The sequence below is a fragment of the Ursus arctos genome, chromosome Y, assembly GCF_023065955.2.
Source record: "Ursus arctos isolate Adak ecotype North America chromosome Y, UrsArc2.0, whole genome shotgun sequence".
NCBI lineage: Eukaryota > Metazoa > Chordata > Mammalia > Carnivora > Ursidae > Ursus > Ursus arctos.
The window spans coordinates 19668055-19812233 of record NC_079874.1 but is presented as its reverse complement, the minus strand read 5'-3'; positions in this window follow the sequence as shown (position 1 = coordinate 19812233).

Below are 144179 nucleotides of genomic sequence, written 5' to 3'. Positions count from 1 at the left end.
ATCACCATTTGGAAATCCCTAACATATTCAAAAACGAGATCCCAACACACACGTACACAAGAAACACACCAAAACATCCATCGACTTTATTTACACTCATACATAATGGTTTACCACCAACCCATAAACACACACATAAACTATCACACTCACAACGCAACTCTCAGAATGACTTGGCACTACCCTTACATACACACAAATGTGGTCCCGACACACACATACACAAGAAACACACACAAACATCCATCGACTTTACTTACAGGCAGACACAGTGGAGTTCCCCAAAACACACACACACACACTGTCACACTCACAATACGGCACTCACACTGGGTCTGCAGCAGAGCCATCAACACTTGGAACTGCCCTGACACACTCACATACGTGGTCCCGCAACACACATTCACAAGAAACACACGTAAACACCCATCGACATTTTCATACAGGCGTACTCAATGGTTTCCCGCAAACACACACACACACACACACACAGACACTATGACACTCAGAACACAGCACTCACACGGGCATTGAATCGGCCCTAACATTAACAAACGTGGTTCCGACACACACATACACAAGAAACACACACAAACACCCATCGACATTTTCTTACAGGCAGACACAGTGGGGTTCCCCCAAACACACACACACACACTGTCACACTCACAACACAGCACTCACACTGTTCCTTGCAGAGCCATCACCACTTGGAACTGCCCTGACATACCCAAAAACATTGTCGCGAGACACACATACACAAGAAACACACAGAAACACCCATCGACTTTTTCTTACAGGAATACAAAATGGTTTCCTTCAAAGACACACACACACACTATCACACTCACAACACAGCACTCACACTGGGTCCACGGCATAGACATCAGGATTTGGAATTCCCTAACATACTCAAAAACGAGGTCCCAACACACACATACACAAGAAACACACAAAAATACCCATCAACTTTATTTACAGTCATACACAATGGTTAACCACAAACACATAAACACACACATAAACTATCACACTCACAACACAATGCTCAGAATGACTTGGAACTACCCTTATATACACACAAATGTGGGCCCGACACACACATACACAAGAAACATTCACAAACATCCATCGACTTTTCAAACAGGCACACACAGTGGTGTTCCCCAAAACACACACACACACTGTCACACTCACAACACAGCACTCACACTGTGTCTACAGCAGAGCCATCAACACTTGGAACTGCCCTGACACACTCACATACGTGGTCCCGAAACACACATACACAAGAAACACACACAAACACCCATCGACTTTTCTTACAGGCAGACACAGTGGTGTTCCCCAAAACACACACACACACACACTGTCACACTCACACCACAGCACTCACACTGGGTCCCCGGCATAGACATCAACATTTGGAATTAACTAACATACTCAAAAACGAGGTCCCAACACACACATACACAAGGAACACACAAAAACACCCATCGACTTTATTTACAGTCATACATAATGGTTTACCACCAACACATAAACACACACATAAACTATCACACTCACAACACAACTCTCAGAATGACTTGGAACTACCCTTACATACACACAAATGTGGTCCCGACACACACATACACAAGAAACATACACAAACATCCATCGACTTTTCTTAGAGGCAGACACAGTATTGTTCCCCAAAACGCACACACACACTCTCACACTCACAACACAGCACTCATACTGGGTGTGCAGCAGAGCCACAAATACTTGGAACTTCCCTGACACACTCACATATGTGGTCCCGAAACACACATACAGAAGACACTCACATGAACACCCATCGACTTTTTCATACAGGCGTACTCAACGGTTTCCCGCAAACACACACAGACACACAAACACTATCACACTCAGAACACAGCACTCACATGGGCACTTGAATCGGCCCTAAGATACAAACAAACGTGGTCCCGACACACACAACACAAGAAACACACTCAAAACCCATCGACATTTTCTTATAGGCAGACACAGTGGGGTTCCCCAAAACACACAGACACACACTGTCACACTCACAACACAGCACTCACACTGTTCCTTGCAGAGCCATCAACACTTGGAACTGCCCTGACATACCAATAAATGTTGTCCTGACACACACATACACAAGAAACACACAGAAACACCCATCGACTTTTTCATACAGGCATACAAAATTGTTTTCCGCAAACACGCACACCCACACACACACACACACACACACTATCACACTGTGAACAGAGCACTCACACTGGGTCCCCGGCATAGACATCAACATTTGGAAATCCCTAACATATTCAAAAACGAGATCCCAACACACACGTACACAAGAAACACACCAAAACATCCATCGACTTTATTTACACTCATACATAATGGTTTACCACCAACCCATAAACACACACATAAACTATCACACTCACAACGCAACTCTCAGAATGACTTGGAACTACCCTTACATACACACAAATGTGGTCCCGACACACACATACACAAGAAACACACACAAACATCCATCGACTTTACTTACAGGCAGACACAGTGGAGTTCCCCAAAACACACACACACACACTGTCACACTCACAATACGGCACTCACACTGGGTCTGCAGCAGAGCCATCAACACTTGGAACTGCCCTGACACACTCACATACGTGGTCCCGCAACACACATTCACAAGAAACACACGTAAACACCCATCGACATTTTCATACAGGCGTACTCAATGGTTTCCCGCAAACACACACACACACACACACACAGACACTATGACACTCAGAACACAGCACTCACACGGGCATTGAATCGGCCCTAACATTAACAAACGTGGTTCCGACACACAGATACACAAGAAACACACACAAACACCCATCGACATTTTCTTACAGGCAGACACAGTGGGGTTCCCCCAAACACACACACACACACTGTCACACTCACAACACAGCACTCACACTGTTCCTTGCAGAGCCATCACCACTTGGAACTGCCCTGACATACCCAAAAACATTGTCGCGAGACACACATACACAAGAAACACACAGAAACACCCATCGACTTTTTCTTACAGGAATACAAAATGGTTTCCTTCAAAGACACACACACACACTATCACACTCACAACACAGCACTCACACTGGGTCCACGGCATAGACATCAGGATTTGGAATTCCCTAACATACTCAAAAACGAGGTCCCAACACACACATACACAAGAAACACACAAAAATACCCATCAACTTTATTTACAGTCATACACAATGGTTAACCACAAACACATAAACACACACATAAACTATCACACTCACAACACAATGCTCAGAATGACTTGGAACTACCCTTATATACACACAAATGTGGGCCCGACACACACATACACAAGAAACATTCACAAACATCCATCGACTTTTCAAACAGGCAGACACAGTGGTGTTCCCCAAAACACACACACACACTGTCACACTCACAACACAGCACTCACACTGTGTCTACAGCAGAGCCATCAACACTTGGAACTGCCCTGACACACTCACATACGTGGTCCCGAAACACACATACACAAGAAACACACACAAACACCCATCGACTTTTCTTACAGGCAGACACAGTGGTGTTCCCCAAAACACACACACACACACACTGTCACACTCACACCACAGCACTCACACTGGGTCCCCGGCATAGACATCAACATTTGGAATTAACTAACATACTCAAAAACGAGGTCCCAACACACACATACACAAGGAACACACAAAAACACCCATCGACTTTATTTACAGTCATACATAATGGTTTACCACCAACACATAAACACACACATAAACTATCACACTCACAACACAACTCTCAGAATGACTTGGAACTACCCTTACATACACACAAATGTGGTCCCGACACACACATACACAAGAAACATACACAAACATCCATCGACTTTTCTTAGAGGCAGACACAGTATTGTTCCCCAAAACGCACACACACACTCTCACACTCACAACACAGCACTCATACTGGGTGTGCAGCAGAGCCACAAATACTTGGAACTTCCCTGACACACTCACATATGTGGTCCCGAAACACACATACAGAAGACACTCACATGAACACCCATCGACTTTTTCATACAGGCGTACTCAACGGTTTCCCGCAAACACACACAGACACACAAACACTATCACACTCAGAACACAGCACTCACATGGGCACTTGAATCGGCCCTAAGATACAAACAAACGTGGTCCCGACACACACAACACAAGAAACACACTCAAAACCCATCGACATTTTCTTATAGGCAGACACAGTGGGGTTCCCCAAAACACACAGACACACACTGTCACACTCACAACACAGCACTCACACTGTTCCTTGCAGAGCCATCAACACTTGGAACTGCCCTGACATACCAATAAATGTTGTCCTGACACACACATACACAAGAAACACACAGAAACACCCATCGACTTTTTCATACAGGCATACAAAATTGTTTTCCGCAAACACGCACACCCACACACACACACACACACACACTATCACACTGTGAACAGAGCACTCACACTGGGTCCCCGGCATAGACATCAACATTTGGAAATCCCTAACATATTCAAAAACGAGATCCCAACACACACGTACACAAGAAACACACCAAAACATCCATCGGCTTTATTTACACTCATACATAATGGTTTACCACCAACCCATAAACACACACATAAACTATCACACTCACAACGCAACTCTCAGAATGACTTGGAACTACCCTTACATACACACAAATGTGGTCCCGACACACACATACACAAGAAACACACACAAACATCCATCGACTTTACTTACAGGCAGACACAGTGGAGTTCCCCAAAACACACACACACACACTGTCACACTCACAATACGGCACTCACACTGGGTCTGCAGCAGAGCCATCAACACTTGGAACTGCCCTGACACACTCACATACGTGGTCCCGCAACACACATTCACAAGAAACACACGTAAACACCCATCGACATTTTCATACAGGCGTACTCAATGGTCTCCCGCAAACACACACACACACACACACACAGACACTATGACACTCAGAACACAGCACTCACACGGGCATTGAATCGGCCCTAACATTAACAAACGTGGTTCCGACACACACATACACAAGAAACACACACAAACACCCATCGACATTTTCTTACAGGCAGACACAGTGGGGTTCCCCCAAACACACACACACACACTGTCACACTCACAACACAGCACTCACACTGTTCCTTGCAGAGCCATCACCACTTGGAACTGCCCTGACATACCCAAAAACATTGTCGCGAGACACACATACACAAGAAACACACAGAAACACCCATCGACTTTTTCTTACAGGAATACAAAATGGTTTCCTTCAAAGACACACACACACACTATCACACTCACAACACAGCACTCACACTGGGTCCACGGCATAGACATCAGGATTTGGAATTCCCTAACATACTCAAAAACGAGGTCCCAACACACACATACACAAGAAACACACAAAAATACCCATCAACTTTATTTACAGTCATACACAATGGTTAACCACAAACACATAAACACACACATAAACTATCACACTCACAACACAATGCTCAGAATGACTTGGAACTACCCTTATATACACACAAATGTGGGCCCGACACACACATACACAAGAAACATTCACAAACATCCATCGACTTTTCAAACAGGCAGACACAGTGGTGTTCCCCAAAACACACACACACACTGTCACACTCACAACACAGCACTCACACTGTGTCTACAGCAGAGCCATCAACACTTGGAACTGCCCTGACACACTCACATACGTGGTCCCGAAACACACATACACAAGAAACACACACAAACACCCATCGACTTTTCTTACAGGCAGACACAGTGGTGTTCCCCAAAACACACACACACACACACTGTCACACTCACACCACAGCACTCACACTGGGTCCCCGGCATAGACATCAACATTTGGAATTAACTAACATACTCAAAAACGAGGTCCCAACACACACATACACAAGGAACACACAAAAACACCCATCGACTTTATTTACAGTCATACATAATGGTTTACCACCAACACATAAACACACACATAAACTATCACACTCACAACACAACTCTCAGAATGACTTGGAACTACCCTTACATACACACAAATGTGGTCCCGACACACACATACACAAGAAACATACACAAACATCCATCGACTTTTCTTAGAGGCAGACACAGTATTGTTCCCCAAAACGCACACACACACTCTCACACTCACAACACAGCACTCATACTGGGTGTGCAGCAGAGCCACAAATACTTGGAACTTCCCTGACACACTCACATATGTGGTCCCGAAACACACATACAGAAGACACTCACATGAACACCCATCGACTTTTTCATACAGGCGTACTCAACGGTTTCCCGCAAACACACACAGACACACAAACACTATCACACTCAGAACACAGCACTCACATGGGCACTTGAATCGGCCCTAAGATACAAACAAACGTGGTCCCGACACACACAACACAAGAAACACACTCAAAACCCATCGACATTTTCTTATAGGCAGACACAGTGGGGTTCCCCAAAACACACAGACACACACTGTCACACTCACAACACAGCACTCACACTGTTCCTTGCAGAGCCATCAACACTTGGAACTGCCCTGACATACCAATAAATGTTGTCCTGACACACACATACACAAGAAACACACAGAAACACCCATCGACTTTTTCATACAGGCATACAAAATTGTTTTCCGCAAACACGCACACCCACACCCACACACACACACACACACTATCACACTGTGAACAGAGCACTCACACTGGGTCCCCGGCATAGACATCAACATTTGGAAATCCCTAACATATTCAAAAACGAGATCCCAACACACACGTACACAAGAAACACACCAAAACATCCATCGGCTTTATTTACACTCATACATAATGGTTTACCACCAACCCATAAACACACACATAAACTATCACACTCACAACGCAACTCTCAGAATGACTTGGAACTACCCTTACATACACACAAATGTGGTCCCGACACACACATACACAAGAAACACACACAAACATCCATCGACTTTACTTACAGGCAGACACAGTGGAGTTCCCCAAAACACACACACACACACTGTCACACTCACAATACAGCACTCACACTGGGTCTGCAGCAGAGCCATCAACACTTGGAACTGCCCTGACACACTCACATACGTGGTCCCGCAACACACATTCACAAGAAACACACGTAAACACCCATCGACTTTTTCATACAGGCGTACTCAACGGTTTCCCCAAACACACACACACACACACACACACACACACACACTATGACACTCAGAACACAGCACTCGCACGGGCATTGAATCGGCCCTAACATACACACAAACGTGGTTCCGACACACACATACACAGGAAACATACACAAACACCCATCGACATTTTCTTACAGGCAGACACAGTGGGGTTCCCCCAAACACACACACACACACTGTCACACTCACAACACAGCACTCACACTGTTCCTTGCAGAGCCATCACCACTTGGAACTGCCCTGACATACCCAAAAACGTTGTCCCGAGACACACATACACAAGAAACACACAGAAACACCCATCGACTTTTTCTTACAGGCATACAAAATGGTTTCGCGCAAACACACAGACACACTATCACACTCACAACACAGCACTCACACTGGGTCCACCGCATAGACATCAGGATTTGGAATTCCCTAACATACTCAAAAACGAGGTCCCAACACACACATACACAAGAAACACACAAAAATACCCATCAACTTTATTTACAGTCATACACAATGGTTAACCACAAACACATAAACACACACATAAACTATCACACTCACAACACAACGCTCAGAATGACTTGGAACTACCCTTATATACACACAAATGTGGGCCCGACACACACATACACAAGAAACATTCACAAACATCCATCGACTTTTCAAACAGGCAGACACAGTGGTGTTCCCCAAAACACACACACACACTGTCACACTCACAACACAGCACTCACACTGTGTCTGCAGCAGAGCCATCAACACCTGGAACTGCCCTGACACACTCACATACGTGGTCCCGAAACACACATACACAAGAAACACACACAAACACCCATCGACTTTTCTTACAGGCAGACACAGTGGTGTTCCCCAAAACACACACACACACACTGTCACACTCACACCACAGCACTCACACTGGGTCCCCGGCATAGACATCAACATTTGGAATTAATTAACATACTCAAAAACGAGGTCCCAACACACACATACACAAGGAACACACAAAAACACCCATCGACTTTATTTACAGTCATACATAATGGTTTACCACCAACACATAAACACACACATAAACTATCACACTCACAACACAACTCTCAGAATGACTTGGAACTACCCTTATATACACACAAATGTGGTCCCGACACACACATACACAAGAAACATACACAAACATCCATCGACTTTTCTTAGAGGCAGACACAGTATTGTTCCCCAAAACGCACACACACACTGTCACACTCACAACACAACACTCATACTGGGTGTGCAGCAGAGCCACAAATACTTGGAACTTCCCTGACACACTCACATATGTGGTCCCGAAACACACATACAGAAGACACTCACATGAACACCCATCGACTTTTTCATACAGGCGTACTCAACGGTTTCCCGCAAACACACACAGACACACAAACACTATCACACTCAGAACACAGCACTCACATGGGCACTTGAATCGGCCCTAAGATACAAACAAACGTGGTCCCGACACACACAACACAAGAAACACACTCAAAACCCATCGACATTTTCTTATAGGCAGACACAGTGGGGTTCCCCAAAACACACAGACACACACTGTCACACTCACAACACAGCACTCACACTGTTCCTTGCAGAGCCATCAACACTTGGAACTGCCCTGACATACCAATAAATGTTGTCCTGACACACACATACACAAGAAACACACAGAAACACCCATCGACTTTTTCATACAGGCATACAAAATTGTTTTCCGCAAACACGCACACCCACACACACACACACACACACACTATCACACTGTGAACAGAGCACTCACACTGGGTCCCCGGCATAGACATCAACATTTGGAAATCCCTAACATATTCAAAAACGAGATCCCAACACACACGTACACAAGAAACACACCAAAACATCCATCGACTTTATTTACACTCATACATAATGGTTTACCACCAACCCATAAACACACACATAAACTATCACACTCACAACGCAACTCTCAGAATGACTTGGAACTACCCTTACATACACACAAATGTGGTCCCGACACACACATACACAAGAAACACACACAAACATCCATCGACTTTACTTACAGGCAGACACAGTGGAGTTCCCCAAAACACACACACACACACTGTCACACTCACAATACAGCACTCACACTGGGTCTGCAGCAGAGCCATCAACACTTGGAACTGCCCTGACAGACTCACATACGTGGTCCCGCAACACACATTCACAAGAAACACACGTAAACACCCATCGACTTTTTCATACAGGCGTACTCAACGGTTTCCCCAAACACACACACACACACACACACACACACTATGACACTCAGAACACAGCACTCGCACGGGCATTGAATCGGCCCTAACATACACACAAACGTGGTTCCGACACACACATACACAGGAAACATACACAAACACCCATCGACATTTTCTTACAGGCAGACACAGTGGGGTTCCCCCAAACACACACACACACACTGTCACACTCACAACACAGCACTCACACTGTTCCTTGCAGAGCCATCACCACTTGGAACTGCCCTGACATACCCAAAAACGTTGTCCCGAGACACACATACACAAGAAACACACAGAAACACCCATCGACTTTTTCTTACAGGCATACAAAATGGTTTCGCGCAAACACACAGACACACTATCACACTCACAACACAGCACTCACACTGGGTCCACCGCATAGACATCAGGATTTGGAATTCCCTAACATACTCAAAAACGAGGTCCCAACACACACATACACAAGAAACACACAAAAATACCCATCAACTTTATTTACAGTCATACACAATGGTTAACCACAAACACATAAACACACACATAAACTATCACACTCACAACACAACGCTCAGAATGACTTGGAACTACCCTTATATACACACAAATGTGGGCCCGACACACACATACACAAGAAACATTCACAAACATCCATCGACTTTTCAAACAGGCAGACACAGTGGTGTTCCCCAAAACACACACACACACTGTCACACTCACAACACAGCACTCACACTGTGTCTGCAGCAGAGCCATCAACACTTGGAACTGCCCTGACACACTCACATACGTGGTCCCGAAACACACATACACAAGAAACACACACAAACACCCATCGACTTTTCTTACAGGCAGACACAGTGGTGTTCCCCAAAACACACACACACACTGTCACACTCACACCACAGCACTCACACTGGGTCCCCGGCATAGACATCAACATTTGGAATCAATTAACATACTCAAAAACGAGGTCCCAACACACACATACACAAGGAACACAGAAAAACACCCATCGACTTTATTTACAGTCATACATAATGGTTTACCACCAACACATAAACACACACATAAACTATCACACTCACAACACAACTCTCAGAATGACTTGGAACTACCCTTATATACACACAAATGTGGTCCCGACACACACATACACAAGAAACATACACAAACATCCATCGACTTTTCTTAGAGGCAGACACAGTATTGTTCCCCAAAACGCACACACACACTGTCACACTCACAACAGAGCACTCATACTGGGTGTGCAGCAGAGCCACAAATACTTGGAACTTCCCTGACACACTCACATATGTGGTCCCGAAACACACATACAGAAGACACCCACATGAACACCCATCGACTTTTTCATACAGGCGTACTCAACGGTTTCCCGCAAACACACACAGACACACAAACACTATCACACTCAGAACACAGCACTCACATGGGCACTTGAATCGGCCCTAAGATACAAACAAACGTGGTCCCGACACACACAACACAAGAAACACACTCAAAACCCATCGACATTTTCTTATAGGCAGACACAGTGGGGTTCCCCAAAACACACAGACACACACTGTCACACTCACAACACAGCACTCACACTGTTCCTTGCAGAGCCATCAACACTTGGAACTGCCCTGACATACCAATAAATGTTGTCCTGACACACACATACACAAGAAACACACAGAAACACCCATCGACTTTTTCATACAGGCATACAAAATTGTTTTCCGCAAACACGCACACCCACACACACACACACACACACACACTATCACACTGTGAACAGAGCACTCACACTGGGTCCCCGGCATAGACATCAACATTTGGAAATCCCTAACATATTCAAAAACGAGATCCCAACACACACGTACACAAGAAACACACCAAAACATCCATCGGCTTTATTTACACTCATACATAATGGTTTACCACCAACCCATAAACACACACATAAACTATCACACTCACAACGCAACTCTCAGAATGACTTGGAACTACCCTTACATACACACAAATGTGGTCCCGACACACACATACACAAGAAACACACACAAACATCCATCGACTTTACTTACAGGCAGACACAGTGGAGTTCCCCAAAACACACACACACACACTGTCACACTCACAATACAGCACTCACACTGGGTCTGCAGCAGAGCCATCAACACTTGGAACTGCCCTGACACACTCACATACGTGGTCCCGCAACACACATTCACAAGAAACACACGTAAACACCCATCGACATTTTCATACAGGCGTACTCAATGGTTTCCCGCAAACACACACACACACACACAGACACTATGACACTCAGAACACAGCACTCACACGGGCATTGAATCGGCCCTAACATTAACAAACGTGGTTCCGACACACACATACACAAGAAACACACACAAACACCCATCGACATTTTCTTACAGGCAGACACAGTGGGGTTCCCCCAAACACACACACACACACTGTCACACTCACAACACAGCACTCACACTGTTCCTTGCAGAGCCATCACCACTTGGAACTGCCCTGACATACCCAAAAACATTGTCGCGAGACACACATACACAAGAAACACACAGAAACACCCATCGACTTCTTCTTACAGGAATACAAAATGGTTTCCTTCAAAGACACACACACACACTATCACACTCACAACACAGCACTCACACTGGGTCCACGGCATAGACATCAGGATTTGGAATTCCCTAACATACTCAAAAACGAGGTCCCAACACACACATACACAAGAAACACACAAAAATACCCATCAACTTTATTTACAGTCATACACAATGGTTAACCACAAACACATAAACACACATAAACTATCACACTCACAACACAATGCTCAGAATGACTTGGAACTACCCTTATATACACACAAATGTGGGCCCGACACACACATACACAAGAAACATTCACAAACATCCATCGACTTTTCAAACAGGCAGACACAGTGGTGTTCCCCAAAACACACACACACACTGTCACACTCACAACACAGCACTCACACTGTGTCTGCAGCAGAGCCATCAACACTTGGAACTGCCCTGACACACTCACATACGTGGTCCCGAAACACACATACACAAGAAACACACACAAACACCCATCGACTTTTCTTACAGGCAGACACAGTGGTGTTCCCCAAAACACACACACACACACACTGTCACACTCACACCACAGCACTCACACTGGGTCCCCGGCATAGACATCAACATTTGGAATTAACTAACATACTCAAAAACGAGGTCCCAACACACACATACACAAGGAACACACAAAAACACCCATCGACTTTATTTACAGTCATACATAATGGTTTACCACCAACACATAAACACACACATAAACTATCACACTCACAACACAACTCTCAGAATGACTTGGAACTACCCTTATATACACACAAATGTGGTCCCGACACACACATACACAAGAAACATACACAAACATCCATCGACTTTTCTTAGAGGCAGACACAGTATTGTTCCCCAAAACGCACACACACACTGTCACACTCACAACAGAGCACTCATACTGGGTGTGCAGCAGAGCCACAAATACTTGGAACTTCCCTGACACACTCACATATGTGGTCCCGAAACACACATACAGAAGACACCCACATGAACACCCATCGACTTTTTCATACAGGCGTACTCAACGGTTTCCCGCAAACACACACAGACACACAAACACTATCACACTCAGAACACAGCACTCACATGGGCACTTGAATCGGCCCTAAGATACAAACAAACGTGGTCCCGACACACACAACACAAGAAACACACTCAAAACCCATCGACATTTTCTTATAGGCAGACACAGTGGGGTTCCCCAAAACACACAGACACACACTGTCACACTCACAACACAGCACTCACACTGTTCCTTGCAGAGCCATCAACACTTGGAACTGCCCTGACATACCAATAAATGTTGTCCTGACACACACATACACAAGAAACACACAGAAACACCCATCGACTTTTTCATACAGGCATACAAAATTGTTTTCCGCAAACACGCACACCCACACACACACACACACACACACTATCACACTGTGAACAGAGCACTCACACTGGGTCCCCGGCATAGACATCAACATTTGGAAATCCCTAACATATTCAAAAACGAGATCCCAACACACACGTACACAAGAAACACACCAAAACATCCATCGACTTTATTTACACTCATACATAATGGTTTACCACCAACCCATAAACACACACATAAACTATCACACTCACAACGCAACTCTCAGAATGACTTGGAACTACCCTTACATACACACAAATGTGGTCCCGACACACACATACACAAGAAACACACACAAACATCCATCGACTTTACTTACAGGCAGACACAGTGGAGTTCCCCAAAACACACACACACACACTGTCACACTCACAATACAGCACTCACACTGGGTCTGCAGCAGAGCCATCAACACTTGGAACTGCCCTGACACACTCACATACGTGGTCCCGCAACACACATTCACAAGAAACACACGTAAACACCCATCGACTTTTTCATACAGGCGTACTCAACGGTTTCCCCAAACACACACACACACACACACACACACACACACTATGACACTCAGAACACAGCACTCGCACGGGCATTGAATCGGCCCTAACATACACACAAACGTGGTTCCGACACACACATACACAGGAAACATACACAAACACCCATCGACATTTTCTTACAGGCAGACACAGTGGGGTTCCCCCAAACACACACACACACACTGTCACACTCACAACACAGCACTCACACTGTTCCTTGCAGAGCCATCACCACTTGGAACTGCCCTGACATACCCAAAAACGTTGTCCCGAGACACACATACACAAGAAACACACAGAAACACCCATCGACTTTTTCTTACAGGCATACAAAATGGTTTCGCGCAAACACACAGACACACTATCACACTCACAACACAGCACTCACACTGGGTCCACCGCATAGACATCAGGATTTGGAATTCCCTAACATACTCAAAAACGAGGTCCCAACACACACATACACAAGAAACACACAAAAATACCCATCAACTTTATTTACAGTCATACACAATGGTTAACCACAAACACATAAACACACACATAAACTATCACACTCACAACACAACGCTCAGAATGACTTGGAACTACCCTTATATACACACAAATGTGGGCCCGACACACACATACACAAGAAACATTCACAAACATCCATCGACTTTTCAAACAGGCAGACACAGTGGTGTTCCCCAAAACACACACACACACTGTCACACTCACAACACAGCACTCACACTGTGTCTGCAGCAGAGCCATCAACACCTGGAACTGCCCTGACACACTCACATACGTGGTCCCGAAACACACATACACAAGAAACACACACAAACACCCATCGACTTTTCTTACAGGCAGACACAGTGGTGTTCCCCAAAACACACACACACACACTGTCACACTCACACCACAGCACTCACACTGGGTCCCCGGCATAGACATCAACATTTGGAATTAATTAACATACTCAAAAACGAGGTCCCAACACACACATACACAAGGAACACACAAAAACACCCATCGACTTTATTTACAGTCATACATAATGGTTTACCACCAACACATAAACACACACATAAACTATCACACTCACAACACAACTCTCAGAATGACTTGGAACTACCCTTACATACACACAAATGTGGTCCCGACACACACATACACAAGAAACATACACAAACATCCATCGACTTTTCTTAGAGGCAGACACAGTATTGTTCCCCAAAACGCACACACACACTGTCACACTCACAACACAACACTCATACTGGGTGTGCAGCAGAGCCACAAATACTTGGAACTTCCCTGACACACTCACATATGTGGTCCCGAAACACACATACAGAAGACACTCACATGAACACCCATCGACTTTTTCATACAGGCGTACTCAACGGTTTCCCGCAAACACACACAGACACACAAACACTATCACACTCAGAACACAGCACTCACATGGGCACTTGAATCGGCCCTAAGATACAAACAAACGTGGTCCCGACACACACAACACAAGAAACACACTCAAAACCCATCGACATTTTCTTATAGGCAGACACAGTGGGGTTCCCCAAAACACACAGACACACACTGTCACACTCACAACACAGCACTCACACTGTTCCTTGCAGAGCCATCAACACTTGGAACTGCCCTGACATACCAATAAATGTTGTCCTGACACACACATACACAAGAAACACACAGAAACACCCATCGACTTTTTCATACAGGCATACAAAATTGTTTTCCGCAAACACGCACACCCACACACACACACACACACACACTATCACACTGTGAACAGAGCACTCACACTGGGTCCCCGGCATAGACATCAACATTTGGAAATCCCTAACATATTCAAAAACGAGATCCCAACACACACGTACACAAGAAACACACCAAAACATCCATCGACTTTATTTACACTCATACATAATGGTTTACCACCAACCCATAAACACACACATAAACTATCACACTCACAACGCAACTCTCAGAATGACTTGGAACTACCCTTACATACACACAAATGTGGTCCCGACACACACATACACAAGAAACACACACAAACATCCATCGACTTTACTTACAGGCAGACACAGTGGAGTTCCCCAAAACACACACACACACACTGTCACACTCACAATACGGCACTCACACTGGGTCTGCAGCAGAGCCATCAACACTTGGAACTGCCCTGACACACTCACATACGTGGTCCCGCAACACACATTCACAAGAAACACACGTAAACACCCATCGACATTTTCATACAGGCGTACTCAATGGTTTCCCGCAAACACACACACACACACACACACACAGACACTATGACACTCAGAACACAGCACTCACACGGGCATTGAATCGGCCCTAACATTAACAAACGTGGTTCCGACACACACATACACAAGAAACACACACAAACACCCATCGACATTTTCTTACAGGCAGACACAGTGGGGTTCCCCCAAACACACACACACACACTGTCACACTCACAACACAGCACTCACACTGTTCCTTGCAGAGCCATCACCACTTGGAACTGCCCTGACATACCCAAAAACATTGTCGCGAGACACACATACACAAGAAACACACAGAAACACCCATCGACTTTTTCTTACAGGAATACAAAATGGTTTCCTTCAAAGACACACACACACACTATCACACTCACAACACAGCACTCACACTGGGTCCACGGCATAGACATCAGGATTTGGAATTCCCTAACATACTCAAAAACGAGGTCCCAACACACACATACACAAGAAACACACAAAAATACCCATCAACTTTATTTACAGTCATACACAATGGTTAACCACAAACACATAAACACACACATAAACTATCACACTCACAACACAATGCTCAGAATGACTTGGAACTACCCTTATATACACACAAATGTGGGCCCGACACACACATACACAAGAAACATTCACAAACATCCATCGACTTTTCAAACAGGCAGACACAGTGGTGTTCCCCAAAACACACACACACACTGTCACACTCACAACACAGCACTCACACTGTGTCTACAGCAGAGCCATCAACACTTGGAACTGCCCTGACACACTCACATACGTGGTCCCGAAACACACATACACAAGAAACACACACAAACACCCATCGACTTTTCTTACAGGCAGACACAGTGGTGTTCCCCAAAACACACACACACACACACTGTCACACTCACACCACAGCACTCACACTGGGTCCCCGGCATAGACATCAACATTTTGAATTAACTAACATACTCAAAAACGAGGTCCCAACACACACATACACAAGGAACACACAAAAACACCCATCGACTTTATTTACAGTCATACATAATGGTTTACCACCAACACATAAACACACACATAAACTATCACACTCACAACACAACTCTCAGAATGACTTGGAACTACCCTTATATACACACAAATGTAGTCCCGACACACACATACACAAGAAACATACACAAACATCCATCGACTTTTCTTAGAGGCAGACACAGTATTGTTCCCCAAAACGCACACACACACTCTCACACTCACAACACAGCACTCATACTGGGTGTGCAGCAGAGCCACAAATACTTGGAACTTCCCTGACACACTCACATATGTGGTCCCGAAACACACATACAGAAGACACTCACATGAACACCCATCGACTTTTTCATACAGGCGTACTCAACGGTTTCCCGCAAACACACACAGACACACAAACACTATCACACTCAGAACACAGCACTCACATGGGCACTTGAATCGGCCCTAAGATACAAACAAACGTGGTCCCGACACACACAACACAAGAAACACACTCAAAACCCATCGACATTTTCTTATAGGCAGACACAGTGGGGTTCCCCAAAACACACAGACACACACTGTCACACTCACAACACAGCACTCACACTGTTCCTTGCAGAGCCATCAACACTTGGAACTGCCCTGACATACCAATAAATGTTGTCCTGACACACACATACACAAGAAACACACAGAAACACCCATCGACTTTTTCATACAGGCATACAAAATTGTTTTCCGCAAACACGCACACCCACACACACACACACACACACACTATCACACTGTGAACAGAGCACTCACACTGGGTCCCCGGCATAGACATCAACATTTGGAAATCCCTAACATATTCAAAAACGAGATCCCAACACACACGTACACAAGAAACACACCAAAACATCCATCGACTTTATTTACACTCATACATAATGGTTTACCACCAACCCATAAACACACACATAAACTATCACACTCACAACGCAACTCTCAGAATGACTTGGAACTACCCTTACATACACACAAATGTGGTCCCGACACACACATACACAAGAAACACACACAAACATCCATCGACTTTACTTACAGGCAGACACAGTGGAGTTCCCCAAAACACACACACACACACTGTCACACTCACAATACGGCACTCACACTGGGTCTGCAGCAGAGCCATCAACACTTGGAACTGCCCTGACACACTCACATACGTGGTCCCGCAACACACATTCACAAGAAACACACGTAAACACCCATCGACATTTTCATACAGGCGTACTCAATGGTTTCCCGCAAACACACACACACACACACACACACAGACACTATGACACTCAGAACACAGCACTCACACGGGCATTGAATCGGCCCTAACATTAACAAACGTGGTTCCGACACACACATACACAAGAAACACACACAAACACCCATCGACATTTTCTTACAGGCAGACACAGTGGGGTTCCCCCAAACACACACACACACACTGTCACACTCACAACACAGCACTCACACTGTTCCTTGCAGAGCCATCACCACTTGGAACTGCCCTGACATACCCAAAAACATTGTCGCGAGACACACATACACAAGAAACACACAGAAACACCCATCGACTTTTTCTTACAGGAATACAAAATGGTTTCCTTCAAAGACACACACACACACTATCACACTCACAACACAGCACTCACACTGGGTCCACGGCATAGACATCAGGATTTGGAATTCCCTAACATACTCAAAAACGAGGTCCCAACACACACATACACAAGAAACACACAAAAATACCCATCAACTTTATTTACAGTCATACACAATGGTTAACCACAAACACATAAACACACACATAAACTATCACACTCACAACACAATGCTCAGAATGACTTGGAACTACCCTTATATACACACAAATGTGGGCCCGACACACACATACACAAGAAACATTCACAAACATCCATCGACTTTTCAAACAGGCAGACACAGTGGTGTTCCCCAAAACACACACACACACTGTCACACTCACAACACAGCACTCACACTGTGTCTACAGCAGAGCCATCAACACTTGGAACTGCCCTGACACACTCACATACGTGGTCCCGAAACACACATACACAAGAAACACACACAAACACCCATCGACTTTTCTTACAGGCAGACACAGTGGTGTTCCCCAAAACACACACACACACACACTGTCACACTCACACCACAGCACTCACACTGGGTCCCCGGCATAGACATCAACATTTTGAATTAACTAACATACTCAAAAACGAGGTCCCAACACACACATACACAAGGAACACACAAAAACACCCATCGACTTTATTTACAGTCATACATAATGGTTTACCACCAACACATAAACACACACATAAACTATCACACTCACAACACAACTCTCAGAATGACTTGGAACTACCCTTATATACACACAAATGTAGTCCCGACACACACATACACAAGAAACATACACAAACATCCATCGACTTTTCTTAGAGGCAGACACAGTATTGTTCCCCAAAACGCACACACACACTCTCACACTCACAACACAGCACTCATACTGGGTGTGCAGCAGAGCCACAAATACTTGGAACTTCCCTGACACACTCACATATGTGGTCCCGAAACACACATACAGAAGACACTCACATGAACACCCATCGACTTTTTCATACAGGCGTACTCAACGGTTTCCCGCAAACACACACAGACACACAAACACTATCACACTCAGAACACAGCACTCACATGGGCACTTGAATCGGCCCTAAGATACAAACAAACGTGGTCCCGACACACACAACACAAGAAACACACTCAAAACCCATCGACATTTTCTTATAGGCAGACACAGTGGGGTTCCCCAAAACACACAGACACACACTGTCACACTCACAACACAGCACTCACACTGTTCCTTGCAGAGCCATCAACACTTGGAACTGCCCTGACATACCAATAAATGTTGTCCTGACACACACATACACAAGAAACACACAGAAACACCCATCGACTTTTTCATACAGGCATACAAAATTGTTTTCCGCAAACACGCACACCCACACACACACACACACACACACTATCACACTGTGAACAGAGCACTCACACTGGGTCCCCGGCATAGACATCAACATTTGGAAATCCCTAACATATTCAAAAACGAGATCCCAACACACACGTACACAAGAAACACACCAAAACATCCATCGACTTTATTTACACTCATACATAATGGTTTACCACCAACCCATAAACACACACATAAACTATCACACTCACAACGCAACTCTCAGAATGACTTGGAACTACCCTTACATACACACAAATGTGGTCCCGACACACACATACACAAGAAACACACACAAACATCCATCGACTTTACTTACAGGCAGACACAGTGGAGTTCCCCAAAACACACACACACACACTGTCACACTCACAATACGGCACTCACACTGGGTCTGCAGCAGAGCCATCAACACTTGGAACTGCCCTGACACACTCACATACGTGGTCCCGCAACACACATTCACAAGAAACACACGTAAACACCCATCGACATTTTCATACAGGCGTACTCAATGGTTTCCCGCAAACACACACACACACACACACACACAGACACTATGACACTCAGAACACAGCACTCACACGGGCATTGAATCGGCCCTAACATTAACAAACGTGGTTCCGACACACACATACACAAGAAACACACACAAACACCCATCGACATTTTCTTACAGGCAGACACAGTGGGGTTCCCCCAAACACACACACACACACTGTCACACTCACAACACAGCACTCACACTGTTCCTTGCAGAGCCATCACCACTTGGAACTGCCCTGACATACCCAAAAACATTGTCGCGAGACACACATACACAAGAAACACACAGAAACACCCATCGACTTTTTCTTACAGGAATACAAAATGGTTTCCTTCAAAGACACACACACACACTATCACACTCACAACACAGCACTCACACTGGGTCCACGGCATAGACATCAGGATTTGGAATTCCCTAACATACTCAAAAACGAGGTCCCAACACACACATACACAAGAAACACACAAAAATACCCATCAACTTTATTTACAGTCATACACAATGGTTAACCACAAACACATAAACACACACATAAACTATCACACTCACAACACAATGCTCAGAATGACTTGGAACTACCCTTATATACACACAAATGTGGGCCCGACACACACATACACAAGAAACATTCACAAACATCCATCGACTTTTCAAACAGGCAGACACAGTGGTGTTCCCCAAAACACACACACACACTGTCACACTCACAACACAGCACTCACACTGTGTCTACAGCAGAGCCATCAACACTTGGAACTGCCCTGACACACTCACATACGTGGTCCCGAAACACACATACACAAGAAACACACACAAACACCCATCGACTTTTCTTACAGGCAGACACAGTGGTGTTCCCCAAAACACACACACACACACACTGTCACACTCACACCACAGCACTCACACTGGGTCCCCGGCATAGACATCAACATTTTGAATTAACTAACATACTCAAAAACGAGGTCCCAACACACACATACACAAGGAACACACAAAAACACCCATCGACTTTATTTACAGTCATACATAATGGTTTACCACCAACACATAAACACACACATAAACTATCACACTCACAACACAACTCTCAGAATGACTTGGAACTACCCTTATATACACACAAATGTAGTCCCGACACACACATACACAAGAAACATACACAAACATCCATCGACTTTTCTTAGAGGCAGACACAGTATTGTTCCCCAAAACGCACACACACACTCTCACACTCACAACACAGCACTCATACTGGGTGTGCAGCAGAGCCACAAATACTTGGAACTTCCCTGACACACTCACATATGTGGTCCCGAAACACACATACAGAAGACACTCACATGAACACCCATCGACTTTTTCATACAGGCGTACTCAACGGTTTCCCGCAAACACACACAGACACACAAACACTATCACACTCAGAACACAGCACTCACATGGGCACTTGAATCGGCCCTAAGATACAAACAAACGTGGTCCCGACACACACAACACAAGAAACACACTCAAAACCCATCGACATTTTCTTATAGGCAGACACAGTGGGGTTCCCCAAAACACACAGACACACACTGTCACACTCACAACACAGCACTCACACTGTTCCTTGCAGAGCCATCAACACTTGGAACTGCCCTGACATACCAATAAATGTTGTCCTGACACACACATACACAAGAAACACACAGAAACACCCATCGACTTTTTCATACAGGCATACAAAATTGTTTTCCGCAAACACGCACACCCACACACACACACACACACACACTATCACACTGTGAACAGAGCACTCACACTGGGTCCCCGGCATAGACATCAACATTTGGAAATCCCTAACATATTCAAAAACGAGATCCCAACACACACGTACACAAGAAACACACCAAAACATCCATCGACTTTATTTACACTCATACATAATGGTTTACCACCAACCCATAAACACACACATAAACTATCACACTCACAACGCAACTCTCAGAATGACTTGGAACTACCCTTACATACACACAAATGTGGTCCCGACACACACATACACAAGAAACACACACAAACATCCATCGACTTTACTTACAGGCAGACACAGTGGAGTTCCCCAAAACACACACACACACACTGTCACACTCACAATACGGCACTCACACTGGGTCTGCAGCAGAGCCATCAACACTTGGAACTGCCCTGACACACTCACATACGTGGTCCCGCAACACACATTCACAAGAAACACACGTAAACACCCATCGACATTTTCATACAGGCGTACTCAATGGTTTCCCGCAAACACACACACACACACACACACACAGACACTATGACACTCAGAACACAGCACTCACACGGGCATTGAATCGGCCCTAACATTAACAAACGTGGTTCCGACACACACATACACAAGAAACACACACAAACACCCATCGACATTTTCTTACAGGCAGACACAGTGGGGTTCCCCCAAACACACACACACACACTGTCACACTCACAACACAGCACTCACACTGTTCCTTGCAGAGCCATCACCACTTGGAACTGCCCTGACATACCCAAAAACATTGTCGCGAGACACACATACACAAGAAACACACAGAAACACCCATCGACTTTTTCTTACAGGAATACAAAATGGTTTCCTTCAAAGACACACACACACACTATCACACTCACAACACAGCACTCACACTGGGTCCACGGCATAGACATCAGGATTTGGAATTCCCTAACATACTCAAAAACGAGGTCCCAACACACACATACACAAGAAACACACAAAAATACCCATCAACTTTATTTACAGTCATACACAATGGTTAACCACAAACACATAAACACACACATAAACTATCACACTCACAACACAATGCTCAGAATGACTTGGAACTACCCTTATATACACACAAATGTGGGCCCGACACACACATACACAAGAAACATTCACAAACATCCATCGACTTTTCAAACAGGCAGACACAGTGGTGTTCCCCAAAACACACACACACACTGTCACACTCACAACACAGCACTCACACTGTGTCTACAGCAGAGCCATCAACACTTGGAACTGCCCTGACACACTCACATACGTGGTCCCGAAACACACATACACAAGAAACACACACAAACACCCATCGACTTTTCTTACAGGCAGACACAGTGGTGTTCCCCAAAACACACACACACACACACTGTCACACTCACACCACAGCACTCACACTGGGTCCCCGGCATAGACATCAACATTTTGAATTAACTAACATACTCAAAAACGAGGTCCCAACACACACATACACAAGGAACACACAAAAACACCCATCGACTTTATTTACAGTCATACATAATGGTTTACCACCAACACATAAACACACACATAAACTATCACACTCACAACACAACTCTCAGAATGACTTGGAACTACCCTTATATACACACAAATGTAGTCCCGACACACACATACACAAGAAACATACACAAACATCCATCGACTTTTCTTAGAGGCAGACACAGTATTGTTCCCCAAAACGCACACACACACTCTCACACTCACAACACAGCACTCATACTGGGTGTGCAGCAGAGCCACAAATACTTGGAACTTCCCTGACACACTCACATATGTGGTCCCGAAACACACATACAGAAGACACTCACATGAACACCCATCGACTTTTTCATACAGGCGTACTCAACGGTTTCCCGCAAACACACACAGACACACAAACACTATCACACTCAGAACACAGCACTCACATGGGCACTTGAATCGGCCCTAAGATACAAACAAACGTGGTCCCGACACACACAACACAAGAAACACACTCAAAACCCATCGACATTTTCTTATAGGCAGACACAGTGGGGTTCCCCAAAACACACAGACACACACTGTCACACTCACAACACAGCACTCACACTGTTCCTTGCAGAGCCATCAACACTTGGAACTGCCCTGACATACCAATAAATGTTGTCCTGACACACACATACACAAGAAACACACAGAAACACCCATCGACTTTTTCATACAGGCATACAAAATTGTTTTCCGCAAACACGCACACCCACACACACACACACACACACACTATCACACTGTGAACAGAGCACTCACACTGGGTCCCCGGCATAGACATCAACATTTGGAAATCCCTAACATATTCAAAAACGAGATCCCAACACACACGTACACAAGAAACACACCAAAACATCCATCGACTTTATTTACACTCATACATAATGGTTTACCACCAACCCATAAACACACACATAAACTATCACACTCACAACGCAACTCTCAGAATGACTTGGAACTACCCTTACATACACACAAATGTGGTCCCGACACACACATACACAAGAAACACACACAAACATCCATCGACTTTACTTACAGGCAGACACAGTGGAGTTCCCCAAAACACACACACACACACTGTCACACTCACAATACGGCACTCACACTGGGTCTGCAGCAGAGCCATCAACACTTGGAACTGCCCTGACACACTCACATACGTGGTCCCGCAACACACATTCACAAGAAACACACGTAAACACCCATCGACATTTTCATACAGGCGTACTCAATGGTTTCCCGCAAACACACACACACACACACACACACAGACACTATGACACTCAGAACACAGCACTCACACGGGCATTGAATCGGCCCTAACATTAACAAACGTGGTTCCGACACACACATACACAAGAAACACACACAAACACCCATCGACATTTTCTTACAGGCAGACACAGTGGGGTTCCCCCAAACACACACACACACACTGTCACACTCACAACACAGCACTCACACTGTTCCTTGCAGAGCCATCACCACTTGGAACTGCCCTGACATACCCAAAAACATTGTCGCGAGACACACATACACAAGAAACACACAGAAACACCCATCGACTTTTTCTTACAGGAATACAAAATGGTTTCCTTCAAAGACACACACACACACTATCACACTCACAACACAGCACTCACACTGGGTCCACGGCATAGACATCAGGATTTGGAATTCCCTAACATACTCAAAAACGAGGTCCCAACACACACATACACAAGAAACACACAAAAATACCCATCAACTTTATTTACAGTCATACACAATGGTTAACCACAAACACATAAACACACACATAAACTATCACACTCACAACACAATGCTCAGAATGACTTGGAACTACCCTTATATACACACAAATGTGGGCCCGACACACACATACACAAGAAACATTCACAAACATCCATCGACTTTTCAAACAGGCAGACACAGTGGTGTTCCCCAAAACACACACACACACTGTCACACTCACAACACAGCACTCACACTGTGTCTACAGCAGAGCCATCAACACTTGGAACTGCCCTGACACACTCACATACGTGGTCCCGAAACACACATACACAAGAAACACACACAAACACCCATCGACTTTTCTTACAGGCAGACACAGTGGTGTTCCCCAAAACACACACACACACACACTGTCACACTCACACCACAGCACTCACACTGGGTCCCCGGCATAGACATCAACATTTTGAATTAACTAACATACTCAAAAACGAGGTCCCAACACACACATACACAAGGAACACACAAAAACACCCATCGACTTTATTTACAGTCATACATAATGGTTTACCACCAACACATAAACACACACATAAACTATCACACTCACAACACAACTCTCAGAATGACTTGGAACTACCCTTATATACACACAAATGTAGTCCCGACACACACATACACAAGAAACATACACAAACATCCATCGACTTTTCTTAGAGGCAGACACAGTATTGTTCCCCAAAACGCACACACACACTCTCACACTCACAACACAGCACTCATACTGGGTGTGCAGCAGAGCCACAAATACTTGGAACTTCCCTGACACACTCACATATGTGGTCCCGAAACACACATACAGAAGACACTCACATGAACACCCATCGACTTTTTCATACAGGCGTACTCAACGGTTTCCCGCAAACACACACAGACACACAAACACTATCACACTCAGAACACAGCACTCACATGGGCACTTGAATCGGCCCTAAGATACAAACAAACGTGGTCCCGACACACACAACACAAGAAACACACTCAAAACCCATCGACATTTTCTTATAGGCAGACACAGTGGGGTTCCCCAAAACACACAGACACACACTGTCACACTCACAACACAGCACTCACACTGTTCCTTGCAGAGCCATCAACACTTGGAACTGCCCTGACATACCAATAAATGTTGTCCTGACACACACATACACAAGAAACACACAGAAACACCCATCGACTTTTTCATACAGGCATACAAAATTGTTTTCCGCAAACACGCACACCCACACACACACACACACACACACTATCACACTGTGAACAGAGCACTCACACTGGGTCCCCGGCATAGACATCAACATTTGGAAATCCCTAACATATTCAAAAACGAGATCCCAACACACACGTACACAAGAAACACACCAAAACATCCATCGACTTTATTTACACTCATACATAATGGTTTACCACCAACCCATAAACACACACATAAACTATCACACTCACAACGCAACTCTCAGAATGACTTGGAACTACCCTTACATACACACAAATGTGGTCCCGACACACACATACACAAGAAACACACACAAACATCCATCGACTTTACTTACAGGCAGACACAGTGGAGTTCCCCAAAACACACACACACACACTGTCACACTCACAATACGGCACTCACACTGGGTCTGCAGCAGAGCCATCAACACTTGGAACTGCCCTGACACACTCACATACGTGGTCCCGCAACACACATTCACAAGAAACACACGTAAACACCCATCGACATTTTCATACAGGCGTACTCAATGGTTTCCCGCAAACACACACACACACACACACACACAGACACTATGACACTCAGAACACAGCACTCACACGGGCATTGAATCGGCCCTAACATTAACAAACGTGGTTCCGACACACACATACACAAGAAACACACACAAACACCCATCGACATTTTCTTACAGGCAGACACAGTGGGGTTCCCCCAAACACACACACACACACTGTCACACTCACAACACAGCACTCACACTGTTCCTTGCAGAGCCATCACCACTTGGAACTGCCCTGACATACCCAAAAACATTGTCGCGAGACACACATACACAAGAAACACACAGAAACACCCATCGACTTTTTCTTACAGGAATACAAAATGGTTTCCTTCAAAGACACACACACACACTATCACACTCACAACACAGCACTCACACTGGGTCCACGGCATAGACATCAGGATTTGGAATTCCCTAACATACTCAAAAACGAGGTCCCAACACACACATACACAAGAAACACACAAAAATACCCATCAACTTTATTTACAGTCATACACAATGGTTAACCACAAACACATAAACACACACATAAACTATCACACTCACAACACAATGCTCAGAATGACTTGGAACTACCCTTATATACACACAAATGTGGGCCCGACACACACATACACAAGAAACATTCACAAACATCCATCGACTTTTCAAACAGGCAGACACAGTGGTGTTCCCCAAAACACACACACACACTGTCACACTCACAACACAGCACTCACACTGTGTCTACAGCAGAGCCATCAACACTTGGAACTGCCCTGACACACTCACATACGTGGTCCCGAAACACACATACACAAGAAACACACACAAACACCCATCGACTTTTCTTACAGGCAGACACAGTGGTGTTCCCCAAAACACACACACACACACACTGTCACACTCACACCACAGCACTCACACTGGGTCCCCGGCATAGACATCAACATTTTGAATTAACTAACATACTCAAAAACGAGGTCCCAACACACACATACACAAGGAACACACAAAAACACCCATCGACTTTATTTACAGTCATACATAATGGTTTACCACCAACACATAAACACACACATAAACTATCACACTCACAACACAACTCTCAGAATGACTTGGAACTACCCTTATATACACACAAATGTAGTCCCGACACACACATACACAAGAAACATACACAAACATCCATCGACTTTTCTTAGAGGCAGACACAGTATTGTTCCCCAAAACGCACACACACACTCTCACACTCACAACACAGCACTCATACTGGGTGTGCAGCAGAGCCACAAATACTTGGAACTTCCCTGACACACTCACATATGTGGTCCCGAAACACACATACAGAAGACACTCACATGAACACCCATCGACTTTTTCATACAGGCGTACTCAACGGTTTCCCGCAAACACACACAGACACACAAACACTATCACACTCAGAACACAGCACTCACATGGGCACTTGAATCGGCCCTAAGATACAAACAAACGTGGTCCCGACACACACAACACAAGAAACACACTCAAAACCCATCGACATTTTCTTATAGGCAGACACAGTGGGGTTCCCCAAAACACACAGACACACACTGTCACACTCACAACACAGCACTCACACTGTTCCTTGCAGAGCCATCAACACTTGGAACTGCCCTGACATACCAATAAATGTTGTCCTGACACACACATACACAAGAAACACACAGAAACACCCATCGACTTTTTCATACAGGCATACAAAATTGTTTTCCGCAAACACGCACACCCACACACACACACACACACACACTATCACACTGTGAACAGAGCACTCACACTGGGTCCCCGGCATAGACATCAACATTTGGAAATCCCTAACATATTCAAAAACGAGATCCCAACACACACGTACACAAGAAACACACCAAAACATCCATCGACTTTATTTACACTCATACATAATGGTTTACCACCAACCCATAAACACACACATAAACTATCACACTCACAACGCAACTCTCAGAATGACTTGGAACTACCCTTACATACACACAAATGTGGTCCCGACACACACATACACAAGAAACACACACAAACATCCATCGACTTTACTTACAGGCAGACACAGTGGAGTTCCCCAAAACACACACACACACACTGTCACACTCACAATACGGCACTCACACTGGGTCTGCAGCAGAGCCATCAACACTTGGAACTGCCCTGACACACTCACATACGTGGTCCCGCAACACACATTCACAAGAAACACACGTAAACACCCATCGACATTTTCATACAGGCGTACTCAATGGTTTCCCGCAAACACACACACACACACACACACACAGACACTATGACACTCAGAACACAGCACTCACACGGGCATTGAATCGGCCCTAACATTAACAAACGTGGTTCCGACACACACATACACAAGAAACACACACAAACACCCATCGACATTTTCTTACAGGCAGACACAGTGGGGTTCCCCCAAACACACACACACACACTGTCACACTCACAACACAGCACTCACACTGTTCCTTGCAGAGCCATCACCACTTGGAACTGCCCTGACATACCCAAAAACATTGTCGCGAGACACACATACACAAGAAACACACAGAAACACCCATCGACTTTTTCTTACAGGAATACAAAATGGTTTCCTTCAAAGACACACACACACACTATCACACTCACAACACAGCACTCACACTGGGTCCACGGCATAGACATCAGGATTTGGAATTCCCTAACATACTCAAAAACGAGGTCCCAACACACACATACACAAGAAACACACAAAAATACCCATCAACTTTATTTACAGTCATACACAATGGTTAACCACAAACACATAAACACACACATAAACTATCACACTCACAACACAATGCTCAGAATGACTTGGAACTACCCTTATATACACACAAATGTGGGCCCGACACACACATACACAAGAAACATTCACAAACATCCATCGACTTTTCAAACAGGCAGACACAGTGGTGTTCCCCAAAACACACACACACACACTGTCACACTCACAACACAGCACTCACACTGTGTCTACAGCAGAGCCATCAACACTTGGAACTGCCCTGACACACTCACATACGTGGTCCCGAAACACACATACACAAGAAACACACACAAACACCCATCGACTTTTCTTACAGGCAGACACAGTGGTGTTCCCCAAAACACACACACACACACACTGTCACACTCACACCACAGCACTCACACTGGGTCCCCGGCATAGACATCAACATTTTGAATTAACTAACATACTCAAAAACGAGGTCCCAACACACACATACACAAGGAACACACAAAAACACCCATCGACTTTATTTACAGTCATACATAATGGTTTACCACCAACACATAAACACACACATAAACTATCACACTCACAACACAACTCTCAGAATGACTTGGAACTACCCTTATATACACACAAATGTAGTCCCGACACACACATACACAAGAAACATACACAAACATCCATCGACTTTTCTTAGAGGCAGACACAGTATTGTTCCCCAAAACGCACACACACACTCTCACACTCACAACACAGCACTCATACTGGGTGTGCAGCAGAGCCACAAATACTTGGAACTTCCCTGACACACTCACATATGTGGTCCCGAAACACACATACAGAAGACACTCACATGAACACCCATCGACTTTTTCATACAGGCGTACTCAACGGTTTCCCGCAAACACACACAGACACACAAACACTATCACACTCAGAACACAGCACTCACATGGGCACTTGAATCGGCCCTAAGATACAAACAAACGTGGTCCCGACACACACAACACAAGAAACACACTCAAAACCCATCGACATTTTCTTATAGGCAGACACAGTGGGGTTCCCCAAAACACACAGACACACACTGTCACACTCACAACACAGCACTCACACTGTTCCTTGCAGAGCCATCAACACTTGGAACTGCCCTGACATACCAATAAATGTTGTCCTGACACACACATACACAAGAAACACACAGAAACACCCATCGACTTTTTCATACAGGCATACAAAATTGTTTTCCGCAAACACGCACACCCACACACACACACACACACACACTATCACACTGTGAACAGAGCACTCACACTGGGTCCCCGGCATAGACATCAACATTTGGAAATCCCTAACATATTCAAAAACGAGATCCCAACACACACGTACACAAGAAACACACCAAAACATCCATCGACTTTATTTACACTCATACATAATGGTTTACCACCAACCCATAAACACACACATAAACTATCACACTCACAACGCAACTCTCAGAATGACTTGGAACTACCCTTACATACACACAAATGTGGTCCCGACACACACATACACAAGAAACACACACAAACATCCATCGACTTTACTTACAGGCAGACACAGTGGAGTTCCCCAAAACACACACACACACACTGTCACACTCACAATACGGCACTCACACTGGGTCTGCAGCAGAGCCATCAACACTTGGAACTGCCCTGACACACTCACATACGTGGTCCCGCAACACACATTCACAAGAAACACACGTAAACACCCATCGACATTTTCATACAGGCGTACTCAATGGTTTCCCGCAAACACACACACACACACACACACACAGACACTATGACACTCAGAACACAGCACTCACACGGGCATTGAATCGGCCCTAACATTAACAAACGTGGTTCCGACACACACATACACAAGAAACACACACAAACACCCATCGACATTTTCTTACAGGCAGACACAGTGGGGTTCCCCCAAACACACACACACACACTGTCACACTCACAACACAGCACTCACACTGTTCCTTGCAGAGCCATCACCACTTGGAACTGCCCTGACATACCCAAAAACATTGTCGCGAGACACACATACACAAGAAACACACAGAAACACCCATCGACTTTTTCTTACAGGAATACAAAATGGTTTCCTTCAAAGACACACACACACACTATCACACTCACAACACAGCACTCACACTGGGTCCACGGCATAGACATCAGGATTTGGAATTCCCTAACATACTCAAAAACGAGGTCCCAACACACACATACACAAGAAACACACAAAAATACCCATCAACTTTATTTACAGTCATACACAATGGTTAACCACAAACACATAAACACACACATAAACTATCACACTCACAACACAATGCTCAGAATGACTTGGAACTACCCTTATATACACACAAATGTGGGCCCGACACACACATACACAAGAAACATTCACAAACATCCATCGACTTTTCAAACAGGCAGACACAGTGGTGTTCCCCAAAACACACACACACACTGTCACACTCACAACACAGCACTCACACTGTGTCTACAGCAGAGCCATCAACACTTGGAACTGCCCTGACACACTCACATACGTGGTCCCGAAACACACATACACAAGAAACACACACAAACACCCATCGACTTTTCTTACAGGCAGACACAGTGGTGTTCCCCAAAACACACACACACACACACTGTCACACTCACACCACAGCACTCACACTGGGTCCCCGGCATAGACATCAACATTTTGAATTAACTAACATACTCAAAAACGAGGTCCCAACACACACATACACAAGGAACACACAAAAACACCCATCGACTTTATTTACAGTCATACATAATGGTTTACCACCAACACATAAACACACACATAAACTATCACACTCACAACACAACTCTCAGAATGACTTGGAACTACCCTTATATACACACAAATGTAGTCCCGACACACACATACACAAGAAACATACACAAACATCCATCGACTTTTCTTAGAGGCAGACACAGTATTGTTCCCCAAAACGCACACACACACTCTCACACTCACAACACAGCACTCATACTGGGTGTGCAGCAGAGCCACAAATACTTGGAACTTCCCTGACACACTCACATATGTGGTCCCGAAACACACATACAGAAGACACTCACATGAACACCCATCGACTTTTTCATACAGGCGTACTCAACGGTTTCCCGCAAACACACACAGACACACAAACACTATCACACTCAGAACACAGCACTCACATGGGCACTTGAATCGGCCCTAAGATACAAACAAACGTGGTCCCGACACACACAACACAAGAAACACACTCAAAACCCATCGACATTTTCTTATAGGCAGACACAGTGGGGTTCCCCAAAACACACAGACACACACTGTCACACTCACAACACAGCACTCACACTGTTCCTTGCAGAGCCATCAACACTTGGAACTGCCCTGACATACCAATAAATGTTGTCCTGACACACACATACACAAGAAACACACAGAAACACCCATCGACTTTTTCATACAGGCATACAAAATTGTTTTCCGCAAACACGCACACCCACACACACACACACACACACACTATCACACTGTGAACAGAGCACTCACACTGGGTCCCCGGCATAGACATCAACATTTGGAAATCCCTAACATATTCAAAAACGAGATCCCAACACACACGTACACAAGAAACACACCAAAACATCCATCGACTTTATTTACACTCATACATAATGGTTTACCACCAACCCATAAACACACACATAAACTATCACACTCACAACGCAACTCTCAGAATGACTTGGAACTACCCTTACATACACACAAATGTGGTCCCGACACACACATACACAAGAAACACACACAAACATCCATCGACTTTACTTACAGGCAGACACAGTGGAGTTCCCCAAAACACACACACACACACTGTCACACTCACAATACGGCACTCACACTGGGTCTGCAGCAGAGCCATCAACACTTGGAACTGCCCTGACACACTCACATACGTGGTCCCGCAACACACATTCACAAGAAACACACGTAAACACCCATCGACATTTTCATACAGGCGTACTCAATGGTTTCCCGCAAACACACACACACACACACACACACAGACACTATGACACTCAGAACACAGCACTCACACGGGCATTGAATCGGCCCTAACATTAACAAACGTGGTTCCGACACACACATACACAAGAAACACACACAAACACCCATCGACATTTTCTTACAGGCAGACACAGTGGGGTTCCCCCAAACACACACACACACACTGTCACACTCACAACACAGCACTCACACTGTTCCTTGCAGAGCCATCACCACTTGGAACTGCCCTGACATACCCAAAAACATTGTCGCGAGACACACATACACAAGAAACACACAGAAACACCCATCGACTTTTTCTTACAGGAATACAAAATGGTTTCCTTCAAAGACACACACACACACTATCACACTCACAACACAGCACTCACACTGGGTCCACGGCATAGACATCAGGATTTGGAATTCCCTAACATACTCAAAAACGAGGTCCCAACACACACATACACAAGAAACACACAAAAATACCCATCAACTTTATTTACAGTCATACACAATGGTTAACCACAAACACATAAACACACACATAAACTATCACACTCACAACACAATGCTCAGAATGACTTGGAACTACCCTTATATACACACAAATGTGGGCCCGACACACACATACACAAGAAACATTCACAAACATCCATCGACTTTTCAAACAGGCAGACACAGTGGTGTTCCCCAAAACACACACACACACTGTCACACTCACAACACAGCACTCACACTGTGTCTACAGCAGAGCCATCAACACTTGGAACTGCCCTGACACACTCACATACGTGGTCCCGAAACACACATACACAAGAAACACACACAAACACCCATCGACTTTTCTTACAGGCAGACACAGTGGTGTTCCCCAAAACACACACACACACACACTGTCACACTCACACCACAGCACTCACACTGGGTCCCCGGCATAGACATCAACATTTGGAATTAACTAACATACTCAAAAACGAGGTCCCAACACACACATACACAAGGAACACACAAAAACACCCATCGACTTTATTTACAGTCATACATAATGGTTTACCACCAACACATAAACACACACATAAACTATCACACTCACAACACAACTCTCAGAATGACTTGGAACTACCCTTATATACACACAAATGTAGTCCCGACACACACATACACAAGAAACATACACAAACATCCATCGACTTTTCTTAGAGGCAGACACAGTATTGTTCCCCAAAACGCACACACACACTCTCACACTCACAACACAGCACTCATACTGGGTGTGCAGCAGAGCCACAAATACTTGGAACTTCCCTGACACACTCACATATGTGGTCCCGAAACACACATACAGAAGACACTCACATGAACACCCATCGACTTTTTCATACAGGCGTACTCAACGGTTTCCCGCAAACACACACAGACACACAAACACTATCACACTCAGAACACAGCACTCACATGGGCACTTGAATCGGCCCTAAGATACAAACAAACGTGGTCCCGACACACACAACACAAGAAACACACTCAAAACCCATCGACATTTTCTTATAGGCAGACACAGTGGGGTTCCCCAAAACACACAGACACACACTGTCACACTCACAACACAGCACTCACACTGTTCCTTGCAGAGCCATCAACACTTGGAACTGCCCTGACATACCAATAAATGTTGTCCTGACACACACATACACAAGAAACACACAGAAACACCCATCGACTTTTTCATACAGGCATACAAAATTGTTTTCCGCAAACACGCACACCCACACACACACACACACACACACTATCACACTGTGAACAGAGCACTCACACTGGGTCCCCGGCATAGACATCAACATTTGGAAATCCCTAACATATTCAAAAACGAGATCCCAACACACACGTACACAAGAAACACACCAAAACATCCATCGACTTTATTTACACTCATACATAATGGTTTACCACCAACCCATAAACACACACATAAACTATCACACTCACAACGCAACTCTCAGAATGACTTGGAACTACCCTTACATACACACAAATGTGGTCCCGACACACACATACACAAGAAACACACACAAACATCCATCGACTTTACTTACAGGCAGACACAGTGGAGTTCCCCAAAACACACACACACACACTGTCACACTCACAATACAGCACTCACACTGGGTCTGCAGCAGAGCCATCAACACTTGGAACTGCCCTGACACACTCACATACGTGGTCCCGCAACACACATTCACAAGAAACACACGTAAACACCCATCGACTTTTTCATACAGGCGTACTCAACGGTTTCCCCAAACACACACACACACACACACACACACACACTATGACACTCAGAACACAGCACTCGCACGGGCATTGAATCGGCCCTAACATACACACAAACGTGGTTCCGACACACACATACACAGGAAACATACACAAACACCCATCGACATTTTCTTACAGGCAGACACAGTGGGGTTCCCCCAAACACACACACACACACTGTCACACTCACAACACAGCACTCACACTGTTCCTTGCAGAGCCATCACCACTTGGAACTGCCCTGACATACCCAAAAACGTTGTCCCGAGACACACATACACAAGAAACACACAGAAACACCCATCGACTTTTTCTTACAGGCATACAAAATGGTTTCGCGCAAACACACAGACACACTATCACACTCACAACACAGCACTCACACTGGGTCCACCGCATAGACATCAGGATTTGGAATTCCCTAACATACTCAAAAACGAGGTCCCAACACACACATACACAAGAAACACACAAAAATACCCATCAACTTTATTTACAGTCATACACAATGGTTAACCACAAACACATAAACACACACATAAACTATCACACTCACAACACAACGCTCAGAATGACTTGGAACTACCCTTATATACACACAAATGTGGGCCCGACACACACATACACAAGAAACATTCACAAACATCCATCGACTTTTCAAACAGGCAGACACAGTGGTGTTCCCCAAAACACACACACACACTGTCACACTCACAACACAGCACTCACACTGTGTCTGCAGCAGAGCCATCAACACCTGGAACTGCCCTGACACACTCACATACGTGGTCCCGAAACACACATACACAAGAAACACACACAAACACCCATCGACTTTTCTTACAGGCAGACACAGTGGTGTTCCCCAAAACACACACACACACACTGTCACACTCACACCACAGCACTCACACTGGGTCCCCGGCATAGACATCAACATTTGGAATTAATTAACATACTCAAAAACGAGGTCCCAACACACACATACACAAGGAACACACAAAAACACCCATCGACTTTATTTACAGTCATACATAATGGTTTACCACCAACACATAAACACACACATAAACTATCACACTCACAACACAACTCTCAGAATGACTTGGAACTACCCTTACATACACACAAATGTGGTCCCGACACACACATACACAAGAAACATACACAAACATCCATCGACTTTTCTTAGAGGCAGACACAGTATTGTTCCCCAAAACGCACACACACACTGTCACACTCACAACACAACACTCATACTGGGTGTGCAGCAGAGCCACAAATACTTGGAACTTCCCTGACACACTCACATATGTGGTCCCGAAACACACATACAGAAGACACTCACATGAACACCCATCGACTTTTTCATACAGGCGTACTCAACGGTTTCCCGCAAACACACACAGACACACAAACACTATCACACTCAGAACACAGCACTCACATGGGCACTTGAATCGGCCCTAAGATACAAACAAACGTGGTCCCGACACACACAACACAAGAAACACACTCAAAACCCATCGACATTTTCTTATAGGCAGACACAGTGGGGTTCCCCAAAACACACAGACACACACTGTCACACTCACAACACAGCACTCACACTGTTCCTTGCAGAGCCATCAACACTTGGAACTGCCCTGACATACCAATAAATGTTGTCCTGACACACACATACACAAGAAACACACAGAAACACCCATCGACTTTTTCATACAGGCATACAAAATTGTTTTCCGCAAACACGCACACCCACACACACACACACACACACACTATCACACTGTGAACAGAGCACTCACACTGGGTCCCCGGCATAGACATCAACATTTGGAAATCCCTAACATATTCAAAAACGAGATCCCAACACACACGTACACAAGAAACACACCAAAACATCCATCGACTTTATTTACACTCATACATAATGGTTTACCACCAACCCATAAACACACACATAAACTATCACACTCACAACGCAACTCTCAGAATGACTTGGAACTACCCTTACATACACACAAATGTGGTCCCGACACACACATACACAAGAAACACACACAAACATCCATCGACTTTACTTACAGGCAGACACAGTGGAGTTCCCCAAAACACACACACACACACTGTCACACTCACAATACGGCACTCACACTGGGTCTGCAGCAGAGCCATCAACACTTGGAACTGCCCTGACACACTCACATACGTGGTCCCGCAACACACATTCACAAGAAACACACGTAAACACCCATCGACTTTTTCATACAGGCGTACTCAACGGTTTCCCCAAACACACACACACACACACACACACACTATGACACTCAGAACACAGCACTCGCACGGGCATTGAATCGGCCCTAACATACACACAAACGTGGTTCCGACACACACATACACAGGAAACATACACAAACACCCATCGACATTTTCTTACAGGCAGACACAGTGGGGTTCCCCCAAACACACACACACACACTGTCACACTCACAACACAGCACTCACACTGTTCCTTGCAGAGCCATCACCACTTGGAACTGCCCTGACATACCCAAAAACATTGTCGCGAGACACACATACACAAGAAACACACAGAAACACCCATCGACTTCTTCTTACAGGAATACAAAATGGTTTCCTTCAAAGACACACACACACACTATCACACTCACAACACAGCACTCACACTGGGTCCACGGCATAGACATCAGGATTTGGAATTCCCTAACATACTCAAAAACGAGGTCCCAACACACACATACACAAGAAACACACAAAAATACCCATGAACTTTATTTACAGTCATACACAATGGTTAACCACAAACACATAAACACACACATAAACTATCACACTCACAACACAATGCTCAGAATGAGTTGGAACTACCCTTATATACACACAAATGTGGGCCCGACACACACATACACAAGAAACATTCACAAACATCCATCGACTTTTCAAACAGGCAGACACAGTGGTGTTCCCCAAAACACACACACACACTGTCACACTCACAACACAGCACTCACACTGTGTCTGCAGCAGAGCCATCAACACTTGGAACTGCCCTGACACACTCACATACGTGGTCCCGAAACACACATACACAAGAAACACACACAAACACCCATCGACTTTTCTTACAGGCAGACACAGTGGTGTTCCCCAAAACACACACACACACACACTGTCACACTCACACCACAGCACTCACACTGGGTCCCCGGCATAGACATCAACATTTGGAATTAACTAACATACTCAAAAACGAGGTCCCAACACACACATACACAAGGAACACACAAAAACACCCATCGACTTTATTTACAGTCATACATAATGGTTTACCACCAACACATAAACACACACATAAACTATCACACTCACAACACAACTCTCAGAATGACTTGGAACTACCCTTATATACACACAAATGTAGTCCCGACACACACATACACAAGAAACATACACAAACATCCATCGACTTTTCTTAGAGGCAGACACAGTATTGTTCCCCAAAACGCACACACACACTCTCACACTCACAACACAGCACTCATACTGGGTGTGCAGCAGAGCCACAAATACTTGGAACTTCCCTGACACACTCACATATGTGGTCCCGAAACACACATACAGAAGACACTCACATGAACACCCATCGACTTTTTCATACAGGCGTACTCAACGGTTTCCCGCAAACACACACAGACACACAAACACTATCACACTCAGAACACAGCACTCACATGGGCACTTGAATCGGCCCTAAGATACAAACAAACGTGGTCCCGACACACACAACACAAGAAACACACTCAAAACCCATCGACATTTTCTTATAGGCAGACACAGTGGGGTTCCCCAAAACACACAGACACACACTGTCACACTCACAACACAGCACTCACACTGTTCCTTGCAGAGCCATCAACACTTGGAACTGCCCTGACATACCAATAAATGTTGTCCTGACACACACATACACAAGAAACTCACAGAAACACCCATCGACTTTTTCATACAGGCATACAAAATTGTTTTCCGCAAACACGCACACCCACACACACACACACACACACTATCACACTGTGAACAGAGCACTCACACTGGGTCCCCGGCATAGACATCAACATTTGGAAATCCCTAACATATTCAAAAACGAGATCCCAACACACACGTACACAAGAAACACACCAAAACATCCATCGACTTTATTTACACTCATACATAATGGTTTACCACCAACCCATAAACACACACATAAACTATCACACTCACAACGCAACTCTCAGAATGACTTGGAACTACCCTTACATACACACAAATGTGGTCCCGACACACACATACACAAGAAACACACACAAACATCCATCGACTTTACTTACAGGCAGACACAGTGGAGTTCCCCAAAACACACACACACACACTGTCACACTCACAATACGGCACTCACACTGGGTCTGCAGCAGAGCCATCAACACTTGGAACTGCCCTGACACACTCACATACGTGGTCCCGCAACACACATTCACAAGAAACACACGTAAACACCCATCGACTTTTTCATACAGGCGTACTCAACGGTTTCCCCAAACACACACACACACACACACACACACTATGACACTCAGAACACAGCACTCGCACGGGCATTGAATCGGCCCTAACATACACACAAACGTGGTTCCGACACACACATACACAGGAAACATACACAAACACCCATCGACATTTTCTTACAGGCAGACACAGTGGGGTTCCCCCAAACACACACACACACACTGTCACACTCACAACACAGCACTCACACTGTTCCTTGCAGAGCCATCACCACTTGGAACTGCCCTGACATACCCAAAAACGTTGTCCCGAGACACACATACACAAGAAACACACAGAAACACCCATCGACTTTTTCTTACAGGCATACAAAATGGTTTCGCGCAAACACACAGACACACTATCACACTCACAACACAGCACTCACACTGGGTCCACCGCATAGACATCAGGATTTGGAATTCCCTAACATACTCGAAAACGAGGTCCCAACACACACTTACACAAGAAACACACAAAAATACCCATCAACTTTATTTACAGTCATACACAATGGTTAACCACAAACACATAAACACACACATAAACTATCACACTCACAACACAACGCTCAGAATGACTTGGAACTACCCTTATATACACACAAATGTGGGCCCGACACACACATACACAAGAAACATTCACAAACATCCATCGACTTTTCAAACAGGCAGACACAGTGGTGTTCCCCAAAACACACACACACACTGTCACACTCACAACACAGCACTCACACTGTGTCTGCAGCAGAGCCATCAACACTTGGAACTGCCCTGACACACTCACATAGGTGGTCCCGAAACACACATACACAAGAAACACACACAAACACCCATCGACTTTTCTTACAGGCAGACACAGTGGTGTTCCCCAAAACACACACACACACACACTGTCACACTCACACCACAGCACTCACACTGGGTCCCCGGCATAGACATCAACATTTGGAATTAATTAACATACTCAAAAACGAGGTCCCAACACACACATACACAAGGAACACACAAAAACACCCATCGACTTTATTTACAGTCATACATAATGGTTTACCACCAACACATAAACACACACATAAACTATCACACTCACAACACAACTCTCAGAATGACTTGGAACTACCCTTATATACACACATATGTGGTCCCGACACACACATACACAAGAAACATACACAAACATCCATCGACTTTTCTTAGAGGCAGACACAGTATTGTTCCCCAAAACGCACACACACACTCTCACACTCACAACACAACACTCATACTGGGTGTGCAGCAGAGCCACAAATACTTGGAACTTCCCTGACACACTCACATATGTGGTCCCGAAACACACATACAGAAGACACGCACATGAACACCCATCGACTTTTTCATACAGGCGTACTCAACGGTTTCCCGCAAACACACACAGACACACAAACACTATCACACTCAGAACACAGCACTCACATGGGCACTTGAATCGGCCCTAAGATACAAACAAACGTGGTCCCGACACACACAACACAAGAAACACACTCAAAACCCATCGACATTTTCTTATAGGCAGACACAGTGGGGTTCCCCAAAACACACAGACACACACTGTCACACTCACAACACAGCACTCACACTGTTCCTTGCAGAGCCATCAACACTTGGAACTGCCCTGACATACCAATAAATGTTGTCCTGACACACACATACACAAGAAACACACAGAAACACCCATCGACTTTTTCATACAGGCATACAAAATTGTTTTCCGCAAACACGCACACCCACACACACACACACACACACACTATCACACTGTGAACAGAGCACTCACACTGGGTCCCCGGCATAGACATCAACATTTGGAAATCCCTAACATATTCAAAAACGAGATCCCAACACACACGTACACAAGAAACACACCAAAACATCCATCGACTTTATTTACACTCATACATAATGGTTTACCACCAACCCATAAACACACACATAAACTATCACACTCACAACGCAACTCTCAGAATGACTTGGAACTACCCTTACATACACACAAATGTGGTCCCGACACACACATACACAAGAAACACACACAAACATCCATCGACTTTACTTACAGGCAGACACAGTGGAGTTCCCCAAAACACACACACACACACTGTCACACTCACAATACAGCACTCACACTGGGTCTGCAGCAGAGCCATCAACACTTGGAACTGCCCTGACACACTCACATACGTGGTCCCGCAACACACATTCACAAGAAACACACGTAAACACCCATCGACATTTTCATACAGGCGTACTCAATGGTTTCCCGCAAACACACACACACACACACACACAGACACTATGACACTCAGAACACAGCACTCACACGGGCATTGAATCGGCCCTAACATTAACAAACGTGGTTCCGACACACACATACACAAGAAACACACACAAACACCCATCGACATTTTCTTACAGGCAGACACAGTGGGGTTCCCCCAAACACACACACACACACTGTCACACTCACAACACAGCACTCACACTGTTCCTTGCAGAGCCATCACCACTTGGAACTGCCCTGACATACCCAAAAACATTGTCGCGAGACACACATACACAAGAAACACACAGAAACACCCATCGACTTCTTCTTACAGGAATACAAAATGGTTTCCTTCAAAGACACACACACACACTATCACACTCACAACACAGCACTCACACTGGGTCCACGGCATAGACATCAGGATTTGGAATTCCCTAACATACTCAAAAACGAGGTCCCAACACACACATACACAAGAAACACACAAAAATACCCATGAACTTTATTTACAGTCATACACAATGGTTAACCACAAACACATAAACACACACATAAACTATCACACTCACAACACAATGCTCAGAATGAGTTGGAACTACCCTTATATACACACAAATGTGGGCCCGACACACACATACACAAGAAACATTCACAAACATCCATCGACTTTTCAAACAGGCAGACACAGTGGTGTTCCCCAAAACACACACACACACTGTCACACTCACAACACAGCACTCACACTGTGTCTGCAGCAGAGCCATCAACACTTGGAACTGCCCTGACACACTCACATACGTGGTCCCGAAACACACATACACAAGAAACACACACAAACACCCATCGACTTTTCTTACAGGCAGACACAGTGGTGTTCCCCAAAACACACACACACACACACTGTCACACTCACACCACAGCACTCACACTGGGTCCCCGGCATAGACATCAACATTTGGAATTAACTAACATACTCAAAAACGAGGTCCCAACACACACATACACAAGGAACACACAAAAACACCCATCGACTTTATTTACAGTCATACATAATGGTTTACCACCAACACATAAACACACACATAAACTATCACACTCACAACACAACTCTCAGAATGACTTGGAACTACCCTTATATACACACAAATGTAGTCCCGACACACACATACACAAGAAACATACACAAACATCCATCGACTTTTCTTAGAGGCAGACACAGTATTGTTCCCCAAAACGCACACACACACTCTCACACTCACAACACAGCACTCATACTGGGTGTGCAGCAGAGCCACAAATACTTGGAACTTCCCTGACACACTCACATATGTGGTCCCGAAACACACATACAGAAGACACTCACATGAACACCCATCGACTTTTTCATACAGGCGTACTCAACGGTTTCCCGCAAACACACACAGACACACAAACACTATCACACTCAGAACACAGCACTCACATGGGCACTTGAATCGGCCCTAAGATACAAACAAACGTGGTCCCGACACACACAACACAAGAAACACACTCAAAACCCATCGACATTTTCTTATAGGCAGACACAGTGGGGTTCCCCAAAACACACAGACACACACTGTCACACTCACAACACAGCACTCACACTGTTCCTTGCAGAGCCATCAACACTTGGAACTGCCCTGACATACCAATAAATGTTGTCCTGACACACACATACACAAGAAACTCACAGAAACACCCATCGACTTTTTCATACAGGCATACAAAATTGTTTTCCGCAAACACGCACACCCACCCACACACACACACACACTATCACACTGTGAACAGAGCACTCACACTGGGTCCCCGGCATAGACATCAACATTTGGAAATCCCTAACATATTCAAAAACGAGATCCCAACACACACGTACACAAGAAACACACCAAAACATCCATCGACTTTATTTACACTCATACATAATGGTTTACCACCAACCCATAAACACACACATAAACTATCACACTCACAACGCAACTCTCAGAATGACTTGGAACTACCCTTACATACACACAAATGTGGTCCCGACACACACATACACAAGAAACACACACAAACATCCATCGACTTTACTTACAGGCAGACACAGTGGAGTTCCCCAAAACACACACACACACACTGTCACACTCACAATACGGCACTCACACTGGGTCTGCAGCAGAGCCATCAACACTTGGAACTGCCCTGACACACTCACATACGTGGTCCCGCAACACACATTCACAAGAAACACACGTAAACACCCATCGACTTTTTCATACAGGCGTACTCAACGGTTTCCCCAAACACACACACACACACACACACACACTATGACACTCAGAACACAGCACTCGCACGGGCATTGAATCGGCCCTAACATACACACAAACGTGGTTCCGACACACACATACACAGGAAACATACACAAACACCCATCGACATTTTCTTACAGGCAGACACAGTGGGGTTCCCCCAAACACACACACACACACTGTCACACTCACAACACAGCACTCACACTGTTCCTTGCAGAGCCATCACCACTTGGAACTGCCCTGACATACCCAAAAACGTTGTCCCGAGACACACATACACAAGAAACACACAGAAACACCCATCGACTTTTTCTTACAGGCATACAAAATGGTTTCGCGCAAACACACAGACACACTATCACACTCACAACACAGCACTCACACTGGGTCCACCGCATAGACATCAGGATTTGGAATTCCCTAACATACTCAAAAACGAGGTCCCAACACACACATACACAAGAAACACACAAAAATACCCATCAACTTTATTTACAGTCATACACAATGGTTAACCACAAACACATAAACACACACATAAACTATCACACTCACAACACAACGCTCAGAATGACTTGGAACTACCCTTATATACACACAAATGTGGGCCCGACACACACATACACAAGAAACATTCACAAACATCCATCGACTTTTCAAACAGGCAGACACAGTGGTGTTCCCCAAAACACACACACACACTGTCACACTCACAACACAGCACTCACACTGTGTCTGCAGCAGAGCCATCAACACTTGGAACTGCCCTGACACACTCACATAGGTGGTCCCGAAACACACATACACAAGAAACACACACAAACACCCATCGACTTTTCTTACAGGCAGACACAGTGGTGTTCCCCAAAACACACACACACACACTGTCACACTCACACCACAGCACTCACACTGGGTCCCCGGCATAGACATCAACATTTGGAATTAATTAACATACTCAAAAACGAGGTCCCAACACACACATACACAAGGAACACACAAAAACACCCATCGACTTTATTTACAGTCATACATAATGGTTTACCACAAACACATAAACACACACATAAACTATCACACTCACAACACAACTCTCAGAATGACTTGGAACTACCCTTACATACACACAAATGTGGTCCCGACACACACATACACAAGAAACATACACAAACATCCATCGACTTTTCTTAGAGGCAGACACAGTATTGTTCCCCAAAACGCACACACACACTGTCACACTCACAACACAACACTCATACTGGGTGTGCAGCAGAGCCACAAATACTTGGAACTTCCCTGACACACTCACATATGTGGTCCCGAAACACACATACAGAAGACACTCACATGAACACCCATCGACTTTTTCATACAGGCGTACTCAACGGTTTCCCGCAAACACACACAGACACACAAACACTATCACACTCAGAACACAGCACTCACATGGGCACTTGAATCGGCCCTAAGATACAAACAAACGTGGTCCCGACACACACAACACAAGAAACACACTCAAAACCCATCGACATTTTCTTATAGGCAGACACAGTGGGGTTCCCCAAAACACACACACACACACACACACACTTTCACACTCACAACACAGCAATCACACTGTTCCTTGCAGAGCCATCAACACTTGGAACTGCCCTGACATACCAATAAATGTTGTCCTGACACACACATACACAAGAAACACACAGAAACACCCATCGACTTTTTCATACAGGCATACAAAATTGATTTCCGCAAACACGCACACCCACACACACACACACACACACTATCACACTGTGAACAGAGCACTCACACTGGGTCCCCGGCATAGACATCAACATTTGGAAATCCCTAACATATTCAAAAACGAGATCCCAACACACACGTACACAAGAAACACACCAAAACATCCATCGACTTTATTTACACTCATACATAATGGTTTACCACCAACCCATAAACACACACATAAATTATCACACTCACAACGCAACTCTCAGAATGACTTGGAACTACCCTTACATACACACAAATGTGGTCCCGACACACACATACACAAGAAACATACACAAACATCCATCGACTTTTCTTAGAGGCAGACACAGTATTGTTCCCCAAAACGCACACACACACTCTCACACTCACAACACAGCACTCATACTGGGTGTGCAGCAGAGCCACAAATACTTGGAACTTCCCTGACACACTCACATATGTGGTCCCGAAACACACATACAGAAGACACTCACATGAACACCCATCGACTTTTTCATACAGGCGTACTCAACGGTTTCCCGCAAACACACACAGACACACAAACACTATCACACTCAGAACACAGCACTCACATGGGCACTTGAATCGGCCCTAAGATACAAACAAACGTGGTCCCGACACACACAACACAAGAAACACACTCAAAACCCATCGACATTTTCTTATAGGCAGACACAGTGGGGTTCCCCAAAACACACAGACACACACTGTCACACTCACAACACAGCACTCACACTGTTCCTTGCAGAGCCATCAACACTTGGAACTGCCCTGACATACCAATAAATGTTGTCCTGACACACACATACACAAGAAACACACAGAAACACCCATCGACTTTTTCATACAGGCATACAAAATTGATTTCCGCAAACACGCACACCCACACACACACACACACACACACTATCACACTGTGAACAGAGCACTCACACTGGGTCCCCGGCATAGACATCAACATTTGGAAATCCCTAACATATTCAAAAACGAGATCCCAACACACACGTACACAAGAAACACACCAAAACATCCATCGACTTTATTTACACTCATACATAATGGTTTACCACCAACCCATAAACACACACATAAACTATCACACTCACAACGCAACTCTCAGAATGACTTGGAACTACCCTTACATACACACAAATGTGGTCCCGACACACACATACACAAGAAACACACACAAACATCCATCGACTTTACTTACAGGCAGACACAGTGGAGTTCCCCAAAACACACACACACACACTGTCACACTCACAATACAGCACTCACACTGGGTCTGCAGCAGAGCCATCAACACTTGGAACTGCCCTGACACACTCACATACGTGGTCCCGCAACACACATTCACAAGAAACACACGTAAACACCCATCGACATTTTCATACAGGCGTACTCAATGGTTTCCCGCAAACACACACACACACACACACACACAGACACTATGACACTCAGAACACAGCACTCACACGGGCATTGAATCGGCCCTAACATTAACAAACGTGGTTCCGACACACACATACACAAGAAACACACACAAACACCCATCGACATTTTCTTACAGGCAGACACAGTGGGGTTCCCCCAAACACACACACACACACTGTCACACTCACAACACAGCACTCACACTGTTCCTTGCAGAGCCATCACCACTTGGAACTGCCCTGACATACCCAAAAACATTGTCCCGAGACACACATACACAAGAAACACACAGAAACACCCATCGACTTTTTCTTACAGGAATACAAAATGGTTTCCTTCAAAGACACACACACACACTATCACACTCACAACACAGCACTCACACTGGGTCCACGGCATAGACATCAGGATTTGGAATTCCCTAACATACTCAAAAACGAGGTCCCAACACACACATACACAAGAAACACACAAAAATACCCATCAACTTTATTTACAGTCATACACAATGGTTAACCACAAACACATAAACACACACATAAACTATCACACTCACAACACAACGCTCAGAATGACTTGGAACTACCCTTATATACACACAAATGTGGGCCCGACACACACATACACAAGAAACATTCACAAACATCCATCGACTTTTCAAACAGGCAGACACAGTGGTGTTCCCCAAAACACACACACACACTGTCACACTCACAACACAGCACTCACACTGTGTCTGCAGCAGAGCCATCAACACTTGGAACTGCCCTGACACACTCACATAGGTGGTCCCGAAACACACATACACAAGAAACACACACAAACACCCATCGACTTTTCTTACAGGCAGACACAGTGGTGTTCCCCAAAACACACACACACACACTGTCACACTCACACCACAGCACTCACACTGGGTCCCCGGCATAGACATCAACATTTGGAATTAACTAACATACTCAAAAACGAGGTCCCAACACACACATACACAAGGAACACACAAAAACACCCATCGACTTTATTTACAGTCATACATAATGGTTTACCACAAACACATAAACACACACATAAACTATCACACTCACAACACAACTCTCAGAATGACTTGGAACTACCCTTATATACACACAAATGTAGTCCCGACACACACATACACAAGAAACATACACAAACATCCATCGACTTTTCTTAGAGGCAGACACAGTATTGTTCCCCAAAACGCACACACACACTCTCACACTCACAACACAGCACTCATACTGGGTGTGCAGCAGAGCCACAAATACTTGGAACTTCCCTGACACACTCACATATGTGGTCCCGAAACACACATACAGAAGACACTCACATGAACACCCATCGACTTTTTCATACAGGCGTACTCAACGGTTTCCCGCAAACACACACAGACACACAAACACTATCACACTCAGAACACAGCACTCACATGGGCACTTGAATCGGCCCTAAGATACAAACAAACGTGGTCCCGACACACACAACACAAGAAACACACTCAAAACCCATCGACATTTTCTTATAGGCAGACACAGTGGGGTTCCCCAAAACACACAGACACACACTGTCACACTCACAACACAGCACTCACACTGTTCCTTGCAGAGCCATCAACACTTGGAACTGCCCTGACATACCAATAAATGTTGTCCTGACACACACATACACAAGAAACACACAGAAACACCCATCGACTTTTTCATACAGGCATACAAAATTGTTTTCCGCAAACACGCACACCCACACACACACACACACACACACACTATCACACTGTGAACAGAGCACTCACACTGGGTCCCCGGCATAGACATCAACATTTGGAAATCCCTAACATATTCAAAAACGAGATCCCAACACACACGTACACAAGAAACACACCAAAACATCCATCGACTTTATTTACACTCATACATAATGGTTTACCACCAACCCATAAACACACACATAAACTATCACACTCACAACGCAACTCTCAGAATGACTTGGAACTACCCTTACATACACACAAATGTGGTCCCGACACACACATACACAAGAAACACACACAAACATCCATCGACTTTACTTACAGGCAGACACAGTGGAGTTCCCCAAAACACACACACACACACTGTCACACTCACAATACAGCACTCACACTGGGTCTGCAGCAGAGCCATCAACACTTGGAACTGCCCTGACACACTCACATACGTGGTCCCGCAACACACATTCACAAGAAACACACGTAAACACCCATCGACTTTTTCATACAGGCGTACTCAACGGTTTCCCCAAACACACACACACACACACACACACACACACTATGACACTCAGAACACAGCACTCGCACGGGCATTGAATCGGCCCTAACATACACACAAACGTGGTTCCGACACACACATACACAGGAAACATACACAAACACCCATCGACATTTTCTTACAGGCAGACACAGTGGGGTTCCCCCAAACACACACACACACACTGTCACACTCACAACACAGCACTCACACTGTTCCTTGCAGAGCCATCACCACTTGGAACTGCCCTGACATACCCAAAAACGTTGTCCCGAGACACACATACACAAGAAACACACAGAAACACCCATCGACTTTTTCTTACAGGCATACAAAATGGTTTCACGCAAACACACAGACACACTATCACACTCACAACACAGCACTCACACTGGGTCCACCGCATAGACATCAGGATTTGGAATTCCCTAACATACTCAAAAACGAGGTCCCAACACACACATACACAAGAAACACACAAAAATACCCATCAACTTTATTTACAGTCATACACAATGGTTAACCACAAACACATAAACACACAAACTATCACACTCACAACACAAAGCTCAGAATGACTTGGAACTACCCTTATATACACACAAATGTGGGCCCGACACACACATACACAAGAAACATTCACAAACATCCATCGACTTTTCAAACAGGCAGACACAGTGGTGTTCCCCAAAACACACACACACACTGTCACACTCACAACACAGCACTCACACTGTGTCTGCAGCAGAGCCATCAACACTTGGAACTGCCCTGACACACTCACATACGTGGTCCCGAAACACACATACACAAGAAACACACACAAACACCCATCGACTTTTCTTACAGGCAGACACAGTGGTGTTCCCCAAAACACACACACACACACTGTCACACTCACACCACAGCACTCACATTGGGTCCCCGGCATAGACATCAACATTTGGAATTAACTAACATACTCAAAAACGAGGTCCCAACACACACATACACAAGGAACACACAAAAACACCCATCGACTTTATTTACAGTCATACATAATGGTTTACCACCAACACATAAACACACACATAAACTATCACACTCACAACACAACTCTCAGAATGACTTGGAACTACCCTTATATACACACAAATGTGGTCCCGACACACACATACACAAGAAACATACACAAACATCCATCGACTTTTCTTAGAGGCAGACACAGTATTGTTCCCCAAAACGCACACACACACTCTCACACTCACAACACAGCACTCATACTGGGTGTGCAGCAGAGCCACAAATACTTGGAACTTCCCTGACACACTCACATATGTGGTCCCGAAACACACATACAGAAGACACTCACATGAACACCCATCGACTTTTTCATACAGGCGTACTCAACGGTTTCCCGCAAACACACACAGACACACAAACACTATCACACTCAGAACACAGCACTCACATGGGCACTTGAATCGGCCCTAAGATACAAACAAACGTGGTCCCGACACACACAACACAAGAAACACACTCAAAACCCATCGACATTTTCTTATAGGCAGACACAGTGGGGTTCCCCAAAACACACAGACACACACTGTCACACTCACAACACAGCACTCACACTGTTCCTTGCAGAGCCATCAACACTTGGAACTGCCCTGACATACCAATAAATGTTGTCCTGACACACACATACACAAGAAACACACAGAAACACACATCGACTTTTTCATACAGGCATACAAAATTGTTTTCCGCAAACACGCACACCCACACACACACACACACACACACTATCACACTGTGAACAGAGCACTCACACTGGGTCCCCGGCATAGACATCAACATTTGGAAATCCCTAACATATTCAAAAACGAGATCCCAACACACACGTACACAAGAAACACACCAAAACATCCATCGACTTTATTTACACTCATACATAATGGTTTACCACCAACCCATAAACACACACATAAACTATCACACTCACAACGCAACTCTCAGAATGACTTGGAACTACCCTTACATACACACAAATGTGGTCCCGACACACACATACACAAGAAACACACACAAACATCCATCGACTTTACTTACAGGCAGACACAGTGGAGTTCCCCAAAACACACACACACACACTGTCACACTCACAATACAGCACTCACACTGGGTCTGCAGCAGAGCCATCAACACTTGGAACTGCCCTGACACACTCACATACGTGGTCCCGCAACACACATTCACAAGAAACACACGTAAACACCCATCGACTTTTTCATACAGGCGTACTCAACGGTTTCCCCAAACACACACACACACACACACACACACACACACACTATGACACTCAGAACACAGCACTCGCACGGGCATTGAATCGGCCCTAACATACACACAAACGTGGTTCCGACACACACATACACAGGAAACATACACAAACACCCATCGACATTTTCTTACAGGCAGACACAGTGGGGTTCCCCCAAACACACACACACACACTGTCACACTCACAACACAGCACTCACACTGTTCCTTGCAGAGCCATCACCACTTGGAACTGCCCTGACATACCCAAAAACGTTGTCCCGAGACACACATACACAAGAAACACACAGAAACACCCATCGACTTTTTCTTACAGGCATACAAAATGGTTTCGCGCAAACACACAGACACACTATCACACTCACAACACAGCACTCACACTGGGTCCACCGCATAGACATCAGGATTTGGAATTCCCTAACATACTCAAAAACGAGGTCCCAACACACACATACACAAGAAACACACAAAAATACCCATCAACTTTATTTACAGTCATACACAATGGTTAACCACAAACACATAAACACACACATAAATTATCACACTCACAACACAACGCTCAGAATGACTTGGAACTACCCTTATATACACACAAATGTGGGCCCGACACACACATACACAAGAAACATTCACAAACATCCATCGACTTTTCAAACAGGCAGACACAGTGGTGTTCCCCAAAACACACACACACACTGTCACACTCACAACACAGCACTCACACTGTGTCTGCAGCAGAGCCATCAACACTTGGAACTGCCCTGACACACTCACATACGTGGTCCCGAAACACACATACACAAGAAACACACACAAACACCCATCGACTTTTCTTACAGGCAGACACAGTGGTGTTCCCCAAAACACACACACACACACTGTCACACTCACACCACAGCACTCACACTGGGTCCCCGGCATAGACATCAACATTTGGAATTAATTAACATACTCAAAAACGAGGTCCCAACACACACATACACAAGGAACACACAAAAACACCCATCGACTTTATTTACAGTCATACATAATGGTTTACCACCAACACATAAACACACACATAAACTATCACACTCACAACACAACTCTCAGAATGACTTGGAACTACCCTTATATACACACAAATGTGGTCCCGACACACACATACACAAGAAACATACACAAACATCCATCGACTTTTCTTAGAGGCAGACACAGTATTGTTCCCCAAAACGCACACACACACTGTCACACTCACAACACAACACTCATACTGGGTGTGCAGCAGAGCCACAAATACTTGGAACTTCCCTGACACACTCACATATGTGGTCCCGAAACACACATACAGAAGACACTCACATGAACACCCATCGACTTTTTCATACAGGCGTACTCAACGGTTTCCCGCAAACACACACAGACACACAAACACTATCACACTCAGAACACAGCACTCACATGGGCACTTGAATCGGCCCTAAGATACAAACAAACGTGGTCCCGACACACACAACACAAGAAACACACTCAAAACCCATCGACATTTTCTTATAGGCAGACACAGTGGGGTTCCCCAAAACACACACACACACACACACACACTGTCACACTCACAACACAGCAATCACACTGTTCCTTGCAGAGACATCAACACTTGGAACTGCCCTGACATACCAATAAATGTTGTCCTGACACACACATACACAAGAAACACACAGAAACACCCATCGACTTTTTCATACAGGCATACAAAATTGATTTCCGCAAACACGCACACCCACACACACACACACACACACTATCACACTGTGAACAGAGCACTCACACTGGGTCCCCGGCATAGACATCAACATTTGGAAATCCCTAACATATTCAAAAACGAGATCCCAACACACACGTACACAAGAAACACACCAAAACATCCATCGACTTTATTTACACTCATACATAATGGTTTACCACCAACCCATAAACACACACATAAATTATCACACTCACAACACAACTCTCAGAATGACTTGGAACTACCCTTACATACACACAAATGTGGTCCCGACACACACATACACAAGAAACATACACAAACATCCATCGACTTTTCTTGGAGGCAGACACAGTATTGTTCCCCAAAACGCACACACACACTCTCACACTCACAACACAGCACTCATACTGGGTGTGCAGCAGAGCCACAAATACTTGGAACTGACACACTCACATATGTGGTCCCGAAACACACATACAGAAGACACTCACATGAACACCCATCGACTTTTTCATACAGGCGTACTCAACGGTTTCCCGCAAACACACACAGACACACAAACACTATCACACTCAGAACACAGCACTCACATGGGCACTTGAATCGGCCCTAAGATACAAACAAACGTGGTCCCGACACACACAACACAAGAAACACACTCAAAACCCATCGACATTTTCTTATAGGCAGACACAGTGGGGTTCCCCAAAACACACAGACACACACTGTCACACTCACAACACAGCACTCACACTGTTCCTTGCAGAGCCATCAACACTTGGAACTGCCCTGACATACCAATAAATGTTGTCCTGACACACACATACACAAGAAACACACAGAAACACCCATCGACTTTTTCATACAGGCATACAAAATTGTTTTCCGCAAACACGCACACCCACACACACACACACACACACACTATCACACTGTGAACAGAGCACTCACACTGGGTCCCCGGCATAGACATCAACATTTGGAAATCCCTAACATATTCAAAAACGAGATCCCAACACACACGTACACAAGAAACACACCAAAACATCCATCGACTTTATTTACACTCATACATAATGGTTTACCACCAACCCATAAACACACACATAAACTATCACACTCACAACGCAACTCTCAGAATGACTTGGAACTACCCTTACATACACACAAATGTGGTCCCGACACACACATACACAAGAAACACACACAAACATCCATCGACTTTACTTACAGGCAGACACAGTGGAGTTCCCCAAAACACACACACACACACTGTCACACTCACAATACAGCACTCACACTGGGTCTGCAGCAGAGCCATCAACACTTGGAACTGCCCTGACACACTCACATACGTGGTCCCGCAACACACATTCACAAGAAACACACGTAAACACCCATCGACATTTTCATACAGGCGTACTCAATGGTTTCCCGCAAACACACACACACACACACACACACAGACACTATGACACTCAGAACACAGCACTCACACGGGCATTGAATCGGCCCTAACATTAACAAACGTGGTTCCGACACACACATACACAAGAAACACACACAAACACCCATCGACATTTTCTTACAGGCAGACACAGTGGGGTTCCCCCAAACACACACACACACACTGTCACACTCACAACACAGCACTCACACTGTTCCTTGCAGAGCCATCACCACTTGGAACTGCCCTGACATACCCAAAAACGTTGTCCCGAGACACACATACACAAGAAACACACAGAAACACCCATCGACTTTTTCTTACAGGAATACAAAATGGTTTCCTTCAAAGACACACACACACACTATCACACTCACAACACAGCACTCACACTGGGTCCACGGCATAGACATCAGGATTTGGAATTCCCTAACATACTCAAAAACGAGGTCCCAACACACACATACACAAGAAACACACAAAAATACCCATCAACTTTATTTACAGTCATACACAATGGTTAACCACAAACACATAAACACACACATAAACTATCACACTCACAACACAACGCTCAGAATGACTTGGAACTACCCTTATATACACACAAATGTGGGCCCGACACACACATACACAAGAAACATTCACAAACATCCATCGACTTTTCAAACAGGCAGACACAGTGGTGTTCCCCAAAACACACACACACACTGTCACACTCACAACACAGCACTCACACTGTGTCTGCAGCAGAGCCATCAACACTTGGAACTGCCCTGACACACTCACATACGTGGTCCCGAAACACACATACACAAGAAACACACACAAACACCCATCGACTTTTCTTACAGGCAGACACAGTGGTGTTCCCCAAAACACACACACACACACTGTCACACTCACACCACAGCACTCACACTGGGTCCCCGGCATAGACATCAACATTTGGAATTAACTAACATACTCAAAAACGAGGTCCCAACACACACATACACAAGGAACACACAAAAACACCCATCGACTTTATTTACAGTCATACATAATGGTTTACCACCAACACATAAACACACACATAAACTATCACACTCACAACACAACTCTCAGAATGACTTGGAACTACCCTTATATACACACAAATGTAGTCCCGACACACACATACACAAGAAACATACACAAACATCCATCGACTTTTCTTAGAGGCAGACACAGTATTGTTCCCCAAAACGCACACACACACTCTCACACTCACAACACAGCACTCATACTGGGTGTGCAGCAGAGCCACAAATACTTGGAACTTCCCTGACACACTCACATATGTGGTCCCGAAACACACATACAGAAGACACTCACATGAACACCCATCGACTTTTTCATACAGGCGTACTCAACGGTTTCCCGCAAACACACACAGACACACAAACACTATCACACTCAGAACACAGCACTCACATGGGCACTTGAATCGGCCCTAAGATACAAACAAACGTGGTCCCGACACACACAACACAAGAAACACACTCAAAACCCATCGACATTTTCTTATAGGCAGACACAGTGGGGTTCCCCAAAACACACAGACACACACTGTCACACTCACAACACAGCACTCACACTGTTCCTTGCAGAGCCATCAACACTTGGAACTGCCCTGACATACCAATAAATGTTGTCCTGACACACACATACACAAGAAACACACAGAAACACCCATCGACTTTTTCATACAGGCATACAAAATTGTTTTCCGCAAACACGCACACCCACACCCACACACACACACACACTATCACACTGTGAACAGAGCACTCACACTGGGTCCCCGGCATAGACATCAACATTTGGAAATCCCTAACATATTCAAAAACGAGATCCCAACACACACGTACACAAGAAACACACCAAAACATCCATCGACTTTATTTACACTCATACATAATGGTTTACCACCAACCCATAAACACACACATAAACTATCACACTCACAACGCAACTCTCAGAATGACTTGGAACTACCCTTACATACACACAAATGTGGTCCCGACACACACATACACAAGAAACACACACAAACATCCATCGACTTTACTTACAGGCAGACACAGTGGAGTTCCCCAAAACACACACACACACACTGTCACACTCACAATACAGCACTCACACTGGGTCTGCAGCAGAGCCATCAACACTTGGAACTGCCCTGACACACTCACATACGTGGTCCCGCAACACACATTCACAAGAAACACACGTAAACACCCATCGACTTTTTCATACAGGCGTACTCAACGGTTTCCCCAAACACACACACACACACACACACACACACACTATGACACTCAGAACACAGCACTCGCACGGGCATTGAATCGGCCCTAACATACACACAAACGTGGTTCCGACACACACATACACAGGAAACATACACAAACACCCATCGACATTTTCTTACAGGCAGACACAGTGGGGTTCCCCCAAACACACACACACACACTGTCACACTCACAACACAGCACTCACACTGTTCCTTGCAGAGCCATCACCACTTGGAACTGCCCTGACATACCCAAAAACGTTGTCCCGAGACACACATACACAAGAAACACACAGAAACACCCATCGACTTTTTCTTACAGGCATACAAAATGGTTTCGCGCAAACACACAGACACACTATCACACTCACAACACAGCACTCACACTGGGTCCACCGCATAGACATCAGGATTTGGAATTCCCTAACATACTCAAAAACGAGGTCCCAACACACACATACACAAGAAACACACATAAATACCCATCAACTTTATTTACAGTCATACACAATGGTTAACCACAAACACATAAACACACAAACTATCACACTCACAACACAACGCTCAGAATGACTTGGAACTACCCTTATATACACACAAATGTGGGCCCGACACACACATACACAAGAAACATTCACAAACATCCATCGACTTTTCAAACAGGCAGACACAGTGGTGTTCCCCAAAACACACACACACACTGTCACACTCACAACACAGCACTCACACTGTGTCTGCAGCAGAGCCATCAACACTTGGAACTGCCCTGACACACTCACATACGTGGTCCCGAAACACACATACACAAGAAACACACACAAACACCCATCGACTTTTCTTACAGGCAGACACAGTGGTGTTCCCCAAAACACACACACACACACTGTCACACTCACACCACAGCACTCACATTGGGTCCCCGGCATAGACATCAACATTTGGAATTAACTAACATACTCAAAAACGAGGTCCCAACACACACATACACAAGGAACACACAAAAACACCCATCGACTTTATTTACAGTCATACATAATGGTTTACCACCAACACATAAACACACACATAAACTATCACACTCACAACACAACTCTCAGAATGACTTGGAACTACCCTTATATACACACAAATGTAGTCCCGACACACACATACACAAGAAACATACACAAACATCCATCGACTTTTCTTAGAGGCAGACACAGTATTGTTCCCCAAAACGCACACACACACTCTCACACTCACAACACAGCACTCATACTGGGTGTGCAGCAGAGCCACAAATACTTGGAACTTCCCTGACACACTCACATATGTGGTCCCGAAACACACATACAGAAGACACTCACATGAACACCCATCGACTTTTTCATACAGGCGTACTCAACGGTTTCCCGCAAACACACACAGACACACAAACACTATCACACTCAGAACACAGCACTCACATGGGCACTTGAATCGGCCCTAAGATACAAACAAACGTGGTCCCGACACACACAACACAAGAAACACACTCAAAACCCATCGACATTTTCTTATAGGCAGACACAGTGGGGTTCCCCAAAACACACAGACACACACTGTCACACTCACAACACAGCACTCACACTGTTCCTTGCAGAGCCATCAACACTTGGAACTGCCCTGACATACCAATAAATGTTGTCCTGACACACACATACACAAGAAACACACAGAAACACCCATCGACTTTTTCATACAGGCATACAAAATTGTTTTCCGCAAACACGCACACCCACACCCACACACACACACACACTATCACACTGTGAACAGAGCACTCACACTGGGTCCCCGGCATAGACATCAACATTTGGAAATCCCTAACATATTCAAAAACGAGATCCCAACACACACGTACACAAGAAACACACCAAAACATCCATCGACTTTATTTACACTCATACATAATGGTTTACCACCAACCCATAAACACACACATAAACTATCACACTCACAACGCAACTCTCAGAATGACTTGGAACTACCCTTACATACACACAAATGTGGTCCCGACACACACATACACAAGAAACACACACAAACATCCATCGACTTTACTTACAGGCAGACACAGTGGAGTTCCCCAAAACACACACACACACACACTGTCACACTCACAATACAGCACTCACACTGGGTCTGCAGCAGAGCCATCAACACTTGGAACTGCCCTGACACACTCACATACGTGGTCCCGCAACACACATTCACAAGAAACACACGTAAACACCCATCGACATTTTCATACAGGCGTACTCAATGGTTTCCCGCAAACACACACATACACACACACACACAGACACTATGACACTCAGAACACAGCACTCACACGGGCATTGAATCGGCCCTAACATTAACAAACGTGGTTCCGACACACACATACACAAGAAACACACACAAACACCCATCGACATTTTCTTACAGGCAGACACAGTGGGGTTCCCCCAAACACACACACACACACTGTCACACTCACAACACAGCACTCACACTGTTCCTTGCAGAGCCATCACCACTTGGAACTGCCCTGACATACCCAAAAACGTTGTCCCGAGACACACATACACAAGAAACACACAGAAACACCCATCGACTTTTTCTTACAGGAATACAAAATGGTTTCCTTCAAAGACACACACACACACTATCACACTCACAACACAGCACTCACACTGGGTCCACGGCATAGACATCAGGATTTGGAATTCCCTAACATACTCAAAAACGAGGTCCCAACACACACATACACAAGAAACACACATAAATACCCATCAACTTTATTTACAGTCATACACAATGGTTAACCACAAACACATAAACACACACATAAACTATCACACTCACAACACAACGCTCAGAATGACTTGGAACTACCCTTATATACACACAAATGTGGGCCCGACACACACATACACAAGAAACATTCACAAACATCCATCGACTTTTCAAACAGGCAGACACAGTGGTGTTCCCCAAAACACACACACACACTGTCACACTCACAACACAGCACTCACACTGTGTCTGCAGCAGAGCCATCAACACTTGGAACTGCCCTGACACACTCACATACGTGGTCCCGAAACACACATACACAAGAAACACACACAAACACCCATCGACTTTTCTTACAGGCAGACACAGTGGTGTTCCCCAAAACACACACACACACACTGTCACACTCACACCACAGCACTCACATTGGGTCCCCGGCATAGACATCAACATTTGGAATTAACTAACATACTCAAAAACGAGGTCCCAACACACACATACACAAGGAACACACAAAAACACCCATCGACTTTATTTACAGTCATACATAATGGTTTACCACCAACACATAAACACACACATAAACTATCACACTCACAACACAACTCTCAGAATGACTTGGAACTACCCTTATATACACACAAATGTAGTCCCGACACACACATACACAAGAAACATACACAAACATCCATCGACTTTTCTTAGAGGCAGACACAGTATTGTTCCCCAAAACGCACACACACACTCTCACACTCACAACACAGCACTCATACTGGGTGTGCAGCAGAGCCACAAATACTTGGAACTTCCCTGACACACTCACATATGTGGTCCCGAAACACACATACAGAAGACACTCACATGAACACCCATCGACTTTTTCATACAGGCGTACTCAACGGTTTCCCGCAAACACACACAGACACACAAACACTATCACACTCAGAACACAGCACTCACATGGGCACTTGAATCGGCCCTAAGATACAAACAAACGTGGTCCCGACACACACAACACAAGAAACACACTCAAAACCCATCGACATTTTCTTATAGGCAGACACAGTGGGGTTCCCCAAAACACACAGACACACACTGTCACACTCACAACACAGCACTCACACTGTTCCTTGCAGAGCCATCAACACTTGGAACTGCCCTGACATACCAATAAATGTTGTCCTGACACACACATACACAAGAAACACACAGAAACACCCATCGACTTTTTCATACAGGCATACAAAATTGTTTTCCGCAAACACGCACACCCACACCCACACACACACACACACTATCACACTGTGAACAGAGCACTCACACTGGGTCCCCGGCATAGACATCAACATTTGGAAATCCCTAACATATTCAAAAACGAGATCCCAACACACACGTACACAAGAAACACACCAAAACATCCATCGACTTTATTTACACTCATACATAATGGTTTACCACCAACCCATAAACACACACATAAACTATCACACTCACAACGCAACTCTCAGAATGACTTGGAACTACCCTTACATACACACAAATGTGGTCCCGACACACACATACACAAGAAACACACACAAACATCCATCGACTTTACTTACAGGCAGACACAGTGGAGTTCCCCAAAACACACACACACACACTGTCACACTCACAATACAGCACTCACACTGGGTCTGCAGCAGAGCCATCAACACTTGGAACTGCCCTGACACACTCACATACGTGGTCCCGCAACACACATTCACAAGAAACACACGTAAACACCCATCGACTTTTTCATACAGGCGTACTCAACGGTTTCCCCAAACACACACACACACACACACACACTATGACACTCAGAACACAGCACTCGCACGGGCATTGAATCGGCCCTAACATACACACAAACGTGGTTCCGACACACACATACACAGGAAACATACACAAACACCCATCGACATTTTCTTACAGGCAGACACAGTGGGGTTCCCCCAAACACACACACACACACTGTCACACTCACAACACAGCACTCACACTGTTCCTTGCAGAGCCATCACCACTTGGAACTGCCCTGACATACCCAAAAACGTTGTCCCGAGACACACATACACAAGAAACACACAGAAACACCCATCGACTTTTTCTTACAGGCATACAAAATGGTTTCGCGCAAACACACAGACACACTATCACACTCACAACACAGCACTCACACTGGGTCCACCGCATAGACATCAGGATTTGGAATTCCCTAACATACTCAAAAACGAGGTCCCAACACACACATACACAAGAAACACACAAAAATACCCATCAACTTTATTTACAGTCATACACAATGGTTAACCACAAACACATAAACACACAAACTATCACACTCACAACACAACGCTCAGAATGACTTGGAACTACCCTTATATACACACAAATGTGGGCCCGACACACACATACACAAGAAACATTCACAAACATCCATCGACTTTTCAAACAGGCAGACACAGTGGTGTTCCCCAAAAAACACACACACACTGTCACACTCACAACACAGCACTCACACTGTGTCTGCAGCAGAGCCATCAACACTTGGAACTGCCCTGACACACTCACATACGTGGTCCCGAAACACACATACACAAGAAACACACACAAACACCCATCGACTTTTCTTACAGGCAGACACAGTGGTGTTCCCTAAAACACACACACACACACACACTGTCACACTCACACCACAGCACTCACACTGGGTCCCCGGCATAGACATCAACATTTGGAATTAACTAACATACTCAAAAACGAGGTCCCAACACACACATACACAAGCAACACACAAAAACACCCATCGACTTTATTTACAGTCATACATAATGGTTTACCACCAACACATAAACACACACATAAACTATCACACTCACAACACAACTCTCAGAATGACTTGGAACTACCCTTACATACACACAAATGTGGTCCCGACACACACATACACAAGAAACATACACAAACATCCATCGACTTTTCTTAGAGGCAGACACAGTATTGTTCCCCAAAACGCACACACACACTCTCACACTCACAACACAGCACTCATACTGGGTGTGCAGCAGAGCCACAAATACTTGGAACTTCCCTGACACACTCACATATGTGGTCCCGAAACACACATACAGAAGACACTCACATGAACACCCATCGACTTTTTCATACAGGCGTACTCAACGGTTTCCCGCAAACACACACAGACACACAAACACTATCACACTCAGAACACAGCACTCACATGGGCACTTGAATCGGCCCTAAGATACAAACAAACGTGGTCCCGACACACACAACACAAGAAACACACTCAAAACCCATCGACATTTTCTTATAGGCAGACACAGTGGGGTTCCCCAAAACACACAGACACACACTGTCACACTCACAACACAGCACTCACACTGTTCCTTGCAGAGCCATCAACACTTGGAACTGCCCTGACATACCAATAAATGTTGTCCTGACACACACATACACAAGAAACACACAGAAACACCCATCGACTTTTTCATACAGGCATACAAAATTGTTTTCCGCAAACACGCACACCCACACCCACACACACACACACACTATCACACTGTGAACAGAGCACTCACACTGGGTCCCCGGCATAGACATCAACATTTGGAAATCCCTAACATATTCAAAAACGAGATCCCAACACACACGTACACAAGAAACACACCAAAACATCCATCGACTTTATTTACACTCATACATAATGGTTTACCACCAACCCATAAACACACACATAAACTATCACACTCACAACGCAACTCTCAGAATGACTTGGAACTACCCTTACATACACACAAATGTGGTCCCGACACACACATACACAAGAAACACACACAAACATCCATCGACTTTACTTACAGGCAGACACAGTGGAGTTCCCCAAAACACACACACACACACTGTCACACTCACAATACAGCACTCACACTGGGTCTGCAGCAGAGCCATCAACACTTGGAACTGCCCTGACACACTCACATACGTGGTCCCGCAACACACATTCACAAGAAACACACGTAAACACCCATCGACTTTTTCATACAGGCGTACTCAACGGTTTCCCCAAACACACACACACACACACACACACACACACACTATGACACTCAGAACACAGCACTCGCACGGGCATTGAATCGGCCCTAACATACACACAAACGTGGTTCCGACACACACATACACAGGAAACATACACAAACACCCATCGACATTTTCTTACAGGCAGACACAGTGGGGTTCCCCCAAACACACACACACACACTGTCACACTCACAACACAGCACTCACACTGTTCCTTGCAGAGCCATCACCACTTGGAACTGCCCTGACATACCCAAAAACGTTGTCCCGAGACACACATACACAAGAAACACACAGAAACACCCATCGACTTTTTCTTACAGGCATACAAAATGGTTTCGCGCAAACACACAGACACACTATCACACTCACAACACAGCACTCACACTGGGTCCACCGCATAGACATCAGGATTTGGAATTCCCTAACATACTCAAAAACGAGGTCCCAACACACACATACACAAGAAACACACAAAAATACCCATCAACTTTATTTACAGTCATACACAATGGTTAACCACAAACACATAAACACACACATAAACTATCACACTCACAACACAACGCTCAGAATGACTTGGAACTACCCTTATATACACACAAATGTGGGCCCGACACACACATACACAAGAAACATTCACAAACATCCATCGACTTTTCAAACAGGCAGACACAGTGGTGTTCCCCAAAACACACACACACACTGTCACACTCACAACACAGCACTCACACTGTGTCTGCAGCAGAGCCATCAACACTTGGAACTGCCCTGACACACTCACATACGTGGTCCCGAAACACACATACACAAGAAACACACACAAACACCCATCGACTTTTCTTACAGGCAGACACAGTGGTGTTCCCCAAAACACACACACACACACACTGTCACACTCACACCACAGCACTCACACTGGGTCCCCGGCATAGACATCAACATTTTGAATTAACTAACATACTCAAAAACGAGGTCCCAACACACACATACACAAGGAACACACAAAAACACCCATCGACTTTATTTACAGTCATACATAATGGTTTACCACCAACACATAAACACACACATAAACTATCACACTCACAACACAACTCTCAGAATGACTTGGAACTACCCTTATATACACACAAATGTGGTCCCGACACACACATACACAAGAAACATACACAAACATCCATCGACTTTTCTTAGAGGCAGACACAGTATTGTTCCCCAAAACGCACACACACACTGTCACACTCACAACAGAGCACTCATACTGGGTGTGCAGCAGAGCCACAAATACTTGGAACTTCCCTGACACACTCACATATGTGGTCCCGAAACACACATACAGAAGACACTCACATGAACACCCATCGACTTTTTCATACAGGCGTACTCAACGGTTTCCCGCAAACACACACAGACACACAAACACTATCACACTCAGAACACAGCACTCACATGGGCACTTGAATCGGCCCTAAGATACAAACAAACGTGGTCCCGACACACACAACACAAGAAACACACTCAAAACCCATCGACATTTTCTTATAGGCAGACACAGTGGGGTTCCCCAAAACACACACACACACACACACACACTGTCACACTCACAACACAGCAATCACACTGTTCCTTGCAGAGCCATCAACACTTGGAACTGCCCTGACATACCAATAAATGTTGTCCTGACACACACATACACAAGAAACACACAGAAACACCCATCGACTTTTTCATACAGGCATACAAAATTGATTTCCGCAAACACGCACACCCACACACACACACACACACACTATCACACTGTGAACAGAGCACTCACACTGGGTCCCCGGCATAGACATCAACATTTGGAAATCCCTAACATATTCAAAAACGAGATCCCAACACACACGTACACAAGAAACACACCAAAACATCCATCGACTTTATTTACACTCATACATAATGGTTTACCACCAACCCATAAACACACACATAAATTATCACACTCACAACGCAACTCTCAGAATGACTTGGAACTACCCTTACATACACACAAATGTGGTCCCGACACACACATACACAAGAAACACACACAAACATCCATCGACTTTACTTACAGGCAGACACAGTGGAGTTCCCCAAAACACACACACACACACTGTCACACTCACAATACAGCACTCACACTGGGTCTGCAGCAGAGCCATCAACACTTGGAACTGCCCTGACACACTCACATACGTGGTCCCGCAACACACATTCACAAGAAACACACGTAAACACCCATCGACATTTTCATACAGGCGTACTCAATGGTTTCCCGCAAACACACACACACACACACACACAGACACTATGACACTCAGAACACAGCACTCACACGGGCATTGAATCGGCCCTAACATTAACAAACGTGGTTCCGACACACACATACACAAGAAACACACACAAACACCCATCGACATTTTCTTACAGGCAGACACAGTGGGGTTCCCCCAAACACACACACACACACTGTCACACTCACAACACAGCACTCACACTGTTCCTTGCAGAGCCATCACCAGTTGGAACTGCCCTGACATACCCAAAAACATTGTCGCGAGACACACATACACAAGAAACACACAGAAACACCCATCGACTTTTTCTTACAGGAATACAAAATGGTTTCCTTCAAAGACACACACACACACTATCACACTCACAACACAGCACTCACACTGGGTCCACGGCATAGACATCAGGATTTGGAATTCCCTAACATACTCAAAAACGAGGTCCCAACACACACATACACAAGAAACACACAAAAATACCCATCAACTTTATTTACAGTCATACACAATGGTTAACCACAAACACATAAACACACACATAAACTATCACACTCACAACACAACGCTCAGAATGACTTGGAACTACCCTTATATACACACAAATGTGGGCCCGACACACACATACACAAGAAACATTCACAAACATCCATCGACTTTTCAAACAGGCAGACACAGTGGTGTTCCCCAAAACACACACACACACTGTCACACTCACAACACAGCACTCACACTGTGTCTGCAGCAGAGCCATCAACACTTGGAACTGCCCTGACACACTCACATACGTGGTCCCGAAACACACATACACAAGAAACACACACAAACACCCATCGACTTTTCTTACAGGCAGACACAGTGGTGTTCCCTAAAACACACACACACACACACACTGTCACACTCACACCACAGCACTCACACTGGGTCCCCGGCATAGACATCAACATTTTGAATTAACTAACATACTCAAAAACGAGGTCCCAACACACACATACACAAGGAACACACAAAAACACCCATCGACTTTATTTACAGTCATACATAATGGTTTACCACCAACACATAAACACACACATAAACTATCACACTCACAACACAACTCTCAGAATGACTTGGAACTACCCTTATATACACACAAATGTAGTCCCGACACACACATACACAAGAAACATACACAAACATCCATCGACTTTTCTTAGAGGCAGACACAGTATTGTTCCCCAAAACGCACACACACACTCTCACACTCACAACACAGCACTCATACTGGGTGTGCAGCAGAGCCACAAATACTTGGAACTTCCCTGACACACTCACATATGTGGTCCCGAAACACACATACAGAAGACACTCACATGAACACCCATCGACTTTTTCATACAGGCGTACTCAACGGTTTCCCGCAAACACACACAGACACACAAACACTATCACACTCAGAACACAGCACTCACATGGGCACTTGAATCGGCCCTAAGATACAAACAAACGTGGTCCCGACACACACAACACAAGAAACACACTCAAAACCCATCGACATTTTCTTATAGGCAGACACAGTGGGGTTCCCCAAAACACACAGACACACACTGTCACACTCACAACACAGCACTCACACTGTTCCTTGCAGAGCCATCAACACTTGGAACTGCCCTGACATACCAATAAATGTTGTCCTGACACACACATACACAAGAAACACACAGAAACACCCATCGACTTTTTCATACAGGCATACAAAATTGTTTTCCGCAAACACGCACACCCACACCCACACACACACACACACTATCACACTGTGAACAGAGCACTCACACTGGGTCCCCGGCATAGACATCAACATTTGGAAATCCCTAACATATTCAAAAACGAGATCCCAACACACACGTACACAAGAAACACACCAAAACATCCATCGACTTTATTTACACTCATACATAATGGTTTACCACCAACCCATAAACACACACATAAACTATCACACTCACAACGCAACTCTCAGAATGACTTGGAACTACCCTTACATACACACAAATGTGGTCCCGACACACACATACACAAGAAACACACACAAACATCCATCGACTTTACTTACAGGCAGACACAGTGGAGTTCCCCAAAACACACACACACACACTGTCACACTCACAATACAGCACTCACACTGGGTCTGCAGCAGAGCCATCAACACTTGGAACTGCCCTGACACACTCACATACGTGGTCCCGCAACACACATTCACAAGAAACACACGTAAACACCCATCGACATTTTCATACAGGCGTACTCAATGGTTTCCCGCAAACACACACACACACACACACACAGACACTATGACACTCAGAACACAGCACTCACACGGGCATTGAATCGGCCCTAACATTAACAAACGTGGTTCCGACACACACATACACAAGAAACACACACAAACACCCATCGACATTTTCTTACAGGCAGACACAGTGGGGTTCCCCCAAACACACACACACACACTGTCACACTCACAACACAGCACTCACACTGTTCCTTGCAGAGCCATCACCAGTTGGAACTGCCCTGACATACCCAAAAACATTGTCGCGAGACACACATACACAAGAAACACACAGAAACACCCATCGACTTTTTCTTACAGGAATACAAAATGGTTTCCTTCAAAGACACACACACACACTATCACACTCACAACACAGCACTCACACTGGGTCCACGGCATAGACATCAGGATTTGGAATTCCCTAACATACTCAAAAACGAGGTCCCAACACACACATACACAAGAAACACACAAAAATACCCATCAACTTTATTTACAGTCATACACAATGGTTAACCACAAACACATAAACACACACATAAACTATCACACTCACAACACAACGCTCAGAATGACTTGGAACTACCCTTATATACACACAAATGTGGGCCCGACACACACATACACAAGAAACATTCACAAACATCCATCGACTTTTCAAACAGGCAGACACAGTGGTGTTCCCCAAAACACACACACACACTGTCACACTCACAACACAGCACTCACACTGTGTCTGCAGCAGAGCCATCAACACTTGGAACTGCCCTGACACACTCACATACGTGGTCCCGAAACACACATACACAAGAAACACACACAAACACCCATCGACTTTTCTTACAGGCAGACACAGTGGTGTTCCCTAAAACACACACACACACACACACTGTCACACTCACACCACAGCACTCACACTGGGTCCCCGGCATAGACATCAACATTTGGAATTAACTAACATACTCAAAAACGAGGTCCCAACACACACATACACAAGGAACACACAAAAACACCCATCGACTTTATTTACAGTCATACATAATGGTTTACCACCAACACATAAACACACACATAAACTATCACACTCACAACACAACTCTCAGAATGACTTGGAACTACCCTTATATACACACAAATGTAGTCCCGACACACACATACACAAGAAACATACACAAACATCCATCGACTTTTCTTAGAGGCAGACACAGTATTGTTCCCCAAAACGCACACACACACTCTCACACTCACAACACAGCACTCATACTGGGTGTGCAGCAGAGCCACAAATACTTGGAACTTCCCTGACACACTCACATATGTGGTCCCGAAACACACATACAGAAGACACTCACATGAACACCCATCGACTTTTTCATACAGGCGTACTCAACGGTTTCCCGCAAACACACACAGACACACAAACACTATCACACTCAGAACACAGCACTCACATGGGCACTTGAATCGGCCCTAAGATACAAACAAACGTGGTCCCGACACACACAACACAAGAAACACACTCAAAACCCATCGACATTTTCTTATAGGCAGACACAGTGGGGTTCCCCAAAACACACAGACACACACTGTCACACTCACAACACAGCACTCACACTGTTCCTTGCAGAGCCATCAACACTTGGAACTGCCCTGACATACCAATAAATGTTGTCCTGACACACACATACACAAGAAACACACAGAAACACCCATCGACTTTTTCATACAGGCATACAAAATTGTTTTCCGCAAACACGCACACCCACACCCACACACACACACACACTATCACACTGTGAACAGAGCACTCACACTGGGTCCCCGGCATAGACATCAACATTTGGAAATCCCTAACATATTCAAAAACGAGATCCCAACACACACGTACACAAGAAACACACCAAAACATCCATCGACTTTATTTACACTCATACATAATGGTTTACCACCAACCCATAAACACACACATAAACTATCACACTCACAACGCAACTCTCAGAATGACTTGGAACTACCCTTACATACACACAAATGTGGTCCCGACACACACATACACAAGAAACACACACAAACATCCATCGACTTTACTTACAGGCAGACACAGTGGAGTTCCCCAAAACACACACACACACACTGTCACACTCACAATACAGCACTCACACTGGGTCTGCAGCAGAGCCATCAACACTTGGAACTGCCCTGACACACTCACATACGTGGTCCCGCAACACACATTCACAAGAAACACACGTAAACACCCATCGACATTTTCATACAGGCGTACTCAATGGTTTCCCGCAAACACACACACACACACACACACAGACACTATGACACTCAGAACACAGCACTCACACGGGCATTGAATCGGCCCTAACATTAACAAACGTGGTTCCGACACACACATACACAAGAAACACACACAAACACCCATCGACATTTTCTTACAGGCAGACACAGTGGGGTTCCCCCAAACACACACACACACACTGTCACACTCACAACACAGCACTCACACTGTTCCTTGCAGAGCCATCACCAGTTGGAACTGCCCTGACATACCCAAAAACATTGTCGCGAGACACACATACACAAGAAACACACAGAAACACCCATCGACTTTTTCTTACAGGAATACAAAATGGTTTCCTTCAAAGACACACACACACACTATCACACTCACAACACAGCACTCACACTGGGTCCACGGCATAGACATCAGGATTTGGAATTCCCTAACATACTCAAAAACGAGGTCCCAACACACACATACACAAGAAACACACAAAAATACCCATCAACTTTATTTACAGTCATACACAATGGTTAACCACAAACACATAAACACACACATAAACTATCACACTCACAACACAACGCTCAGAATGACTTGGAACTACCCTTATATACACACAAATGTGGGCCCGACACACACATACACAAGAAACATTCACAAACATCCATCGACTTTTCAAACAGGCAGACACAGTGGTGTTCCCCAAAACACACACACACACTGTCACACTCACAACACAGCACTCACACTGTGTCTGCAGCAGAGCCATCAACACTTGGAACTGCCCTGACACACTCACATACGTGGTCCCGAAACACACATACACAAGAAACACACACAAACACCCATCGACTTTTCTTACAGGCAGACACAGTGGTGTTCCCTAAAACACACACACACACACACACTGTCACACTCACACCACAGCACTCACACTGGGTCCCCGGCATAGACATCAACATTTGGAATTAACTAACATACTCAAAAACGAGGTCCCAACACACACATACACAAGGAACACACAAAAACACCCATCGACTTTATTTACAGTCATACATAATGGTTTACCACCAACACATAAACACACACATAAACTATCACACTCACAACACAACTCTCAGAATGACTTGGAACTACCCTTATATACACACAAATGTAGTCCCGGCACACACATACACAAGAAACATACACAAACATCCATCGACTTTTCTTAGAGGCAGACACAGTATTGTTCCCCAAAACGCACACACACACTCTCACACTCACAACACAGCACTCATACTGGGTGTGCAGCAGAGCCACAAATACTTGGAACTTCCCTGACACACTCACATATGTGGTCCCGAAACACACATACAGAAGACACTCACATGAACACCCATCGACTTTTTCATACAGGCGTACTCAACGGTTTCCCGCAAACACACACAGACACACAAACACTATCACACTCAGAACACAGCACTCACATGGGCACTTGAATCGGCCCTAAGATACAAACAAACGTGGTCCCGACACACACAACACAAGAAACACACTCAAAACCCATCGACATTTTCTTATAGGCAGACACAGTGGGGTTCCCCAAAACACACACACACACACACACACACTGTCACACTCACAACACAGCAATCACACTGTTCCTTGCAGAGCCATCAACACTTGGAACTGCCCTGACATACCAATAAATGTTGTCCTGACACACACATACACAAGAAACACACAGAAACACCCATCGACTTTTTCATACAGGCATACAAAATTGATTTCCGCAAACACGCACACCCACACACACACACACACACACTATCACACTGTGAACAGAGCACTCACACTGGGTCCCCGGCATAGACATCAACATTTGGAAATCCCTAACATATTCAAAAACGAGATCCCAACACACACGTACACAAGAAACACACCAAAACATCCATCGACTTTATTTACACTCATACATAATGGTTTACCACCAACCCATAAACACACACATAAATTATCACACTCACAACGCAACTCTCAGAATGACTTGGAACTACCCTTACATACACACAAATGTGGTCCCGACACACACATACACAAGAAACACACACAAACATCCATCGACTTTACTTACAGGCAGACACAGTGGAGTTCCCCAAAACACACACACACACACTGTCACACTCACAATACAGCACTCACACTGGGTCTGCAGCAGAGCCATCAACACTTGGAACTGCCCTGACACACTCACATACGTGGTCCCGCAACACACATTCACAAGAAACACACGTAAACACCCATCGACATTTTCATACAGGCGTACTCAATGGTTTCCCGCAAACACACACACACACACACACAGACACTATGACACTCAGAACACAGCACTCACACGGGCATTGAATCGGCCCTAACATTAACAAACGTGGTTCCGACACACACATACACAAGAAACACACACAAACACCCATCGACATTTTCTTACAGGCAGACACAGTGGGGTTCCCCCAAACACACACACACACACTGTCACACTCACAACACAGCACTCACACTGTTCCTTGCAGAGCCATCACCAGTTGGAACTGCCCTGACATACCCAAAAACATTGTCGCGAGACACACATACACAAGAAACACACAGAAACACCCATCGACTTTTTCTTACAGGAATACAAAATGGTTTCCTTCAAAGACACACACACACACTATCACACTCACAACACAGCACTCACACTGGGTCCACGGCATAGACATCAGGATTTGGAATTCCCTAACATACTCAAAAACGAGGTCCCAACACACACATACACAAGAAACACACAAAAATACCCATCAACTTTATTTACAGTCATACACAATGGTTAACCACAAACACATAAACACACACATAAACTATCACACTCACAACACAACGCTCAGAATGACTTGGAACTACCCTTATATACACACAAATGTGGGCCCGACACACACATACACAAGAAACATTCACAAACATCCATCGACTTTTCAAACAGGCAGACACAGTGGTGTTCCCCAAAACACACACACACACTGTCACACTCACAACACAGCACTCACACTGTGTCTGCAGCAGAGCCATCAACACTTGGAACTGCCCTGACACACTCACATACGTGGTCCCGAAACACACATACACAAGAAACACACACAAACACCCATCGACTTTTCTTACAGGCAGACACAGTGGTGTTCCCTAAAACACACACACACACACACACTGTCACACTCACACCACAGCACTCACACTGGGTCCCCGGCATAGACATCAACATTTTGAATTAACTAACATACTCAAAAACGAGGTCCCAACACACACATACACAAGGAACACACAAAAACACCCATCGACTTTATTTACAGTCATACATAATGGTTTACCACCAACACATAAACACACACATAAACTATCACACTCACAACACAACTCTCAGAATGACTTGGAACTACCCTTATATACACACAAATGTAGTCCCGACACACACATACACAAGAAACATACACAAACATCCATCGACTTTTCTTAGAGGCAGACACAGTATTGTTCCCCAAAACGCACACACACACTCTCACACTCACAACACAGCACTCATACTGGGTGTGCAGCAGAGCCACAAATACTTGGAACTTCCCTGACACACTCACATATGTGGTCCCGAAACACACATACAGAAGACACTCACATGAACACCCATCGACTTTTTCATACAGGCGTACTCAACGGTTTCCCGCAAACACACACAGACACACAAACACTATCACACTCAGAACACAGCACTCACATGGGCACTTGAATCGGCCCTAAGATACAAACAAACGTGGTCCCGACACACACAACACAAGAAACACACTCAAAACCCATCGACATTTTCTTATAGGCAGACACAGTGGGGTTCCCCAAAACACACAGACACACACTGTCACACTCACAACACAGCACTCACACTGTTCCTTGCAGAGCCATCAACACTTGGAACTGCCCTGACATACCAATAAATGTTGTCCTGACACACACATACACAAGAAACACACAGAAACACCCATCGACTTTTTCATACAGGCATACAAAATTGTTTTCCGCAAACACGCACACCCACACCCACACACACACACACACTATCACACTGTGAACAGAGCACTCACACTGGGTCCCCGGCATAGACATCAACATTTGGAAATCCCTAACATATTCAAAAACGAGATCCCAACACACACGTACACAAGAAACACACCAAAACATCCATCGACTTTATTTACACTCATACATAATGGTTTACCACCAACCCATAAACACACACATAAACTATCACACTCACAACGCAACTCTCAGAATGACTTGGAACTACCCTTACATACACACAAATGTGGTCCCGACACACACATACACAAGAAACACACACAAACATCCATCGACTTTACTTACAGGCAGACACAGTGGAGTTCCCCAAAACACACACACACACACTGTCACACTCACAATACAGCACTCACACTGGGTCTGCAGCAGAGCCATCAACACTTGGAACTGCCCTGACACACTCACATACGTGGTCCCGCAACACACATTCACAAGAAACACACGTAAACACCCATCGACATTTTCATACAGGCGTACTCAATGGTTTCCCGCAAACACACACACACACACACACACAGACACTATGACACTCAGAACACAGCACTCACACGGGCATTGAATCGGCCCTAACATTAACAAACGTGGTTCCGACACACACATACACAAGAAACACACACAAACACCCATCGACATTTTCTTACAGGCAGACACAGTGGGGTTCCCCCAAACACACACACACACACTGTCACACTCACAACACAGCACTCACACTGTTCCTTGCAGAGCCATCACCAGTTGGAACTGCCCTGACATACCCAAAAACATTGTCGCGAGACACACATACACAAGAAACACACAGAAACACCCATCGACTTTTTCTTACAGGAATACAAAATGGTTTCCTTCAAAGACACACACACACACTATCACACTCACAACACAGCACTCACACTGGGTCCACGGCATAGACATCAGGATTTGGAATTCCCTAACATACTCAAAAACGAGGTCCCAACACACACATACACAAGAAACACACAAAAATACCCATCAACTTTATTTACAGTCATACACAATGGTTAACCACAAACACATAAACACACACATAAACTATCACACTCACAACACAACGCTCAGAATGACTTGGAACTACCCTTATATACACACAAATGTGGGCCCGACACACACATACACAAGAAACATTCACAAACATCCATCGACTTTTCAAACAGGCAGACACAGTGGTGTTCCCCAAAACACACACACACACTGTCACACTCACAACACAGCACTCACACTGTGTCTGCAGCAGAGCCATCAACACTTGGAACTGCCCTGACACACTCACATACGTGGTCCCGAAACACACATACACAAGAAACACACACAAACACCCATCGACTTTTCTTACAGGCAGACACAGTGGTGTTCCCTAAAACACACACACACACACACACTGTCACACTCACACCACAGCACTCACACTGGGTCCCCGGCATAGACATCAACATTTGGAATTAACTAACATACTCAAAAACGAGGTCCCAACACACACATACACAAGGAACACACAAAAACACCCATCGACTTTATTTACAGTCATACATAATGGTTTACCACCAACACATAAACACACACATAAACTATCACACTCACAACACAACTCTCAGAATGACTTGGAACTACCCTTATATACACACAAATGTAGTCCCGGCACACACATACACAAGAAACATACACAAACATCCATCGACTTTTCTTAGAGGCAGACACAGTATTGTTCCCCAAAACGCACACACACACTCTCACACTCACAACACAGCACTCATACTGGGTGTGCAGCAGAGCCACAAATACTTGGAACTTCCCTGACACACTCACATATGTGGTCCCGAAACACACATACAGAAGACACTCACATGAACACCCATCGACTTTTTCATACAGGCGTACTCAACGGTTTCCCGCAAACACACACAGACACACAAACACTATCACACTCAGAACACAGCACTCACATGGGCACTTGAATCGGCCCTAAGATACAAACAAACGTGGTCCCGACACACACAACACAAGAAACACACTCAAAACCCATCGACATTTTCTTATAGGCAGACACAGTGGGGTTCCCCAAAACACACACACACACACACACACACTGTCACACTCACAACACAGCAATCACACTGTTCCTTGCAGAGCCATCAACACTTGGAACTGCCCTGACATACCAATAAATGTTGTCCTGACACACACATACACAAGAAACACACAGAAACACCCATCGACTTTTTCATACAGGCATACAAAATTGATTTCCGCAAACACGCACACCCACACACACACACACACACACTATCACACTGTGAACAGAGCACTCACACTGGGTCCCCGGCATAGACATCAACATTTGGAAATCCCTAACATATTCAAAAACGAGATCCCAACACACACGTACACAAGAAACACACCAAAACATCCATCGACTTTATTTACACTCATACATAATGGTTTACCACCAACCCATAAACACACACATAAATTATCACACTCACAACGCAACTCTCAGAATGACTTGGAACTACCCTTACATACACACAAATGTGGTCCCGACACACACATACACAAGAAACACACACAAACATCCATCGACTTTTCTTAGAGGCAGACACAGTATTGTTCCCCAAAACGCACACACACACTCTCACACTCACAACACAGCACTCATACTGGGTGTGCAGCAGAGCCACAAATACTTGGAACTTCCCTGACACACTCACATATGTGGTCCCGAAACACACATACAGAAGACACTCACATGAACACCCATCGACTTTTTCATACAGGCGTACTCAACGGTTTCCCGCAAACACACACAGACACACAAACACTATCACACTCAGAACACAGCACTCACATGGGCACTTGAATCGGCCCTAAGATACAAACAAACGTGGTCCCGACACACACAACACAAGAAACACACTCAAAACCCATCGACATTTTCTTATAGGCAGACACAGTGGGGTTCCCCAAAACACACACACACACACACACACACTGTCACACTCACAACACAGCAATCACACTGTTCCTTGCAGAGCCATCAACACTTGGAACTGCCCTGACATACCAATAAATGTTGTCCTGACACACACATACACAAGAAACACACAGAAACACCCATCGACTTTTTCATACAGGCATACAAAATTGATTTCCGCAAACACGCACACCCACACACACACACACACACACTATCACACTGTGAACAGAGCACTCACACTGGGTCCCCGGCATAGACATCAACATTTGGAAATCCCTAACATATTCAAAAACGAGATCCCAACACACACGTACACAAGAAACACACCAAAACATCCATCGACTTTATTTACACTCATACATAATGGTTTACCACCAACCCATAAACACACACATAAATTATCACACTCACAACGCAACTCTCAGAATGACTTGGAACTACCCTTACATACACACAAATGTGGTCCCGACACACACATACACAAGAAACACACACAAACATCCATCGACTTTACTTACAGGCAGACACAGTGGAGTTCCCCAAAACACACACACACACACTGTCACACTCACAATACAGCACTCACACTGGGTCTGCAGCAGAGCCATCAACACTTGGAACTGCCCTGACACACTCACATACGTGGTCCCGCAACACACATTCACAAGAAACACACGTAAACACCCATCGACATTTTCATACAGGCGTACTCAATGGTTTCCCGCAAACACACACACACACACACACACAGACACTATGACACTCAGAACACAGCACTCACACGGGCATTGAATCGGCCCTAACATTAACAAACGTGGTTCCGACACACACATACACAAGAAACACACACAAACACCCATCGACATTTTCTTACAGGCAGACACAGTGGGGTTCCCCCAAACACACACACACACACTGTCACACTCACAACACAGCACTCACACTGTTCCTTGCAGAGCCATCACCAGTTGGAACTGCCCTGACATACCCAAAAACATTGTCGCGAGACACACATACACAAGAAACACACAGAAACACCCATCGACTTTTTCTTACAGGAATACAAAATGGTTTCCTTCAAAGACACACACACACACTATCACACTCACAACACAGCACTCACACTGGGTCCACGGCATAGACATCAGGATTTGGAATTCCCTAACATACTCAAAAACGAGGTCCCAACACACACATACACAAGAAACACACAAAAATACCCATCAACTTTATTTACAGTCATACACAATGGTTAACCACAAACACATAAACACACACATAAACTATCACACTCACAACACAACGCTCAGAATGACTTGGAACTACCCTTATATACACACAAATGTGGGCCCGACACACACATACACAAGAAACATTCACAAACATCCATCGACTTTTCAAACAGGCAGACACAGTGGTGTTCCCCAAAACACACACACACACTGTCACACTCACAACACAGCACTCACACTGTGTCTGCAGCAGAGCCATCAACACTTGGAACTGCCCTGACACACTCACATACGTGGTCCCGAAACACACATACACAAGAAACACACACAAACACCCATCGACTTTTCTTACAGGCAGACACAGTGGTGTTCCCTAAAACACACACACACACACACACTGTCACACTCACACCACAGCACTCACACTGGGTCCCCGGCATAGACATCAACATTTTGAATTAACTAACATACTCAAAAACGAGGTCCCAACACACACATACACAAGGAACACACAAAAACACCCATCGACTTTATTTACAGTCATACATAATGGTTTACCACCAACACATAAACACACACATAAACTATCACACTCACAACACAACTCTCAGAATGACTTGGAACTACCCTTATATACACACAAATGTAGTCCCGACACACACATACACAAGAAACATACACAAACATCCATCGACTTTTCTTAGAGGCAGACACAGTATTGTTCCCCAAAACGCACACACACACTCTCACACTCACAACACAGCACTCATACTGGGTGTGCAGCAGAGCCACAAATACTTGGAACTTCCCTGACACACTCACATATGTGGTCCCGAAACACACATACAGAAGACACTCACATGAACACCCATCGACTTTTTCATACAGGCGTACTCAACGGTTTCCCGCAAACACACACAGACACACAAACACTATCACACTCAGAACACAGCACTCACATGGGCACTTGAATCGGCCCTAAGATACAAACAAACGTGGTCCCGACACACACAACACAAGAAACACACTCAAAACCCATCGACATTTTCTTATAGGCAGACACAGTGGGGTTCCCCAAAACACACACACACACACTGTCACACTCACAACACAGCACTCACACTGTTCCTTGCAGAGCCATCAACACTTGGAACTGCCCTGACATACCAATAAATGTTGTCCTGACACACACATACACAAGAAACACACAGAAACACCCATCGACTTTTTCATACAGGCATACAAAATTGTTTTCCGCAAACACGCACACCCACACCCACACACACACACACACTATCACACTGTGAACAGAGCACTCACACTGGGTCCCCGGCATAGACATCAACATTTGGAAATCCCTAACATATTCAAAAACGAGATCCCAACACACACGTACACAAGAAACACACCAAAACATCCATCGACTTTATTTACACTCATACATAATGGTTTACCACCAACCCATAAACACACACATAAACTATCACACTCACAACGCAACTCTCAGAATGACTTGGAACTACCCTTACATACACACAAATGTGGTCCCGACACACACATACACAAGAAACACACACAAACATCCATCGACTTTACTTACAGGCAGACACAGTGGAGTTCCCCAAAACACACACACACACACTGTCACACTCACAATACAGCACTCACACTGGGTCTGCAGCAGAGCCATCAACACTTGGAACTGCCCTGACACACTCACATACGTGGTCCCGCAACACACATTCACAAGAAACACACGTAAACACCCATCGACATTTTCATACAGGCGTACTCAATGGTTTCCCGCAAACACACACACACACACACACACAGACACTATGACACTCAGAACACAGCACTCACACGGGCATTGAATCGGCCCTAACATTAACAAACGTGGTTCCGACACACACATACACAAGAAACACACACAAACACCCATCGACATTTTCTTACAGGCAGACACAGTGGGGTTCCCCCAAACACACACACACACACTGTCACACTCACAACACAGCACTCACACTGTTCCTTGCAGAGCCATCACCAGCAGGAACAGCCCTGACATACCCAAAAACATTGTCGCGAGACACACATACACAAGAAACACACAGAAACACCCATCGACTTTTTCTTACAGGAATACAAAATGGTTTCCTTCAAAGACACACACACACACTATCACACTCACAACACAGCACTCACACTGGGTCCACGGCATAGACATCAGGATTTGGAATTCCCTAACATACTCAAAAACGAGGTCCCAACACACACATACACAAGAAACACACAAAAATACCCATCAACTTTATTTACAGTCATACACAATGGTTAACCACAAACACATAAACACACACATAAACTATCACACTCACAACACAACGCTCAGAATGACTTGGAACTACCCTTATATACACACAAATGTGGGCCCGACACACACATACACAAGAAACATTCACAAACATCCATCGACTTTTCAAACAGGCAGACACAGTGGTGTTCCCCAAAACACACACACACACTGTCACACTCACAACACAGCACTCACACTGTGTCTGCAGCAGAGCCATCAACACTTGGAACTGCCCTGACACACTCACATACGTGGTCCCGAAACACACATACACAAGAAACACACACAAACACCCATCGACTTTTCTTACAGGCAGACACAGTGGTGTTCCCTAAAACACACACACACACACACACTGTCACACTCACACCACAGCACTCACACTGGGTCCCCGGCATAGACATCAACATTTGGAATTAACTAACATACTCAAAAACGAGGTCCCAACACACACATACACAAGGAACACACAAAAACACCCATCGACTTTATTTACAGTCATACATAATGGTTTACCACCAACACATAAACACACACATAAACTATCACACTCACAACACAACTCTCAGAATGACTTGGAACTACCCTTATATACACACAAATGTAGTCCCGGCACACACATACACAAGAAACATACACAAACATCCATCGACTTTTCTTAGAGGCAGACACAGTATTGTTCCCCAAAACGCACACACACACTCTCACACTCACAACACAGCACTCATACTGGGTGTGCAGCAGAGCCACAAATACTTGGAACTTCCCTGACACACTCACATATGTGGTCCCGAAACACACATACAGAAGACACTCACATGAACACCCATCGACTTTTTCATACAGGCGTACTCAACGGTTTCCCGCAAACACACACAGACACACAAACACTATCACACTCAGAACACAGCACTCACATGGGCACTTGAATCGGCCCTAAGATACAAACAAACGTGGTCCCGACACACACAACACAAGAAACACACTCAAAACCCATCGACATTTTCTTATAGGCAGACACAGTGGGGTTCCCCAAAACACACAGACACACACTGTCACACTCACAACACAGCACTCACACTGTTCCTTGCAGAGCCATCAACACTTGGAACTGCCCTGACATACCAATAAATGTTGTCCTGACACACACATACACAAGAAACACACAGAAACACCCATCGACTTTTTCATACAGGCATACAAAATTGTTTTCCGCAAACACGCACACCCACACCCACACACACACACACACTATCACACTGTGAACAGAGCACTCACACTGGGTCCCCGGCATAGACATCAACATTTGGAAATCCCTAACATATTCAAAAACGAGATCCCAACACACACGTACACAAGAAACACACCAAAACATCCATCGACTTTATTTACACTCATACATAATGGTTTACCACCAACCCATAAACACACACATAAACTATCACACTCACAACGCAACTCTCAGAATGACTTGGAACTACCCTTACATACACACAAATGTGGTCCCGACACACACATACACAAGAAACACACACAAACATCCATCGACTTTACTTACAGGCAGACACAGTGGAGTTCCCCAAAACACACACACACACACTGTCACACTCACAATACAGCACTCACACTGGGTCTGCAGCAGAGCCATCAACACTTGGAACTGCCCTGACACACTCACATACGTGGTCCCGCAACACACATTCACAAGAAACACACGTAAACACCCATCGACTTTTTCATACAGGCGTACTCAACGGTTTCCCCAAACACACACACACACACACACACACACACACACTATGACACTCAGAACACAGCACTCGCACGGGCATTGAATCGGCCCTAACATACACACAAACGTGGTTCCGACACACACATACACAGGAAACATACACAAACACCCATCGACATTTTCTTACAGGCAGACACAGTGGGGTTCCCCCAAACACACACACACACACTGTCACACTCACAACACAGCACTCACACTGTTCCTTGCAGAGCCATCACCACTTGGAACTGCCCTGACATACCCAAAAACGTTGTCCCGAGACACACATACACAAGAAACACACAGAAACACCCATCGACTTTTTCTTACAGGCATACAAAATGGTTTCGCGCAAACACACAGACACACTATCACACTCACAACACAGCACTCACACTGGGTCCACCGCATAGACATCAGGATTTGGAATTCCCTAACATACTCAAAAACGAGGTCCCAACACACACATACACAAGAAACACACAAAAATACCCATCAACTTTATTTACAGTCATACACAATGGTTAACCACAAACACATAAACACACACATAAACTATCACACTCACAACACAACGCTCAGAATGACTTGGAACTACCCTTATATACACACAAATGTGGGCCCGACACACACATACACAAGAAACATTCACAAACATCCATCGACTTTTCAAACAGGCAGACACAGTGGTGTTCCCCAAAACACACACACACACTGTCACACTCACAACACAGCACTCACACTGTGTCTGCAGCAGAGCCATCAACACTTGGAACTGCCCTGACACACTCACATACGTGGTCCCGAAACACACATACACAAGAAACACACACAAACACCCATCGACTTTTCTTACAGGCAGACACAGTGGTGTTCCCTAAAACACACACACACACACACACTGTCACACTCACACCACAGCACTCACACTGGGTCCCCGGCATAGACATCAACATTTGGAATTAACTAACATACTCAAAAACGAGGTCCCAACACACACATACACAAGGAACACACAAAAACACCCATCGACTTTATTTACAGTCATACATAATGGTTTACCACCAACACATAAACACACACATAAACTATCACACTCACAACACAACTCTCAGAATGACTTGGAACTACCCTTATATACACACAAATGTAGTCCCGACACACACATACACAAGAAACATACACAAACATCCATCGACTTTTCTTAGAGGCAGACACAGTATTGTTCCCCAAAACGCACACACACACTCTCACACTCACAACACAGCACTCATACTGGGTGTGCAGCAGAGCCACAAATACTTGGAACTTCCCTGACACACTCACATATGTGGTCCCGAAACACACATACAGAAGACACTCACATGAACACCCATCGACTTTTTCATACAGGCGTACTCAACGGTTTCCCGCAAACACACACAGACACACAAACACTATCACACTCAGAACACAGCACTCACATGGGCACTTGAATCGGCCCTAAGATACAAACAAACGTGGTCCCGACACACACAACACAAGAAACACACTCAAAACCCATCGACATTTTCTTATAGGCAGACACAGTGGGGTTCCCCAAAACACACAGACACACACTGTCACACTCACAACACAGCACTCACACTGTTCCTTGCAGAGCCATCAACACTTGGAACTGCCCTGACATACCAATAAATGTTGTCCTGACACACACATACACAAGAAACACACAGAAACACCCATCGACTTTTTCATACAGGCATACAAAATTGTTTTCCGCAAACACGCACACCCACACCCACACACACACACACACTATCACACTGTGAACAGAGCACTCACACTGGGTCCCCGGCATAGACATCAACATTTGGAAATCCCTAACATATTCAAAAACGAGATCCCAACACACACGTACACAAGAAACACACCAAAACATCCATCGACTTTATTTACACTCATACATAATGGTTTACCACCAACCCATAAACACACACATAAACTATCACACTCACAACGCAACTCTCAGAATGACTTGGAACTACCCTTACATACACACAAATGTGGTCCCGACACACACATACACAAGAAACACACACAAACATCCATCGACTTTACTTACAGGCAGACACAGTGGAGTTCCCCAAAACACACACACACACACTGTCACACTCACAATACAGCACTCACACTGGGTCTGCAGCAGAGCCATCAACACTTGGAACTGCCCTGACACACTCACATACGTGGTCCCGCAACACACATTCACAAGAAACACACGTAAACACCCATCGACTTTTTCATACAGGCGTACTCAACGGTTTCCCCAAACACACACACACACACACACACACACACACACTATGACACTCAGAACACAGCACTCGCACGGGCATTGAATCGGCCCTAACATACACACAAACGTGGTTCCGACACACACATACACAGGAAACATACACAAACACCCATCGACATTTTCTTACAGGCAGACACAGTGGGGTTCCCCCAAACACACACACACACACTGTCACACTCACAACACAGCACTCACACTGTTCCTTGCAGAGCCATCACCACTTGGAACTGCCCTGACATACCCAAAAACGTTGTCCCGAGACACACATACACAAGAAACACACAGAAACACCCATCGACTTTTTCTTACAGGCATACAAAATGGTTTCGCGCAAACACACAGACACACTATCACACTCACAACACAGCACTCACACTGGGTCCACCGCATAGACATCAGGATTTGGAATTCCCTAACATACTCAAAAACGAGGTCCCAACACACACATACACAAGAAACACACAAAAATACCCATCAACTTTATTTACAGTCATACACAATGGTTAACCACAAACACATAAACACACACATAAACTATCACACTCACAACACAACGCTCAGAATGACTTGGAACTACCCTTATATACACACAAATGTGGGCCCGACACACACATACACAAGAAACATTCACAAACATCCATCGACTTTTCAAACAGGCAGACACAGTGGTGTTCCCCAAAACACACACACACACTGTCACACTCACAACACAGCACTCACACTGTGTCTGCAGCAGAGCCATCAACACTTGGAACTGCCCTGACACACTCACATACGTGGTCCCGAAACACACATACACAAGAAACACACACAAACACCCATCGACTTTTCTTACAGGCAGACACAGTGGTGTTCCCCAAAACACACACACACACACAATGTCACACTCACACCACAGCACTCACACTGGGTCCCCGGCATAGACATCAACATTTTGAATTAACTAACATACTCAAAAACGAGGTCCCAACACACACATACACAAGGAACACACAAAAACACCCATCGACTTTATTTACAGTCATACATAATGGTTTACCACCAACACATAAACACACACATAAACTATCACACTCACAACACAACTCTCAGAATGACTTGGAACTACCCTTATATACACACAAATGTGGTCCCGACACACACATACACAAGAAACATACACAAACATCCATCGACTTTTCTTAGAGGCAGACACAGTATTGTTCCCCAAAACGCACACACACACTGTCACACTCACAACAGAGCACTCATACTGGGTGTGCAGCAGAGCCACAAATACTTGGAACTTCCCTGACACACTCACATATGTGGTCCCGAAACACACATACAGAAGACACTCACATGAACACCCATCGACTTTTTCATACAGGCGTACTCAACGGTTTCCCGCAAACACACACAGACACACAAACACTATCACACTCAGAACACAGCACTCACATGGGCACTTGAATCGGCCCTAAGATACAAACAAACGTGGTCCCGACACACACAACACAAGAAACACACTCAAAACCCATCGACATTTTCTTATAGGCAGACACAGTGGGGTTCCCCAAAACACACACACACACACACACACACTGTCACACTCACAACACAGCAATCACACTGTTCCTTGCAGAGCCATCAACACTTGGAACTGCCCTGACATACCAATAAATGTTGTCCTGACACACACATACACAAGAAACACACAGAAACACCCATCGACTTTTTCATACAGGCATACAAAATTGATTTCCGCAAACACGCACACCCACACACACACACACACACACTATCACACTGTGAACAGAGCACTCACACTGGGTCCCCGGCATAGACATCAACATTTGGAAATCCCTAACATATTCAAAAACGAGATCCCAACACACACGTACACAAGAAACACACCAAAACATCCATCGACTTTATTTACACTCATACATAATGGTTTACCACCAACCCATAAACACACACATAAATTATCACACTCACAACGCAACTCTCAGAATGACTTGGAACTACCCTTACATACACACAAATGTGGTCCCGACACACACATACACAAGAAACACACACAAACATCCATCGACTTTACTTACAGGCAGACACAGTGGAGTTCCCCAAAACACACACACACACACTGTCACACTCACAATACAGCACTCACACTGGGTCTGCAGCAGAGCCATCAACACTTGGAACTGCCCTGACACACTCACATACGTGGTCCCGCAACACACATTCACAAGAAACACACGTAAACACCCATCGACATTTTCATACAGGCGTACTCAATGGTTTCCCGCAAACACACACACACACACACACACAGACACTATGACACTCAGAACACAGCACTCACACGGGCATTGAATCGGCCCTAACATTAACAAACGTGGTTCCGACACACACATACACAAGAAACACACACAAACACCCATCGACATTTTCTTACAGGCAGACACAGTGGGGTTCCCCCAAACACACACACACACACTGTCACACTCACAACACAGCACTCACACTGTTCCTTGCAGAGCCATCACCACTTGGAACTGCCCTGACATACCCAAAAACATTGTCGCGAGACACACATACACAAGAAACACACAGAAACACCCATCGACTTTTTCTTACAGGAATACAAAATGGTTTCCTTCAAAGACACACACACACACTATCACACTCACAACACAGCACTCACACTGGGTCCACGGCATAGACATCAGGATTTGGAATTCCCTAACATACTCAAAAACGAGGTCCCAACACACACATACACAAGAAACACACAAAAATACCCATCAACTTTATTTACAGTCATACACAATGGTTAACCACAAACACATAAACACACACATAAACTATCACACTCACAACACAACGCTCAGAATGACTTGGAACTACCCTTATATACACACAAATGTGGGCCCGACACACACATACACAAGAAACATTCACAAACATCCATCGACTTTTCAAACAGGCAGACACAGTGGTGTTCCCCAAAACACACACACACACTGTCACACTCACAACACAGCACTCACACTGTGTCTGCAGCAGAGCCATCAACACTTGGAACTGCCCTGACACACTCACATACGTGGTCCCGAAACACACATACACAAGAAACACACACAAACACCCATCGACTTTTCTTACAGGCAGACACAGTGGTGTTCCCTAAAACACACACACACACACACACTGTCACACTCACACCACAGCACTCACACTGGGTCCCCGGCATAGACATCAACATTTGGAATTAACTAACATACTCAAAAACGAGGTCCCAACACACACATACACAAGGAACACACAAAAACACCCATCGACTTTATTTACAGTCATACATAATGGTTTACCACCAACACATAAACACACACATAAACTATCACACTCACAACACAACTCTCAGAATGACTTGGAACTACCCTTATATACACACAAATGTGGTCCCGACACACACATACACAAGAAACATACACAAACATCCATCGACTTTTCTTAGAGGCAGACACAGTATTGTTCCCCAAAACGCACACACACACTCTCACACTCACAACACAGCACTCATACTGGGTGTGCAGCAGAGCCACAAATACTTGGAACTTCCCTGACACACTCACATATGTGGTCCCGAAACACACATACAGAAGACACTCACATGAACACCCATCGACTTTTTCATACAGGCGTACTCAACGGTTTCCCGCAAACACACACAGACACACAAACACTATCACACTCAGAACACAGCACTCACATGGGCACTTGAATCGGCCCTAAGATACAAACAAACGTGGTCCCGACACACACAACACAAGAAACACACTCAAAACCCATCGACATTTTCTTATAGGCAGACACAGTGGGGTTCCCCAAAACACACAGACACACACTGTCACACTCACAACACAGCACTCACACTGTTCCTTGCAGAGCCATCAACACTTGGAACTGCCCTGACATACCAATAAATGTTGTCCTGACACACACATACACAAGAAACACACAGAAACACCCATCGACTTTTTCATACAGGCATACAAAATTGATTTCCGCAAACACGCACACCCACACACACACACACACACACTATCACACTGTGAACAGAGCACTCACACTGGGTCCCCGGCATAGACATCAACATTTGGAAATCCCTAACATATTCAAAAACGAGATCCCAACACACACGTACACAAGAAACACACCAAAACATCCATCGACTTTATTTACACTCATACATAATGGTTTACCACCAACCCATAAACACACACATAAACTATCACACTCACAACGCAACTCTCAGAATGACTTGGAACTACCCTTACATACACACAAATGTGGTCCCGACACACACATACACAAGAAACACACACAAACATCCATCGACTTTACTTACAGGCAGACACAGTGGAGTTCCCCAAAACACACACACACACACTGTCACACTCACAATACAGCACTCACACTGGGTCTGCAGCAGAGCCATCAACACTTGGAACTGCCCTGACACACTCACATACGTGGTCCCGCAACACACATTCACAAGAAACACACGTAAACACCCATCGACTTTTTCATACAGGCGTACTCAACGGTTTCCCCAAACACACACACACACACACACACACACACACTATGACACTCAGAACACAGCACTCGCACGGGCATTGAATCGGCCCTAACATACACACAAACGTGGTTCCGACACACACATACACAGGAAACATACACAAACACCCATCGACATTTTCTTACAGGCAGACACAGTGGGGTTCCCCCAAACACACACACACACACTGTCACACTCACAACACAGCACTCACACTGTTCCTTGCAGAGCCATCACCACTTGGAACTGCCCTGACATACCCAAAAACGTTGTCCCGAGACACACATACACAAGAAACACACAGAAACACCCATCGACTTTTTCTTACAGGCATACAAAATGGTTTCGCGCAAACACACAGACACACTATCACACTCACAACACAGCACTCACACTGGGTCCACCGCATAGACATCAGGATTTGGAATTCCCTAACATACTCAAAAACGAGGTCCCAACACACACATACACAAGAAACACACAAAAATACCCATCAACTTTATTTACAGTCATACACAATGGTTAACCACAAACACATAAACACACAAACTATCACACTCACAACACAACGCTCAGAATGACTTGGAACTACCCTTATATACACACAAATGTGGGCCCGACACACACATACACAAGAAACATTCACAAACATCCATCGACTTTTCAAACAGGCAGACACAGTGGTGTTCCCCAAAACACACACACACACTGTCACACTCACAACACAGCACTCACACTGTGTCTGCAGCAGAGCCATCAACACTTGGAACTGCCCTCACACACTCACATACGTGGTCCCGAAACACACATACACAAGAAACACACACAAACACCCATCGACTTTTCTTACAGGCAGACACAGTGGTGTTCCCCAAAACACACACACACACACTGTCACACTCACACCACAGCACTCACATTGGGTCCCCGGCATAGACATCAACATTTGGAATTAACTAACATACTCAAAAACGAGGTCCCAACACACACATACACAAGGAACACACAAAAACACCCATCGACTTTATTTACAGTCATACATAATGGTTTACCACCAACACATAAACACACACATAAACTATCACACTCACAACACAACTCTCAGAATGACTTGGAACTACCCTTATATACACACAAATGTAGTCCCGACACACACATACACAAGAAACATACACAAACATCCATCGACTTTTCTTAGAGGCAGACACAGTATTGTTCCCCAAAACGCACACACACACTCTCACACTCACAACACAGCACTCATACTGGGTGTGCAGCAGAGCCACAAATACTTGGAACTTCCCTGACACACTCACATATGTGGTCCCGAAACACACATACAGAAGACACTCACATGAACACCCATCGACTTTTTCATACAGGCGTACTCAACGGTTTCCCGCAAACACACACAGACACACAAACACTATCACACTCAGAACACAGCACTCACATGGGCACTTGAATCGGCCCTAAGATACAAACAAACGTGGTCCCGACACACACAACACAAGAAACACACTCAAAACCCATCGACATTTTCTTATAGGCAGACACAGTGGGGTTCCCCAAAACACACAGACACACACTGTCACACTCACAACACAGCACTCACACTGTTCCTTGCAGAGCCATCAACACTTGGAACTGCCCTGACATACCAATAAATGTTGTCCTGACACACACATACACAAGAAACACACAGAAACACCCATCGACTTTTTCATACAGGCATACAAAATTGTTTTCTGCAAACACGAACACCTACACCCACACACACACACACACTATCACACTGTGAACAGAGCACTCACACTGGGTCCCCGGCATAGACATCAACATTTGGAAATCCCTAACATATTCAAAAACGAGATACCAACACACACGTACACAAGAAACACACCAAAACATCCATCGACTTTATTTACACTCATACATAATGGTTTACCACCAACCCATAAACACACACATAAACTATCACACTCACAACGCAACTCTCAGAATGACTTGGAACTACCCTTACATACACACAAATGTGGTCCCGACACACACATACACAAGAAACACACACAAACATCCATCGACTTTACTTACAGGCAGACACAGTGGAGTTCCCCAAAACACACACACACACACTGTCACACTCACAATACAGCACTCACACTGGGTCTGCAGCAGAGCCATCAACACTTGGAACTGCCCTGACACACTCACATACGTGGTCCCGCAACACACATTCACAAGAAACACACGTAAACACCCATCGACATTTTCATACAGGCGTACTCAATGGTTTCCCGCAAACACACACACACACACACACACACACAGACACTATGACACTCAGAACACAGCACTCACACGGGCATTGAATCGGCCCTAACATTAACAAACGTGGTTCCGACACACACATACACAAGAAACACACACAAACACCCATCGACATTTTCTTACAGGCAGACACAGTGGGGTTCCCCCAAACACACACACACACACTGTCACACTCACAACACAGCACTCACACTGTTCCTTGCAGAGCCATCACCACTTGGAACTGCCCTGACATACCCAAAAACGTTGTCGCGAGACACACATACACAAGAAACACACAGAAACACCCATCGACTTTTTCTTACAGGAATACAAAATGGTTTCCTTCAAAGACACACACACACACTATCACACTCACAACACAGCACTCACACTGGGTCCACGGCATAGACATCAGGATTTGGAATTCCCTAACATACTCAAAAACGAGGTCCCAACACACACATACACAAGAAACACACAAAAATACCCATCAACTTTATTTACAGTCATACACAATGGTTAACCACAAACACATAAACACACACATAAACTATCACACTCACAACACAACGCTCAGAATGACTTGGAACTACCCTTATATACACACAAATGTGGGCCCGACACACACATACACAAGAAACATTCACAAACATCCATCGACTTTTCAAACAGGCAGACACAGTGGTGTTCCCCAAAACACACACACACACTGTCACACTCACAACACAGCACTCACACTGTGTCTGCAGCAGAGCCATCAACACTTGGAACTGCCCTGACACACTCACATACGTGGTCCCGAAACACACATACACAAGAAACACACACAAACACCCATCGACTTTTCTTACAGGCAGACACAGTGGTGTTCCCTAAAACACACACACACACACACACTGTCACACTCACACCACAGCACTCACACTGGGTCCCCGGCATAGACATCAACATTTGGAATTAACTAACATACTCAAAAACGAGGTCCCAACACACACATACACAAGGAACACACAAAAACACCCATCGACTTTATTTACAGTCATACATAATGGTTTACCACCAACACATAAACACACACATAAACTATCACACTCACAACACAACTCTCAGAATGACTTGGAACTACCCTTATATACACACAAATGTAGTCCCGGCACACACATACACAAGAAACATACACAAACATCCATCGACTTTTCTTAGAGGCAGACACAGTATTGTTCCCCAAAACGCACACACACACTCTCACACTCACAACACAGCACTCATACTGGGTGTGCAGCAGAGCCACAAATACTTGGAACTTCCCTGACACACTCACATATGTGGTCCCGAAACACACATACAGAAGACACTCACATGAACACCCATCGACTTTTTCATACAGGCGTACTCAACGGTTTCCCGCAAACACACACAGACACACAAACACTATCACACTCAGAACACAGCACTCACATGGGCACTTGAATCGGCCCTAAGATACAAACAAACGTGGTCCCGACACACACAACACAAGAAACACACTCAAAACCCATCGACATTTTCTTATAGGCAGACACAGTGGGGTTCCCCAAAACACACAGACACACACTGTCACACTCACAACACAGCACTCACACTGTTCCTTGCAGAGCCATCAACACTTGGAACTGCCCTGACATACCAATAAATGTTGTCCTGACACACACATACACAAGAAACACACAGAAACACCCATCGACTTTTTCATACAGGCATACAAAATTGTTTTCCGCAAACACGCACACCCACACCCACACACACACACACACTATCACACTGTGAACAGAGCACTCACACTGGGTCCCCGGCATAGACATCAACATTTGGAAATCCCTAACATATTCAAAAACGAGATCCCAACACACACGTACACAAGAAACACACCAAAACATCCATCGACTTTATTTACACTCATACATAATGGTTTACCACCAACCCATAAACACACACATAAACTATCACACTCACAACGCAACTCTCAGAATGACTTGGAACTACCCTTACATACACACAAATGTGGTCCCGACACACACATACACAAGAAACACACACAAACATCCATCGACTTTACTTACAGGCAGACACAGTGGAGTTCCCCAAAACACACACACACACACTGTCACACTCACAATACAGCACTCACACTGGGTCTGCAGCAGAGCCATCAACACTTGGAACTGCCCTGACACACTCACATACGTGGTCCCGCAACACACATTCACAAGAAACACACGTAAACACCCATCGACTTTTTCATACAGGCGTACTCAACGGTTTCCCCAAACACACACACACACACACACACACACACTATGACACTCAGAACACAGCACTCGCACGGGCATTGAATCGGCCCTAACATACACACAAACGTGGTTCCGACACACACATACACAGGAAACATACACAAACACCCATCGACATTTTCTTACAGGCAGACACAGTGGGGTTCCCCCAAACACACACACACACACTGTCACACTCACAACACAGCACTCACACTGTTCCTTGCAGAGCCATCACCACTTGGAACTGCCCTGACATACCCAAAAACGTTGTCCCGAGACACACATACACAAGAAACACACAGAAACACCCATCGACTTTTTCTTACAGGCATACAAAATGGTTTCGCGCAAACACACAGACACACTATCACACTCACAACACAGCACTCACACTGGGTCCACCGCATAGACATCAGGATTTGGAATTCCCTAACATACTCAAAAACGAGGTCCCAACACACACATACACAAGAAACACACAAAAATACCCATCAACTTTATTTACAGTCATACACAATGGTTAACCACAAACACATAAACACACACATAAACTATCACACTCACAACACAACGCTCAGAATGACTTGGAACTACCCTTATATACACACAAATGTGGGCCCGACACACACATACACAAGAAACATTCACAAACATCCATCGACTTTTCAAACAGGCAGACACAGTGGTGTTCCCCAAAACACACACACACACTGTCACACTCACAACACAGCACTCACACTGTGTCTGCAGCAGAGCCATCAACACTTGGAACTGCCCTGACACACTCACATACGTGGTCCCGAAACACACATACACAAGAAACACACACAAACACCCATCGACTTTTCTTACAGGCAGACACAGTGGTGTTCCCCAAAACACACACACACACACTGTCACACTCACACCACAGCACTCACACTGGGTCCCCGGCATAGACATCAACATTTGGAATTAATTAACATACTCAAAAACGAGGTCCCAACACACACATACACAAGGAACACACAAAAACACCCATCGACTTTATTTACAGTCATACATAATGGTTTACCACCAACACATAAACACACACATAAACTATCACACTCACAACACAACTCTCAGAATGACTTGGAACTACCCTTATATACACACAAATGTGGTCCCGACACACACATACACAAGAAACATACACAAACATCCATCGACTTTTCTTAGAGGCAGACACAGTATTGTTCCCCAAAACGCACACATACACTGTCACACTCACAACACAACACTCATACTGGGTGTGCAGCAGAGCCACAAATACTTGGAACTTCCCTGACACACTCACATATGTGGTCCCGAAACACACATACAGAAGACACTCACATGAACACCCATCGACTTTTTCACACAGGCGTACTCAACGGTTTCCCGCAAACACACACAGACACACAAACACTATCACACTCAGAACACAGCACTCACATGGGCACTTGAATCGGCCCTAAGATACAAACAAACGTGGTCCCGACACACACAACACAAGAAACACACTCAAAACCCATCGACATTTTCTTATAGGCAGACACAGTGGGGTTCCCCAAAACACACACACACACACACACACACACTGTCACACTCACAACACAGCAATCACACTGTTCCTTGCAGAGCCATCAACACTTGGAACTGCCCTGACATACCAATAAATGTTGTCCTGACACACACATACACAAGAAACACACAGAAACACCCATCGACTTTTTCATACAGGCATACAAAATTGATTTCCGCAAACACGCACACCCACACACACACACACACACACTATCACACTGTGAACAGAGCACTCACACTGGGTCCCCGGCATAGACATCAACATTTGGAAATCCCTAACATATTCAAAAACGAGATCCCAACACACACGTACACAAGAAACACACCAAAACATCCATCGACTTTATTTACACTCATACATAATGGTTTACCACCAACCCATAAACACACACATAAATTATCACACTCACAACGCAACTCTCAGAATGACTTGGAACTACCCTTACATACACACAAATGTGGTCCCGACACACACATACACAAGAAACACACACAAACATCCATCGACTTTACTTACAGGCAGACACAGTGGAGTTCCCCAAAACACACACACACACACTGTCACACTCACAATACAGCACTCACACTGGGTCTGCAGCAGAGCCATCAACACTTGGAACTGCCCTGACACACTCACATACGTGGTCCCGCAACACACATTCACAAGAAACACACGTAAACACCCATCGACATTTTCATACAGGCGTACTCAATGGTTTCCCGCAAACACACACACACACACACACACACAGACACTATGACACTCAGAACACAGCACTCACACGGGCATTGAATCGGCCCTAACATTAACAAACGTGGTTCCGACACACACATACACAAGAAACACACACAAACACCCATCGACATTTTCTTACAGGCAGACACAGTGGGGTTCCCCCAAACACACACACACACACTGTCACACTCACAACACAGCACTCACACTGTTCCTTGCAGAGCCATCACCACTTGGAACTGCCCTGACATACCCAAAAACATTGTCGCGAGACACACATACACAAGAAACACACAGAAACACCCATCGACTTTTTCTTACAGGAATACAAAATGGTTTCCTTCAAAGACACACACACACACTATCACACTCACAACACAGCACTCACACTGGGTCCACGGCATAGACATCAGGATTTGGAATTCCCTAACATACTCAAAAACGAGGTCCCAACACACACATACACAAGAAACACACAAAAATACCCATCAACTTTATTTACAGTCATACACAATGGTTAACCACAAACACATAAACACACACATAAACTATCACACTCACAACACAACGCTCAGAATGACTTGGAACTACCCTTATATACACACAAATGTGGGCCCGACACACACATACACAAGAAACATTCACAAACATCCATCGACTTTTCAAACAGGCAGACACAGTGGTGTTCCCCAAAACACACACACACACTGTCACACTCACAACACAGCACTCACACTGTGTCTGCAGCAGAGCCATCAACACTTGGAACTGCCCTGACACACTCACATACGTGGTCCCGAAACACACATACACAAGAAACACACACAAACACCCATCGACTTTTCTTACAGGCAGACACAGTGGTGTTCCCTAAAACACACACACACACACACACTGTCACACTCACACCACAGCACTCACACTGGGTCCCCGGCATAGACATCAACATTTGGAATTAACTAACATACTCAAAAACGAGGTCCCAACACACACATACACAAGGAACACACAAAAACACCCATCGACTTTATTTACAGTCATACATAATGGTTTACCACCAACACATAAACACACACATAAACTATCACACTCACAACACAACTCTCAGAATGACTTGGAACTACCCTTATATACACACAAATGTGGTCCCGACACACACATACACAAGAAACATACACAAACATCCATCGACTTTTCTTAGAGGCAGACACAGTATTGTTCCCCAAAACGCACACACACACTCTCACACTCACAACACAGCACTCATACTGGGTGTGCAGCAGAGCCACAAATACTTGGAACTTCCCTGACACACTCACATATGTGGTCCCGAAACACACATACAGAAGACACTCACATGAACACCCATCGACTTTTTCATACAGGCGTACTCAACGGTTTCCCGCAAACACACACAGACACACAAACACTATCACACTCAGAACACAGCACTCACATGGGCACTTGAATCGGCCCTAAGATACAAACAAACGTGGTCCCGACACACACAACACAAGAAACACACTCAAAACCCATCGACATTTTCTTATAGGCAGACACAGTGGGGTTCCCCAAAACACACAGACACACACTGTCACACTCACAACACAGCACTCACACTGTTCCTTGCAGAGCCATCAACACTTGGAACTGCCCTGACATACCAATAAATGTTGTCCTGACACACACATACACAAGAAACACACAGAAACACCCATCGACTTTTTCATACAGGCATACAAAATTGATTTCCGCAAACACGCACACCCACACACACACACACACACACTATCACACTGTGAACAGAGCACTCACACTGGGTCCCCGGCATAGACATCAACATTTGGAAATCCCTAACATATTCAAAAACGAGATCCCAACACACACGTACACAAGAAACACACCAAAACATCCATCGACTTTATTTACACTCATACATAATGGTTTACCACCAACCCATAAACACACACATAAACTATCACACTCACAACGCAACTCTCAGAATGACTTGGAACTACCCTTACATACACACAAATGTGGTCCCGACACACACATACACAAGAAACACACACAAACATCCATCGACTTTACTTACAGGCAGACACAGTGGAGTTCCCCAAAACACACACACACACACTGTCACACTCACAATACAGCACTCACACTGGGTCTGCAGCAGAGCCATCAACACTTGGAACTGCCCTGACACACTCACATACGTGGTCCCGCAACACACATTCACAAGAAACACACGTAAACACCCATCGACTTTTTCATACAGGCGTACTCAACGGTTTCCCCAAACACACACACACACACACACACACACACACTATGACACTCAGAACACAGCACTCGCACGGGCATTGAATCGGCCCTAACATACACACAAACGTGGTTCCGACACACACATACACAGGAAACATACACAAACACCCATCGACATTTTCTTACAGGCAGACACAGTGGGGTTCCCCCAAACACACACACACACACTGTCACACTCACAACACAGCACTCACACTGTTCCTTGCAGAGCCATCACCACTTGGAACTGCCCTGACATACCCAAAAACGTTGTCCCGAGACACACATACACAAGAAACACACAGAAACACCCATCGACTTTTTCTTACAGGCATACAAAATGGTTTCGCGCAAACACACAGACACACTATCACACTCACAACACAGCACTCACACTGGGTCCACCGCATAGACATCAGGATTTGGAATTCCCTAACATACTCAAAAACGAGGTCCCAACACACACATACACAAGAAACACACAAAAATACCCATCAACTTTATTTACAGTCATACACAATGGTTAACCACAAACACATAAACACACAAACTATCACACTCACAACACAACGCTCAGAATGACTTGGAACTACCCTTATATACACACAAATGTGGGCCCGACACACACATACACAAGAAACATTCACAAACATCCATCGACTTTTCAAACAGGCAGACACAGTGGTGTTCCCCAAAACACACACACACACTGTCACACTCACAACACAGCACTCACACTGTGTCTGCAGCAGAGCCATCAACACTTGGAACTGCCCTCACACACTCACATACGTGGTCCCGAAACACACATACACAAGAAACACACACAAACACCCATCGACTTTTCTTACAGGCAGACACAGTGGTGTTCCCCAAAACACACACACACACACTGTCACACTCACACCACAGCACTCACATTGGGTCCCCGGCATAGACATCAACATTTGGAATTAACTAACATACTCAAAAACGAGGTCCCAACACACACATACACAAGGAACACACAAAAACACCCATCGACTTTATTTACAGTCATACATAATGGTTTACCACCAACACATAAACACACACATAAACTATCACACTCACAACACAACTCTCAGAATGACTTGGAACTACCCTTATATACACACAAATGTAGTCCCGACACACACATACACAAGAAACATACACAAACATCCATCGACTTTTCTTAGAGGCAGACACAGTATTGTTCCCCAAAACGCACACACACACTCTCACACTCACAACACAGCACTCATACTGGGTGTGCAGCAGAGCCACAAATACTTGGAACTTCCCTGACACACTCACATATGTGGTCCCGAAACACACATACAGAAGACACTCACATGAACACCCATCGACTTTTTCATACAGGCGTACTCAACGGTTTCCCGCAAACACACACAGACACACAAACACTATCACACTCAGAACACAGCACTCACATGGGCACTTGAATCGGCCCTAAGATACAAACAAACGTGGTCCCGACACACACAACACAAGAAACACACTCAAAACCCATCGACATTTTCTTATAGGCAGACACAGTGGGGTTCCCCAAAACACACAGACACACACTGTCACACTCACAACACAGCACTCACACTGTTCCTTGCAGAGCCATCAACACTTGGAACTGCCCTGACATACCAATAAATGTTGTCCTGACACACACATACACAAGAAACACACAGAAACACCCATCGACTTTTTCATACAGGCATACAAAATTGTTTTCTGCAAACACGAACACCTACACCCACACACACACACACACTATCACACTGTGAACAGAGCACTCACACTGGGTCCCCGGCATAGACATCAACATTTGGAAATCCCTAACATATTCAAAAACGAGATCCCAACACACACGTACACAAGAAACACACCAAAACATCCATCGACTTTATTTACACTCATACATAATGGTTTACCACCAACCCATAAACACACACATAAACTATCACACTCACAACGCAACTCTCAGAATGACTTGGAACTACCCTTACATACACACAAATGTGGTCCCGACACACACATACACAAGAAACACACACAAACATCCATCGACTTTACTTACAGGCAGACACAGTGGAGTTCCCCAAAACACACACACACACACTGTCACACTCACAATACAGCACTCACACTGGGTCTGCAGCAGAGCCATCAACACTTGGAACTGCCCTGACACACTCACATACGTGGTCCCGCAACACACATTCACAAGAAACACACGTAAACACCCATCGACATTTTCATACAGGCGTACTCAATGGTTTCCCGCAAACACACACACACACACACACACACACAGACACTATGACACTCAGAACACAGCACTCACACGGGCATTGAATCGGCCCTAACATTAACAAACGTGGTTCCGACACACACATACACAAGAAACACACACAAACACCCATCGACATTTTCTTACAGGCAGACACAGTGGGGTTCCCCCAAACACACACACACACACTGTCACACTCACAACACAGCACTCACACTGTTCCTTGCAGAGCCATCACCACTTGGAACTGCCCTGACATACCCAAAAACGTTGTCGCGAGACACACATACACAAGAAACACACAGAAACACCCATCGACTTTTTCTTACAGGAATACAAAATGGTTTCCTTCAAAGACACACACACACACTATCACACTCACAACACAGCACTCACACTGGGTCCACGGCATAGACATCAGGATTTGGAATTCCCTAACATACTCAAAAACGAGGTCCCAACACACACATACACAAGAAACACACAAAAATACCCATCAACTTTATTTACAGTCATACACAATGGTTAACCACAAACACATAAACACACACATAAACTATCACACTCACAACACAACGCTCAGAATGACTTGGAACTACCCTTATATACACACAAATGTGGGCCCGACACACACATACACAAGAAACATTCACAAACATCCATCGACTTTTCAAACAGGCAGACACAGTGGTGTTCCCCAAAACACACACACACACTGTCACACTCACAACACAGCACTCACACTGTGTCTGCAGCAGAGCCATCAACACTTGGAACTGCCCTGACACACTCACATACGTGGTCCCGAAACACACATACACAAGAAACACACACAAACACCCATCGACTTTTCTTACAGGCAGACACAGTGGTGTTCCCTAAAACACACACACACACACACACTGTCACACTCACACCACAGCACTCACACTGGGTCCCCGGCATAGACATCAACATTTGGAATTAACTAACATACTCAAAAACGAGGTCCCAACACACACATACACAAGGAACACACAAAAACACCCATCGACTTTATTTACAGTCATACATAATGGTTTACCACCAACACATAAACACACACATAAACTATCACACTCACAACACAACTCTCAGAATGACTTGGAACTACCCTTATATACACACAAATGTAGTCCCGGCACACACATACACAAGAAACATACACAAACATCCATCGACTTTTCTTAGAGGCAGACACAGTATTGTTCCCCAAAACGCACACACACACTCTCACACTCACAACACAGCACTCATACTGGGTGTGCAGCAGAGCCACAAATACTTGGAACTTCCCTGACACACTCACATATGTGGTCCCGAAACACACATACAGAAGACACTCACATGAACACCCATCGACTTTTTCATACAGGCGTACTCAACGGTTTCCCGCAAACACACACAGACACACAAACACTATCACACTCAGAACACAGCACTCACATGGGCACTTGAATCGGCCCTAAGATACAAACAAACGTGGTCCCGACACACACAACACAAGAAACACACTCAAAACCCATCGACATTTTCTTATAGGCAGACACAGTGGGGTTCCCCAAAACACACAGACACACACTGTCACACTCACAACACAGCACTCACACTGTTCCTTGCAGAGCCATCAACACTTGGAACTGCCCTGACATACCAATAAATGTTGTCCTGACACACACATACACAAGAAACACACAGAAACACCCATCGACTTTTTCATACAGGCATACAAAATTGTTTTCCGCAAACACGCACACCCACACCCACACACACACACACACTATCACACTGTGAACAGAGCACTCACACTGGGTCCCCGGCATAGACATCAACATTTGGAAATCCCTAACATATTCAAAAACGAGATCCCAACACACACGTACACAAGAAACACACCAAAACATCCATCGACTTTATTTACACTCATACATAATGGTTTACCACCAACCCATAAACACACACATAAACTATCACACTCACAACGCAACTCTCAGAATGACTTGGAACTACCCTTACATACACACAAATGTGGTCCCGACACACACATACACAAGAAACACACACAAACATCCATCGACTTTACTTACAGGCAGACACAGTGGAGTTCCCCAAAACACACACACACACACTGTCACACTCACAATACAGCACTCACACTGGGTCTGCAGCAGAGCCATCAACACTTGGAACTGCCCTGACACACTCACATACGTGGTCCCGCAACACACATTCACAAGAAACACACGTAAACACCCATCGACTTTTTCATACAGGCGTACTCAACGGTTTCCCCAAACACACACACACACACACACACACACACTATGACACTCAGAACACAGCACTCGCACGGGCATTGAATCGGCCCTAACATACACACAAACGTGGTTCCGACACACACATACACAGGAAACATACACAAACACCCATCGACATTTTCTTACAGGCAGACACAGTGGGGTTCCCCCAAACACACACACACACACTGTCACACTCACAACACAGCACTCACACTGTTCCTTGCAGAGCCATCACCACTTGGAACTGCCCTGACATACCCAAAAACGTTGTCCCGAGACACACATACACAAGAAACACACAGAAACACCCATCGACTTTTTCTTACAGGCATACAAAATGGTTTCGCGCAAACACACAGACACACTATCACACTCACAACACAGCACTCACACTGGGTCCACCGCATAGACATCAGGATTTGGAATTCCCTAACATACTCAAAAACGAGGTCCCAACACACACATACACAAGAAACACACAAAAATACCCATCAACTTTATTTACAGTCATACACAATGGTTAACCACAAACACATAAACACACACATAAACTATCACACTCACAACACAACGCTCAGAATGACTTGGAACTACCCTTATATACACACAAATGTGGGCCCGACACACACATACACAAGAAACATTCACAAACATCCATCGACTTTTCAAACAGGCAGACACAGTGGTGTTCCCCAAAACACACACACACACTGTCACACTCACAACACAGCACTCACACTGTGTCTGCAGCAGAGCCATCAACACTTGGAACTGCCCTGACACACTCACATACGTGGTCCCGAAACACACATACACAAGAAACACACACAAACACCCATCGACTTTTCTTACAGGCAGACACAGTGGTGTTCCCCAAAACACACACACACACACTGTCACACTCACACCACAGCACTCACACTGGGTCCCCGGCATAGACATCAACATTTGGAATTAATTAACATACTCAAAAACGAGGTCCCAACACACACATACACAAGGAACACACAAAAACACCCATCGACTTTATTTACAGTCATACATAATGGTTTACCACCAACACATAAACACACACATAAACTATCACACTCACAACACAACTCTCAGAATGACTTGGAACTACCCTTATATACACACAAATGTGGTCCCGACACACACATACACAAGAAACATACACAAACATCCATCGACTTTTCTTAGAGGCAGACACAGTATTGTTCCCCAAAACGCACACATACACTGTCACACTCACAACACAACACTCATACTGGGTGTGCAGCAGAGCCACAAATACTTGGAACTTCCCTGACACACTCACATATGTGGTCCCGAAACACACATACAGAAGACACTCACATGAACACCCATCGACTTTTTCACACAGGCGTACTCAACGGTTTCCCGCAAACACACACAGACACACAAACACTATCACACTCAGAACACAGCACTCACATGGGCACTTGAATCGGCCCTAAGATACAAACAAACGTGGTCCCGACACACACAACACAAGAAACACACTCAAAACCCATCGACATTTTCTTATAGGCAGACACAGTGGGGTTCCCCAAAACACACACACACACACACACACACACTGTCACACTCACAACACAGCAATCACACTGTTCCTTGCAGAGCCATCAACACTTGGAACTGCCCTGACATACCAATAAATGTTGTCCTGACACACACATACACAAGAAACACACAGAAACACCCATCGACTTTTTCATACAGGCATACAAAATTGATTTCCGCAAACACGCACACCCACACACACACACACACACACTATCACACTGTGAACAGAGCACTCACACTGGGTCCCCGGCATAGACATCAACATTTGGAAATCCCTAACATATTCAAAAACGAGATCCCAACACACACGTACACAAGAAACACACCAAAACATCCATCGACTTTATTTACACTCATACATAATGGTTTACCACCAACCCATAAACACACACATAAATTATCACACTCACAACGCAACTCTCAGAATGACTTGGAACTACCCTTACATACACACAAATGTGGTCCCGACACACACATACACAAGAAACATACACAAACATCCATCGACTTTTCTTAGAGGCAGACACAGTATTGTTCCCCAAAACGCACACACACACTCTCACACTCACAACACAGCACTCATACTGGGTGTGCAGCAGAGCCACAAATACTTGGAACTTCCCTGACACACTCACATATGTGGTCCCGAAACACACATACAGAAGACACTCACATGAACACCCATCGACTTTTTCATACAGGCGTACTCAACGGTTTCCCGCAAACACACACAGACACACAAACACTATCACACTCAGAACACAGCACTCACATGGGCACTTGAATCGGCCCTAAGATACAAACAAACGTGGTCCCGACACACACAACACAAGAAACACACTCAAAACCCATCGACATTTTCTTATAGGCAGACACAGTGGGGTTCCCCAAAACACACAGACACACACTGTCACACTCACAACACAGCACTCACACTGTTCCTTGCAGAGCCATCAACACTTGGAACTGCCCTGACATACCAATAAATGTTGTCCTGACACACACATACACAAGAAACACACAGAAACACCCATCGACTTTTTCATACAGGCATACAAAATTGATTTCCGCAAACACGCACACCCACACACACACACACACACACTATCACACTGTGAACAGAGCACTCACACTGGGTCCCCGGCATAGACATCAACATTTGGAAATCCCTAACATATTCAAAAACGAGATCCCAACACACACGTACACAAGAAACACACCAAAACATCCATCGACTTTATTTACACTCATACATAATGGTTTACCACCAACCCATAAACACACACATAAATTATCACACTCACAACGCAACTCTCAGAATGACTTGGAACTACCCTTACATACACACAAATGTGGTCCCGACACACACACACACAAGAAACACACACAAACATCCATCGACTTTACTTACAGGCAGACACAGTGGAGTTCCCCAAAACACACACACACACACTGTCACACTCACAATACAGCACTCACAATGGGTCTGCAGCAGAGCCATCAACACTTGGAACTGCCCTGACACACTCACATACGTGGTCCCGCAACACACATTCACAAGAAACACACGTAAACACCCATCGACATTTTCATACAGGCGTACTCAATGGTTTCCCGCAAACACACACACACACACACACACAGACACTATGACACTCAGAACACAGCACTCACACGGGCATTGAATCGGCCCTAACATTAACAAACGTGGTTCCGACACACACATACACAAGAAACACACACAAACACCCATCGACATTTTCTAACAGGCAGACACAGTGGGGTTCCCCCAAACACACACACACACACTGTCACACTCACAACACAGCACTCACACTGTTCCTTGCAGAGCCATCACCACTTGGAACTGCCCTGACATACCCAAAAACATTGTCGCGAGACACACATACACAAGAAACACACAGAAACACCCATCGACTTTTTCTTACAGGAATACAAAATGGTTTCCTTCAAAGACACACACACACACTATCACACTCACAACACAGCACTCACACTGGGTCCACGGCATAGACATCAGGATTTGGAATTCCCTAACATACTCAAAAACGAGGTCCCAACACACACATACACAAGAAACACACAAAAATACCCATGAACTTTATTTACAGTCATACACAATGGTTAACCACAAACACATAAACACACACATAAACTATCACACTCACAACACAACGCTCAGAATGACTTGGAACTACCCTTATATACACACAAATGTGGTCCCGACACACACATACACAAGAAACATTCACAAACATCCATCGACTTTTCAAACAGGCAGACACAGTGGTGTTCCCCAAAACACACACACACACTGTCACACTCACAACACAGCACTCACACTGTGTCTGCAGCAGAGCCATCAACACTTGGAACTGCCCTGACACACTCACATACGTGGTCCCGAAACACACATACACAAGAAACACACACAAACACCCATCGACTTTTCTTACAGGCAGACACAGTGGTGTTCCCCAAAACACACACACACACACACTGTCACACTCACACCACAGCACTCACACTGGGTCCCCGGCATAGACATCAACATTTGGAATTAACTAACATACTCAAAAACGAGGTCCCAACACACACATACACAAGGAACACACAAAAACACCCATCGACTTTATTTACACTCATACATAATGGTTTACCAGAAACACATAAACACACACATAAACTATCACACTCACAACACAACTCTCAGAATGACTTGGAACTACCCTTATATACACACAAATGTAGTCCCGACACACACATACACAAGAAATATACACAAACATCCATCGACTTTTCTTAGAGGCAGACACAGTATTGTTCCCCAAAACGCACACACACACTGTCACACTCACAACACAGCACTCATACTGGGTGTGCAGCAGAGCCACAAATACTTGGAACTTCCCTGACACACTCACATATGTGGTCCCGAAACACACATACAGAAGACACTCACATGAACACCCATCGACTTTTTCATACAGGCGTACTCAATGGTTTCCCGCAAACACACACAGACACACAAACACTATCACACTCAGAACACAGCACTCACATGGGCACTTGAATCGGCCCTAAGATACAAACAAACGTGGTCCCGACACACACAACACAAGAAACACATTCAAAACCCATCGACATTTTCTTATAGGCAGACACAGTGGGGTTCCCCAAAACACACAGACACACACTGTCACACTCACAACACAGCACTCACACTGTTCCTTGCAGAGCCATCAACACTTGGAACTGCCCTGACATACCAATAAATGTTGTCCAGACACACACATACACAAGAAACACACAGAAACACCCATCGACTTTTTCATACAGGCATACAAAATTGTTTTCTGCAAACACGCACACCCACACACACACACACACACACACACACACACACTATCACACTGTGAACAGAGCACTCACACTGGGTCCCCGGCATAGACATCAACATTTGGAAATCCCTAACATATTCAAAAACGAGATCCCAACACACACGTACACAAGAAACACACCAAAACATCCATCGACTTTATTTACACTCATACATAATGGTTTACCACCAACCCATAAACACACACATAAACTATCACACTCACAACGCAACTCTCAGAATGAATTGGAACTACCCTTACATACACACAAATGTGGTCCCGACACACACATACACAAGAAACACACACAAACATCCATCGACTTTACTTACAGGCAGACACAGTGGTGTTCCCCAAAACACACACACACACTGTCACACTCACAATACAGCACTCACACTGGGTCTGCAGCAGAGCCATCAACACTTGGAACTGCCCTGACACACTCACATACGTGGTCCCGCAACACACATTCACAAGAAACACACGTAAACACCCATCGACTTTTTCATACAGGCGTACTCAACGGTTTCCCGCAAACACACACACACACACACACACACACACACTATGACACTCAGAACACAGCACTCACTGGGGCATTGAATCGGCCCAAACATACACACAAACGTGATTAAGACACACACATACACAAGAAACACACACAAACACCCATCGACATTTTCTTACAGGCAGACACAGTGGGTTCCCCCAAACACACACACACACTGTCACACTCACAACACAGCACTCACACTGTTCCTTGCAGAGCCATCACCACTTGGAACTGCCCTGACATACCCAAAAACGTTGTCCCGAGACACACATACACAAGAAACACACAGAAACACCCATCGACTTTTTCTTACAGGCATACAAAATGGTTTCGTGCAAACACACAGACACACTATCACACTCACAACACAGCACTCACACTGGGTCCACGGCATAGACATCAGGATTTGGAATTCCCTAACATACTCAAAAACGAGGTCCCAACACACACATACACAAAAACACACACAAACACCCATCGACTTTTCTTACAGGCAGACACAGTGGTGTTCCCCAAAACACACACACACACACTATCACACTCACACCACAGCACTCACACTGGGTCCCCGGCATAGACATCAACATTTGGAATTAATTAACATACTCAAAAACGAGGTCCCAACACACACATACACAAGGAACACACAAAAACACCCATCGACTTTATTTACAGTCATACATAATGGTTTACCACCAACACATAAACACACACATAAACTATCACACTCACAACACAACTCTCAGAATGACTTGGAACTACCCTTATATACACACAAATGTGGTCCCGACACACACATGCACAAGAAACATACACAAACATCCATCGACTTTTCTTAGAGGCAGACACAGTATTGTTCCCCAAAACGCACACACACACTGTCACACTCACAACACAACACTCATACTGGGTGTGCAGCAGAGCCACAAATACTTGGAACTTCCCTGACACACTCACATATGTGGTCCCGAAACACACATACAGAAGACACTCACATGAACACCCATCGACTTTTTCATACAGGCGTACTCAACGGTTTCCCGCAAACACACACAGACACACAAACACTATCACACTCAGAACACAGCACTCACATGGGCACTTGAATCGGCCCTAAGATACAAACAAACGTGGTCCCGACACACACAACACAAGAAACACACTCAAAACCCATCGACATTTTCTTATAGGCAGACACAGTGGGGTTCCCCAAAACACACAGACACACACTGTCACACTCACAACACAGCACTCACACTGTTCCTTGCAGAGCCATCAACACTTGGAACTGCCCTGACATACCAATAAATGTTGTCCTGACACACACATACACAAGAAACACACAGAAACACCCATCGACTTTTTCATACAGGCATACAAAATTGATTTCCGCAAACACGCACACCCACACATACACACACACACACTATCACACTGTGAACAGAGCACTCACACTGGGTCCCCGGCATAGACATCAACATTTGGAAATCCCTAACATATTCAAAAACGAGATCCCAACACACACGTACACAAGAAACACACCAAAACATCCATCGACTTTATTTACACTCATACATAATGGTTTACCACCAACCTATAAACACACACATAAACTATCACACTCACAACGCAACTCTCAGAATGAATTGGAACTACCCTTACATACACACAAATGTGGTCCCGACACACACATACACAAGAAACACACACAAACATCCATCGACTTTACTTACAGGCAGACACAGTGGTGTTCCCCAAAACACACACACACACTGTCACACTCACAATACAGCACTCACACTGGGTCTGCAGCAGAGCCATCAACACTTGGAACTGCCCTGACACACTCACATACGTGGTCCCGCAACACACATTCACAAGAAACACACGTAAACACCCATCGACTTTTTCATACAGGCGTACTCAACGGTTTCCCGCAAACACACACACACACACACACACACACACACTATGACACTCAGAACACAGCACTCACTGGGGCATTGAATCGGCCCAAACATACACACAAACGTGATTCCGACACACACATACACAAGAAACACACACAAACACCCATCGACATTTTCTTACAGGCAGACACAGTGGGTTCCCCCAAACACACACACACACACTGTCACACTCACAACACAGCACTCACACTGTTCCTTGCAGAGCCATCACCACTTGGAACTGCCCTGACATACCCAAAAACGTTGTCCCGAGACACACATACACAAGAAACACACAGAAACACCCATCGACTTTTTCTTACAGGCATACAAAATGGTTTCGTGCAAACACACAGACACACTATCACACTCACAACACAGCACTCACACTGGGTCCACGGCATAGACATCAGGATTTGGAATTCCCTAACATACTCAAAACCGAGGTCCCAACACACACATACACAAGAAACACACAAAAATACCCATCAACTTTATCTACAGTCATACACAATGGTTAACCACAAACACATATACACACACATAAACTATCACACTCACAACACAACGCTCAGAATGACTTGGAACTACCCTTATATACACACAAATGTGGGCCCGACACACACATACACAAGAAACATTCACAAACATCCATCGACTTTTCAAACAGGCAGACACAGTGGTGTTCCCCAAAACACACACACACACTGTCACACTCACAACACAGCACTCACACTGTGTCTGCAGCAGAGCCATCAACACTTGGAACTGCCCTGACACACTCACATACGTGGTCCCGAAACACACAAACACAAGAAACACACACAAACACCCATCGACTTTTCTTACAGGCAGACACAGTGGTGTTCCCCAAAACACACACACACACACACTGTCACACTCACACCACAGCACTCACACTGGGTCCCCGGCATAGACATCAACATTTTGAATTAACTAACATACTCAAAAACGAGGTCCCAACACACACATACACAAGGAACACACAAAAACACCCATCGACTTTATTTACAGTCATACATAATGGTTTACTACCAACACATAAACACACACATAAACTATCACACTCACAACACAACTCTCAGAATGACTTGGAACTACCCTTATATACACACAAATGTGGTCCCGACACACACATACAGAAGAAACATACACAAACATCCATCGACTTTTCTTAGAGGCAGACACAGTATTGTTCCCCAAAACGCACACACACACTGTCACACTCACAACAGAGCACTCATACTGGGTGTGCAGCAGAGCCACAAATACTTGGAACTTCCCTGACACACTCAAATATGTGGTCCCGAAACACACATACAGAAGACACTCACATGAACACCCATCGACTTTTTCATACAGGCGTACTCAACGGTTTCCCGCAAACACACACAGAAACACAAACACTATCACACTCAGAACACAGCACTCACATGGGCACTTGAATCGGCCCTAAGATACAAACAAACGTGGTCCCGACACACACAACACAAGAAACACACTCAAAACCCATCGACATTTTCTTATAGGCAGACACAGTGGGGTTCCCCAAAACACACAGACACACACTGTCACACTCACAACACAGCACTCACACTGTTCCTTGCAGAGCCATCAACACTTGGAACTGCCCTGACATACCAATAAATGTTGTCCTGACACACACATACACAAGAAACACACAGAAACACCCATCGACTTTTTCATACAGGCATACAAAATTGTTTTCTGCAAACACGCACACCCACACACACACACACACACACACTATCACACTGTGAACAGAGCACTCACACTGGGTCCCCGGCATAGACATCAACATTTGGAAATCCCTAACATATTCAAAAACGAGATCCCAACACACACGTACACAAGAAACACACCAAAACATCCATCGACTTTATTTACACTCATACATAATGGTTTACCACCAACCCATAAACACACACATAAACTATCACACTCACAACGCAACTCTCAGAATGAATTGGAACTACCCTTACATACACACAAATGTGGTCCCGACACACACATACACAAGAAACACACACAAACATCCATCGACTTTACTTACAGGCAGAAACAGTGGTGTTCCCCAAAACACACACACACTGTCACACTCACAATACAGCACTCACACTGGGTCTGCAGCAGAGCCATCAACACTTGGAACTGCCCTGACACACTCACATACGTGGTCCCGCAACACACATTCACAAGAAACACACGTAAACACCCATCGACTTTTTCATACAGGCGTACTCAACGGTTTCCCGCAAACACACACACACACACAGACACTATGACACTCAGAACACAGCACTCACACGGGCATTGAATCGGCCCAAACATACACACAAACGTGGTTCCGACACACACATACACAAGAAACACACACAAACACCCATCGACATTTTCTTACAGGCAGACACAGTGGGTTCCCCCAAACACACACACACACACTGTCACACTCACAACACAGCACTCACACTGTTCCTTGCAGAGCCATCACCACTTGGAACTGCCCTGACATACCCAAAAACGTTGTCCCGAGACACACATACACAAGAAACACACAGAAACACCCATCGACTTTTTCTTACAGGCATACAAAATGGTTTCGCGCAAACACACAGACACACTATCACACTCACAACACAGCACTCACACTGGGTCCACGGCATAGACATCAAGATTTGGAATTCCCTAACATACTCAAAAACGAGGTTCCAACACACACATACACAAGAAACACACAAAAATACCCATCAACTTTATTTACAGTCATACACAATGGTTAACCACAAACACATAAACACACACATAAACTATCACACTCACAACACAACGCTCAGAATGACTTGGAACTACCCTTATATACACACAAATGTGGGCCCGACACACACATACACAAGAAACATTCACAAACATCCATCGACTTTTCAAACAGGCAGACACAGTGGTGTTCCCCAAAACACACACACACACTGTCACACTCACAACACAGCACTCACACTGTGTCTGCAGCAGAGCCATCAACACTTGGAACTGCCCTGACACACTCACATACGTGGTCCCGAAACACACATACACAAGAAACACACAGAAACACCCATCGACTTTTCTTACAGGCAGACACAGTGGTGTTCCCCAAAACACACACACACACACACTGTCACACTCACACCACAGCACTCACACTGGGTCCCCGGCATAGACATCAACATTTTGAATTAACTAACATACTCAAAAACGAGGTCCCAACACACACATACACAAGGAACACACAAAAACACCCATCGACTTTATTTACACTCATACATAATGGTTTACCACAAACACATAAACACACACATAAACTATCACACTCACAACACAACTCTCAGAATGACTTGGAACTACCCTTATATACACACAAATGTAGTCCCGACACACACATACACAAGAAACATACACAAACATCCATCGACTTTTCTTAGAGGCAGACACAGTATTGTTCCCCAAAACGCACACACACACTGTCACACTCACAACACAGCACTCATACTGGGTGTGCAGCAGAGCCACAAATACTTGGAACTTCCCTGACACACTCACATATGTGGTCCCGAAACACACATACAGAAGACACTCACATGAACACCCATCGACTTTTTCATACAGGCGTACTCAACGGTTTCCCGCAAACACACACAGACACACAAACACTATCACACTCAGAACACAGCACTCACATGGGCACTTGAATCGGCCCTAAGATACAAACAAACGTGGTCCCGACACACACAACACAAGAAACACATTCAAAACCCATCGACATTTTCTTATAGGCAGACACAGTGGGGTTCCCCAAAACACACAGACACACACTGTCACACTCACAACACAGCACTCACACTGTTCCTTGCAGAGCCATCAACACTTGGAACTGCCCTGACATACCAATAAATGTTGTCCAGACACACACATACACAAGAAACACACAGAAACACCCATCGACTTTTTCATACAGGCATACAAAATTGTTTTCTGCAAACACGCACACCCACACACACACACACACACACACTATCACACTGTGAACAGAGCACTCACACTGGGTCCCCGGCATAGACATCAACATTTGGAAATCCCTAACATATTCAAAAACGAGATCCCAACACACACGTACACAAGAAACACACCAAAACATCCATCGACTTTATTTACACTCATACATAATGGTTTACCACCAACCCATAAACACACACATAAACTATCACACTCACAACGCAACTCTCAGAATGAATTGGAACTACCCTTACATACACACAAATGTGGTCCCGACACACACATACACAAGAAACACACACAAACATCCATCGACTTTACTTACAGGCAGACACAGTGGTGTTCCCCAAAACACACACACACACTGTCACACTCACAATACAGCACTCACACTGGGTCTGCAGCAGAGCCATCAACACTTGGAACTGCCCTGACACACTCACATACGTGGTCCCGCAACACACATTCACAAGAAACACACGTAAACACCCATCGACTTTTTCATACAGGCGTACTCAACGGTTTCCCGCAAACACACACACACACACACACACACACACACTATGACACTCAGAACACAGCACTCACTGGGGCATTGAATCGGCCCAAACATACACACAAACGTGATTCCGACACACACATACACAAGAAACACACACAAACACCCATCGACATTTTCTTACAGGCAGACACAGTGGGTTCCCCCAAACACACACACACACACTGTCACACTCACAACACAGCACTCACACTGTTCCTTGCAGAGCCATCACCACTTGGAACTGCCCTGACATACCCAAAAACGTTGTCCCGAGACACACATACACAAGAAACACACAGAAACACCCATCGACTTTTTCTTACAGGCATACAAAATGGTTTCGTGCAAACACACAGACACACTATCACACTCACAACACAGCACTCACACTGGGTCCACGACATAGACATCAGGATTTGGAATTCCCTAACATACTCAAAAACGAGGTCCCAACACACACATACACAAGAAACACACAAAAATACCCATCAACTTTATCTACAGTCATACACAATGGTTAACCACAAACACATAAACACACACATAAACTATCACACTCACAACACAACGCTCAGAATGACTTGGAACTACCCTTATATACACACAAATGTGGGCCCGACACACACATACACAAGAAACATTCACAAACATCCATCGACTTTTCAAACAGGCAGACACAGTGGTGTTCCCCAAAACACACACACACACTGTCACACTCACAACACAGCACTCACACTGTGTCTGCAGCAGAGCCATCAACACTTGGAACTGCCCTGACACACTCACATACGTGGTCCCGAAACACACATACACAAGAAACACACACAAACACCCATCGACTTTTCTTACAGGCAGACACAGTGGTGTTCCCCAAAACACACACACACACACACTGTCACACTCACACCACAGCACTCACACTGGGTCCCCGGCATAGACATCAACATTTTGAATTAACTAACATACTCAAAAACGAGGTCCCAACACACACATACACAAAGAACACACAAAAACACCCATCGACTTTATTTACAGTCATACATAATGGTTTACTACCAACACATAAACACACACATAAACTATCACACTCACAACACAACTCTCAGAATGACTTGGAACTACCCTTATATACACACAAATGTGGTCCCGACACACACATACACAAGAAACATACACAAACATCCATCGACTTTTCTTAGAGGCAGACACAGTATTGTTCCCCAAAACGCACACACACACTGTCACACTCACAACACAGCACTCATACTGGGTGTGCAGCAGAGCCACAAATACTTGGAACTTCCCTGACACACTCACATATGTGGTCCCGAAACACACATACAGAAGACACTCACATGAACACCCATCGACTTTTTCATACAGGCGTACTCAACGGTTTCCCGCAAACACACACAGACACACAAACACTATCACACTCAGAACACAGCACTCACATGGGCACTTGAATCGGCCCTAAGATACAAACAAACGTGGTCCTGACACACACAACACAAGAAACACACTCAAAACCCATCGACATTTTCTTATAGGCAGACACAGTGGGGTTCCCCAAAACACACAGACACACACTGTCACACTCACAACACAGCACTCACACTCTTCCTTGCAGAGCCATCAACACTTGGAACTGCCCTGACATACCAATAAATGTTGTCCTGACACACACATACACAAGAAACACACAGAAACACCCATCGACTTTTTCATACAGGCATACAAAATTGTTTTCTGCAAACACGCACACCCACACACACACACACACACACACACTATCACACTGTGAACAGAGCACTCACACTGGGTCCCCGGCATAGACATCAACATTTGGAAATCCCTAACATATTCAAAAACGAGATCCCAACACACACGTACACAAGAAACACACCAAAACATCCATAGACTTTATTTACACTCATACATAATGGTTTACCACCAACCCATAAACACACACATAAACTATCACACTCACAACGCAACTCTCAGAATGAATTGGAACTACCCTTACATACACACAAATGTGGTCCCGACACACACATACACAAGAAACACACACAAACATCCATCGACTTTACTTACAGACAGAAACAGTGGTGTTCCCCAAAACACACACACACTGTCACACTCACAATACAGCACTCACACTGGGTCTGCAGCAGAGCCATCAACACTTGGAACTGCCCTGACACACTCACATACGTGGTCCCGCAACACACATTCACAAGAAACACACGTAAACACCCATCGACTTTTTCATACAGGCGTACTCAACGGTTTCCCGCAAACACACACACAAACACAGACACTATGACACTCAGAACACAGCACTCACACGGGCATTGAATCGGCCCAAACATACACACAAACGTGGTTCCGACACACACATACGCAAGAAACACACACAAACACCCATCGACATTTTCTTACAGGCAGACACAGTGGGTTCCCCCAAACACACACACACACACTGTCACACTCACAACACAGCACTCACACTGTTCCTTGCAGAGCCATCACCACTTGGAACTGCCCTGAGATACCCAAAAACGTTGTCCCGAGACACACATACACAAGAAACACACAGAAACACCCATCGACTTTTTCTTACAGGCATACAAAATGGTTTCGCGCAAACACACAGACACACTATCACACTCACAACACAGCACTCACACTGGGTCCACGGCATAGACATCAAGATTTGGAATTCCCTAACATACTCAAAAACGAGGTTCCAACACACACATACACAAGAAACACACAAAAATACCCATCAACTTTATTTACAGTCATACACAATGGTTAACCACAAACACATAAACACACACATAAACTATCACACTCACAACACAACGCTCAGAATGACTTGGAACTACCCTTATATACACACAAATGTGGGCCCGACACACACATACACAAGAAACATTCACAAACATCCATCGACTTTTCAAACAGGCAGACACAGTGGTGTTCCCCAAAACACACACACACACTGTCACACTCACAACACAGCACTCACACTGTGTCTGCAGCAGAGCCATCAACACTTGGAACTGCCCTGACACACTCACATACGTGGTCCCGAAACACACATACACAAGAAACACACACAAACACCCATCGACTTTTCTTACAGGCAGACACAGTGGTGTTCCCCAAAACACACACACACACACTGTCACACTCACACCACAGCACTCACACTGGGTCCCCGGCATAGACATCAACATTTGGAATTAACTAACATACTCAAAAACGAGGTCCCAACACACACATACACAAGGAACACACAAAAACACCCATCGACTTTATTTACAGTCATACATAATGGTTTACCACAAACACATAAACACACACATAAACTATCACACTCACAACACAACTCTCAGAATGACTTGGAACTACCCTTATATACACACAAATGTGGTCCCGACACACACATACAGAAGAAACATACACAAACATCCATCGACTTTTCTTAGAGGCAGACACAGTATTGTTCCCCAAAACGCACACACACACTCTCACACTCACAACACAGCACTCATACTGGGTGTGCAGCAGAGCCACAAATACTTGGAACTTCCCTGACACACTCACATATGTGGTCCTGAAACACACATACAGAAGACACTCACATGAACACCCATCGACTTTTTCATACAGGCGTACTCAACGGTTTCCCGCAAACACACACAGACACACAAACACTATCACACTCAGAACACAGCACTCACATGGGCACTTGAATCGGCCCTAAGATACAAACAAACGTGGTCCCGACACACACAACACAAGAAACACACTCAAAACCCATCGACATTTTCTTATAGGCAGACACAGTGGGGTTCCCCAAAACACACAGACACACACTGTCACACTCACAACACAGCACTCACACTGTTCCTTGCAGAGCCATCAACACTTGGAACTGCCCTGACATACCAATAAATGTTGTCCTGACACACACATACACAAGAAACACACAGAAACACCCATCGACTTTTTCATACAGGCATACAAAATTGTTTTCCGCAAACACGCACACCCACACACACACACACACACACACTATCACACTGTGAACAGAGCACTCACACTGGGTCCCCGGCATAGACATCAACATTTGGAAATCCCTAACATATTCAAAAACGAGATCCCAACACACACGTACACAAGAAACACACCAAAACATCCATCGACTTTATTTACACTCATACATAATGGTTTACCACCAACCCATAAACACACACATAAACTATCACACTCACAACGCAACTCTCAGAATGACTTGGAACTACCCTTACATACACACAAATGTGGTCCCGACACACACATACACAAGAAACACACACAAACATCCATCGACTTTACTTACAGGCAGACACAGTGGAGTTCCCCAAAACACACACACACACACTGTCACACTCACAATACGGCACTCACACTGGGTCTGCAGCAGAGCCATCAACACTTGGAACTGCCCTGACACACTCACATACGTGGTCCCGCAACACACATTCACAAGAAACACACGTAAACACCCATCGACATTTTCATACAGGCGTACTCAATGGTTTCCCGCAAACACACACACACACACACACACACAGACACTATGACACTCAGAACACAGCACTCACACGGGCATTGAATCGGCCCTAACATTAACAAACGTGGTTCCGACACACACATACACAAGAAACACACACAAACACCCATCGACATTTTCTTACAGGCAGACACAGTGGGGTTCCCCCAAACACACACACACACACTGTCACACTCACAACACAGCACTCACACTGTTCCTTGCAGAGCCATCACCACTTGGAACTGCCCTGACATACCCAAAAACATTGTCGCGAGACACACATACACAAGAAACACACAGAAACACCCATCGACTTTTTCTTACAGGAATACAAAATGGTTTCCTTCAAAGACACACACACACACTATCACACTCACAACACAGCACTCACACTGGGTCCACGGCATAGACATCAGGATTTGGAATTCCCTAACATACTCAAAAACGAGGTCCCAACACACACATACACAAGAAACACACAAAAATACCCATCAACTTTATTTACAGTCATACACAATGGTTAACCACAAACACATAAACACACACATAAACTATCACACTCACAACACAATGCTCAGAATGACTTGGAACTACCCTTATATACACACAAATGTGGGCCCGACACACACATACACAAGAAACATTCACAAACATCCATCGACTTTTCAAACAGGCAGACACAGTGGTGTTCCCCAAAACACACACACACACTGTCACACTCACAACACAGCACTCACACTGTGTCTACAGCAGAGCCATCAACACTTGGAACTGCCCTGACACACTCACATACGTGGTCCCGAAACACACATACACAAGAAACACACACAAACACCCATCGACTTTTCTTACAGGCAGACACAGTGGTGTTCCCCAAAACACACACACACACACACTGTCACACTCACACCACAGCACTCACACTGGGTCCCCGGCATAGACATCAACATTTTGAATTAACTAACATACTCAAAAACGAGGTCCCAACACACACATACACAAGGAACACACAAAAACACCCATCGACTTTATTTACAGTCATACATAATGGTTTACCACCAACACATAAACACACACATAAACTATCACACTCACAACACAACTCTCAGAATGACTTGGAACTACCCTTATATACACACAAATGTAGTCCCGACACACACATACACAAGAAACATACACAAACATCCATCGACTTTTCTTAGAGGCAGACACAGTATTGTTCCCCAAAACGCACACACACACTCTCACACTCACAACACAGCACTCATACTGGGTGTGCAGCAGAGCCACAAATACTTGGAACTTCCCTGACACACTCACATATGTGGTCCCGAAACACACATACAGAAGACACTCACATGAACACCCATCGACTTTTTCATACAGGCGTACTCAACGGTTTCCCGCAAACACACACAGACACACAAACACTATCACACTCAGAACACAGCACTCACATGGGCACTTGAATCGGCCCTAAGATACAAACAAACGTGGTCCCGACACACACAACACAAGAAACACACTCAAAACCCATCGACATTTTCTTATAGGCAGACACAGTGGGGTTCCCCAAAACACACAGACACACACTGTCACACTCACAACACAGCACTCACACTGTTCCTTGCAGAGCCATCAACACTTGGAACTGCCCTGACATACCAATAAATGTTGTCCTGACACACACATACACAAGAAACACACAGAAACACCCATCGACTTTTTCATACAGGCATACAAAATTGTTTTCCGCAAACACGCACACCCACACACACACACACACACACACTATCACACTGTGAACAGAGCACTCACACTGGGTCCCCGGCATAGACATCAACATTTGGAAATCCCTAACATATTCAAAAACGAGATCCCAACACACACGTACACAAGAAACACACCAAAACATCCATCGACTTTATTTACACTCATACATAATGGTTTACCACCAACCCATAAACACACACATAAACTATCACACTCACAACGCAACTCTCAGAATGACTTGGAACTACCCTTACATACACACAAATGTGGTCCCGACACACACATACACAAGAAACACACACAAACATCCATCGACTTTACTTACAGGCAGACACAGTGGAGTTCCCCAAAACACACACACACACACTGTCACACTCACAATACGGCACTCACACTGGGTCTGCAGCAGAGCCATCAACACTTGGAACTGCCCTGACACACTCACATACGTGGTCCCGCAACACACATTCACAAGAAACACACGTAAACACCCATCGACATTTTCATACAGGCGTACTCAATGGTTTCCCGCAAACACACACACACACACACACACACAGACACTATGACACTCAGAACACAGCACTCACACGGGCATTGAATCGGCCCTAACATTAACAAACGTGGTTCCGACACACACATACACAAGAAACACACACAAACACCCATCGACATTTTCTTACAGGCAGACACAGTGGGGTTCCCCCAAACACACACACACACACTGTCACACTCACAACACAGCACTCACACTGTTCCTTGCAGAGCCATCACCACTTGGAACTGCCCTGACATACCCAAAAACATTGTCGCGAGACACACATACACAAGAAACACACAGAAACACCCATCGACTTTTTCTTACAGGAATACAAAATGGTTTCCTTCAAAGACACACACACACACTATCACACTCACAACACAGCACTCACACTGGGTCCACGGCATAGACATCAGGATTTGGAATTCCCTAACATACTCAAAAACGAGGTCCCAACACACACATACACAAGAAACACACAAAAATACCCATCAACTTTATTTACAGTCATACACAATGGTTAACCACAAACACATAAACACACACATAAACTATCACACTCACAACACAATGCTCAGAATGACTTGGAACTACCCTTATATACACACAAATGTGGGCCCGACACACACATACACAAGAAACATTCACAAACATCCATCGACTTTTCAAACAGGCAGACACAGTGGTGTTCCCCAAAACACACACACACACTGTCACACTCACAACACAGCACTCACACTGTGTCTACAGCAGAGCCATCAACACTTGGAACTGCCCTGACACACTCACATACGTGGTCCCGAAACACACATACACAAGAAACACACACAAACACCCATCGACTTTTCTTACAGGCAGACACAGTGGTGTTCCCCAAAACACACACACACACACACTGTCACACTCACACCACAGCACTCACACTGGGTCCCCGGCATAGACATCAACATTTTGAATTAACTAACATACTCAAAAACGAGGTCCCAACACACACATACACAAGGAACACACAAAAACACCCATCGACTTTATTTACAGTCATACATAATGGTTTACCACCAACACATAAACACACACATAAACTATCACACTCACAACACAACTCTCAGAATGACTTGGAACTACCCTTATATACACACAAATGTAGTCCCGACACACACATACACAAGAAACATACACAAACATCCATCGACTTTTCTTAGAGGCAGACACAGTATTGTTCCCCAAAACGCACACACACACTCTCACACTCACAACACAGCACTCATACTGGGTGTGCAGCAGAGCCACAAATACTTGGAACTTCCCTGACACACTCACATATGTGGTCCCGAAACACACATACAGAAGACACTCACATGAACACCCATCGACTTTTTCATACAGGCGTACTCAACGGTTTCCCGCAAACACACACAGACACACAAACACTATCACACTCAGAACACAGCACTCACATGGGCACTTGAATCGGCCCTAAGATACAAACAAACGTGGTCCCGACACACACAACACAAGAAACACACTCAAAACCCATCGACATTTTCTTATAGGCAGACACAGTGGGGTTCCCCAAAACACACAGACACACACTGTCACACTCACAACACAGCACTCACACTGTTCCTTGCAGAGCCATCAACACTTGGAACTGCCCTGACATACCAATAAATGTTGTCCTGACACACACATACACAAGAAACACACAGAAACACCCATCGACTTTTTCATACAGGCATACAAAATTGTTTTCCGCAAACACGCACACCCACACACACACACACACACACACTATCACACTGTGAACAGAGCACTCACACTGGGTCCCCGGCATAGACATCAACATTTGGAAATCCCTAACATATTCAAAAACGAGATCCCAACACACACGTACACAAGAAACACACCAAAACATCCATCGACTTTATTTACACTCATACATAATGGTTTACCACCAACCCATAAACACACACATAAACTATCACACTCACAACGCAACTCTCAGAATGACTTGGAACTACCCTTACATACACACAAATGTGGTCCCGACACACACATACACAAGAAACACACACAAACATCCATCGACTTTACTTACAGGCAGACACAGTGGAGTTCCCCAAAACACACACACACACACTGTCACACTCACAATACGGCACTCACACTGGGTCTGCAGCAGAGCCATCAACACTTGGAACTGCCCTGACACACTCACATACGTGGTCCCGCAACACACATTCACAAGAAACACACGTAAACACCCATCGACATTTTCATACAGGCGTACTCAATGGTTTCCCGCAAACACACACACACACACACACACACAGACACTATGACACTCAGAACACAGCACTCACACGGGCATTGAATCGGCCCTAACATTAACAAACGTGGTTCCGACACACACATACACAAGAAACACACACAAACACCCATCGACATTTTCTTACAGGCAGACACAGTGGGGTTCCCCCAAACACACACACACACACTGTCACACTCACAACACAGCACTCACACTGTTCCTTGCAGAGCCATCACCACTTGGAACTGCCCTGACATACCCAAAAACATTGTCGCGAGACACACATACACAAGAAACACACAGAAACACCCATCGACTTTTTCTTACAGGAATACAAAATGGTTTCCTTCAAAGACACACACACACACTATCACACTCACAACACAGCACTCACACTGGGTCCACGGCATAGACATCAGGATTTGGAATTCCCTAACATACTCAAAAACGAGGTCCCAACACACACATACACAAGAAACACACAAAAATACCCATCAACTTTATTTACAGTCATACACAATGGTTAACCACAAACACATAAACACACACATAAACTATCACACTCACAACACAATGCTCAGAATGACTTGGAACTACCCTTATATACACACAAATGTGGGCCCGACACACACATACACAAGAAACATTCACAAACATCCATCGACTTTTCAAACAGGCAGACACAGTGGTGTTCCCCAAAACACACACACACACTGTCACACTCACAACACAGCACTCACACTGTGTCTACAGCAGAGCCATCAACACTTGGAACTGCCCTGACACACTCACATACGTGGTCCCGAAACACACATACACAAGAAACACACACAAACACCCATCGACTTTTCTTACAGGCAGACACAGTGGTGTTCCCCAAAACACACACACACACACACTGTCACACTCACACCACAGCACTCACACTGGGTCCCCGGCATAGACATCAACATTTTGAATTAACTAACATACTCAAAAACGAGGTCCCAACACACACATACACAAGGAACACACAAAAACACCCATCGACTTTATTTACAGTCATACATAATGGTTTACCACCAACACATAAACACACACATAAACTATCACACTCACAACACAACTCTCAGAATGACTTGGAACTACCCTTATATACACACAAATGTAGTCCCGACACACACATACACAAGAAACATACACAAACATCCATCGACTTTTCTTAGAGGCAGACACAGTATTGTTCCCCAAAACGCACACACACACTCTCACACTCACAACACAGCACTCATACTGGGTGTGCAGCAGAGCCACAAATACTTGGAACTTCCCTGACACACTCACATATGTGGTCCCGAAACACACATACAGAAGACACTCACATGAACACCCATCGACTTTTTCATACAGGCGTACTCAACGGTTTCCCGCAAACACACACAGACACACAAACACTATCACACTCAGAACACAGCACTCACATGGGCACTTGAATCGGCCCTAAGATACAAACAAACGTGGTCCCGACACACACAACACAAGAAACACACTCAAAACCCATCGACATTTTCTTATAGGCAGACACAGTGGGGTTCCCCAAAACACACAGACACACACTGTCACACTCACAACACAGCACTCACACTGTTCCTTGCAGAGCCATCAACACTTGGAACTGCCCTGACATACCAATAAATGTTGTCCTGACACACACATACACAAGAAACACACAGAAACACCCATCGACTTTTTCATACAGGCATACAAAATTGTTTTCCGCAAACACGCACACCCACACACACACACACACACACACTATCACACTGTGAACAGAGCACTCACACTGGGTCCCCGGCATAGACATCAACATTTGGAAATCCCTAACATATTCAAAAACGAGATCCCAACACACACGTACACAAGAAACACACCAAAACATCCATCGACTTTATTTACACTCATACATAATGGTTTACCACCAACCCATAAACACACACATAAACTATCACACTCACAACGCAACTCTCAGAATGACTTGGAACTACCCTTACATACACACAAATGTGGTCCCGACACACACATACACAAGAAACACACACAAACATCCATCGACTTTACTTACAGGCAGACACAGTGGAGTTCCCCAAAACACACACACACACACTGTCACACTCACAATACGGCACTCACACTGGGTCTGCAGCAGAGCCATCAACACTTGGAACTGCCCTGACACACTCACATACGTGGTCCCGCAACACACATTCACAAGAAACACACGTAAACACCCATCGACATTTTCATACAGGCGTACTCAATGGTTTCCCGCAAACACACACACACACACACACACACAGACACTATGACACTCAGAACACAGCACTCACACGGGCATTGAATCGGCCCTAACATTAACAAACGTGGTTCCGACACACACATACACAAGAAACACACACAAACACCCATCGACATTTTCTTACAGGCAGACACAGTGGGGTTCCCCCAAACACACACACACACACTGTCACACTCACAACACAGCACTCACACTGTTCCTTGCAGAGCCATCACCACTTGGAACTGCCCTGACATACCCAAAAACATTGTCGCGAGACACACATACACAAGAAACACACAGAAACACCCATCGACTTTTTCTTACAGGAATACAAAATGGTTTCCTTCAAAGACACACACACACACTATCACACTCACAACACAGCACTCACACTGGGTCCACGGCATAGACATCAGGATTTGGAATTCCCTAACATACTCAAAAACGAGGTCCCAACACACACATACACAAGAAACACACAAAAATACCCATCAACTTTATTTACAGTCATACACAATGGTTAACCACAAACACATAAACACACACATAAACTATCACACTCACAACACAATGCTCAGAATGACTTGGAACTACCCTTATATACACACAAATGTGGGCCCGACACACACATACACAAGAAACATTCACAAACATCCATCGACTTTTCAAACAGGCAGACACAGTGGTGTTCCCCAAAACACACACACACACTGTCACACTCACAACACAGCACTCACACTGTGTCTACAGCAGAGCCATCAACACTTGGAACTGCCCTGACACACTCACATACGTGGTCCCGAAACACACATACACAAGAAACACACACAAACACCCATCGACTTTTCTTACAGGCAGACACAGTGGTGTTCCCCAAAACACACACACACACACACTGTCACACTCACACCACAGCACTCACACTGGGTCCCCGGCATAGACATCAACATTTTGAATTAACTAACATACTCAAAAACGAGGTCCCAACACACACATACACAAGGAACACACAAAAACACCCATCGACTTTATTTACAGTCATACATAATGGTTTACCACCAACACATAAACACACACATAAACTATCACACTCACAACACAACTCTCAGAATGACTTGGAACTACCCTTATATACACACAAATGTAGTCCCGACACACACATACACAAGAAACATACACAAACATCCATCGACTTTTCTTAGAGGCAGACACAGTATTGTTCCCCAAAACGCACACACACACTCTCACACTCACAACACAGCACTCATACTGGGTGTGCAGCAGAGCCACAAATACTTGGAACTTCCCTGACACACTCACATATGTGGTCCCGAAACACACATACAGAAGACACTCACATGAACACCCATCGACTTTTTCATACAGGCGTACTCAACGGTTTCCCGCAAACACACACAGACACACAAACACTATCACACTCAGAACACAGCACTCACATGGGCACTTGAATCGGCCCTAAGATACAAACAAACGTGGTCCCGACACACACAACACAAGAAACACACTCAAAACCCATCGACATTTTCTTATAGGCAGACACAGTGGGGTTCCCCAAAACACACAGACACACACTGTCACACTCACAACACAGCACTCACACTGTTCCTTGCAGAGCCATCAACACTTGGAACTGCCCTGACATACCAATAAATGTTGTCCTGACACACACATACACAAGAAACACACAGAAACACCCATCGACTTTTTCATACAGGCATACAAAATTGTTTTCCGCAAACACGCACACCCACACACACACACACACACACACTATCACACTGTGAACAGAGCACTCACACTGGGTCCCCGGCATAGACATCAACATTTGGAAATCCCTAACATATTCAAAAACGAGATCCCAACACACACGTACACAAGAAACACACCAAAACATCCATCGACTTTATTTACACTCATACATAATGGTTTACCACCAACCCATAAACACACACATAAACTATCACACTCACAACGCAACTCTCAGAATGACTTGGAACTACCCTTACATACACACAAATGTGGTCCCGACACACACATACACAAGAAACACACACAAACATCCATCGACTTTACTTACAGGCAGACACAGTGGAGTTCCCCAAAACACACACACACACACTGTCACACTCACAATACGGCACTCACACTGGGTCTGCAGCAGAGCCATCAACACTTGGAACTGCCCTGACACACTCACATACGTGGTCCCGCAACACACATTCACAAGAAACACACGTAAACACCCATCGACATTTTCATACAGGCGTACTCAATGGTTTCCCGCAAACACACACACACACACACACACACAGACACTATGACACTCAGAACACAGCACTCACACGGGCATTGAATCGGCCCTAACATTAACAAACGTGGTTCCGACACACACATACACAAGAAACACACACAAACACCCATCGACATTTTCTTACAGGCAGACACAGTGGGGTTCCCCCAAACACACACACACACACTGTCACACTCACAACACAGCACTCACACTGTTCCTTGCAGAGCCATCACCACTTGGAACTGCCCTGACATACCCAAAAACATTGTCGCGAGACACACATACACAAGAAACACACAGAAACACCCATCGACTTTTTCTTACAGGAATACAAAATGGTTTCCTTCAAAGACACACACACACACTATCACACTCACAACACAGCACTCACACTGGGTCCACGGCATAGACATCAGGATTTGGAATTCCCTAACATACTCAAAAACGAGGTCCCAACACACACATACACAAGAAACACACAAAAATACCCATCAACTTTATTTACAGTCATACACAATGGTTAACCACAAACACATAAACACACACATAAACTATCACACTCACAACACAATGCTCAGAATGACTTGGAACTACCCTTATATACACACAAATGTGGGCCCGACACACACATACACAAGAAACATTCACAAACATCCATCGACTTTTCAAACAGGCAGACACAGTGGTGTTCCCCAAAACACACACACACACTGTCACACTCACAACACAGCACTCACACTGTGTCTACAGCAGAGCCATCAACACTTGGAACTGCCCTGACACACTCACATACGTGGTCCCGAAACACACATACACAAGAAACACACACAAACACCCATCGACTTTTCTTACAGGCAGACACAGTGGTGTTCCCCAAAACACACACACACACACACTGTCACACTCACACCACAGCACTCACACTGGGTCCCCGGCATAGACATCAACATTTTGAATTAACTAACATACTCAAAAACGAGGTCCCAACACACACATACACAAGGAACACACAAAAACACCCATCGACTTTATTTACAGTCATACATAATGGTTTACCACCAACACATAAACACACACATAAACTATCACACTCACAACACAACTCTCAGAATGACTTGGAACTACCCTTATATACACACAAATGTAGTCCCGACACACACATACACAAGAAACATACACAAACATCCATCGACTTTTCTTAGAGGCAGACACAGTATTGTTCCCCAAAACGCACACACACACTCTCACACTCACAACACAGCACTCATACTGGGTGTGCAGCAGAGCCACAAATACTTGGAACTTCCCTGACACACTCACATATGTGGTCCCGAAACACACATACAGAAGACACTCACATGAACACCCATCGACTTTTTCATACAGGCGTACTCAACGGTTTCCCGCAAACACACACAGACACACAAACACTATCACACTCAGAACACAGCACTCACATGGGCACTTGAATCGGCCCTAAGATACAAACAAACGTGGTCCCGACACACACAACACAAGAAACACACTCAAAACCCATCGACATTTTCTTATAGGCAGACACAGTGGGGTTCCCCAAAACACACAGACACACACTGTCACACTCACAACACAGCACTCACACTGTTCCTTGCAGAGCCATCAACACTTGGAACTGCCCTGACATACCAATAAATGTTGTCCTGACACACACATACACAAGAAACACACAGAAACACCCATCGACTTTTTCATACAGGCATACAAAATTGTTTTCCGCAAACACGCACACCCACACACACACACACACACACACTATCACACTGTGAACAGAGCACTCACACTGGGTCCCCGGCATAGACATCAACATTTGGAAATCCCTAACATATTCAAAAACGAGATCCCAACACACACGTACACAAGAAACACACCAAAACATCCATCGACTTTATTTACACTCATACATAATGGTTTACCACCAACCCATAAACACACACATAAACTATCACACTCACAACGCAACTCTCAGAATGACTTGGAACTACCCTTACATACACACAAATGTGGTCCCGACACACACATACACAAGAAACACACACAAACATCCATCGACTTTACTTACAGGCAGACACAGTGGAGTTCCCCAAAACACACACACACACACTGTCACACTCACAATACGGCACTCACACTGGGTCTGCAGCAGAGCCATCAACACTTGGAACTGCCCTGACACACTCACATACGTGGTCCCGCAACACACATTCACAAGAAACACACGTAAACACCCATCGACATTTTCATACAGGCGTACTCAATGGTTTCCCGCAAACACACACACACACACACACACACAGACACTATGACACTCAGAACACAGCACTCACACGGGCATTGAATCGGCCCTAACATTAACAAACGTGGTTCCGACACACACATACACAAGAAACACACACAAACACCCATCGACATTTTCTTACAGGCAGACACAGTGGGGTTCCCCCAAACACACACACACACACTGTCACACTCACAACACAGCACTCACACTGTTCCTTGCAGAGCCATCACCACTTGGAACTGCCCTGACATACCCAAAAACATTGTCGCGAGACACACATACACAAGAAACACACAGAAACACCCATCGACTTTTTCTTACAGGAATACAAAATGGTTTCCTTCAAAGACACACACACACACTATCACACTCACAACACAGCACTCACACTGGGTCCACGGCATAGACATCAGGATTTGGAATTCCCTAACATACTCAAAAACGAGGTCCCAACACACACATACACAAGAAACACACAAAAATACCCATCAACTTTATTTACAGTCATACACAATGGTTAACCACAAACACATAAACACACACATAAACTATCACACTCACAACACAATGCTCAGAATGACTTGGAACTACCCTTATATACACACAAATGTGGGCCCGACACACACATACACAAGAAACATTCACAAACATCCATCGACTTTTCAAACAGGCAGACACAGTGGTGTTCCCCAAAACACACACACACACTGTCACACTCACAACACAGCACTCACACTGTGTCTACAGCAGAGCCATCAACACTTGGAACTGCCCTGACACACTCACATACGTGGTCCCGAAACACACATACACAAGAAACACACACAAACACCCATCGACTTTTCTTACAGGCAGACACAGTGGTGTTCCCCAAAACACACACACACACACACTGTCACACTCACACCACAGCACTCACACTGGGTCCCCGGCATAGACATCAACATTTTGAATTAACTAACATACTCAAAAACGAGGTCCCAACACACACATACACAAGGAACACACAAAAACACCCATCGACTTTATTTACAGTCATACATAATGGTTTACCACCAACACATAAACACACACATAAACTATCACACTCACAACACAACTCTCAGAATGACTTGGAACTACCCTTATATACACACAAATGTAGTCCCGACACACACATACACAAGAAACATACACAAACATCCATCGACTTTTCTTAGAGGCAGACACAGTATTGTTCCCCAAAACGCACACACACACTCTCACACTCACAACACAGCACTCATACTGGGTGTGCAGCAGAGCCACAAATACTTGGAACTTCCCTGACACACTCACATATGTGGTCCCGAAACACACATACAGAAGACACTCACATGAACACCCATCGACTTTTTCATACAGGCGTACTCAACGGTTTCCCGCAAACACACACAGACACACAAACACTATCACACTCAGAACACAGCACTCACATGGGCACTTGAATCGGCCCTAAGATACAAACAAACGTGGTCCCGACACACACAACACAAGAAACACACTCAAAACCCATCGACATTTTCTTATAGGCAGACACAGTGGGGTTCCCCAAAACACACAGACACACACTGTCACACTCACAACACAGCACTCACACTGTTCCTTGCAGAGCCATCAACACTTGGAACTGCCCTGACATACCAATAAATGTTGTCCTGACACACACATACACAAGAAACACACAGAAACACCCATCGACTTTTTCATACAGGCATACAAAATTGTTTTCCGCAAACACGCACACCCACACACACACACACACACACACTATCACACTGTGAACAGAGCACTCACACTGGGTCCCCGGCATAGACATCAACATTTGGAAATCCCTAACATATTCAAAAACGAGATCCCAACACACACGTACACAAGAAACACACCAAAACATCCATCGACTTTATTTACACTCATACATAATGGTTTACCACCAACCCATAAACACACACATAAACTATCACACTCACAACGCAACTCTCAGAATGACTTGGAACTACCCTTACATACACACAAATGTGGTCCCGACACACACATACACAAGAAACACACACAAACATCCATCGACTTTACTTACAGGCAGACACAGTGGAGTTCCCCAAAACACACACACACACACTGTCACACTCACAATACGGCACTCACACTGGGTCTGCAGCAGAGCCATCAACACTTGGAACTGCCCTGACACACTCACATACGTGGTCCCGCAACACACATTCACAAGAAACACACGTAAACACCCATCGACATTTTCATACAGGCGTACTCAATGGTTTCCCGCAAACACACACACACACACACACACACAGACACTATGACACTCAGAACACAGCACTCACACGGGCATTGAATCGGCCCTAACATTAACAAACGTGGTTCCGACACACACATACACAAGAAACACACACAAACACCCATCGACATTTTCTTACAGGCAGACACAGTGGGGTTCCCCCAAACACACACACACACACTGTCACACTCACAACACAGCACTCACACTGTTCCTTGCAGAGCCATCACCACTTGGAACTGCCCTGACATACCCAAAAACATTGTCGCGAGACACACATACACAAGAAACACACAGAAACACCCATCGACTTTTTCTTACAGGAATACAAAATGGTTTCCTTCAAAGACACACACACACACTATCACACTCACAACACAGCACTCACACTGGGTCCACGGCATAGACATCAGGATTTGGAATTCCCTAACATACTCAAAAACGAGGTCCCAACACACACATACACAAGAAACACACAAAAATACCCATCAACTTTATTTACAGTCATACACAATGGTTAACCACAAACACATAAACACACACATAAACTATCACACTCACAACACAATGCTCAGAATGACTTGGAACTACCCTTATATACACACAAATGTGGGCCCGACACACACATACACAAGAAACATTCACAAACATCCATCGACTTTTCAAACAGGCAGACACAGTGGTGTTCCCCAAAACACACACACACACACTGTCACACTCACAACACAGCACTCACACTGTGTCTACAGCAGAGCCATCAACACTTGGAACTGCCCTGACACACTCACATACGTGGTCCCGAAACACACATACACAAGAAACACACACAAACACCCATCGACTTTTCTTACAGGCAGACACAGTGGTGTTCCCCAAAACACACACACACACACACTGTCACACTCACACCACAGCACTCACACTGGGTCCCCGGCATAGACATCAACATTTTGAATTAACTAACATACTCAAAAACGAGGTCCCAACACACACATACACAAGGAACACACAAAAACACCCATCGACTTTATTTACAGTCATACATAATGGTTTACCACCAACACATAAACACACACATAAACTATCACACTCACAACACAACTCTCAGAATGACTTGGAACTACCCTTATATACACACAAATGTAGTCCCGACACACACATACACAAGAAACATACACAAACATCCATCGACTTTTCTTAGAGGCAGACACAGTATTGTTCCCCAAAACGCACACACACACTCTCACACTCACAACACAGCACTCATACTGGGTGTGCAGCAGAGCCACAAATACTTGGAACTTCCCTGACACACTCACATATGTGGTCCCGAAACACACATACAGAAGACACTCACATGAACACCCATCGACTTTTTCATACAGGCGTACTCAACGGTTTCCCGCAAACACACACAGACACACAAACACTATCACACTCAGAACACAGCACTCACATGGGCACTTGAATCGGCCCTAAGATACAAACAAACGTGGTCCCGACACACACAACACAAGAAACACACTCAAAACCCATCGACATTTTCTTATAGGCAGACACAGTGGGGTTCCCCAAAACACACAGACACACACTGTCACACTCACAACACAGCACTCACACTGTTCCTTGCAGAGCCATCAACACTTGGAACTGCCCTGACATACCAATAAATGTTGTCCTGACACACACATACACAAGAAACACACAGAAACACCCATCGACTTTTTCATACAGGCATACAAAATTGTTTTCCGCAAACACGCACACCCACACACACACACACACACACACTATCACACTGTGAACAGAGCACTCACACTGGGTCCCCGGCATAGACATCAACATTTGGAAATCCCTAACATATTCAAAAACGAGATCCCAACACACACGTACACAAGAAACACACCAAAACATCCATCGACTTTATTTACACTCATACATAATGGTTTACCACCAACCCATAAACACACACATAAACTATCACACTCACAACGCAACTCTCAGAATGACTTGGAACTACCCTTACATACACACAAATGTGGTCCCGACACACACATACACAAGAAACACACACAAACATCCATCGACTTTACTTACAGGCAGACACAGTGGAGTTCCCCAAAACACACACACACACACTGTCACACTCACAATACGGCACTCACACTGGGTCTGCAGCAGAGCCATCAACACTTGGAACTGCCCTGACACACTCACATACGTGGTCCCGCAACACACATTCACAAGAAACACACGTAAACACCCATCGACATTTTCATACAGGCGTACTCAATGGTTTCCCGCAAACACACACACACACACACACACACAGACACTATGACACTCAGAACACAGCACTCACACGGGCATTGAATCGGCCCTAACATTAACAAACGTGGTTCCGACACACACATACACAAGAAACACACACAAACACCCATCGACATTTTCTTACAGGCAGACACAGTGGGGTTCCCCCAAACACACACACACACACTGTCACACTCACAACACAGCACTCACACTGTTCCTTGCAGAGCCATCACCACTTGGAACTGCCCTGACATACCCAAAAACATTGTCGCGAGACACACATACACAAGAAACACACAGAAACACCCATCGACTTTTTCTTACAGGAATACAAAATGGTTTCCTTCAAAGACACACACACACACTATCACACTCACAACACAGCACTCACACTGGGTCCACGGCATAGACATCAGGATTTGGAATTCCCTAACATACTCAAAAACGAGGTCCCAACACACACATACACAAGAAACACACAAAAATACCCATCAACTTTATTTACAGTCATACACAATGGTTAACCACAAACACATAAACACACACATAAACTATCACACTCACAACACAATGCTCAGAATGACTTGGAACTACCCTTATATACACACAAATGTGGGCCCGACACACACATACACAAGAAACATTCACAAACATCCATCGACTTTTCAAACAGGCAGACACAGTGGTGTTCCCCAAAACACACACACACACTGTCACACTCACAACACAGCACTCACACTGTGTCTACAGCAGAGCCATCAACACTTGGAACTGCCCTGACACACTCACATACGTGGTCCCGAAACACACATACACAAGAAACACACACAAACACCCATCGACTTTTCTTACAGGCAGACACAGTGGTGTTCCCCAAAACACACACACACACACACTGTCACACTCACACCACAGCACTCACACTGGGTCCCCGGCATAGACATCAACATTTTGAATTAACTAACATACTCAAAAACGAGGTCCCAACACACACATACACAAGGAACACACAAAAACACCCATCGACTTTATTTACAGTCATACATAATGGTTTACCACCAACACATAAACACACACATAAACTATCACACTCACAACACAACTCTCAGAATGACTTGGAACTACCCTTATATACACACAAATGTAGTCCCGACACACACATACACAAGAAACATACACAAACATCCATCGACTTTTCTTAGAGGCAGACACAGTATTGTTCCCCAAAACGCACACACACACTCTCACACTCACAACACAGCACTCATACTGGGTGTGCAGCAGAGCCACAAATACTTGGAACTTCCCTGACACACTCACATATGTGGTCCCGAAACACACATACAGAAGACACTCACATGAACACCCATCGACTTTTTCATACAGGCGTACTCAACGGTTTCCCGCAAACACACACAGACACACAAACACTATCACACTCAGAACACAGCACTCACATGGGCACTTGAATCGGCCCTAAGATACAAACAAACGTGGTCCCGACACACACAACACAAGAAACACACTCAAAACCCATCGACATTTTCTTATAGGCAGACACAGTGGGGTTCCCCAAAACACACAGACACACACTGTCACACTCACAACACAGCACTCACACTGTTCCTTGCAGAGCCATCAACACTTGGAACTGCCCTGACATACCAATAAATGTTGTCCTGACACACACATACACAAGAAACACACAGAAACACCCATCGACTTTTTCATACAGGCATACAAAATTGTTTTCCGCAAACACGCACACCCACACACACACACACACACACACTATCACACTGTGAACAGAGCACTCACACTGGGTCCCCGGCATAGACATCAACATTTGGAAATCCCTAACATATTCAAAAACGAGATCCCAACACACACGTACACAAGAAACACACCAAAACATCCATCGACTTTATTTACACTCATACATAATGGTTTACCACCAACCCATAAACACACACATAAACTATCACACTCACAACGCAACTCTCAGAATGACTTGGAACTACCCTTACATACACACAAATGTGGTCCCGACACACACATACACAAGAAACACACACAAACATCCATCGACTTTACTTACAGGCAGACACAGTGGAGTTCCCCAAAACACACACACACACACTGTCACACTCACAATACGGCACTCACACTGGGTCTGCAGCAGAGCCATCAACACTTGGAACTGCCCTGACACACTCACATACGTGGTCCCGCAACACACATTCACAAGAAACACACGTAAACACCCATCGACATTTTCATACAGGCGTACTCAATGGTTTCCCGCAAACACACACACACACACACACACACAGACACTATGACACTCAGAACACAGCACTCACACGGGCATTGAATCGGCCCTAACATTAACAAACGTGGTTCCGACACACACATACACAAGAAACACACACAAACACCCATCGACATTTTCTTACAGGCAGACACAGTGGGGTTCCCCCAAACACACACACACACACTGTCACACTCACAACACAGCACTCACACTGTTCCTTGCAGAGCCATCACCACTTGGAACTGCCCTGACATACCCAAAAACATTGTCGCGAGACACACATACACAAGAAACACACAGAAACACCCATCGACTTTTTCTTACAGGAATACAAAATGGTTTCCTTCAAAGACACACACACACACTATCACACTCACAACACAGCACTCACACTGGGTCCACGGCATAGACATCAGGATTTGGAATTCCCTAACATACTCAAAAACGAGGTCCCAACACACACATACACAAGAAACACACAAAAATACCCATCAACTTTATTTACAGTCATACACAATGGTTAACCACAAACACATAAACACACACATAAACTATCACACTCACAACACAATGCTCAGAATGACTTGGAACTACCCTTATATACACACAAATGTGGGCCCGACACACACATACACAAGAAACATTCACAAACATCCATCGACTTTTCAAACAGGCAGACACAGTGGTGTTCCCCAAAACACACACACACACTGTCACACTCACAACACAGCACTCACACTGTGTCTACAGCAGAGCCATCAACACTTGGAACTGCCCTGACACACTCACATACGTGGTCCCGAAACACACATACACAAGAAACACACACAAACACCCATCGACTTTTCTTACAGGCAGACACAGTGGTGTTCCCCAAAACACACACACACACACACTGTCACACTCACACCACAGCACTCACACTGGGTCCCCGGCATAGACATCAACATTTGGAATTAACTAACATACTCAAAAACGAGGTCCCAACACACACATACACAAGGAACACACAAAAACACCCATCGACTTTATTTACAGTCATACATAATGGTTTACCACCAACACATAAACACACACATAAACTATCACACTCACAACACAACTCTCAGAATGACTTGGAACTACCCTTATATACACACAAATGTAGTCCCGACACACACATACACAAGAAACATACACAAACATCCATCGACTTTTCTTAGAGGCAGACACAGTATTGTTCCCCAAAACGCACACACACACTCTCACACTCACAACACAGCACTCATACTGGGTGTGCAGCAGAGCCACAAATACTTGGAACTTCCCTGACACACTCACATATGTGGTCCCGAAACACACATACAGAAGACACTCACATGAACACCCATCGACTTTTTCATACAGGCGTACTCAACGGTTTCCCGCAAACACACACAGACACACAAACACTATCACACTCAGAACACAGCACTCACATGGGCACTTGAATCGGCCCTAAGATACAAACAAACGTGGTCCCGACACACACAACACAAGAAACACACTCAAAACCCATCGACATTTTCTTATAGGCAGACACAGTGGGGTTCCCCAAAACACACAGACACACACTGTCACACTCACAACACAGCACTCACACTGTTCCTTGCAGAGCCATCAACACTTGGAACTGCCCTGACATACCAATAAATGTTGTCCTGACA